Here is a 128,059-nt window from a genome sequence, read left to right as displayed (position 1 = left end):
CTGTATTTGATTCTATGTTTCTTATTAAATAAGACTGTTTAGAAATCTGTCTACAGCCTGTGAGAGAGGAAGCTAGGAATGGACTTGGGAGCAACTTTTATTAGGGTTATGTCTTTGTATTATGTTATTCTAAGTTCTGGGTAAGTTTTATTGGCCTAAATAGCAGTTAAGCTCATTATATATAACACTGGGGCTAGGGGGCTCTTCCCTTTGTTTTCTTTCTCTTAGTTCCTGAAATTTGCATATTTCACTAGCATTGACACCAAAGGATGCAGACGGTGATGTGGAAGCTACCTGCAGCAAGATGAAAATCTGATGGTGACTTTCAGTGTGACTTTCTTCATTTATAAAATAGATATGATAATAATCCTCATCTCATAGTACATAGTGTAAAGCATTCAGCATAGAACCTGGTACTGAGCAGGACCTACAAACATGAACTGCAAACAATTTGATGTGATTTTTCCCCCCCTATGGAGTGCAGGAAAGTGTTGAGTTCTTGAGTGCAGGAAAGTGTTGAGTTCTTGGTTGAATAGAAGCTTGGGTTTCATTTCCATCAGTCTCTTCTGAATTTGACAGCCTCATGAAGCAACTCTAGGTAATAATAACATTTCTGAACTGTCAAACAAATCCGTAGATAGTTCTGTCTTAGAGAACTCAGCAGTAGCCTTGTGTCATCAAAACCCAATATCAACTGATAGTGCTCTGCAGGTCTTATCATGTCAGATGGCTGCCTCAGACAGGAAGCAGTGAGTAGCCTGTGTGATGAAGACATTTATAATAAGATAGCTGGCAACTGGATCATTTCATGCTTCAGTGGCTTGGGGACAACTGTCCTTACCACACTGGCTTTCATTTACAAGCTTGTCTCCTCCTGCGTGCAAGATGGCTGCCATAGCTCCAGGCCTCATACTCTCAGATTGCTGAGTCAAGAAAGAAGAAGAGTTTCTTTTATGTAGGTCACTATATTACCAAGGAAATTATTTTCTAGAAGCCTTCCAGGTAGTTTCCTGTCTTCACTCAAGTTCCCTATAATGAAGATCAAGAATAAATGTTTCAAATCTTAAAGGATGGAGAAAGGAATCAATGAATAACCCAAAGAACCAAGAAAGAATAATAATAATGGGGAATTTTGTAAAACGATGACCCTGGTCTTCTAGTGTGGAATATAAAGCTCTCTCTGTGTGTGCTAACTTCTCTGTGCGAGGGCAGATTCATTCATTTGTATCATTTATACATAATATCAGCATATATTGAACATCTACTATGCTGCTTGCTGGGCATTCCAAAATAAATTGGGCATGTCTCTTGCTGTCAGGGCTATGGTCCACCGTCCTTTCGCTTCTCTTCTCCCTGGTCTATCTCTTCAGACGGCTACCTCGTTTCCACTCTAATGCTGTTGCCGATACTGTTCTCTAACCCCGGCCCTTTGTCTGGCCTGTAGGCCTTCTCATCCTAGCTGCTCACCTCTCTGCCTTCTCTGCTGCTGCTGGCCTGGGTCACTGATTGCTGTGGAAAGGGATCAGGCAGATGGAAGTGGTGTCCTACAAAAGTGGGTTCAGCCTCACCTACTGCAGTCTGGCTAGCAACTCACTCGGCTCCAACCCTCTGCCTCCATTCCGCTCAGTGATGCTCACTCATTCTCTATGCCCCCTCCCTCATCCCACCAGGTCTGTTCTCTCTTGAGCTTGCTTTCCATTCTTGAAAGAAAACATTAACCACAAGACGCATGCTCTTAAACTTCTTGTTGGCCCTTCATTGGTAAAGTCAACTTCTCTTTATTGGACACTGTGGTACCTTGCCATTGACCTTCAGTAGGAAGCAGCTGAGGCATAGCCTAGGGGATTACTCCCCTTTTGTGACAGATAACCTGGAAAGCACAGTCTCTCAGGGCTCAGAAGCAGGAGTAGCTGTAATTCTCTTGAGTGACTCAGTTGCTATTATATGACATTTATTTGTATCTATTATCTATACCTCAGCCTATTTTAACATCTTCTTATGGATATTTAAGTCTTCAGAACTTTGCTTTAGATTGGCCATTCTTAACCTGTGGGTCTCGATCCCTTTGGGGGTTGACTGACGCTTTCACAGGAGTCATCTAAGACCATCAGAAAACAGATATTTATATTATGATTCCTAACAATAACAACATGACAGTTATGAAGGAGCAACAAAACAGTTTTATGGTTGGGGGTCACCACAACACGAGGAACTGTATTAAAGGGTTGCAGTGTGAGGAAGGTTGAGAACCAGCGCTCTAGATGAAGGAAGCTTAGCCAGAAGAGCAGGTGTCCACTGTGTGCCACAACGCATGCCAGAGAGGAACCTGACCACTCCCGCCCCCCTCAGAAATCCACAGGGACAGTTTTGCAGCAAAAGGAGCTGCCTGCTCCAGCTTGGACTCTCCACCTAGAGCCAGTCCAGCTCTGCCATTGGCTGGTTGTGTGTTCATTCACTTCCATGGCTGGCCACACAATACCAGGCATCTATAAGTCTTATACTGTTGCGTTTCATTTAGTGCCTGTCTGATGAACGCAGGAACAATGGTCTTTGGAGGTGTTTCGTGTCTCCAAGCCCACTGGCAAAGTCGGATCTATGTGCAGTCTGCTTGAATTCTTCTTTCCACCATCTCCTCCCTTCTGGTGGATCCTTAGCTTCCTTTCTCTTGGTGCTCAGGATCCCACAGGAGAATGTTGAGCAACCCCCACCCTGTCTTAGTGTGGTATTTGATTCAAGAAGCAACCTAAGAAAATGATTGTGTTTCTGGATTCTAAGAGGTCAGTTTGTCCCCAAGAAAGGCTTCCCTGGACTGCAGGACTTCTTTGAGATTCAGGGATTATAGTGATAATCAATCTCTCCTCCCTCCTGTTTCCACACACAGTCCTGAAAACCTGTGGTGAGGGGTCCTGATGCCTGAGAGTCAATCATGGAATTTCATCCTGTCTTAGTTATTTTTCAATTGCTGTGGTAAGACACCATGACCAAGGCAACTTCTGAAAGAAAATATTTATTTGGGGCTTTCAGGGTTAGAGTCCATCATGGTATGGAGCATGGCAGTGGACAGGCAGGCATGGTCCTGGAGCAGCAGCTGAGAGCTTACAACTTGGTCCATAAGCACAAGGCAGAGAGACTCACTGATAACAGATGAGATTTTGAAATCTCCAAGCCTGCCCCCGAGTGACACCCCTCCAATAAGGCCATGCCTCCTGATCCTTTCCAGACAGTTCCACTCACTGGGGATGAAGTATTCAAACATGTGAGCTGAGGGAACCATCACACATACTGCTTATCAGTGATTGGATCAAAGTAGGTATATGGACTAAGGAAGTCTGATCAGATGGAAGGGAATGATTTATTCTATGATAACAGAGACTATGACTCATTCTGCCCCTGCTTCTCTCTCTAAGATGCTTTCCCCCCCCAAGACAGGGTTTCTCTGGGTTCCCTTGCTGTCCTAGTTCTCTAAAGTACTTTTTTTTTTTTTAATGCCCAGTGCCGTTTATTGAAGGAGGGAGGAGGTCTTAAATACAGGCTTACAGCACAATGGGAGAACCCCAGAGGGCAGAAGTTTGCTACTGCTGTTTACAATCTTGCATCTAACTGTTAACGCCCATTATGCAGGATACACAGACAAGGAACTTTCCTTGAGCATTCAGATACTTTTAAAGATGCATTTATTTTATTTTACTTTTGTGTGTCTTTATTTTTATTTATGTGTATTGGCATCTTGACTGTGTGTGTGTACATTCTCTGCATGCCTGGTGCCTGTGGAGGCTAGAAGAGGGTGCCAGATCCCCTGGAACTGGAGTTACAGACTTTTGTGAACCACCACGTGGATGTTGGGAATCAAATCCCAGGTTCTCTGCAAGGGCAGCAAGTGCTCCTAGCCACTGAGCCACCTCTCCAGCCCAGAGTGTCATTCCCTTAACAGATGTGAAATGGACAGCCGTGATGTAACAGTCACTGTTACAGCCATCTGGAGACCATGATGGCAGCTTCTGTTTGAGAAAATTGGTAAGCTAAAGAGGAGAGAACAGGCAGCTTCTCAGAGAAAGAGACAAAGCCATGCCTTTTCTTGGAGCCTTTTCTACCACTGGGGCTTTGACAGGCTAAGCTTCCCCCCCCCCACTCTGGTATTATATAGTGTCTTAACTTTCATACACTAGGGGTTTGAAATAATCCTATTTTATTGTTAGCACAATTTACTAACCTTAAAAAAAATATCAATTTCCAGGGCTGGGGCAGTAGTTGGTAAGCCACAAGTATGAAGACCTGAGTTTGATCCCCAGAACCTGTGTAAATGCTGGTCACAGCACTGTGTGCCTGTAATCCCAGTGCCAGGGAGGCTGAGACAGGAGGATCCTGGGGGCTGGCTGGCCAGGTAGCATAGCCTAAGCAATGAGCTCCAGTGGGACACTGTGTTTTAGAAAATAAGTTGGAACACAACTGAGAAAGACTTAACATTGACCTCTGTCCTCCTAACATCCAGAGAAGGGGGGGCACACACATGCATACATACACAGACATACACACACACACACACACACACACACACACACATATAAATAGACACACATTTACATAGACACACATACAGACACACACAGACAAACACACACATACACCCCAATTCCACTTTTCATAAAATGTCTCGCCCTTGTCCACTGGCTGGTACACTCGATAAGAAGATGGAATGGCCAGATGGTGGTGGTGCATACCTTTAATCCCAGCACTAGGGAGGCAGAGGCAGGTGGATCTCTGTGAGTTCGAAGCCAGCCTGGTCTACAGAGCAAGTTCCAGGACAGCCAGGGAAGTTACCCAGAAAAACCCTGTCTCAAAAAACAAAACAAAACAAACAAAAAGATAGAGTTAAACCATTTTTCATGTATTTTTTGCATTCTGCTTGCTTCCAACCTATGTCAAATGCTTTTTCTTTTTCATATGTATAGTTCCTATAATTTTAATTGATAAATACTATTTCATTGTGTGAATGGACAGTAATTTAATAGTTTCCTATTCTCATGTGAGTAAGATGTTTCCTGTTGTTATTTTATTTTATTTATTTATTTATTTTTGGTTTTTCGAGACAGGGTTTCTCTGTGTAGCTTTGCGCCTTTCCTGGAACTCACTCTGTAGCCCAGGCTGGCCTTGAACTCACAGAGATCCGCCTGGCTGTGCCTCCCACATGCTGGGATGTCACCACTGCCTGGCAAATATTTATTTATTTATTTATTTATTTATTTATTTATTTATTTATTATGCATACAGTGTTCTGCCTGCATCCCTGCAGGCCAGAAGAGGGCACCATATTACATTACAGATGGTTATAAGCCATCATATAGTTGCTGGGAATTGAACTCAGGACCTTTAGAAGAACAGTCAGTGCTTTTAACCTCTGAGCCATCTCTCCAGCCCCCTGTTGTTATTTTTATAAAACAGTGTATAATAAATCTTTTTGTTCCTCTCCAGCTCTCTCGTTTCATGACTGGGAACACAAGTCCCATCTTCCAAGGAGCTGTTTAAGGGAGGGAGAGAACCCCTGGCTTTGATGCTGAGCTTTGGCTTCTCACCTGGCCCCTCTCCACAAGCACAAAACCCCACTCACTGTCTTCGCAAGCAGATCTCTTGTTCTCGTGAAATCGAAGTTCTTTGGAGCCGAGACCCATCCCCAGGGCTAGTGACATCTCCGGAGGAGCTCTCATCTGAGCCACTCTCCCCATCTGGGATGCTCACACTGGTGGCGCCTCCGGGAGGGGGCAGATCTCACCTGTGCTGTCCCTGGCCCCTTGAAGGGGGAGTAAGAGCGCAGAGACCTGTCGAGGCTGTGCGGTACTCAAGTTTGGTTTTAGAGCGAACTAGGGTGAGATATGAGATGTGTCTCTTTTCCTGGTGAGTAGAGTCCAGAAACTAGATTTTTATTTATTTGTTTTTCTTTTTGACGGTTACATAGTAGCTTTTATATGTCAGTGCAATAGAGCGTGATGACGTGATGATGCTTCCCTGTACTTGTACAGTATGTGACAGTTAGGTCAGGGAAACTGACATCTCTTTCTTCTCATTTATCATTTGTTTATGTTGGGAATGTTCTTAAAAAAAATCTCCTATTAGCTGCTTTGGAACATACATTTACTTGTGTTCTGCCAAAGTCATCCTCCCATGCCATAGAACACTAGAAATGATTGCTCCTATCAAAATGCACCTCTATACCCATTAACTCTTCTCTCTCTTTTTCCCACCCTGTCTCAAGTTCAGGCAAACACTATGCTGCTGGAACCAGGTTTCTGCTCTGATGTGAGTAAATAGAGGAGGCAGAGAGAAGAGATGTGGTTTTTAGGTAACAGTGCTTAAGTTGGGTACTGGAGAGAGAGAGAGAGAGCTCAGCAATTAAGAACACTTGCTGCTCTTGCAGAGGACCCAGGTTCCATTCTCAGAACTCATATGGCAGCTCACAACTACAAACACTTTAATATAGTTTATTGAACATGTAAATAGTCTTAGTTGTGTTTTTGAACCAAAAAGCTAAGCCATTTGGTTTATAACTTCAAGGTTATTGTATCTAATGTGGAGAGGAAGACAGACAGACTTTAAAATGGAGATCGTTAGGTCAAGGAGATGTGGGAGTCCTGAGGAGATGTGCTCTTGGGCCCACATCAGCTGAGCACTAAGCTATGGACTCTTGATTTAATTTCTTGCCCCCCCCTTTTTTAAAACCACCTGTCTTTCCAGAAGATCTTATCCACCCTCAGAGATAAGATCTGTCAGCCTGTGTGTAGACAGCACAGTTGTTTTCTCTCTTATTCTGAGCTCTCTGGAGGCTACTTGTGTGTCTACATGTGAGCAGACATCTCTACCTAAAGACTGGCATTGTTCATCACCTGCACACAGTGAGTACTCTTGGTGGGCAGAAGAGGGCATTGGATCCCTTGGAACTGGAGCTATGTATGTGCTGGGAATTGAACCCTGGTCCTCTGGAAGAACAGTCAGTATTCTTAACCACTGGACCACCTCTCTGGTTCCTAAGTTTGCATTGTTTATAAGTCAAGGTATGCTAAACTCACCTGTTCTCAATTCTATCCTCCCAGCTCTTCTGACCACTGCCATAGCCATCAACCTAGTTAGCAAAGCCAGACTGAACCTCTGAAATGCTTTCTCTCTTAAGGTAGCTCATATTGAGGTAACCTCTCAACTGGAGTTCAATTATTCTCTTCTGTAAGAGAATAAGTTATAGCAAAGTATGATGCTGTGGGATGGTCCTTCTGTACACTGTGAATGTGTGGTGCTCTCACTGGTTGATAATAAAGCTGTTTTGGCTCATGGCAAGGTAGGATAAGGTTGGGTAGAAGAATCAAACTAAGAACTCAGAGGAAGAGGGGCAGAGTCGGTGAAGATGCCACGAGCCGCTTAAGAAGCAGGATGCTGGAGGACGGTAAGCCATGGACCACATGGCAATAAATAGATGAATAGGAATGGGTTACTTTAAATGTAAGAGCTAGTAAATAATAAGCCCGAGCCATTGCCAGACATTTATAATTAGTATAAGCCTCCGTGTGGTAATTTGGGAAGCAGCTGCCAGGTATTTGGGAGTTGCTGGCAGGACAGAAACTTCCATTTAAAGCATGGTATTCTTTCTATTTCACTCATCTCCAAGTTCTGTGACTCTGGGCCAAATATTTTCAACTCTTTTAAATAATTTTTATTGTAATTTACTCCTCCATTTCCAAGTGATACATTTTTACTGCTTCTTTTTGATTTATACATCTTAGATGTTGCTTATAGACTTTGTGTTATGGGAAACAAGAGAGCATTATAAACCAGGGCATGGAGGTTTGACAGGCCACCATCCATCCCATTTCCATGTCACTCTCCATCAAATGCCATTCCCCCTGGCTCCAGTTTGGTGGAAGACTGAGAAGAAACACAGGAAATATGCACTTTTTTTGAGAGCTTGCATGTCTGAATATTTCTGTATTATATACTCATGGTCAGTTGAGGCTTTGGCTGGGATAAAAGCCATCTTCATTAGAATTGTGAAAGGATTGGTCCATATTACTTTGAGGAGGAATGGTAGGAATGATAAGTACCCTTTACATTTATCCCATCTTCTTGGGTATATAGAAGCCAATTTCACTCCTTGCTCTTGTACTATAGTTTGAATTAGAAAAGTCTCCCACAGACTCATGTTTTGGTTGCTTATTTCCCAGGTGATGGTACTGTTTTGGGATGCTAGGGAAGCTTTAAGTGGTGGGTTCTATTTGGCCAAAGTTAGTGGGTCTTTGAAGTCTAATAACTGTTCTCTGGTCTGACTCATCTGTTTTCTGGTCTGATATGTTCCTACTGCAACTAACTACTTTGATGAGCTTTCTTTACCATGGATTCAAAACAAAACAAATCTTTAAAACTGTGAGCCAAAATCAGCCTTCCTTTAAGATTTTCCTAACAGGCATTTTGGTCACAGCAATGTAAGGTAATCAATATAGCTTGTTTCTGGTGAAAACAGAGTCTTAGAATAAGCTAAAGCCAGTAGGATGTGGATGGGAGTCATGTACCAGGCTTCCATAGCTCTCTGCATGTCCTCTTTCCTTTGCAAGGTGGTCAAGACCACATCATGCGGATGGATTCCTTGTCTTTCAAATTGCAAAGCCCTGTTTACAGTTTCTGCTGACTGTGAGTAATTCCATTGTGTTGTATCACAGAGATTTCAAGGCTGCTGTTAGCTGATCCTGGTTGATGAGTCAGTCTCAAGTCAGTATATCCCTCTGTAGCCCAGGCTGGCCTCAAACTAAAGCTAATAATTCTCTTGCCTTTGCCTCCTGAATCATAGGCATGGGCCATGGCTGGCAAGTTCTGTTCTATTCTGACCCTTGTTCCCTTCTAAACTATTTGTTTCCTGTGTGAAGATGGATATAATGGCTGCACATGTTCCTGGAAGAGGAAGAGGAGGCTCCAGATGGAGAGAGCACTGTAAGCTACGGCACAGTGGTGTATAAACGTAGGGTATGCTTGAGGAACAGGAAAATTTAGCCAGGAACTCCCTCCCTCCCTCCCTCCCTCCTCCCTCCCTCCCTCCCTCCCTCCCTCCCTCCCTCCCTCCCTTCCACCTATTCATCCTCCCTTCTTTCTATTTTTAACTTTAATTTTGTTTGTTTTTAATATTGTTTTTATTTTTTGAGACAGGGTTTCTCTGTGGAGCCCTGACTGTCCTGGGACTTGCTCTGTAGACCAGCCTGGTCTCTGCCTCCCAAGCGCTGGGATTAAAAGTATGTGCCAGCACCACCTGGCTTTAACTTTAATTTTGTGTATATGTATATATGTCTCTGTGTACATATGTCAAGTATGTGTGTGATTATCTATAGAGGCCAGAAGAGGGTGACAGAGCTCCTGGAACTGGAGTTGCAAAGAGTTGTGATGTGACTGACTGATGTGGGTGCTGAGAACCCAACTCTGAAGCAAGACTAGCCAGGGCTCTTAATCTCTGAGTCCTTTCTCCAGCCTCCCCCTTCTATCCCATATGTCTGCCTGTCTGTCTTTATATTAGCTGACAGATATACAGATGGAGAGAAAAGACTGTATAATCTGTGTAATAGTGCAAAGTAGAAATATAAAAAATAAAAGGTAACATTAAAATATTATCAAAGCAGTAGAGCACAATGGTCAGGGATAGGATCTAGACCCTGACCAAGTTCAAACTCTGGCCCCACCACTTTGGGCAGTAAGCCCTTGGGCAGATTATGTAACTTTAGTTTCTTCATATATAAAATGGAAATAATAGTATGGCAATATTATTATGAACAATGAAAGAGAATGCTGCTTAATAATTGGCCTGTATTGAACACAGAACAAGACTTTAAATATTTGAGCTGTTATTATTATTGTTGTTGTTGTTGAGCATGGGTTAGCATAGGCTGATGTTTGGTTGGGAAAGATTTGTTTTAAGCCCTGCAAATGTGTGTTGTACTATGCTCTGTAGACACTAAAATTAATTTTAATACACAGATAGAGGCAAAATCCATTTAAGTGCCTTGTTTAGTTTTCCTTAAACATCTCCATTTCAAGGGACCAGTCATTTTCTTGTAACCCATTACAGGACTACCTTGAAGAACATGCTGGAACCTACCCACCAGTTCTTGTTTTTATTAAGTTGATGTGATTTGAAAGATCATTGTAATTTGCTCCTTTATTCCCCAAGGCCAAAGGGAGTCAGTGTGAGTCAGCCATTTCCCTCTCCTAACCTATCTTAGCTGCTGTGCGTGCTTCAACCCCCCTGGGAGGCATTTGAACACAGGCACAGGAGCATGCGCTCTTGGGGCTGGAAGGAACCTTCAGGAAATTTCCATCCAGTCCTCTTGATTTCCAAATAAACTATACAGTGCTCCAAATGGATGGTGCCTGATTCCCTGCTGGTCAGCAGTGCCCCTCTGGCAGGGTTGCTGGTGTTCAGGGACAATAAGTAATCATGTTCCATCCCTTGCTCTGAGCTTGGAAATAATAGGAAAAGAAGACGCAAGAATCTGACGGGATGAGATAACATGTTGGCTTTCTTACTAAGAGAAGCTAAATTGGATTGTACGGCTAGATAGTCAATCCAACAAATGGCACTTGCCCCGAATTGAGCCCCTACGCTCCACAGTCTAGTGCTGTCTCCCCCACAGCCCCTCTTGCCTTTCTCTCTGGCCAGCAGATCTGATCAACATCTCTGCAAGCAGAAAATGCCGGGTACTGGCCAATGGGATTAAAGAGGACGTCTGTGGGGGAGACTTCCACTGTATCTCTTCCTCTTTAAAAAGGGAGAACAGGGCTGGAGAGCTGGCTCAGTGACTGAGAGCCCTGGCTGCTCTTCCAGAGGACCAGGGTTTAATCCCCAGCCCCCACAGGTTTCACAATTGTCGGTAACTCTAGTTTCAGTGGATCTGACACCCATGTCTGATCTCAGTGGGTACTGCATGCACACACAGGCAAACACACATAAAACTTAAAAAATAAAAAACACTGAAAAGAGATGCTTGCAATGAGGTGCCTTCCTCTCTTCTTTCTCCTCGGTTCTGTTTTGAGCACAGTGGCTTGAGTGAAGAGACAGCGGAGCGGAAAATGGAGAAAGAAAGGATCTGGCTCCCGATGACACTGTTAATGGTGTTCCCCGTGTGGGATCTTCTTGTTATTGAAAATTAAGAGGCTTCTACCCCCTTTTACGGCTTGTGCTTGGAACTTAGCGCTGATACCACCTTAGCTGAGAAACCTACCAGAAAGTAAGAGAGACTTGGGGCGGAATACAAAGGGGAGTGGGGTGGGGGGTGTCCAAGCATTTTATTTGTTCTGGCTATGGGAAAGTGTGAATGGAGGTCTTTTTTTTTTTTTTTTTTTTTTTTTGGTTTTTCGAGACAGGGTTTCTCTGTGTAGCTTTGCGCCTTTCCTGGAGCTCACTTGGTAGCCCAGGCTGGCCTCGAACTCACAGAGATCCGCCTGGCTCTGCCTCCCGAGTGCTGGGATTAAAGGCGTGCGCCACCACCGCCCGGCTGAATGGAGGTCTTTTTGTCCCCTGAACCCCACCATAGCATTAAAGGGAAAGATTGGTTTGGAGCCTTAAAGCACACATCTTAAGATTTTTAAAAACAGAGACACAAAGCTGAGCAGTGGGGTGCACGCCTTTAATCCCAGCACTTGGGAGGCAGAGGCAGGTGGATCTCAGCCAGCCTGGTTTATAAAGCGAGTTCTAGGACAGCCAGGAATGTTACACAGAGAAACCTTGTCTCGAAAAACAAAACAAAAATAAACAAAAAATGGAGGCATGAGATTCATAATTATGTGTGATAAATGGAGCTGAACTCTCTGTTGGTGTGCTGTGCTGTGGTGTGTGTGTGTGTGTGTGTGTGTGTGTGTGTGTGTGTGTGTGTGTGTATTCTGATAGTGTTTCTGAAGCCTTCACACTTGGCTCAGTCTGCTACAGGCCTCATCGATTTTCAAGACAATTTAGAAAATAGAGCATTAACAACAGCGCTGGGCATGCTTGAAATATGCCTCTTATTTCCAGGGTCCTGGACCTGAGCAGTGCCAAGAGGATGACGCTAGTGATTAGATCTTGAGGCACAGTCATTTCATTATGAAGTTTCCTTCTTTCCTTTGCCCCCAAGGGGAGAGGATTATTGCAATTATGTCACCATCCATCAGGCTGTCAGAGAAGCCCAACTCCCTTTCCCCAACGGAGCTGGAGGAGAGCAAAGTGATAGCAACACGTGGTGGGCTGTCGGTCCAGTCTCATTTCCATGCTCTTCATATTTTCTGAGGAGGAAATTACTTCATTTTCTCCTCCTTAGGTAACTGATTAGTCATAGAACCCAACCCATCGGAGGCAGGTACTAAGAGGCAAGAGGCAGATGTGTGTCCCAGCAACTCACATGGGAAAATCCTGTTCAGATCCGAGGTTCAATGTCCTGTGATAGGAAGGGAGGTAGGGGATATGAGGCTGGCCCTGCTGCCCAGACCAGTGCCTCCAGGGTTCTGGTTGCCTAGGTGTGTCTACTCACATATGGTCAACTCCAAACTCTTGGCATTTCATGAGGACATCTTACTGACCCACCAAATTCTTATTTAGATATGGAACCAAATCTTGGTTGCCTGACCATTCACTTTCCTGGAAATCTTTGTCAAATTCTCTGAGTACTGACACATTTTTAAGTTGGGGGCTAATGGGCATAACTTCTCCATTAGCGTTAGACATTTCTATGTGTATTTAACTGGCATGGCTTACTCTCCCCAGACACTGGAGATGAAAGCATGGACAGAAGAATCTAGCATAGCTACTTCGAGCTAATGGTTCAGTAGGAGCTAGAGGCAAGTGGGATGTAGGCCCTGCAGGGAGGTACTCGGCATAAGAAGCACGGGTGGAGGCCGGGCAGAGGTGGCGCACGCCTTTAATCCCAGCACTTGGGAGGCAGAGCTGCTGTGGAATGTTCTGTATGTCCTGTGGGAGCCCGTTCTCGGGTTCCTCATGGCTTTACCCAGCAGGTCCGCATGGAGGATGATCAGGACCACGGGCCTGAGTGCAGGTGTCTGAGATGGTCTGCACTTGGCTGTGCTGGGGGATGGTCTGTATGTCAAGTTGCTCTGATTGGTCAATAAATAAAACACTGATTGGCCCGTGGCTAGGCAGGAAGTATAGGCGGGACTAACAGAGAGGAGAAATAAAAGAACAGGAAGGCAGAAGGAGTCACTGCCATCCGCCTGCCAGGAAAAGCAGCATGTGAAAATGCCGGTAAGCCACGAACCACGTGGCAGGGTATAGATTTATGGAAATGGATTAATTTAAGCTATAAGAACAGTTAGCAAGAAGCCTGCCACTGCCATACAGTTTGTAACCAATTTATAAGTCTCTGTGTTTACTTGGTTGGGTCTGAGTGGCTGTGGGACTGGCAGGTGACAAAGATTTGTCCTGACTGGGCAAGGCAGGAAAACTCTAGCTACACAGAGCCAGGCAGATCTTTGTGATTTCGAGGCCAGCCTGGTCTACAGAGCGAGATCCAGGACAGGTATCAAAACTACATGGAGAAACCCTGTCTCGAAAAACAAAAAACAAAACAAAACAACAACAACAAAAAACCCAACAACAACAACAAAAAGCATGGGTGCCATGGGCACCCATCTCACACATGTGAGGGTCAGGGAGGGCTGAGGAAAGAAAGCATCAATGAAGCCACTACACAGAGGATGAGTAGAGGGTGGAGCAGCAGTAGCTGAGGAGAGGAAGGGGCCAGAGGGGGGAGAGATGAGGATGGGGAGGGGCGAGTGGAGAGGTGGGGGCTGTGGTAAGAATCCCGTTATGGGGTATGTTTTATATTAAGTTATGAGGAGCAGTGAAACTAGAACATGCAGGGCAGAGTGAGACAGAGAAGATCTTTCTAGCTACAGTGAACCAAAAAGGAGTCAGGCACCAGGAGGAAGCTCATCAAGGGTTTTGAACTAGTTAGTCTGGGGTGTGAGTGTGTGTGTATGCATGGACAAGGGTTCCAAACTAGTTAGTCTGGGGTGTGAGTGTGTGCATGGACAAGGGTTCTGAACTAGTTAGTCTGGGGTGTGTGTGTGTGCATGGACAAGGGTTCTGAACTAGTTAGTCTGGGGTGTGAGTGTGTGTGTGCATGGACAAGGGTTCCGAACTAGTTAGTCTGGGGTGTGTGTGTGTGCGTGGACAAGGGTTCCAAACTAGTTAGTCTGGGATGTGAGTGTGTGCATGGACAAGGGTTCTGAACTAGTTAGTCTGGGGTGTGTATATATGGTCATGGGTTCTGAACTAGTTAGTCTGAGGGGTGTGGCATGGTCAAGGATTCTGAACTAGTTAGTCTGGGGTGTGTGTATGTGTGTGTGTGTATAGGGATCTACCACAGGTAGGTGTCTACAATGAATATTCAGTGATATTACTTACAGAGATGGGTAATGCAAGATGAAGCAAGTGGAATGGAGTGTGGAAGGAAAGATAATGAATTGTCTTTGGGAGACAGTGGTGCTGGACACCCATGTACGGAGAAGTAGGCAGTGAAGCAACACTGTCTGGACATGTTCACTCTTCAGGCTGTTTCTGTGTGTGCGGTGTGTGCTGAACCTCTGCTCTTCTCTCTTCTGCCTCATGATCTTGGATTAAAGACCGTTGCTCTCCTCCATTCTTGAGTTCACACCTCTAGTCTCTGGCCGGTGTTATGGGACTTGGATCAGTGGGGGGTGGGAGGGGCATGGGTATCACGGATTCCAGAGTCGGGAAGCCATAGGCACAGACAGAGAAGGTCTTAGTCTTAAAAATCCTGCTGGACTATTTGTAATAGCCAGAACCTGGAAAAAACCTAGATGCCCGTCAACGGAAGAATGGATGAAAAAAATATGGTACATATACATAATGGAGTACTACTCAGCAGAGAAAAACAATAAAAACATGAAATTTGTAGGCAAATGGATAGAACTAGAAAAAATCATCCTGAGTGAGGTAACCCAAACCCAGAAAGACAGTCATGGTATGTACTCACTCATAAGTGGATTCTAGATATTAAATAAAGAACAATGAGACCACAACCCATAGAACCATGGAGGCTATATATATAGCATGGAGGTCCCCAGGACGACTGTGGCTTATTATAAATTTCGGTTTTACTCAATTATTGAAAAAAAAAGCCAAATGAATGGAAACACATGAACTATGAACAGGCTGAGGGGCCCCCAGCTGGATCAGGCCCTCTGAATAGGTGAGACAGTTGATTGGCTTGATCAGTTTGGGAGGCAACTAGGCAGTGGGACCAAGTCCTGTGCTCATTGCATGAGTTGGCTGTTTGAAACCTGGGACTTAGGCAGGGACACTTGGCTCAGTCTGGGAGGAAGGGACTGGACCTGCCTGGACTGAGTCTACCAGGTTGACTGCAGTCCTCGGGGGAGGATTTGCCCTGGAGGAGGTGGGAATGGGGGGTGGGCAGGGGGTAAGGGGAGAGGGTGGGAGGGGGGAGAATAGGGGAACCCGTGGCTGATATGTAGAACTGAATGGTATTGTAAAAGAAAAGAAAAGAAAAGAAAAAAAAATCCTGCTGGTGAATCACTCCTAGCTGTCATGGCTTCATGACCTTTCACTGTGTTTTCCTACCCATCAGCCTCTGCCTGTCTGGCCTGGGGTGCTGAGTTTTTTCGCTTGGATGCTTCATGATGAGACTCCCCCAGTGTTTTTGATTTTTATTAGTTTCTCTTCTCTGGAGTTGATTATTATTCTGGCTTCATCGTTCACGGAATGTCAGGGCTATCTCGACTTGGGAGGCATTTCTCTCTCTGATTTGGTTTGACGCACCTCTTCGGCGGCGATTCAGTCAGCCGCAAAGGCACATTCCAGAGCCCGAGCCTCTCAGATAAATCATTTAGTCTCAGCAGATCAGAAATCATGGTTCTGGATAAATAAGCAGTTTTGGTAAATTCTTTTTTAAAAAGGTATCTTTCCCATATGCTTATGGTACCTTGCTACCTTATGTTTAGAGATCTAGTGTGTGCAGTGGTCTAGGCTCAGCCTACAAGGACTTGGCTATTTGTCTTAATTTTTTTTAATTAAATAAATTTCTTTGACAGTTTCCTGCATGCAGTGAATTTCAGTTGTTTTCACCCCCATTACCCTTACCCTCTCCTGTTGACACCCCTTTTCTCAATAAGCCTCCTTCCTACTTTTTTATTTTTTATTTTTTTTATTTTTTGGTTTTTCAAGACAGGGCTTCTCTGTGTAGCTTTGGTGCCTGTCCTGGATCTTGCTCTATAGACCAGGCTAGCCTCAAACTCACAGAGATCCACCTGGCTCTGCCTCCCGAGTGCTGGGATTAAAGGCATGCACCACCGCTGCCCAGCTTCCTTCCTGCTTTTAAACCATCTTTTTGTGTGTTACCCATTGAGCTGAATTAAGGACGCTCACATAAACATGAGTGGGGTGTAATTTCCTGGAGCATGGACAACTTGGCAGCAGTTAAAGCTCTAAAGAAAACGGTACCCTCTCCCGTAGAAACCATGAGAGGGACTCCCTCATGCCCTCTCCATCCGTGATGAAATCTCAGCAGGTCTAGTGTGATGCAGGTCACCACAGCCACAGTGAGTTTATAAGTGCCATGGTCGAAGGACATCTCTTGTTTGCATACCCCCTGATGCTCTGGCTCTTACATCCCTTCTCTGATGTTCTCTGCACCTTGGAGGAGGTGGCACAAGTGTCCTGTGTAGGTTTGACCAACCCACCATCACGTATTCTTGGTCTTTAGGCCAGTTAGGAGCATGTGCGTTGGCCTCAGCCAGCTATAAGAAGTATCTCTGTCCAAGGCCCTGTGCTTTGGTTATTTCTTTAAGGTGGAGCCGGTATCACCCTCACTGTAGGCTGTGGTTTCTCACTGGACAAGTGCCTAAAGCTACCCATGATGGACAAAATCGGCAGAATTTGAACCCTAGTTCTCTGCCTGTGTGGCGGGAAGGCTGTGGCTAATTCCCTTAACAGCTTTTTGGGCCTTGTTTTTTTTGTAAAATTTGCTATTCAAAACTTCATAGGCTGTTGGAAAATGAGTAGATAAGTCACAGGAAGAGGGTGTAGACAATTAAACACTGCAGACACTGTCACCAGGGTTGCCCCTCAGGTAGCCCTGAGCCCTTGTGCTATGGTGAGCTCGAATGTGATGTTCTATGACCTGTAGGGTGGCAGACACATAGCATGAAAAAAACCAACCTACAAATACTTGTCAAAATTACATATTGAGCTGAGTGGTGGTGGCGCACACCTTAAATCCCTTTACTCAGGAGGCAGAGGCAGGTAGATCTCTGTGAGTTCGAGGCCAGCCTGGTCTACAAAGTGAGTTCCAGGACAGCCAAGGCTACACAGAGAAATCCTGTCTTGAAAAACCAAAAACCAATCCCCACCCCGCCCCCCAAAATTTTTTGAAACATATGCATGTTGGGTTAAGTAAATTAAATTTTATTTCTGGCACTTCAGTACCTGGGTCAGTTATTGAAATTAATTTCTCCTTTTCACTTCACCTCTACAGTGTGGCTGCTAGAAACCTTATCGTGCCCATGCACTTGAATCTGTCTCTGTCTGTGTCTCAGCTTAATGGGGTGTATCCTGGATGGCATCTATCAGCTGAAGCCAGAGGTGAAGCTACCTCCTCCCGATGGTCAGTTTGCTCTAGTCCTTCCAGTCACTGTGCCCCCCAGGAGCACCCAGACCACACCCTGCCTGTTGCTCTCATCCTCAGGATTCTTCCTTCGTACGCATTGTTCTAAGCTGGGAGACAGCTGAAACTCACCATGTTCTCTGCTGTGTCTTTAGTGATCCCTTCAACAGATGGTTTCAGTAATTATTTTAAATAATTGTCACCCAGGCAGTGTTGCAATCCCTGAGGAAATGCCAGTGGAAAGGAAAGAGACCCTCATTTACATGGAGTTTCCTTGGCCTGGAGTGAATAGCTCCCTCTTCCCTGCTACCTCCCACAGTGTCTTGTTTTTGTCTTTTTTATTTTTATTTATTTGTGTGTATCGTGTCTGTGTGTATGTATGCACACATATAACTCAGGTAGAGATGTCCACAGAGGCCAGAGAGGGTCAGATTATATATTGGCATCTAGATGACTAGATTCTTAATATAAAAATCTCCTAAGAAATTAATATGAAAAAGGTCAAAACTGCAACTGAAAAGTGAGAAAAGGATTGTGAGCCATGCAAAAATAAATAAATAAATAAATAATAAATAAATAAAAATAAAAAAGAAAAGAGAAATATAATGTAGTCAGAAGTTTTCCTGTGTCCCAGCTGGCTGGCGGTTGGGACACATCTCTTCCACTTGCATCCCCCAAGTAAGCACACAGAGGCTTTTATTAATTATAACTCCTCAGCCATTAGCTCAGGCTTATTACTGACTAGCTCTTACACTTAAATTAACCCATAATTCTTATCTATGTTTAGCCACATGGCTTCGTACCTTTTCTCAGTTCTGCCTTCATATCTTGCTTCATCTGTGTTTAGCTGGTGACTCCTGACTCGGCCTTCCTCTTCCCAGAATTCTCCATGTCTGCTTATCCTGCCTGTACTTCCTGCCTGGTTACTGGCCAATCAGCATTTTATTTATCAACCAATCAGAACAACACACATTCCCAGCATACAGAGTGACATTCCACAGCAATGTAATTGGATCTTCAGTTTAGTAAGATACTAGAACTCATTCATAAAAACTTCAAATACCACTGATAAATAAATGGGGTGAATCTGGAGTAACAGATGCTCTTCCACATGAGGGTAAGTGTGTTGATGGGTGCAATACTAAGATAATACTTTGACAGTCTATCCAGTTGCATTCTAATTCCACATGGCAATTCCAGTTCCTGGATTTTTTTTTAAGTATGGGAATCTATAAGGGTAAATGATTCATGCTCTATGTGTTTTATTTGAAGACTTTATTTAAATAAAATTCTTGTCTATAAGATTGCTTAATAGCCGGGCGGTGGTGGCGCATGCCTTTAATCCCAGCACTCGGGAGGCAGAGCCAGGCGGATCTCTGTGAGTTCGAGGCCAGCCTGGTCTCCAAAGCGAGTTCCAGGAAAGGCGCAAAGTTACACAGAGAAACCCTGTCTCGAAAAACCAAAAAAAAAAAAAAAAAAAAAAAAAAAAAGATTGCTTAATAACTGTAATTCAACCATTCCACGTAGTACTGTGCATTTCTTGCATTTCCCATGCTTATCTAGCCTGAGAAGGGGCCTTGAGAATCTTGAATGCTTCATGGGTTTCCTGAGTCTGTGATGTTTCTGGTGAGTTTCATGAGCTTGATGGCTTCTCTGCTCCCTCCAGCAGGGGATGTTTCAATCCCAAGGAACAGAGCTGCACACACCAGGTTCCCAGATTTATTCTTAACTGCACCACATGTACTTATTGTAACTGTAACACTCAGGGAGATGCTCAGTAAAACATGGAAGGAAAGAGAAAGTGCCTGGCACACAGTAGGCTCTTGATTCATATCTGTGAGTTGAGGAATGGAGAAAGTGCCTGGCACACAGTAGGCTCTTGATTCATATCTGTGAGTTGAGGAATGGAGAAAGTGCCTGTCTCTCCTGTTCCCTTCTCAACAGATAGGCACACTCTCGAAGACTATGGGGCCAAGGCCAGGAATTTTTTTTGAATACAGCCAATATCTACCAAACAGGGTTCTATTGCTTCAAAGCATAGCTAACAACAGTCTTGCCATTGTCTGTGAGACTTCTTGTGGGATTACAGAGGAAGGGCTCAGGGACCCAGAAGCCTGGTGGACTCATGCCAAAGAGAATACAGGGCGCACTTGCAATAAAGAATGCCTCTTTGTGACTCATTAAACTCCTCTCTGTTCCTCTTGGTTAGACATGTGCCTGCCGTGCCCTGCAGAGCCACAACATCCAGAAGTGGTGGAGTCAGGCGGAAATAAAAACAATTCACTTCAGCCCTTAAATGACGTGCCCCTTAATTCAAAATAAATCTGTAGCAGTCGACAGATACTTCTTTCAGATGGGTCTGGAGAAAGGCTTGACTTGTCCTAGTAAAATCAGACACAGACTTCATTATTTTTAGTCTTGTTAAAAGAAGTTACCATAGCAACGACATCATCATCTAGGACAAATGTTATCTCTTTGAGTCAATAACACTAAGAGCTGTCCCACAAATATCTAGTGTTGTCAGAAGAAGAAATGACTTTCCAATAAAATTAATTTCTTCTAAAAGTCTCCACTATTCATCTTCATTTGTGAGCCCAGAAGTTTCCTTCCTCACAAATAAGAGATAGAAAAGCAATATACAACTTTGTAAGGGCCAAGGCTGACCTGGGTTATATCTATTTGTAAGAAAGTGATTGATTCTATTAGTTCCTTAAAACATGTAATTTTATTTGTGGCTTCTAAATCACCCACAGGAGGCACAGCAGTAATTAATTTGACCCTTGGGCAGAGTATGTGTATTCTGAGAGGACAGCAGGGAGCCACATTGGAGCATGGATGCTTTTGACCTCTTAGGATGTCTTTTTAAGGGGCAGAGGAGGCAGCTTAGTCCCTGTGGAGGGACAGACATGCTGTCTGTCTTAGCCAACTTGACTATTCACATAGACTTACAATAGACTGGTTTTTTTTAGGTATGGTCACCTGGACCTTAAGAGTTAATCAGACCCTTCAATCTTACCTTGTTGGGCTGAAAAAGCGTAATAATTATGATGTTGGATTAAAGCACCACGGGTTGACTGGGAGAAGGGAGCTGAGCTCCCCTACTGATGCAGGATTCTGTTTCTGAATGCCGCTGAGACCTCACAGCCCCCCAAAGATTTGCCTCTTTTAGCCTTAGACTCCTTTGCACCCACCCCTGTGACGTTTGATGTCTTTGAAATCAGGATATGCCTAATATTTCTTGGCATGGCCCACCGTTTTAATTTCTTGGTGGTACATGATGCATTTCCCCGGAAGGAGAGAGAAGTGACGTTCACTGCCTACACACCAAGTAGCAAGCACAGTGAAAAGCAATGTAGAAACATGATTTGATTGAATCTTTAAAATTATGTTTATTTATTCTATTTTTTTTTATGTGTATGACTGTCTGTCTGTCTGTCTGTATTCACCACGTGTTTGCCTGGTGCCAGAAGAAGTAAGAAGAGGGTGTTGGGTCCATGGATAGGAGAGGTTATAAAGAAAGAGGGTATTAGGATTTACAGTTCTGGAAACACAAAAGTAAGGGGCTGCATCTGGTGATGGCCTTCTCAGTAAGGAGACCTGAGATGACAGAGCATCGCAGGGCTGGAGACAGGTGGTATCCATGCAGTCTATATATGCCTTCTGGTTTTTCCCTCTTCCTACGAAATCAGAAGGATTCAAGCTTGGGGTCTCCACCCTGGGGACCTTATCTAATCACTTCCCTAAGGCCCCCCTCCTCCTCTCCCTCTTCTTTTCTCAGTATCAAACCATTTATAAAGACAAAGTCATTATAGACTAAATCCATCATCTCACAGATGACATGACACAGGTCCCATGAGGGGTTGGGGGCATTTAAAAAAAAATCTGTATTTATTTTTATCTTATGTGTAAAGGTGTTTTGCCTGTATGTATTCTTGTGTACCATGCTCATACCTGGTGCCCAAGGAGTCAAGAAGAGGGCACTGGATCATCTGGAACTGGAGTTACAGTTGGTGGTGAGCCTCCATGTGGATGCTGGAAACCAAATCTAGGTCTGCTGCAAGAGTAGCAAGTGCTCTTAACTACTGAGCCAAGTCTCCAGCCCACTTGCTCATGTGCTTTTTCAATACCAAATACCTGGTTCCTTCTATGAACTACGCAATACAATGAATTTAGTGAATGCCCTCATGAGGCCCTTGCCTTCATAGATGTTATAAGTAAATAAAAAATAAATAAGCAAACATACACACAAAGAAGGCAGTTGTGTCGGAGATGGGATACCTGTCTAGAGTACATGGTTGCCTCGAGAACAAGTTGGACCACTAGTGAAGGTTCTTCGCCCCTGACCTTCTCTTTATGTTTTGAAGGTGTTGGCCTAATGCTCCAGCCACTCAGGTATTTTCTCCCAAACCATATGGAGCACCTGGAGTTCTGGGGTCTTGAGAGAGATGGATCTGAAGCCACCATCATCTGGTTCTGGAAATAGCCAACAAAGAGATAAAGGCAAAAGCATCCATCATCCCAGAGGTCAAAGTCTGTGTGAGGAGACAGCCACGAGGTTCCCAGTGTTCGGTTGATTGGCATTTCCCTGATTACTAAGGAGGTGAGGCATCTCGGCTACACTCCTGGCTGTTTGGGTTCCCTGAGGTGCTTGCCCATAACCTTCGTTTTTTCTTTTCTGTGACTTCCTCTTTGTTTTGCACAGGAAGAACCAGGCATTGATCTGCACCTCACGGGTGCAGCCACCATTGCGGTAAAAGCTGGGGAGACCCACGGGCACTCTGTAGGAAGCCAAGATGCCATGGCATGTTAGAGATCTATGTGAGATCACCATTCTACAAAATTCCACCAAAACACTGCTCAAAAAACAGGGTGACACATGTGGAGGCATGCTGAGAACTCCAGCATACTGGATGACCACCCTCACTTCTTTTAAAAAATGAATTAAAATACTTGAGAGCATTTCATACTTGAGTACTGTATTTACAACATTTTCACCCCTCCCTTTGCCCTTCCAAATCCTCCCATGTTCCCCTCCCTCAGACTTAGGGTCTCTTCCTCTTTAATTATTTATTGTTACACTCACACACATATGTATACATAACCTATGAGTCTATTTAATGTTACTCTGATGCTCATGTGTTTAGGGCTAACCACCTGGGACTAGATAACCTATCCCTGGAGAAAACTGATTTCTCTCTCTCTCTCTCTCTCTCTCTCTCTCTCAGCAGCCATTGGTTTTGGGTAGCTCTTCATCTAGGGGTGGGGCTTTGTGAGATGTCCCCCATTCGTGCTGGCATGTCACCTGGTGTTGTCATTATGTGGATCTTGATCTTGTTTAGTCAGGCACGTTGTTGAGATTTCATGGATACGGTTTCCCTGTCGTGTTTAGAAGAGATTATCTTGCAGCAGGCATTCTGGTCCTCTGGCTCTTACAATCTTTCTGCCCCTCCTCCACAATTTTCCCGAGCCTTAGGTTCAGGGGTTATATTGTAGTTGTACCAGCTGGGATCGGGCACCCCGCAGTCACTTACTCCCTGAATTTTGACTAGTCATGGATCTCTGTAAAAGCTTCTTTGACGAGAGCTACACTTACCTATGGGTATAAGGATACATATTTAGAATACAGTTAGAAATTATGTTGGTTTAAGAAACGGTCCTAGCAGGTTCCCCTTGGGAGTTCATGATCTCCCCAGCCATGGGTAGTTGGCTAGGTTTACAGTCCCAGGTATGAATTTCTCCCCCTGTGCTGGTTTGAAAGAAAATGGCCCCCATGGGGAGTGGCACTGTTAGGAGGCGTGGTTTTGTTGGAGTAGGTGTGGCCTTGTTGGAGGAAGTGTGTCACCATGGGGGTGGGCGTTGAGGTCTCCTTTGCTCAAGGAGACCTTTGCATTCATCATTTGACCTGCAAATGGGCTGCTTTTATATCTTGGCTGTTGTAAAGAGTGACATAATAAGCATGAATATACAGGTATCTCTGTTGTATAATGACTTTGATTCCTTTGGGTATATACCCAAGAATGGTGGGGTTGGGTCATATGGTAGTTCTGTTCCTTACCTTTTTAAGGAATCTTCATACTGATCTCTATAGTGGCTGAACTAATTTTTTCAACACTTTTTTCTTCAAATATTAATTAACATTTATTGTTTTTGTTTTCCTGGTGATGGCTATGCTGACTGTGGTAAGAGAATTTCAGCATAGTTTTGATTTGTTTTTGCCCAGTGGCTAAAGATATTGAGGGCTGTTTTCATGTATTTATTGGTCATCTGTACTTCTTCTGTGAAGTGTCTGTTCAGAACATTCACCCATTTATTAATTAGATTATTTGGCTTTTTTTTTGTTTTTTGTTTTTGCTATTTTTTGAGTTCTTTATATATTCTGGATGCTAGTCCTCTGTCAGGTAGATGCTGACTAAGCTTTTTTTCCCATTCTGTAGGCTGTCCATTCATTCTGCCAATCATTTTCTTTGCTGTGGAAAAAAAAAGCTTTTGAATTTTTGCAGTTCCTTTTACTGTTCTTGCTTTTCTTTCTTGAGCTATGTGAGTCCTCTTAGACAATCATCCATGCCAACGTCTCAATGTGTGTTTCCTGGTTTTTGTAGTTTGAAATTTTCTGGCCTTCCATGAACACTTTAATCCATTTTGAATTGGTTTTTATGCAAGGTGAGATAGGGATCTAGTCTCTTGCCCACCAGTGTTTGTTGGTGGGCTGTCTTTTCGCCACCTTATGTTTTTGGCATCTTGATTGACAACTGGCTGAAGATGGGTGGGTTTATTTCTATGTCCTCTATTCCATTGGCCCGTGTGTTTACTTTTATGCCTCCACTAGGCTGATTTTGTTTTAAACTATGACTCTGTAGGATATTTTGAAATCACCTTTGTAATATCGTCACTATTTCTCACTTTGTTTAGGACTGTTCTGGATGCTTCCAAAGGCCCCAGGCCTAACCACCATAGTTGGATTAAGTTTCTACCATGAGGATAAACTTTCAACATATGAACGCGTGGGGGGACACACGTTTAAAAATATCCAAATCATAGCCCCCTCGTCTCCTATTTGGTAGCCTCCAAAGAACCTGAACATTGTAAGTCATTCTCCAAGGTGACAGTGAATCTATGTTAAGATGAAAACGGAACCAAGTTAGGGCAGATGCTGGGGGCCTGTGCTCCAAGATGGCCTCCATCTCTGGGTGCAGCCTCATGAGAGGGATGTCAGTGGTGGGAACCTCAGGGTAGGCGGAAGATGGCAGATGCACAGGTATTCCAGAAGACCCAGCACTCAATGTTGCCTTTGCAGTCACATTCCCGACCTTTGACTCTGTCTGTGCAGAGACATGTGGCACAGTAGAGCATCAGGATGGCAAAAGGTGACCACCAACCACCATCCCTCTTTCCTGCCCCCTCTACCTGGACTGCTTGTAGTTACCTTAGTACGGCATCTCAGGCACCCACTTCTGCCAGCAGGTCCCAGCTACCCTGTAGGGACATGCCAGAGCACACTGCATTACCAAGCAGTCAGGGACTGTGGAAGAAGGGGACTCTTGGCCTCACTTTGTTGCCTTTCTTTTGTGAGATCACGGGCCAGTATGCCTATGCCAATTCTAAAGGGCATGAGCAGCCCCGCACATAAACACTGCTCAGGACATCCGTTCCTTCTTGCTGTCTAGCTCTTGGCCCAGCAGCTTAGGAAGAGCAAGGCCAGGTGAGCAGTCTGTTCCCACAGTGTCCTGGTTCTGGCTCTTCTGTGAGCAGGCTGGAGGCCTGAAGAAGGTCCTCTGTCCAAGCCAACTCGCACCATCTATAAAATAACCCGATTCCAGGGATTGGTGATTCATTGATGGGTTCACTGATTGTTGTTACGTGTTTGCTCCAGAAGAGCAAACCTTTAACAAAGGTTGTATTTGTTTTAAAAAATCTTTCTGTGCAGGAAATGGGGACGCTTTAATTTCTTTATTTTGTGTCACCGGCCATTTAATATGCATCTTAAGCGCCTCTGGGTATGACGTGATTTGTCGTGAAATGTAAACTCCTGAGGGCACAGATGTCTGCTTCATTTACTTTTTAGAACACCCAGGAAAGGGCCATGAACAAGTAGCTTCCTCATCTGTCTACATGCTACTATTGTGGAATGGAATATAAACCACGTTCCCTACTCATAAGAAGGACTGTGCTGCTGTAAGATCAGAAATCTAAGACCGTTTCACTAAACACCATTGAATGTCCTTCTATGCAGTACACATAGATAACTTTTTATTTTAATTTTAAAGTAATAACACTAGATGAGTTTTTAAAAACAAAAATAAAAAAAACAAACAAAAAAAACCAAAAAACAAAAATAAATAAATAAAATCTTAGAAAGCATGCAGAAAAAAGTACAAGTCGTCTTTAATTCCCCGTGTATGAAGCCAGTCATTTTCAGTATCTCTGTATTTTACCTGTGTGATTCATTTAAAGATTACTAGTTAAAGGATCTTTAAGACTTTCAAATTTTCTTTCCATCTGTCAGTAGGTGATGCCATGTTGTTTCCAAGTCAGAATTATTGTCTTGCTGTTTTTCAACGTTGTAAGTGTAAAGAAAGGACTTGCCAGAAGTTGCTAGCAGCTTACTGTCTCCAAAGTGAGCCATTGTTACCATGGAGGAAACTTTGATCCATCTTGTGCCAGTACGCATGTTCTCTGAGAACCAGGTGAACCACCTCTGACTCTCTCCTCAGGATTATGTCACCCACCAAGGCAACTTTCTGTTTCCTTCAGTGATGTCAAGAAACAAAACATCACCCTTAAAGTGAATCAGTTTTGGAAAATAGAGACTGCTTTATATTCCCTGGCTTTGATGTGCTTAGCCATTCCTGTAAGAATCTGCCTCTCTCTTGCTTTGATTGACAAGACCCTCCCTATATATTGGGGTAATCAGGTAGCCCGATAGCAGAAGGATAGCAGACACTTCCCCAGAGCAAACTCTGCCCACTCGTTGCAACTTTTGAAGGAAGAGTTGACCCCAGCAAGCTCAGGTAAGTACCTCTCCATCTCTTCCTTCCTTCCTTCCTCCTCAGGGGAAGCCCCCAGAGGATGTATGACCACAAACCAGCAAGAACCATGAAAGCAGCTTTGGAAATGTAACTACTCCTGAGTGTTACTGACCTGGTAGCATTCCACAAATGTGACGCCCAGGTGGGTTCTGTTTGGTAGGCCAGCCATGAAGGGCCCATTCTGTGCTGCTAGAGCACCAGAAAGGACCAAGAACCAGAGAGGACAGCCTCCACAGTAGACTGTGACTGGCTTTCCATCATTTGCCTTTAAACTGAGTTCCACTAGGGCCTTTTCACAGCAGAAGCATGGAACAGATGTGATCTGTGATGAGCAGAATACATTTTATAAGTGACTGCCATGCCAGGCACCAGGGTTTATAATATTTTCTGTATGGTAGGTTTGGTTAGTAATAACAAGCCAGGGTATGCCATTATGAATACTTATCTACCTCCCCCATTTATTCCCCATCCGTGGCACTAAAAATACAAACGTGTGCAAAGTTTCTAACATGACACATACATACCCCAAACCTGGATAAAAAAGAAAGCATATTCATGTATTATTTTAGGCTCTTCATTTCTTTGGGTGTTGCTCTTACTTTTCATTGGGATAAATTTCTTTTACATACAAGTCAGTTCCAGAAGTTGGAGTTCATCAAGGAAAAGCCCGAGATTGTGTTTTGAGGGTAGGATGCCTATCTAGAAAGAGCTACTGACTATCTACTGGAGCTAGTTAGAGAGATGCTGTTGGAGTGGACAGTCCCTTGGCTCTTTGTTTTCCTGTAATGCTAAAAGCAAGGTCTCTCTGGGAGTGACCAACACATTGTGGACTGCACCATGGTGAGCAGATGGGTATGTTCAATTTTGTTTCCTTTCCCTCCTTGGGAATAGCATGAAGCTGGCATACCTTGTCCTTGGTGCCATGACCCTCCTTCTTCTGGGTGGCTGTGACTCTGCCCTCAGCACCTCCAGTGGGAACCTGCACACTTTCGTGGGCTGTGCTGTGAGGGAGTTCACTTTCCTGGCCAAGAAGCCAGGCTGCAGAGGACTTCGGATCACCACTGATGCCTGCTGGGGCCGCTGCGAGACCTGGGAGGTAAGTAGCCCAACAGGCTTGGATGTCAGTGGCCTCGGGGCCAGCTTCTTGAGTTTAAGTGTTCACTCTTTCATGACTGAGGGGGAGCTGGCATGTCTGTCCTGTCCTCTGGACTTAAAAAACCCGACTGCACTATTGTTGGTTCTTCCAAATGATCCGAAAACCATGACGGTGCTCCTCTCCACAGCGCTAGTGAGGTTGGCAATGTAATTCCCACGCTTCTGCATGTTTGGGAGTCACCTCTAGGAGGTAGGTGCTACTGTTTGTCCGCTGTAAAGATCACAAGGAAGGAGTCAAGAGGGAGGCAGTGCAAAGTCGGAAATAAATTATTGGTCCAAACCTGTGACCGCATCTCCTTCCTGTATTTTCTCAGCTGTGAGGAAGTCAGGCAGTTACCCAAAAGAACCCAGAAGCTATAGGTCTAGTCCCAGGTTCTGTCCCAGCCCTTTCCCCTCAGTTCAGTGATAGATCCATCCAGTCCATTTATACTCAGTTACGTCTGGCCCTTCACTGAAAATGGGTATACACATCTCAAAGCTGGCTGAACTGAGGAGCGTGTTTATAATGATGGGCTGCACTGACCTCTTGCTGAAATAATGACTTATCATGACCCTGGGCTTCAAGATGCCAGGTTTAGCAAAATCAAAGCCAAACCAAGTGCTCCCCCAGCAAACCAACCAACCAAACAAAAAACCCAACCAACCCCCTTCCACCTCACAACCCACAATCCGAAGAGAAGTCAAATTTAAAAATAATCAGGGAACTCGGATAACTTGAATTTCAGATTTAATAGCACTTTATTTATTTATTGGCATAAGTCTGGGCAGAGGGAACAGCATATGCAAAGGTCCTCCGTTCCTGGCTGATCTGAAGGAGGATTCAGACGGCCGTGACTGGAGACTGGAGAGGGGATGGGCAAGGTCAGGACTATAGTCCACATCAACAATAAAATAAAGGCAGAAAATGCAAGGACTTGGGAAGAATCCTAATGTCTTTGATGTTCTAAACCCGAGCGAGATGAGGAAATTTCTGGGGCTTTGAGCAGAGGTGGGCCATGGCTGACTGAACATTTTAAAAGGCTCACTCACTGTTGTAAACAGACTGTAGGGAAAATGGTGGGAGAGGGGAGACCAGTTATTTGCTGGCTAAATATTTACTAAGTGCTTCCTGTGTTTCATGGACTTTCGCAGGAAGCTCAGGATATGGTAGTGAGCAAACTGTCTTCCTGCTCTCAGGAGTTTATTTGTGGTGGGAGGAGTCAGAGGATAAGTAAACAACTAGTGACGGACAGCACCGAGAACAGGAATCAGGATGCTGCATTCTAATGGGTTTCCTGTTTTCTACCTGTGGGCACAGAAACCCATCCTGGAGCCCCCCTACATCGAAGCCCACCACCGAGTCTGTACCTACAACGAGACCAAGCAGGTGACTGTCAAGCTGCCTAATTGTGCTCCAGGAGTTGATCCCTTCTACACCTACCCGGTGGCTGTCCGGTGTGATTGCGGGGCATGTTCCACGGAAACCACCGAGTGTGAGACCATCTGAAGCCAGCATAGTCTGCAGAACGCAGCTGGTGGCCCGAGCCTCACAGATCCGCTTCCCCAGGAATGTATCTGCTCTATCCCCTGCAGTCAAGTACGGTTGAATTTGGGCCAGCCTGGCTCAGGCTTTCCTCTGCTCAGTTAGGCACGAGGTACAGATGCAACACACTCGAGCTAAAAATGTCAAACACTATTGACCCTTCCCCAGGATAATGTCTCTGGTTCATATGTCCCTCAATTTGATTTTATTTGCTTGACTCTGGGAACGTGATTTGTATATTACAACCCACCCTCAGTTTTGATTGACACTGTAGCATTTATTTAAAGGAATTAGATATCATTAAGCTCCAGGAAGCCTTTAAATCCCTACATTCTGCCATTGAACTCCAACTGGATTTATGATTAAAAGGCAAAGTATGATCAACACCAATGCACTTTCTTCCTTGCTCAAAAGGAAACCCAACTTTGAGTGTTCTCCGAGAGAATGCTCTATTTCCCTTTCAACTGAGCAGCTACCTAGATAAGAGACAAAGACAGTCCTGACTGCTACAAAAAAGGTGTTTAGATGTGGGTATTTCTCTCCCAAGCGAAAGTCCCTCCACTCCCTTAAGATCCTTATAGAAGTGTCCACTTGCCAATTAAAAAAACAAACAAACAAACAAAATAAAACTCACAAAATGTAATTAGAAGCTATAGTTTAGTTTTAAAAACACCAGAGACTAAATTCATGGCTTGAATGTTCTCCCACGGCCACAGGGAAGTGATCAGTCACAAATGTCCCTGCCTATTTAGTATATTTTAAACCTAAAGGGCAATTTCTTAGACACAGAATCCTGAGTGTTTGTGGAGGTGAGGCTGCCATGCTAGCTCAGAGAGAGGCTGTGGTCATGGGCTCTTGCTTTTTCTAAAATCTTACAGCAGCTGATTCTGCAACCTTCTTTTTAAACTCTAATTTTATGCAAATGTTTTTAGCTTTGGCATTGGGGGGGGGGGTTGAGTTTAACTTTGTTCTTTTTTAGAATACGCCAGGAGTGTCAATACAGATGTCAACAAAGTATGCTCCCTGTCACCTGAATTCACACCAACTTTTAGAAAAGTCTTTCTAGTTTTTATTTTACTTGGTGTAACAATAAAGGCACTTGGAACTTTGAGGTTCTTTTGACTGATGCATTCATTTGGGGTTTCATGTTTGCCAAGGGACACAGATGACTTGTGTGGTAGCCTGTGTCCCAGGGGTCCTGTATCTGCAGCCCCTGTTGGGTCCAAGCTGGGATCCCCGAGTGCTCCTTGAAGGAGGAATTACTGAGTCTATGAAAATCTATAGAGCAAAGGTTGAGACTGGTGGGCAAGGCCTGGGATGCTGGGGTGACTGTCTGGAGACAAAGGACTTGAGCAAAAGCCACCCCAACCTGTAGCTGCAGATGTGTTGGTAGGAGGAGTCACTACACAGAAAGCCTGTTGAGCTGCTGTGGTCCCTGTGGGGGAATGGGTACCGCTTATAGACAGCTCAGGGCTTCCTTCCATTCTTCCTCCTTCCATTTTTAGGAGCCTTCCTCTGAGTTTTCTGGGACAGTCCTCTTGCTGGAGATTCATGAAAGATGGGCACAGCATTAGTAACAAGTCTGGCAGGAAATAAATGACATTTGACCAGAGTTAAAGAAACCAATGTGGAGGGCTGACACACTTGTGATTTGGAGGTAGTGGGCAACCTTAGGGTGCTGTGCTGGGAAGGGATGTGATTATCAAATACCAAGGTAAACACAGGAGAGGAACCAGTGCCTGGCAGGAGCTGTGGTCCTTAGTCGGATGCTGCAGCTGTTTGCCAAACTGAGGCATGGGAAGAGGTGGGGGATGTCCCAACCTACTCGCTTTCCATATCCTTGAATCAAATGGGAATCATACTGGAAGGCAGAGACTGAGGGGGCCCATTGATGTGGTCCTCCATCAAGTCTGGTCTTCTAGGAAGCAGGTTGAAATGAATTTAAGGGTAATGGGATAGGCCACATGACTTCTGTCTTAGTTAAGGTTTTTATTGCTGTGAAGAGACACCATGACCATGGCAACTCTTATAAAGAAAACATTTAATTGTGGTGGCTGGCTTATATTTTAGAGGTTCAATCTATTGTCATCATGACAGCGGATCATGGTAGTGTGAAGGCAGATGTGGTGCTGGATACATCTTGGCTTGCAGGCAACAGGAAGTCAGCTGAGACACTTGGCCGTGTCCTGAGCATAGGAAACCTCAGAGCCCACTCCCACAGTGACACGCTTCCTCCAACAAGGCCGTACCCACTCCAACAAGGCCACACCTCCTAGTAATGCTGCTCCCTGTGAGCTTATGGGCATCAATTACATTCAAAATACCACAACTCTGTTTGGGGCGTTTCAACTAAAAAGTGTAGCAGGTGGTAATTGTAGTGGTCGTCAGGACAATATGTAGGCTGTAGTATCCCGATGGCTCACATTTCTCTGATGGGAACTGCTGTGGCATACATACAGGTTTGTGTCCACTAATATCGTATATATAATGTGTGAGAGATATAAAGGCAGGATAAGGGTAGTTACAAGGGCTCTGGCATTAGTTGAGTATTAAGTATAATCGAAGGCCTTTGGGCATGATGTGGAAGCTGCATTTGAAGAGGCAGAGGTGAAAACCAGACCCGTGATCTAACCGAGAGAGCAGTCCAATCATTTAAAAGGCTGACTCTGCCACCATGGTTCTTCTGTTCTTCCTCCTGGTCCTAATAGGAAGGAAAGAGACACAGAGGCCTGGAATGGGAACAAGCAGGCAGATGCACTAGCTCCTCCTTGCCAGAGGAGACAGACTCCCCTACCTGGAAAGCCACATGGAGGACCTAAGGTGGGCGTGGTTTTATTCTGTCTTCTAACTAGTGTCCATGATTCCTATGGTTTAATACTCCTGCTTCTGCCTCCTAAGTACTGGAGTTTTAGGTGTGTGCCATCACACCCGTTTTTTTATGGTGCTGGATATTGAACTCAGGGCCTTGTGCCAACTAGGCAAGTACATTGTCCAGTGATCTACAAGCCCAGTCCCTACAAACCGGTCTATTCCAGATGATAATTAGGGGGAATGAAGGTCTCTGCTGAAGGAGCTCGTGGATAATACAAACCAGAGGGATGGGTCAAGGTACTTGGCAATGGGTGTGGGGTGGGAAGAGACTGATGAGCATACAGCCATATGGAGGAGATTCAGGATGTATACACGTAAGAACGTTAGGAGTTTGTCCCAGTGTGCTGTTGGGATGGCTCCTGCCAGCTTGGGGGAAATTGGGGCTTCTATCAGTGACGAGGAGAGACTTTAACTATGCTGGCATAGTACCAAGGAGCCAAAGACAAGCATGGGGTGGGGGTATTTCACAGGACCAGAGGACCCACCAGCTGTCTGTGTTCACCTGAGAGGTTCAGAAGACACTCTCTTTAGCCAAGAAACAAGGGCTGCCTCAGTGAAGGGCACGCCTACCACAGAAAAGTTCCATCTTGACCGTTCTCTGTAGGCCAGGGGAGGCTGCCATGGACCTGGGCTTCTAGGTGTCCGCAGAGCTCAAGAGGCAAGGAGGACATGACCACCGTGGCAGACAACAGAGCTATAATAGTGACCAGAGGGCCTATGACCTGCAGGGTGTGTGGTACTGCCTAACAGACAGTGGAGTTGCTAGTCCATGGAATTAAAAAATTGCAATAACTATATATGATGATATGATCATCAGGAAATTTACTGAGGAAGAAGAGGAAAACATCTGTCAGGATTTATTACAGTTAGAAACCCAATCTTTTTTCTCTTTTTAACTTTTCCTCTTTCCCCTCCGTCCATTGCACAGCCTTCTTTCCCATAAATATTTATTAACTCTAATTTTGTATAAAGCACTGTTTTGGAAATAAAGATGCAAATGTTGTTACCATTTATAGAACTCTCACATTTATGAATTCTCAGGTCTGTGTATACACGCCCGCCTGTGCACACACACACACACCCCTATATGCACGTGGAGGTCAGAGGTCAGCCCCTGACATCATTTCTCAGGAGCTACCTACCTTGTTTTGTGAGAGGTCTCTCTCTGAACCTGCAGCTTGCTCATTAGGCTAGGCTGGCTGGCCAGTGAGATCCAGGGATTCTCTTGTCCATATCTCTTCAGGGCTGGGGTTACAAACATGTGCTACCAAGCTCGGTTTGTGCGCTGTTGTTTGTGGGTTCTGGAGGTTCAGGTCTTCATGCTGGCACGGCAAACACCTTACTGACTGAACCATCTCCCTGGTCTTACATCTTTAGTCTGTGTCAACCACCCTACTAAGTATTATTAGTATCATTTTACCATTGCTGGTTTATGGATGAGGAAGCCAAAAGCTGACATACCCAGTCACTTGCCCTGGCTAATAAGCCACACGCGCCTGGTGTGGCGGTTTGAATAGTTATGGTCTCCATAGTTTCATGTGTTTGAACATTTGATCATAGGGAGTGGCACTATTAGGAGGCATGGCCTTATTGGAGAAGGTGTGGCCTTGTTGGAGGAAGTTTGTTACCATGGGGGTGGGCTTTGAGGTCTCCTCCGCTCAAGCTTTGCTCAGTGTGACACACAGTTTCCTTCTGCTGCCTGGGGATCAAAATGTAGAACCCTTAACTCCTTCTCCAGCACCACGTCAGCCTGCATGCTGCCATACTACTCGCCATGATGATAATGGACTAAACCTCTGAAACTGTAAGCATGCCCCAATGAAATGTTTTCCTTTGTAAGAACTGCCATGGTCATGGTATCGCTTCATAGCGATAGAAATCCTAACTAAGACACTTGGCTTCTCTGACTCAGATCAACCATGTTCTACTGAGGCATGATACCTTTTGGGAAAGTTTCTTCTGAGTCATTCCTGTTGGGCACAGTCTGAGCTGATGGATGTCAGACTGCTCATTAGCATTTTCTGTCCTTCCTGGAGGCCGGGTCACCCTGTGGAGACTGGGATGTTCACCTGGTTTCCGGTATCACCTCAGGAAAGGGCTGGTTTCTGTAGTACAGATCATATCTTACAAGAGAGTGTCTGAGGGAGAAAGAAACCATGCTATAGCAGAAGATGAAAAGAAACAAGCGGTGAGGGTTATGGCTTTGCAGTGGTTTCCTAGGTGATTTGAAATTGGATGCTGGGGATGGTGGTCCGGGGCCTCCCAGATAAGCTCCCAATAAATGGTTGCTCAGCAATTCCTTATTCAGAAATACTTTTATTTTGTAGTTAGTGAAAGGTAAGGAGGAGGGAGAGTTCTTTTCTACAGAGCAGTGTTGATTGGGGAATGTAAATCCCCTCCTTTCCCTTCCCTTATCTCTCTCCTTGAGATAGACTCTCAAGTAGCCCAGGATGGCCTCCCTGTGTAGTGAACGATAATCTTGAACTCCTGATCCTCCCATCTCCACTTCCTGAGTACTGGGATTTCAGGCATGTGTATCATACTGGGTTCATATGGAAATATAAATCTTCACAGACCATTTCACTTCTGGCTTCCTTACCAGGAAGTGGTAATTCATGTTTCCTCTCTTCCACAAGACATTAGGAAAGCACTAGGTTCTTCTGTGATGGCCCAATTAGCTCATCAGATTGATTGCATTTTAAACCAATAAAATCATTGTATAGACAACGAACTATGTATCTAATTGAAAAATAATGCAAATTGATAAAATAAATTGCATTTCATAAAGTTTTTCATGAGACCTACTTGTCTTCTTCAGTCAGGATATATTTATTTCAAATATATACATATTTATGTACCCCTAGTGCCAGGAATGGTAGCATATAACTGTCATCTCAGCACTCAGCAAACTGAGGCAGGAGGATCAAGAGTCTGAAGCTAGCCTGGACTATGTGGTGAGACTCTTTTTTTTTTTTTTTTCAAGACAGGGTTTCTTTGTGTAGTTTTGGTCCTGTCCTGGAGCTCGCTCTGTAGACCAGGGTGGCCTCGAACTCACAGAGATCCACTGGCTCTGCTTCCCAAGTGCTGGGATTAATGTTGTGCACCACCACCTCCTGGCTGAGACTGTATTTTAAAAAAACCAAAATAAACAGAGAAACAAAATATTGTGCTCCAATCTTTCAACTTCAGAATCTTAAGCAAACTACTAAAAATAACTTTTTAATCTATTCTTTAGCAATTCTTCAGTGTTGATTTTTCTAAAAGATTTGCTTTACATTTATTTATTTACACATGTGTGTACAGGTATGCTTGCGTGTGTGTGTGTGTGTGTGTGTGTGTGTGTGTGTGTGTGTGTGTGTGTGTGTACCAGTGCCATGGAGTGTGTATGATCAGAGGACAACCCAAGGGTGTTAGTCCTCTCCTTCTACCTTGGAGGTCCTAGGGATTGAACTCAGGCCATCAGATTTTGTTGCAGGATCCCTACCTGCTGAGTCCCCTCCCTGACCCTGCTGAGATTTTTCTACTAATGGAACATCTATTGGGGCCCAAGTTTGCTCCTTATTTACATGATGGCTCTTCAGGCATTTGTCTTTGGTTTTATGGATGGAATGGTGTGTTGGGCAGTCAGGAGGGCTTCATGTCTGGTTGCTGTGACCCTGAAGTGTCTATAGGGGGTGCAAAAGCTCTTCAGGCAGGTGACATCTAAGGGAGCAAGGGAAGGAGTGAGAGAAGGAGAAGGAGCGAGCAGGTGCACGCTCGGAATTGGCAACGTAAGGCAGACACTTCCCCAGCGGAAGGATTTAGAGCATTAGTCTAGCCATCTTTCGAAGCCTTTATCATGAGAAATAAAGCAAGCTCCCCCCACTCCCCGCCAACTTGTTGGCTTTGTACTTGACCCTAAGTTACTTCAGCTTGGAGGAGAAGTAGGTATGAAGTCCCACCCCAAGCCAAGAAGCTATTTGCAACTGATAGCTGTTGGGAGTGGGAACATTAGTTTTCTTCAAAGGAATGGCACTGGGTTTATCAACCACACCCCAGGGCAGGGCAAGCCTTGTGCTCAGGAGTAGTTGGTTAGTCAACACTAATGTACTTTTTTTTTTTTTTTTTTTTTTTTTTAGAAAGAAAAAGAACTTGGAGTTGGATGGGCAGGGAGGTGGGATCAAATATATTGCACGGACTTATCAAAGGATAAATAAAGTCATTATTTAAAAAGAAAGTCATGCAAGACCTTCCCTAGAAATCCCCAGACCACTGAGGTAAATGACAAACAGTCCTTGGAAGACAACAAAAACCATCTTGATTTAACAGGGATATCGATATTGCAGAGCTGAATGTGAACATTTAGCGGTGTTGAAGATAGGGTTACAATCAAGGAATAAAGGTAAAGTCACAGATACAAATGAAAACCATTTGAGAGAACATGTGGTCTCTGAAAACAAACTGTGTGCATACAGAATAATGTATGTTGGCATGCTCCAAACTAATTGTCTTGAAGTAGGGTTTAGCGCTGTTCATAGACATGTTCTTCCCACCTGAGGTGTGTGCTCTTCGGGTTTGCTGTTCACTGTGTGGAGAGGTGAGCCATCAAGTTAGGTGACCCAAGCTTCCAGGCTGTTCTGAGTCTGTAGCTTCCTTTTCTTTTTGGAATATGCTGATCACACTTAAAATACGTGGTGGTGGTGGTTTGGGAGCCGGGGGCCTCACAACATCTGGCATTTAAAAACACTTTGGAAATGTTTCAGGAAGATTGTTGCTCAGCTTTCAGGGCCTGCTTGAGCAATCTCAAGAAACCATCATCAAACTTCTCCCCATGGACGCATTAACTGCTCTAAATGAGAAACCTAGTCCATTGGAAGCAGCCTGCAAACTTCAGCATTATAAGACTGGAGAGCAGAGCCCAAAGGACTAATGTTCCACGAACGTGCTCAGCCAGTTTTGGAGGGTGTGAGCGTCGAACATGGGAAGGAAAAGTGAATAGGCTCAGAAGCCAGGGGGTTTCTCCTCTCCAGCGTTGGGTTATTTCTGCAGAACCATTTCTATTTAAATGGACACAGGCTTGCAGAAAGCCTGGACTGGCATTTTATTTGACTGTCCCAGAAAAAGAGACGAGAACTCACCAAACAAGGAGCTATGGAGATGGCTTAGTTGGTGAAGTGTCTACTGTGTGGGCATAAGGACCCGAGTTCAGGTCTCTAGCACCCATGTAAAAAGTCAAGTACACTGTGCACCTGTAATCCCAGCGCTGGGAAGCACACCCAGGCTATTAGATTGGCCTGTAAGCATCTGTGTGGGGCATTTTCCTGATCAATGATTGGTGTGGGAGGGCCTAGCTCACTAGGGGTGGTGCCACTCCTGGGTAGGTGGTTCTGGGGTGTATAAGAAACCAGGCTGAGCAAGCCCGTAAGCAGCACCCCTCCACAGCCCCTGCTCCAAGTTTCTGTCTGAGCTCTTGCCCTGACTTCCCTTGATGACAGGCTGGAACCCATAAGTCATATAAGTCCTTTCTTCCCCCGAAATGCTTTTGGTCAGTGTTTCATCAAAGCAACAGAGAAGCAAAGTAGGACACTTATAAATACCAGAATGACTTTCAGAACGGAATAGTTTAGATTTAGCAGATCTTTCAAGCCAGATGCTGCTTTTCTGCTTGCTTCCAAATATGTTGTTCTTTTACCGCAGCTGGGTGGCATATGACGAAAAGACATTGACAACTCTCTAGTCAACTGGTAGCTGAACGATTTAAATATTGACCTAAGCAGTACCTACATGGCAGCATCCGAGAGATCATCTACACTGATTCCTTCATCATCATTCAGCTCGATGCTTGGATATACAGAATGATAAGGAACCTGGATGTCTCACAGACTGTATGTTCTCATTTTTAATATGTGTCTGAGTCACTTGAGGTCTTGTTAAAGTGCAAGTTCTGGTTCATTTGGTCTCAGCTGGGCCCCAACATGCTATAGTCCTGACTAGCTACCAAGTGATGCCAATGCTGCCAATCCTTGGATCACATTTGAGTAGTAAGGAGCTGGACAACTTCCCATTATAGAAAGACACCTTCAGAAGGCAATTTGCATGAGTGGTTGATGGAAATCCCTGATGACCCCACAAATGAGAACAGGAAAAAAAAAAAAGGCCATTTAATGACATGTCAAAAATGTGATACAGATAAACAGTGAGATTAGAGTACATGAAATAATATTCCATTAATTATGCAACAAATACAGAGAATAGCCATTACATAGGGGACTATAGGAACACCAGCCAATGAACATGTTGATTGGAAGTCCTTTGACTCCGTGCACCTTATATGGGAGGACAGCGGTTACAATTTGGTGATGTCCCTGTATATATTATATGTGCTTGCTGCTTACTCAGAGCAAAGGCAATTCTACTGAGTGATGAGAGTGCAGATTCATTAACCTTCTTGCCTGGGGCTTCTTGAAGAGGCAATAACCTGATTGCTTAACAAATGTATCAAAGATGATGGGGAAAGGTGATTTTTAGATGTATATCTATTAACCGCCGAAGATGTATCGCTCTTACTCAGAAAGTGTTTCTGTTTTCCCTCCAAAGGTCTAACAGACTCCAAACACTGCCTCATGGAGGCCAGTGGGAGGCCAGATCTGCTAGTCCAAGTTCCCTTTCTTCATAGTGCAGCAGGTCTCACATCGTCAGTGACACCGATTGGGTGCCATTCAGCAAAGATATCTCACATCCTGAAACCTCGGGGTTCATTGCTAAAGACCACACACTGCTATGGCCTTAGTGTTATGAAGGTTCTGGGCCATGCTTCTAACACCCGTGCACCAAAGCAACCCTTGTTTTGAACATTATAGCCCCTTAGAAGTAAAGCACACGTGGTAGCCAAGATTCATCATCCAGCCGTTAGTCTAGTTTCTTGGAATGGAGCCTCAAGGCCCATGGCTGGGGTTGAACTTACACCCCACCCTTTCACGCATGAGCCAGGCCCTGGCTCACTCCCTTCTGACACCCTGAGAGACAGGCTAAGACCCTGGTGGCTGAGCAGAGAGCTTGGTGTTCTGGGTACTTTTCTGTTTATTGCTGACCACAGAGTCACCACAAACTCTATCATTTTCTCTTATTTTTCTGCACTGATAGCTTCTGTTATTATTAATATAATCTTTGTATTTGGGGATATCTTTGTGAACATGAATCAATATCACCTGTATGCCTGAGCACAAGTATTCCGGAGTTAGCCTTATTGAGGTTTAGCTCATGGGGCTTTCGAGGTTATTTATGTATTCATTCCTGTTTCTTAGTAAGTTTCCCTTGACTTTCTGCTACACACAGGCAGAGGATGTGGAAGATTTCTCCTCTACTGTGCCGTTAAAGCTGCAAAGAGCACCTGCGGACCTCTGGGCAGAGCAGAATTCCTAATATTACCACAGGGTTTGCCATGACATGGTCTTGACATCCCCAGTCCTCTGGCTTCCCTCAGTCTCTGGATGCTGGTCAGAAGTGAACTCTCCCCAGCGTGAGCAAGCCTGTGGTTTGCCCCATGTTGAGCTGTAACTTCCTCTCGGTTTTCTAAACATCTCATTTCTCAGAGTGCTCACCTTCCTTTGTAAGCAACTCAGTTTGCCTGGCCCCTTTTCCTTTCTGTTTCTATTATTCCAGAAAAGACACTGTTTCTGGGAATACAAGTGCTTGGGAAGTCTTCTCAATGAAGTTAGAGACTACCAAGAGAAAAGCCAGTCATCTGTAGTTCTCTTGAGAGCGAGCACACTTCATGCTCAGGCGTCTGAACAAGGCTGGATTTCAAAACAACATAGAACATGTTAGATAACAATGTCCAGCATGACATCAAATATGTCTTTAAAGCAAAAACACAACTTGAAGTTTTCATCACACTGGTCTCAGGAATGTTTGCTCAGTGAATGTCACGTGGCTTCTGTGAACTCTTTTTGAGGCAGAGTGTCACTGTGTAGCCCAGGCTGGACTTCATGATCATCTAGCCTCAGCTTTCTGAGTGCTGGGATTATATGTGCATGCCACCATTCCTAGCTTCATTATATGGTACTTTAAGAGGTTTGCCTCAATTCAGAGGTTTTTCCTTGAAGATGAATTTCCTAAGGTTGTTGCCGATAGGGACTTTACACCTCAAATAATGACCATTTTGTTGGATTCACTTTGGGATTTAGTATTTATTTATTTATTTGTTTGTTTGTTTATTTATTTTGAGACAGCATCTCCCTATGTAGCTTGGCTGGATGAGAACTTGCCTTGTGGACCAGACTGGCCTTAAACTGACTGAAATCCTTGTGCCTCTACCTCTTAGGTAAAGGGATCACAGACGCCTAGCTTAGTTTTATTTTTTTATTTTTTATTTTTTATTTTTTTATTTTATTTCTTCCAAACATTGTAGGTTTAGTTATGACTGGTTTCCATCCTCCCAACAAACAAACAAACAAACAAACAAAACCCAAAACCCACTCCTTATTGGAAATGAAGAGCTTAGGTTTTGACTTTGCTCTTCTGTAATTCCTGGCTTAGGTTGTAGTTGTTAATGACTTCTTTTTTTTTTTTCTTTTTCGAGACAGGGTTTCTCTGTGTAGCTTTGCGCCTTTCCTGGAGCTCACTTGGTAGCCCAGGCTGGCCTCGAACTCACAGAGATCCGCCTGGCTCTGCCTCCCGAGTGCTGGGATTAAAGGCGTGCGCCACCAACGCCCGGCAGTTAATGACTTCTATAGTGGTTCTTAGAATGTAACTTTCCTCGGAAGAAATCAGCCCAGGTTTCTTACTATCAACATGGCTTTGATTTGTGCCTTAGCTTAAACTGCTCATCAACTCTATTGAACAATCAACCATCAGAGTGAAAAAAAAAATCCATCAAACTAGCTACTTAATTACATGGCAGTTGGCTCTGGATTGCAGGCATATTGGTGAGAAGATCAAATTCTCGTCACTTTACCATATCTTACCGGTGTGGTGGAATATTACTTTGTCTATAGAGGCTTAACTATATGGAATTAAGCATTGAAAACATGGCTGAAAGATGTAAGAGGAACAAACGCAACTCTACTGATCTGCTTGCAGAACCCCAACTTGATATGGGTAATGACAAGTGAACTAGTGTGGCACTGCTGGGTGCTGGGTGGGAAGCAGATGTCAAGATGTGCCTCAGCTCTGCACAGCACATCGCTCTCAGTTGACCCCAGCTGAGTGTCTCATCTGCACACCGAGGGACTGTGCTACAGGTTCTGAGACCTTTTTTGTCCTCACATGGATATCAGCTGCCGTTTGTTGACTTTGGAAGATGGAGTGGACGATTAGCAAATCTTTCTTTTGATTCCTATAATTCTTTTTGTTTCTAATTCTCAGAACAGTTGTTATTCAACCTTGGGGCAGCAGACATTTTTGTGAAACAAATCAGGTCCTGCTATAGAAATCTCATTGGTCCATTTTGGAGCTGATGGCTAGGGGAGAGATCCGCCTGTTGACTGCACATATTAGGGAACTCTCCCTGGTGGAGCCAATATTTTGCTTTCAGTCTTTCCTCCACAAAAATAAGAAGTGAGGAACAGCCTGGTAGCAAGATGTAACTATGCCATACTGTAGCAAAACTGGCTCACAGCACTAATGTCATTATAGGATCACATACTCATTGCCTAGCTGAAGGTATATAATAGCCTCCACAGCATTATGGCTCATGCATATTTGTTTTCCATGTGTGAAAGCAGACAGAACTCTTATTTCCTTTTAGGTGGCACATGTGCATGCATGTATGTGAGTGTGCATGTATGTATGATATGCATGTATGTGTGTGTTTCAGAAAACTCTTTGCCATTATATGGGAGAGAAATCAAACAGTACGGACATGTAGAGGAAGCAAAAATACATTTCAGAAATTCTAAACAACAGACAAACAAACAAACCCCCAAAGACTGAAGGGGTGTCATGGAAGGTCTTAAGAAGACCCATATCATACAATTCTCTTCTGTGGTTCCTTTATGAGCAGAAAAGACTAGAAAGATTGGGATGCTTTTCCCAACAGATGGAGCTTCAATCCAGAAAAAGTGAAATAATTTCATATTGCTAAGATATGATTTACTGATGCAATAAAGAAAAAAAAAAGGAGAAATCAGCTTCCCTGGGTAATTCCAGGGCATTTGTAAGCAAATAAGACTAATCAGGGTCAATCACAGCCTCTAATTAAAACACAGAGAGTCCCTGGCTGTTTGGGAATCGTCACGTTGAAAGGTGCAGGATTTCTCACTGGGAGCTTTTCCTGCTCAGGAACAAACTCCTCATTAGGTGCAGTGCCTCAGCCTGGAATGGGATCCACTTCAGCTTATCCTCCATGGACATTTGGGAGAAGGAGTTAAGGAAAGAGGGAGAGAGGCAATAATTTTCGCACTGGCTGCAACTGGAAACTGTCCTGAACCGAAGCTTAACATGGGCAAGCCAAGTAGTACTTTCAGCTGAAGCAAGTAGAAGAGTTAAGGCACTTTGACCCTGAAGGATTCTGGGACACATTTTTCATGTCTGGTGTCCAGAGCCCCCCCCCCACCATTTTCTTTTAAGGTCTTTTTCTTTTTCCCCAGGCTGTGACTGGGGAACACAGTGTTCCCCAGTTTCTCCTGGGTACAGGAGAAAGTGAGACTGGAGGGAAGGCACAGACCTGTGAGGGGTGGGGCAGGCCCACTCTGCTGGATCAGGAAGATGGCTTTTGCCATATTCTTGTCCTGACCAAATTAGATGAAAAGCAGAAATCGATTCCTTTCTTCAAAGACTGTCCATTTTCAGGTTGAACGGCAGTAGATGTTTGCAAGGGCCAGGCCCCCTATCACCTGAAGCATTTGTAGGATGGATCTTTGGCAAAACTGGGGAAGGTGTAATAATTCACAGGATGTTTTCTTTTAAAAAGGCTAAAAAATTAGAGGTCTGACAGTTTATAAAAGTTGTAAAGTTTTTTTGTTTTTGTTTTTGCTTTTGTTTTGTAATCAGGCATTCAGAGGTACATGTTGGCTCTAAGGACATTGACAGAGACCCACTGTCAATAAGAGTGAGCATAATCCAGCTTGTCTTTGAACTATTTTGATACGGACTAGCGAGGCTCAAATGACTGGACCTCAGGAAACTGTAATAGAAACAAATGTTAAGACACTTGGCTGAAACAACAGTCTCGGGAAAAATGTCGGCATTGTATTCCCAAGTTGGCAAACACAGGAAGTAAGGCCCCCACTGCAGGACAGAGTGCTTAGTTTTCCAGCATGACTTCCCGTTGGCTCACATCCGTGGAAGGGGAGATGTGAAATACAGGACAGTTGTGACTTGCTTCCAACACCTCCCCAGCGCATTGTCTGAATGTGGCTCAGCGTTCTCCACGCGCAGTGTGGGTGCTCCAGCCTGGGGAGGAGGCAGTGGTGACAGGATGCTGAGCTGGGAAGCTGGCAGAGCAGAGGGACAGGCCTTCGGGATGCAGGGATTCCTTTCTGGTCATACCCTCCCTTTTGGCTAGAGGTGGGTCCCAGAGACTGGCTGCTCTTCACACCCTTGGATGGCAGGTAGACAGGTCTCAGGCAACTTCAGATAATTGCACAGCAGCTGTGGCATTCCGAACAGCCTTTCTTTTTCTTCTTGGGGTGGAAAATAGTGAGGATGGCTTCATCAAAAACCGCTTTGAGACCCTTCTGCGTCAGGGCGGAACATTCCAAGTAGCACTGTGCTCCAATCTTAAACACAAAGAAAGAGTCATGAGTGTCAACCCTCTGTCTTGCCAGGTCCCCAGGTCAGCTTGTCCCCCCACCCCCACGGCCTGTTTCTAGTGTCCTTCCATTTGTGTATGGAGTGTAGCAGTGACATTAAGTGAAGAGGCCCGTCTGTGTGGAAGGAAGCAGGGTCACTGGGCCTACAGAGCACCTCAGAGGGGTGGATGGCAGCCATCTTAGATGATTCCTCATTGCTATGTATCTCTTGGCAACATAATACCTGTTTGCTATTATTATTCAATACCAATGTACTTTGAAAAACATGTTTTAAATTAAAACACTAAAATATGAAGACATAAAAATCATAGAAGACATCCATTGGTGAGATATCTTTCTTTTTTTTTTTTTTTTTTTTTTTTTTTTTTGGTTTTTTCGAGACAGGGTTTCTCTGCGTAGTTTTGCGCCTTTCCTGGAGCTCACTTGGTAGCCCAGGCTGGCCTCGAACTCACAGCGATCCACCTGGCTCTGCCTCCCGAGTGCTGGGATTAAAGGCGTGCGCCACCACCACCCGGCGGAGATATCTTTCTTTACTGTACAGTTTTTATGTGTAAGTGATATGTATTTTGTACTGGGTTAGTGTTTTATTTTGAATTATCATAACAATTAATCATTAATTATTGAAAACTAATAATAATAATAATCTGTGCATGGGCATTTTGCCTGCATGGTATGTCTGCACACATGTAGTGCCAATGCAGGCCAGAAGAGGGCGTCAGTTCCTCTGGAACTAGAGTTAGACAGTTGTGGGTGCTGGGAATGGAACCTCTGGAAGATCAGCCAGGGCTGTTAACTGCTGAGCCCGCCCTCCAGCCCCTTGAAGAGTAGAAATAAGTTATTTCATATGAGGTATTTGAGAATCACAAAATCCTCATGAGAAACATAGAAATCTAGACCAGAAACTGTTGATTCTCATTAAGAAAATCATTGGCTAGGCTGTCGGCTTCGGTGAGGGAAGAGGCCTGGGTGTTCATATCTCATAAGCTCACATGAGCCAACTATGCGCAGAGGGCCTCTGAATATTAAGAACATCTGGAGCAACACCTTATTATTATTTTTTGGTGGTTTTCCGTTATGAAGCTGACTTTGAAAAGAGCAGGACAAATGCAGACGAGGTTTGCTGGACATTGAACCTGGAAACTATGGCAGATGAACTGGGGAAAAGGGCCATTGCTTTATAGCTTGGAACCTGCAGAGATGGTTCATAGAGCTTCTGGGGGGCCAGGGGAAGGGGACTGTGACTTGTGTCCCCTACTAGTATGAAATGGGTGACCTTCCCAGCTTTTGCAAGCTCACTCTGGGTCATGGCTTGTTTGCTTTCCTATTTTTCTAGGGAGTTGGAGATTTAGAGTTTTAGTTAATATACACAATTGAAAGAAACGTTCTGTGGGTCCTTCGGGATACAGATGTTGGGGGCATTCGCTATTCATCGGTCATCAGGACGTTTGCATAATGTAGAGTGAAGAAAATCCTGTGGTTTATCTTAGATAAGAATGGATGCAGCCCAAGCAAGGCAAAAATGAACATTCCACCAGAAAGAGAGAGAGAACTATGTTTAAAACCTCTGTCTCTTGAAGTGTGTGTGTGTGTGTCTCTCTGTGTGTGTGTGTGTGTGTGTGTGTGTGTGTCTGTGTGTGTATGTGTGTATCTGTATCTGTGTGTGTGTGTAGGCCTGAGGAAGATATCAGGTGTCTTGCTCTATCACTCTCTGTCCTGTTCCCTGGGGACAGGGTCTCTTATTCAACCTGGATCTGGCTGGCCAGGGACCTCCTGGGATCTGCCCATCCCTGCCCCAGTGCTAGGGTTACTGACCCAAGTGGCCAAGCCTGGCTTCTCTGTGGGTGCTAGGGATTTAAACTCATGTATAGCTCATATGTTTGTATAGCAAGTGCTCTTACATGATAAGCCATCTTTTCAGGCCTCGAGGTGGGTTGTTTTTTTTACTCTGTGAGCTTCTATGACCCCTATTACCCAGCCCAGCAACTAGTTGGCCAAGCTGACTGAATCACTGAAATGGGATTGTTTGAAACGTCACACATAGGAAGACTCAGGATGAAATAAAAATTGCTTTGGTTAGGTCCGGAAACTTATTTCAAAACTCTTCCTACAGACAGTAAGTAGTTTTTTTTTTTTTGGTATGTGTTCTTTTCTGACAAGACTGGCTGTTTCATAAGCCAGTGGGAAATGCCAAAGGCAGGGAATTGAGACCATCAGTGCGTGTTGAAAGCCTACTTTATGGATTTTGTTTTGGCAATGGTTTGGCCTTTAGATTTGGAAACCACTTAAAAAATTTATTAAAAACAGGATATGAGACAGAGGGAAAAGGGGGTAGAGAAAATCTTTTTCTTACAATTACGTGAAATGTCATGTGTTGCCTTTAGGGGTTGTAGCCATACTTGACAGGCACACATGTAAAAAGCACAGGGAGTCAATGGTTAACTGAAGTGATGTGAGGTGATGACTCTTGTCGGTTATACAGAGGGATCAACAACAATAACAAAACCCTAGAAAGGACTGGAGGCTATTGTAATCGGACAACCTTCCCACTAAAGCCAAAGACTGATTCTGAAAATTCCAGGGCCTTGGCTGACTGTTGATTCCTTCTGGGACCCTGAGAGAGACGGGTGGGGTTTGCTCTCTTGCTTCTCACAGAGCTGCCAGGGGACAGTGTACGAGTGTATTATTAATCTGTCGGCCTGTGCCTCTGAATGATAGAGGAGGAGCCCAGACTTGTCTCTCCCAGTTCTGACATGGGGGGGGGGAGAGACAACAAGATGGTCCATAAAGGCATTGTTGTGTGAGGAGGTTAACGTAACATTCTGGTGTGCTGATAGTTCCAGGAAAAGTAGCCAAAGGATTTGGGGTGTGACCTGGGATGTACGTGTGAGAAACAGAGCCCAGTTGTGAGATGATTATCTGTTGCCATGTTCTACGTGCTCAGAAGGTCAGAGAGAAGCATTTGTCCTGGTTCAGGGAAAGGGCACAGACATGTTAGAAAGAATGCTTAAAAATTCTTTAGGGTCACTGAAGATTGAAATGGAAAATTGTGTCAAGGAGACACAGCCCTTCTTGTTCACTTTGGCACCCTGTCCTGGTTCTTGGAGCAAAATGACCCATTCAGCCAAGTATTTAGGTAGGATCCATGTGCAGAAGCCCAGGGTTTTGATAACATGTAAGCAATCGGAAGCAAGCTTTACCAAACGGACACATTTCAAGGAAACAAAACAAAGGCAAGCTTGAGGCTGTAGACAGAACACTTTTCTGATACCTTTTTACAATACTTAAGCTCCCTTGTTTCCCGTGCTGGGTAACGGGTCACAAAGGCACAGGACACACAAGAGCGATGAGAAGAAATGAAAACCAAACAACTTGTAATATGACTCATCAAGTGAAATGGCAAGCTGATTCTCCTTCCTCGGACTGGAGTGGAACATGTTGACGAGGCATAGAAATAACTAGAAGGGTGAGGGGTGGAGCCTAGCTGGCAGCATTCTTGCCCAGGATGTACAAAGCCAGCTCAGCATAAAATCAGATGTGACACCAGCCGAGACAGAAAGGTAGAGGATCAAGGTCATCCTCATGTCTATACTGAGTTCAGGGCCAGCCTGGGCTACAATGAGAGCCTTCTAAAAACAAAAACAAAAACTAGTAGTAGAACAGAGGCAAATGTCTTCCCAGCTTCAGATAAGTCTAAGGGGTTGGGTGGCCAATGGGGACAGTTTGCTGAGTCTAAGGGGCAGGGTGGTCAACAGGGACAGTTTGTTGAGTCAACTTATGGTCTGTTAACTTATGGTCCATCAATTCATGGTCGCACCCAGGAACCCAAGAAGGCAAGTCTCTTGCCAGTTCATTTACAGACCAGAAAATTGGCTGGAACTGGCAGAGATGAGGATTTGCCCAACTCCCAAGCCAGGGACTGAACTACTCTGCTCCGCTGTCCCTAGCAGTCTATGAAAAAGGAGCCCCAAATTGAAGAATTTGTTTGCAGACCCTAGAAGGGACCCAAAGAGCACTGTGGCTGGAGCATTGGCTGTCTCATATAGCCTCAGTTTCCTCTAGAAAAGTGTTGACCATAATACACACACCACAGGAGGTGCTTGGAGGATCACCTAAGAGGAAGCCCATGACTCGCCCATGATCAACACTATGTAAATGCTAGCTATTATAACAAAGTGCTTGACAGAGGAATCCAAGACTAAAAACATTTCTGTAATTACGTGAATTGCCATGAAGCCAGCTAAAATCTCACTTGGCTTTCTTTTAGATTGGATTTCCTAGGCTCAACATAGTTGTGACTCTGAGAGCACGTGCTAGGAGAGGTCGGCAGAAGGGCAACCGCGCCTTGAACTTAGCCACGGTTGGTTCTTAAAGTAAATCTCAAATGAAATGGGAGGCTTTGGAGAGGGAGACCCCAAAACCCCAAACCGACTTCCCACCTGAGGAGTGAGGCTAGAAAGCCACCAGGATGAAGACGAGGACAGTCCCAGAGACAAGGAACAGAGAGAGCAAGCTACTGTAGAAACAGTGGGACGAGCCACCTACAGTTACATACATTAACATGCGTGTTAACGACAGCACCTGAGGCTGAGTATGGGAGCAGAACCCCAGACCCACTCATTTTCCCAGAGGACGGACACACACACACACACACACACACACACACACACACACACACACACACGACTGGAGAAGAGACAATAGGCATGGTGTCCAGTGGTGATGCACACAGCTGGATTCAAATGTCTCCCTAGGGCTATTCCTGCCCCCTCTCCCCCCACCCCATAATATCTCCTCAGTGGCTTGTACTTGTTATATTGATGGGACTGTGGTAGAAGTAGAGAGAGTCCAAGTGTGTGTGTGATGTCTTTATGTATTGTGCCTGTAAGACATCAGAGTTAATCCACTTCCAAGGAGGGTGTCATATTACCTTTGGTATCTCTAACCGAGTTTTAATAAGAGAAACACTTTTTTCCTTCTGCTAAGGAGTAATTTGTAGTTAATGCTCTCTTTGACTGGTCTTGAGAAGGTGACTGACTGCCTGGAGGCATGCATTTGCAGGGTTAGTTAGAAAGTAAAACATTAAAATTTTAAAGTCTCCTGCTTGGACTGGTGGATTGGTAACTAAATCCAGGAGGAAATGGATTCAAATTAGGGAAATGGAGACCCTACATCTCCTTCCCATGCACACATGTCCGTTTTACACACATGGCTGCTTTGTACACGTCGTGGTGGTGGCAGGGAGGCAAAGATTTGGTGTCTGGCAAATACATTTTGAAGCACTTCTGCAAGATCACTGTTTATGGCTAACTTCTTCCCAGAAGTGAAGGATGGTCAGTGGAGGTAATTCCAGCTCTGAGCTAGCTGACTTCATCTGTCACGCAGACACTTAGATCCACGCCCCTCCTCTTAGCTGTGTGTCATTTTTTTCCATATGCTATTTGTAACACTGTCCAGACTAAGTGGCTTTTCATTATTGGAAGAGAGGTATTGGACAAAGATAATACTGTCGGATTTTAATCCAAGTTTTTCCCTGGAAAAAAATCACAAAATGCCTCATGTGAGGTCATTTAGATGAGTTACACTGATGATAAACAAGGAGGTTTACAGACGTGCATTTAATGAGTCCCCTTAATTCCTGCTAAGTGTGGCAGGTCTGTGTTCTAGACATGACCGAAAGAGCATGCTAAGTGCTTAGCTGTTGAAACTGACGAAGTTTCTTAATGAGAAGCAGAAGGTGCCTGCTGACAGGAACACTCACCAGAACGGCCCCTTCTAGCTCTTCGAGACCAGAGGAAGGAACAAAACATGAACGATTCGAAACACACTGCAGTTTTAAGGCAAAATCCCGCACAGCTCACCCGTCCCGGAGCCCTCAATTCAAATATGACCATACCGCTTTTGCCAGCTTCACACCATGCTCGTAGGTGAGGGGCTTCTCCTTCATGTACAAGAGACGTGCCAAGGTTTTGGGGTCATCCCGGAGATCAATCTGGGACAAAGATACATTCACTACTTTCAGGCTTTACCGGTTATTTTAAGTGCAGACATAAGATGGTACCCCCCGTCCCCAACATCTTTGATGTTGCTGAATGTTCTCAGAGAAACCAATTTACATCCCCATGCTGTATCTGTATCTGAGAATGTGAAGTGATTTTTTTTTGGGGGGGGGCATGGATGTAGCAGGGTGTTCTTATATTTCCTCTTCAAGGAATTTACCCTGGCTGCTGAGAACATCCTCCAAAGATCTTGTGCTATCTGGGATTTTGAATTTTTTCTTTCTTTCTGGACTTCACAGAGAGTGCACAGAGGCGAACCCGATGGTCTGGGTGCCTTATAGTGGTTAATTATTTGATTGCAACTTGGCAACTTATATCACTCATTATACAATATTGTGTGTGTGTGTGTGTGTGTGTGTGTGTGTGTGTGTGTGTGGCTTTGGATCCATTTTTTTTCTTTTCTGAACCAAATCTTGACCTTCAAAAGGATGGAGATTTGCTACTTGTGAGACCTTTTCAACAGATAACAAATGGACAGGGAGCCCTTGCCGGGGAGTCCGGAAGAGGGGAGACCAAAGGGCTGGCACAGTCCAACAGCAGAATGTCTCTCAAGTGGGAACTGCTTTGAGGGCAGCAGGTAAGCAACAATTCTGAACAATTCACTAAGCACTGTGGTTGCTTTCAAATGTCACCGTGTATGTGTGCACACAGGGTTTGCTTCTTAAAGGAAGTCAGCAAGGTTGTGCTAGGACTCCATTGATTAGGACGATGCTTATGCAAAGTCGTGGTTTTATGTTTCCATTTGTTTTTCTCTTTTCCTCAATCATTTGACTCAGTGCCTCTCTGTTCCAGACAGACTCAAGTCACCCCGAGGGGTTTGAATGTCTAGTTATGTGTGTCGGCAGCAGGATCAAGGCTTCTCACCATGGACAGACACCACTATTTGCAATTGAAGGTGAAAGACTTCATCTAAACAAACAGTTATCTTTTCAGAGCAGAAATGTGAATTGCACGCAGCAGTGTGGATAAATGACTTCTACTTCGTCTGTATTTAAGAGAAAACATTATACCCCCCATCTGCCCATGTTGTTTTTAGAAAGCACTTTTTTTTATTTATGGCTTTCAAAATGTTCTCTTTGTCAAATAGGATTCAAAATGAGAAATCAGAAGCAGCAGCACAAGAAGCAAATACAAAGCCTTGCAGCCATGATCTAGTCCTGACCTCGGGACATGAATGCAGATCTGAAACCTGCAACAAACTAAACCCATTCACACTACAAATAGTTCAGACCGTCCTCAACCGACAAGAGGTGTCCTGATGGAAATTCAGGCCATGGAATTTTATCAGCTTCCAAACCCTTCCAAGGCCTTGACAGTTCATATATGTTGCTCTTCATATGTGTGTTTTAACTTTCCCAAGATCTGGGTGGCCAAAGGAGCTAAGGAAAATACAGAGCAGAGAGTTTATCTTCCTTCTCCTGCAGGGCCATCAAGGAGACATGTCATGATGCGCCGTATCTGAGTGTAGGGTCATTTTGAACTGCACACTTAGTTTGCTGTATTAAAACAATTGTGATGTGCAGTTTTAAAAATATCAGTATGTACAATTGAAGCCCCTGCTTCATTACTTCATTCAGGGCTGGAGAAGAGTGTCTGTTAAAAAATTATTTTGTTATTTAAAAAACAAGCAGTGAGGTTAATTTTAAATGCTAGATCAAAACATTCTGCTTCATATTAAATAGCTATATAATATTTTCAACTAAATAATCATGCACCTTCAGGACTTCCATTTAAAGATGCAATATCTCTGAGATTGTGTTAGGGCATTTGGTAGAATACAGGGTTCGCCTTTTGCACAGGCCGTCCCACCCCTCCATCACCCTCATTTTAACCTGGGTCCCAATGAGGACGTAAGGCACGTGAGGCATGCAGTCCTTCAGTTCCGGGACCCACTCCTCCTGGACGTTGTGATAAGAGGCAGGGTTTACGACAGAGAAGCAGATGAGAAACACGTCAGTGTTGGGGTAGGATAGTGGCCGCAGCTGGTTGTAATCCTCCTGTGGGGAGAACAGAGGAGAATTGGTACAGGCTGAGCGCAGAGTCCGTGTGGTCCTTGGGACCCACGCAGCGAAGGATCCACTGTAGCAGCTGGTGAGCCGTGTGCCCTTCATTGTGCACCGAGGTCACATATTTCCCATTTCAGATCAACTTAAAAAATGCAAACAGCTTTACTGAGGTACAATGTACATATCCTAATATCCACCCACTTTTTTCTCCTTCAAATTGTGTGTTAGTTTACGGTATAGCCATTATGTTTTGTTTTACTACAGTTAAGGGAGTTAGCACATCCATCTCCTCACGAAGTTACTGTTTTTTGTTTTTGTTTTTGTTTTTGTTTTTTTTTTAAAACAATGACAGCACCTAAAATCTACCTCTCCAGCACATTTCTAGCACACCACTCACTACTGCTGGCTGTAGTTCTTGTGTTGTGAATGGTAGCTTCTAGAATTATTCATCCTCCCTAATGGTACCCGGGTCTCTCCTGCCCCTTCTTGCCCTGGGTACCAGTCCACTCTGCTTCTGCATCTTCAGAAACTCACCCATCTAAACAGCACAATTAACAAGGATGAGGGCCATTCTCCTGGGACATTGGAATTGCATCTCCTGGAACATGCATTTAAGCGACTAGGTCACTGACCCACTCACCTTCTCTTAAACAATTAAAACTTGTTTTCAAATTTAACAGAGTAAGCTAAAATGCAAAGCAAAGCATCATTGCCAAATGAGATACATCTGCTGAAGAAATACGTTTGAGATTTGTTTGTAAGTTTACCCCAGTGCCATGGTGTGGTCAAGTTTGTTTTTTTTTTTTTTAAAGCCACTGTTTAGTTGCCAAGGAGTTTTAGGTCACTCAATAAAATGTAATTGTATATTTTAACAGAATTTAGTAATGCTTAGCCAATAGTAATGTGTGCTCAAACACTTCCTGCATATATATGCAGCCATGTACTATCATATATATATATATATATATATATATATATATATATATATATATATATATCTCACAGTCACATGTCAATATAGTGGTATTATGCACATGCATATAGTCTATGCACATATGCAGATGTTGTGGAGCACTGTCCTTTGAGCATAGCTTGACCATTCCCACCTCACCAGAGCAGCTGTGATTACAGGGAAGTCCTTACAAGATCAGCCCTGTTGATGAGCCTGCAGCTTTTCTGTGGGCATTTACTACAGTGACTTTTCATTAGGGTCACATGGGAGCTTTTAAAGAATCCTGACTCATGTTAAAATCTACAAGTGAGGAGACCTCGGGTCATCATCTGTCATTCTTCACAATATTCTGTGTCCTCTGCCACTTGGTTCTTCCACTCAGATTGTCATAAATAGATCAGGGACCAGGTTGATCTGGCTTTCTCATCCTCTACCTATGCTCTGCCCACAGAAAATAATTTTATGAAGAAGGGTGATTCATCATAAAAAAAAAAAAGTGGGGCTTAGGGGCTGGAATGATGGCTCAGTGTTTAGGCTCTTCCAGAGGACCTGGGTTCAATACCCTGAACCCACATGACAGCTCACAACAGTTTGCAACTCCAGCTCTGAGGGATACAGCGCCCTCTTCTGGTCTCCATGGGCACAGGCACATAAGTGGTGCACAGACACACATGTAGGTAAACACTCATACACGTAAAATAATAAAATAAAATAAAAATAATTTTAAGAGTGGGGGTTTACAGAGACCTCCAAGTGAGCAACTGCCCCAGCTCCTCCCTCTTCTGAGCAAATCAGGATCTCTGGAACATTGGGCTGGGTATGGAAGAGTCCTGTACTGCTTGGTCAGCTGTGGGCCTGGAGTGGAGCAAGCTGATTTGTATGTAGCACCATCAGAGCACGAGTCTTGGGAGCCTTACCAAGGACAAGGCACCACTGCAAGAAGTACATGAATTATCTCTTGGAGTTCTCCTGGAAGCCCTAGAAAGATGGTGCCATCAGCATTCACGTTTCACGGAAGAGGAGGTCAAGGACCAGTGCGGCGAAGTTACTCAGTACCAAAAGGAGGCATTTTGTGTGCCTCCAGTCCTAGCTTTTGATTTGAACTGCCTTTGCCATATCTTGTTATTTTAGATGACAGATTAAGAATTTTTTTTTTGATTTGGTTATCTAGGAGTATATATGTATAGGTTAACGTGGTACTGCTAGGGTGCATTGTTTGGTAGTGGGCATTGGCTCCAAGTGGCCACAAGATGGCAGCAGACACTGTACATTTAAAATCTTAACTCTTGTTCCGCCTGCCCGCAACAGCCAAACCAAAACAATGGGATTAGCGTCTGAACCAGGCAAGGGAGGAGCCGATAGATAACTGATGGTCTGAAAGGATGGTGCTTATTTAATCCTTGATTTGCTAGCCATTGAATAAAAATGCTGCTTAGATGATGGGAAGAACGGGGAGGTGAGAGGTGTGTTCATTTGCTCTCCTGGCAAAGTAGCTCCGTCCTCCGGCACATGGATTTCTGGTGGCTTGAGCTTCTGGGCTTCCCAGAGCTTCTTCGTATTCCAGGTTTCTTTGCGGTAGGAACTTTAGTTCTCCTGTGTAATTCCTCTCAAAAGGACTGATTACTCACTGGACGTGTGGCACTGTTCAAGGATGCTGCATGAACTGTATGAGGCGATTAAGCACTGGGAATCAAGTTGGGGAAAGAGAATGAGAACACACAGAACAATGCCCTGTATGTGGACGGAGACAGAAGTTTCCCTGCCTCTTTTGGTTATTCTGGGAAGGTAGAGTATTTATCTGCCTGAACTGGAAAATTCCAGTGTCAAGTCCGGAAGTTTATAGTAATTTCCCAAGGATGGTCCTCAGGCCAGCAGTACAGGCGTCTAGGGAGAGCTCCTTCAGACTGCACACTCCCAGGTGTCCAAAGCTTAAACTCCTGGGGAGCCGAGCCCCACGTGGCTCTTGTCAGCCTGCCACAGTTCTGATGCAGCTCAAGTTTTCTGGGGCTCGGGTGACCTTTCTTCTCCCTGCCACCAGCCAGACAGCCCTCAGACTGGGACGTCCAATAGATTTCAACAGGACTGCAGAGAAAAATAGCTTTCAAAGAAGGTTTATACTTGGCTGGCAGGAGCAGCCTACCGCCCTCGGTGGTGGCTGTGGCTAGGAACTATGGCGGAAGCCCAGAATTAAGAAAAAAGAATTCCGGGCTTGGTGATTGAGGGGGTCAGATGTTTGAATTCACACTGGCAGATGGCTTGACTGTGTTTGGTCTGTTGGTTGTGGTCACACGTGAAGATGATGTCGATCAGCTGTGAGGAAGGGCTAAATGGTCCTTGTGGGCATTGAGGTCCCTTCTAGTGTGGAAATGACTCTGGACAACAGGTGCTCCTGTGCTTCTTGGGGAGACAACGTGTTAATCTATAAAAGTCACTAGATAGTGCTTTGGAGGGCTAAGCTGGATGCAAGGGGCCTTGGAGTAGGCTAGGTAGGGTAGGTAGGGATTTGGGACTGCGGAGGTTTTTGAGTACTGGTTACCCATTGTCCCCCAAAGGCAAGCAAGGGTTCAGTACTACAGAGGTGGACCTGGTGCTGTCAAGTATGGGCACTGTGGATGATTATTTCAAAAGTTCTGGGGAACGCTCATCACAGACCGGCCAATCATGTGGGCCCCAAATATGTTCATGAGCAGCTGTGACAGGAAGGGACAGTAGCGGAACCATGAAGTCATTTGTTCTCCTTGCATTTGGATCCCTGGGAACTCATTGCACACAGTGGAGCTGTGCTCAGCGCTAGGTCTGGCGTAAAGCCATAATGCGCATGTCTGGTACGTGCCCAGGGGCTGCTCTCCGTGTAGTAAGGGGAAGAGCATTGAGTTCGGCCGCTTGCCTCAGACTCCCAAGAGGCTGGGGATAGAACTGTGCGTTCTTTGCTTTGTGAGCTTCCTGACGTTTATCCCCAGACTGTCAGCACCAGCCTTGGTTTTCATAGTCTCCTTGTTAGTCAAGCTTGACTCAGAAAGCAGGACGGGATGGGAGCTCAGGATGTTGCCCAGGACCATGACAGGTGGAGACGAATTCAGTGGATTCAGATCCCCGGCTCACTTGTCACTACTACTTTGGTGTAGTTTGGAGTGAGTTTTCTTTGGCCCGGTTTCTTTCTCTGTAGGGCGTCCAATGCTCACATGGCTGCGAGACTCCAATGCTGCAATGGGTATGACTCCTTGGGATGATGCTTTGGATGCAGTGAGCACATGAACGATGGAGTGAAAGGGTTCTATCCCTCACCTAAAGCCAATGGCAGCGCCAGTTCCTGGAACCCCAGCCTCTGCCCTCATTAGATACCCGAGATGACCCTGAAACTCACTTTTCTCAACTAAGCGGTAATGAGATCCAAATGTTTGTGGACCATGATTGCATCCTTTAGTCCATGTCTTTCCTCTCCAATTTTTCCTGATGAGGGGGAAAGGTAAGAACGGGCCCTGGAACTACCTTTACCAATAGCTCATCATGTGGGCAGCTTTCTCCAGACAGCATGCTCCTAGAGACCACGCGGAGATACATGGGGTGAGAAAGTTTGAGTTGCTTATTGAGGGGAAAACATTTATTCTGAGGTTTTAGGCAAACTTTCCACGGAGTGTTGGTGCCAGACCCCATGCTCCAGATGGCCCTGCTGGCTCAGCCAATAGCAAAGAGGAAGTCCCATGTGCTTCCAAGGGGACCTGGGCTCGCCACTAATGAGCCCCAGCTGCCCTTACCTCCTGCCTGCTCACATGCTTCTGAAGAAGAAGAAGCCCATGAGGGGAACAGGAGCTTCAGATGTCAGGTCCCGGTGAAGATGTGTGGTCTCCCTGCTCCTGCAGTCATTGGTGCAGTGAGCTGCTGTGGGCTGTGGTTTGGCAGTGAGAGATACCACCCCACACTCACACGGTGTGCAGGCTGCCTCACGTCTTGAGGGGCTCATGTACGGGGAACTCAGACTCATGCTCTGATGAGAAACTGGTGTCTGCTTAGACAAATAGCAGAGAAGGTGGTTCCTGGCTCCTGACCCCAGGAGACACTCATTGCTTCTGGCAGTGATGCTGACTGCCATTTCTGCTAATGCTTGCTCTCTTTGGGATACATCCACCCAGAGGGTGGTCTGAGAGCTGGCTTTGCTCATGTCGCCACCGAGAAGAGGGTAAGATGCCTCACCACCACGGCTGATCCACTGGAGACTCAGAGGACACCCGGCTCTGAGCATTGGCCTGGGCAACGCCCTGTCCCCTCTGCTGTTCCCCAGGCTGTGAGCGCTCAGGCTCAGCTCATGCCTCACCACTCTGGCATCATGCTTCGCTCTTTCATCTCTCATGGCACACACCAAACAAGTCAGCTGGGTATGGCATACATCTTAGTGTCTCTTCCTGTAACTGAGCCAGAAATCTGAGCACAGGAGCCACTTCCAGAGAAACTGTGAACGACATTTGACAAGGAGTATGTGTCCCACAGATGAGTTCGCCTGACTTGAAGAGACCAGGCCGGAGGACTGGCCTTATTACTTGTCTAGTGATCTGAGCGGTAAATCCTTTACTAACCTAATGTTTGATTTTTTTTTCTCATGACTTTTGTATTCAAGACAGGGATTCCCTGCGTAGCCCTGGCTGGCCTGGAACTCACTCTGTAGACCAGGCTGGCCTCGACCTCAGAGATCTGCCTGCCTCTGCTTAGTGCTGGCATTAAAGATGTGCGCCACTACTGCCTGCCTCTAGTATGTGAAATTCCATCCAACCGAATTCTCAAGATTTTTTTTTAGTCAAAGGGCTCCACTCAAAGCCCAAATTGTAGTTTGTCTCTGGGGTCTGGGGAGGAAGTCAGCTTCCATGTGATGGCAGCATGTACATATATATGACTTCATTAGAAACCATCTTTACCTATGAGTTCGAGGTCAGCCTGATCTACACAGTTAGGTCCAGGACAGCCAAGGTTACCAAAGAAACCCTGTCTCGAAAAACCAACGGAATGAAATGAAACAAAACCATCTTCAGTAAAAGCTTGGCTGGGTTGTGAAGCAATGAGGAGCGTCTTGAGCCTATCTTTCCAGCAGCCATATTGGAGTCCGAATGGCGGAGGGGAGCTGGTTAAACAGTTTGGCTCAGGGTTGCCTTCGTGGGTGGGGATAACAAGTTTCTCTCACCTGACCTTTCAGAATGCATTTGCTTCTTGAGTTGTTCCCCAGCCCCTCCCAACACTGCCCTCCCCCCATCTGCAATCCACAGATCCACAGTTAGCTCAGGACAAAGATTTTTGTGCATTCGTGGTTTCTGGGATTGCCAATATGCTCTGAGATCACTTCTCTTTCCTTACTTAGTAATAGACTCGATGGGTCAGTTTTAATTAGTTGAAGGTGTTTTTCACCCTCAAAACTTCAGGAGCATTTGCTAGTATCATTGAAGGGGAGACTATCCTACTTAGAACGGGACTGGGACGTTTGGGGACACGTCTTCTGTGCTGGCTGTTCTTGGTTGCAACCTGACTACATCTGCAATTAACTAAAACCCAAATGGATGGGCACACCTGTGAGGGGTTTTCCTTAATTAAATCATTGGAAGTGGGAAGGTTCTCAAAGATCCACTTCTAATCTGGTTCTTTGAGGTGGAAGGTCCACCTTTAATCCAGATCTTTTGGGGTGGGGAGATCCACCTTTAATCTGGGCCACACCTTCTACTGGTCACCCATATAAAGACACGGGAGAAGGAAGCTGGCTCTTTGCCTGCTTGCTCTCACACTCACTGGCAAGCCCCTTCCTCCACTGGCATTAGAGCCTGACTCTTTGGGGTTGTGGTGTATACTGACGACCAGCTGAGACATCGAGCTTCACGGACTGAACAACTACTGGATTCTTGGACCTTCCGTTGGTAGACACCATTGTTGGACTAGCTGGACCACAGCCTGTAAGTCATGCTATTAAATCCCATATATATATATATTCATTCTATCAGCTCTGTTCCTCTAGAAAACCTGGACTAATATACCTTCTAAATTACATTTGTTGTGGAACTTCTTTGGCTAATTTTAGATATAAGTTATTTTGCTGGAAACAGCTTCAGCCGCTAGAGACTTAAATTCATTAATTTGGAGCCGGGGTGTCAAGGGCCTGCATTTGTTTCTGTTGGGTTTTTGAGACAAGGTCTCGTGTAGCCCAGGATGGCCTTGCCCTTCCTATGTCGCTGAGGATGGCCTTGAACGTCTGATGCTGCTCGCTGCATCTCCCAAGTGGAATCTGCGTTTCTAAGATGCTCCATGTGCAAGTACTGCTTCTGCTCAGTGGACAGCATTTTGACGACAGTTCCTCCAAGTGTGCTGTCCAGAGCAGCGGCCATGGAAACCTGTCAGAAGTGCAAATTCTCGGGACCCCTCCTGGACTTGTAGAATTGGAAACTGTGATGTGTGGCCGTGTGGCTGGTTTTTTTAAACAAGCTCTGGGTGGTTCCGGTGCACGCTCAAGTTTGATCATCACTGTTCCAGAAAATGAACGGCAGCTTATCCTTTACTGTATTTAAAATCTTCCACTGCTTGAGAGGTCTCTCTTGGGTCTTGACTCAAACCTTTTTGATTAATTACTCCAGTTCTTTCAGGATTTCTTGAAATTATCTTTTAAAGTTCTTAATCATAGAACCCGAGGCCCAGAAGGAACCCTCAGATACGGTCTGATTTCCTTTCTCCATGCTCCATGCTCCCATGTGAGCCTTGTCTATCCAGAGGTTTCCAAATAAGTGGAGGAGAGCATTAAGGTGAGAATTAAGTTGAAGAGATAGCTTGAATCTACTTGTTACTATATTTTACAGCATTTCTCACCTCTGTGTCAGAGGCTCGGGTCACCCTACTGGCTTCAATTTGATGTTTAAAGATATTTTCACAATATATTACCACTTCCACTCTTACACTGGTATTTTTTTTTTAAAGGATAGAGTAATGGGGAATAATAACTCAACTCTACAAGAGCTTTGAAACAGCTTTATTGGATGCGGAATGAAGTAGAGATCGAGGGATATTGTTGTTGAGGCAATGGATGCAAAGGAACCCACAATGGCTGTGGATTGCTACGAAGTGTGGGGCGAGGTGAACGGGCAGGGACTTCCAGAATTTTCCGGGAAGGCAAGCGAGACAGAGCAGTTTCCGAGTATGAAAGAATCCTCTCCGTGTTGAGCTTTGGCAAACTGGATTGTATGGACTTTATATACTGTGAGGCTGTGATAAGTAGAGACGCCCCACTGATTATAGGACTGAGTTAGAGTGGGCAATTCCAGCCCCTGAATCCATGGGCCTCATTGGCTGGGACCTTTTCTGGTAGGAGATATATTCTCTTGTACTAAAGGACACAGATCAATTTTTCTATTTGCATAGCTAAGGGCATATTTCCCCCTTGTTATGTTTCTGTTTCTTGATATTGATAGGAGAGGTCACCCTACTCCCGAGTTAGGAGAGTGGTTTTCCAAGTCATCCGGCCACATGTCGAATCTGGAGGGTCCTGGAAAGGAGCCTTGGGTCTGATGCTGGGATATCCAGGCTCCCTGCTCCGGCTGTAGAAGAGCAGCTTTGATGTCCCACATACCCTTATCGGTGGTCCCTGCACACGCACACTGAAGACCTCGAAGGGATTCCATTTATTTATTTTCTAGTAGAGAGCTTTCAAGTTGAGCAAAATGACATATCTCCAGATAATTGTGAGAAAAAGCCTCAACAAATGCATAGCTATTAACAATTACCAAGAAACTCACAGTGGGAAATGCCACGGTCAAATATTCACTCCAAAGGGCTTAAGCTGTATAAATTTGGACTGACTGAACAACCCGCTGATTTTGACCTAAATAAATGATTCAAGACATATGGTAACACGCTCTATCCAAGAAATTAGGCCACAGCCATCCGTGGCTCATTCGCATCCCATCCTCCACCAGGCGAACTTCTAACATGCTGGATGTTTTCCACAGCCCTGTATGAGGTGCAGGGAAAGGCACTTACCCAGGATTTTCACCCAAGGACAGCCGTGTGCAGGCTCACTGTTGGGGATTCAAATCCGTGCCCTTCCATTCTCAAACCCCAAGAAACACTCGTGACAAAACAAGGGTATTTGGGGAATCTTAGAAAATTCAGAGTCAGTTTTCAGTGTTTGGGGGTTGCCCTTCATCTTAGGGACATATCCAGACCCTTGTTTTTCTTTCAGCCTTTAATCCATTGTATCCCTCCACCTTTTTTTGAGCCTTTTCACAGATCATTAGGTAAATCAAATAAAGGATGGACAAAGAAAACAGCATGGGCAAAAAGGGTAAAGCTACAGTTTATAAAAGAGTTCTGTACATCTTGGCTGTGGAACAGGTTTGGGTGGGAAACAACTGAAATTCTTGGCTAGAAATGTTGTTTCATTATTTTTGAATATTGATGGTTTTGCAGTGTTGGACATATCATCAGTATCTTGGACAGTGATTTATATATATATAAATTTTAAAGTTAAGAATGTGCATTTGGTTGTCATTTGGGTCCCAAATGATGAGAATGGGAAATGCCTGTGCTGTTAGCTCCTGAACGACGAGCCAAATGGACCGTTCTTTCTCCTAAACTCCCTTCCCCAGCCCTTAATGAATCAAGACGGTGAGGTCATACCTGTCCTGCGGTGTCGTACAGTCCAAGCAAATGCTGCTTGCCTCCCACCGTCACGGTAACTAGGGAGAAGAGAAGACAAGAGAATTCATAAACAGAGGCTTCCATGGGCAGAATGTCCCATGCCAGCTTCTCTCTGGGCAGGGAGGATGAGCATATGCCTCACTGGTGTGTATTCTAAACCAACTTGACAGCATCGTTTCCAAGTGAAAGAGAACCTTGGGCTGCCGTGACAGCAGACGGCCTGAGCCAACTCCAAATCTCTCAATGGAGATGGATATTTTTGGCGTTACTCGAGTACTCTGTAGGCTGTTTGGTGACCTTTACCAGGCTCTGCAATACGAAGCTTCTGAAGGAAAAATAAAGGATGCCAAGTTCCTTTCCGGCTAGCTTATCACTGTCTTTGCTCTGAGTTTCCTTTCAGGATACAGAGCCAGGTAAGTAGCTATTTGAACTCTCTGTGCTCTTGGGGCTGAAAAGAAGGCTCAGTTGGTAAAGGGCCTACTGTGCACACATGGAGTCCTACTGTGCACACACGGAGTCCTACTGTGCACACACGGAGTCCTGACTGCCCACTGTGCACATGGAGTCCTGACTGCCCACACATGGAGTCCTGACTGCCCACTGTGCACATGGAGTCCTGACTGCCCACACATGGAGTCCTGACTTCCCACTGTGCACATGGAGTCCTGACTGCCCACTGTGCACATGGAGTCCTGACTGCCCACTGTGCACATGGAGTCCTTACTACCCACTGTGCACATGGAGTCCTGACTGCCCACTGTGCACATGGAGTCCTGACTGCCCACACATGGAGTCCTGACTGCCCACACATGGAGTCCTGACTTCCCACTGTGCACATGGAGTCCTGACTGCCCACACATGGAGTCCTGACTGCCCACTGTGCACATGGAGTCCTGACTGCCCACTGGGTACACATGGAGACTTCACTGCCCACTGTGCACACATGGACACTTGACTTAGGAGCCCCAGAACCCATGCGGAAAGGCCAGGCATCTGTACTTGGCCTCATGTGTTCCTATGTGAGCATCTGTGTAGGGAACAGGGAAGAGACAGAGATGGGCAGATCTCTGGAGCTCACTGGCCAGCCAGTTGAGCCAATCGATGAGCACCAGCTTCAGTAAGAGACCTTGTCCCAAAAGATAAACTGGAAAGAGGCACCAAGGAAGGCATCAGAAACCAACCTCTGGCCTCTGCTCCATACATGGGTACCTGCACACATATGCATGTGCATGCAGTGCACCTGACTGTACACCACACCACACACACACACACACACACACACACACACACACACACACACACGTGTGCGCGCACAATCTCTGTTTTTATCTGACTTTGAGATATTAATAAAATCCAGGTGCTGTCTGGGCATGTGGTTTTAGGAATGTACCTACAGGGTTAGATTTACCCAGCAGGCTCGATGCCTTTGCCAAGCAATTGGGCCCAAAGTGAGGAGTAATGTGGGAATGCCAGCCGCTCTGCACATGTCTGGGAATGACATACGGTCTCAAGTTGCTGCTCAACCGAGAGGGACCAGATTGCATGCAGGAGGGATACGGTTCTCTGGGTGAGTGGGAAGAGCAAGGTTACATTTCCAAAACATCCAAATGTCTTCTGGGAAATAGGGAATCCAATGTGCAGGAACACGATACCCTCCTGTAGTTGATTAGAAAACGTGCAATGATAAAGTAGAAATGGGCTTGATCCCCTTTGCCATCAGCCGCACAGAAAACGAAGGGTGACCGGATGGTGGCTTTTCAGAACTGGATGGTTAATGTGTCAGCCACATTCCCCTAGCCAGCTGCTCAGGGTCGCTGACTTGGTGCTGATTTTTTTACTTTTTATTTTCAGGTTGATCGTGGCATCATGTATGTAAAAGCATTTCTTCACGCTGCTCTTTGAAAAGCACTTGTTCAAAAGGCCCAGCCTCCCTAGATACTGGGGACTGTTTTTCTAGCCTACTCAGATCCACATGTGTTCCGTTTCATAACATGACCACAGCCAGATGTGCTTCTAAACATGTGTTTTTAGACGTCAGGCCCGGCTCTATGAAATCCTCACCGCAGCACTGACTGACGGGCAGGGGTGGGGCGTTTCAGCCTTTTTACATCTGTCCGTAAGTCAGGCCAGCAATGGAAACAGAGGTGCCCAGCGCTCTCTGTCCTGTTTGATTTCCTTCTTGGGCAGAGGAGAGCCTGGGCTGATGTTCTGCAATCTGTCTAAACGGTTTCTTCAGTGACCGATTGGTTACCTAGTCATGGATCAAGAATGAATGGAAGAATTCCAGCGATTACAACATGGAATTTCCTGCCTCCAGTGAGCCGGGTACATGGGGGTCAGGGCAGCTGTTCATGAGATCGGGTGCACTTCTCTGTGACCCGCAGGCCCAGGGCCAACAGGAGGCGAGCACTAGAAGCCGAGCCATGTTCCTAAGCAGCGGCTGTGATCTTTGTCACTGGAGTCCTACAGGCCCAGCGTTCATTGCCTCCCCCCCCCTCCCCCGCTTCTTAGGGAGCAGATATTCCCTCTAGCCCCTTTTCCTTCAGGCCACATCCTTTTCTCCTTGGCAGCTGGAACTCCAGGATGTTTCACCAGACCCAAGACAAGTGTAAGCAAGACAGGTTGAACCAGGAGCTGCGAGTCTGTACAATGTCCTCTTCCCTCAGCTCGTCTTTCTCTTCTCCAGAGGGATTCCTGGATTGAGCTCAGAACTGGAAGCAGACAGACCAGATACAGACCCACCTGTACAGAGCAAGTAAAAAGCATAGCCATGCACAGTGTAGCATACACTATGCCCGGGGAACACAGAGGGCTGGGAGCATGTCTGAGTGTGCACGCTTTCGCACACTGCTAGCATTTGGTCAGAGCATGTCTTCTGGTGGAGATGTTGAAGTCGAGTCTGCAAGGATGGCCCTGAGTTTTCCAGACTGTTGAGGCTCCCTTACTCAGCCTTTATTCTGAAGGCTTTTTTCAAGCTCTTAAAGTCCGCTGGCTAAGGAAATGGAAAGAAAAAGAATGAAGAGAATTTCCTCGGGTTAAGGCAGAATGGTGGTACAGGATAGGGGAGGATACCGTTGTTGGCATGGAAACGGGGTGATTTTTTTCAGAATCGCTGTCAGTAGTGGTTTGTTCTGTGCCCTGCTGGAGGAATGCTAAAAGCAGGGCTTAGAGCTTGTGTCTCTGTCTTTGAGAGTGACTTTAGTCTCTCTTCCCTGTTTCTGCTAGAGGATGTCAAGGGACGGTCAGAGACAGATGCCAGCATCAGTTCTACAAGACATGGTTTTATGAGTCCTAGCCCAGCAGCCGATGTCCTTTTGCTTGCCAACCTGTGTCCCATGAGGCTCTACAATGTGGCAAGGAATTAGTCACAAGTCCATGGAAGGAGTGTGCCACCACCAAGAGCTAATCATCCATGCAATGAGGTCACAGCATGGTTGCTTACCCCAGACCACTCTGTCTTTGAGTCCTACCATTGCTTTTCATCATTGGGGTGACTCTGGGGACATCATCTAGCACCCTTAAGTCCTGTGTTCCTTTTCTGTTAAAAGTGGGGGTCCACATGGGTAGAAGGAGAGAACTGACTACCATAGGTTGTCCTCTGATCTCCACGTGTGTGCTATGGCATACCCCTCTCCTGCCATAAACAAATGTAACAAGAATATTTGTGAGAAAGACATGTGATGAGAAAATATCTGACGTACATCCTTGTTCACAGTAGGTGCTGAATGAATGTACCCATCAAGTGCACATTGAGTCTGTTCTGAGGACAGGGGTCAGTCTATCTTTCTTTCTACTGAGTATCCAGTGCATATGAATGGTCACATAATCAGAATCTTAACTGGGGACCACTAGTTACTTTCTTTTCTAAAAGATAGCTGTTTAAATCTGTCTTATGTTCTCACTGAGGACTGAGTCCCCATGCCCAGCACAGATTCTGCCATATGAAGGAGGTGTTGAATGTACCCAGGGTAGAAACTGCACAGGGTCCATTCCTGGTCACAGAGAAAAGGGTCCTTGGGACTGTGCAAGGCTGGGGCTAGATCTTCCCTGACTAAACACTGATGACAAAGTTACCAGGAAGGCCATACCCAGGTCATCTTCCCAGAGCACCTTCTATTCTGGGAGCTTTTAGAGTTGTTTTCTGAACTTTGAGGGGTTTTAAAGAGAGGAGGCCAAATAGCCTGTTAATAGCTTACATGGTTCTCTTAAGAAAGTGTGAAAAGTTGACCACGACCTGTTAAGTAGGTAAAATGAAGACTTTCCTCAAATCCATTAAACTCTTTGCTTCCTTGTGTTGATTCTGGGGTGAATTGGAGTGGCTAATTTCTTGAGGCGTGTAAGCCAGGATACAAGTTTGTTCTCTTGGGGATCATTAACTTAACCCAGAGAGAAAATAGCCCAGGCAGGACATAGGCCTATTTTCCTCAGCATTTTTACATCTTAAAGCTGTGTCATTTGCAAATGTATAAGCCTTCTGGCTGTGGGTTCAAAACCTCTTCCTTGTCTTCCTTGTCGGGTGATAGCTGCCTCAGAGGCTCAAGGCAGTCTTCTGAAGTTCAGTGTGACAGAAGCAAGGCAAGCCCCATGGGTTCTAACAGTGGAAATGGTGGCTCAGTTAGGGGGAAGCCCCTTTGCCCTTCAGTTCCCAGGGTGCTTCCGACTCCCCATGTCCCTTGGGTCTAGTCTACTCTCTCAGTGGTTGGATAAAGCCTAACTGTGTGGTGTGGGTGGCAACACAGGGGTGCTACTTTTGGAGGAAGAAACACTAACTTTTAGATCCAACAAGAAACAGAATTTTAAGAAAGTTAAGCATGTGGCTCTCTGTTCATGTCAAAGATTTATGAACGGATGAGTGAGTGAGCCAAAGACCCTTTTGAGGAGAGAGGCAGTGGGCAGGCTGAGGCAGGAGGACCAAGAGTTCAAGGCTAGTCTGTGCTGTGCAGGACAAGCGAAACAAAACAAAAACCAGCCCCATCCCTTCCAAAGGCTGCTTGGGCATGTTCAACACCTGTCCCAAGTGTCCTAAGAGTGTGTGTCCATTTTATTAAGGGGCAAATTCAGAGGTGTCAGCCATGAAATCTCCCCAAATATCCATTAGAAAGCAGTTAGTATGAAGATAGACGCAAAAACTGCTTCCTAAATATAAGTGGTGAAAGATTCCTCTGTGTGTGTGTGGGGGGGGGGTGGGGGTGGGGTGGGGGTGGGTGGTGGTGGTGGTGGTGGTGGTGGTGGTGGTGGTAGTGGTGGTGCTCCTCTTTCAATGTCTGCCTGGCTCTTAATGCTGCTTGGGCCCTTCCTGCAGGCCTGCACCAGCCCATCTGACCAGCTTGCCTCAGCAGCTCATTTCCTTTCTTGTCAGGGTCTGTCTTGTGTCCCCGGAGAAGCCTCTGCTTTGAAAGATGTGTCAGCACGAGGGGAAAAACCCAACAGGCTTCCTGAGAATTCCCTGGGATTCTGAGTAGAAGGCTTTGTTTTCATTTCTCTTCCCTCCCTCCACTTTTCTCCTCCCCCCTGTCCTTTGAGACAGAGTGTCCCTGTAGTTCAGGCTGCTCTTCAACTCACTCTGTAGCTGAGGATGGCCTTAAATTCCTGATTTTCCTGCTCCTTCTGGAATTACAGATACGTGTCATCATGGACCCCCCCCCCCCTTCACCCTGCTTTTGTTTTTGAGACAGGGATTCTCTGTGGAACAGCCTTGGCTGTCCTGGAACTTTCTGTATAGACCAGGCTGGAATTGAACTCACAGAGACTGGCCTGCCTCTGCCTCCCGAGTGCTGGGATTAAAGGTGTGCGCCACCACCGCCCAGCTCTACCTCCCCATTTTAAAGGTCTGCCCCATTCAGACAGGGCAGGATGCAATCACTATGTCTTGTCTGGCCTTGGCTGTGCTTCTCTTCCTCTTAGCAACATGCTTGTGGTTGAGTCATTTTCTAAGTTCCCTGGACCTTAAGGTAAAGAACTAACTGGAGCTCTGGCCTCACTGGGAACAAACACTGGGACCGTGAGGAAGCCATAACTGTCCTAAACCTCCATTTTTCTTACCTGCAAGTTGGGGAACAAAGATGATCAGAAAAGTGAACATTTGGGACACTGAAGATTCTGAGAGCACGGTGTGGTGTTACTGAGCAAACACCTTCTTAACGAACAGTATTAGAGGAACGGGCTTCCTGGAAAGATTTGTTACCCTGGTGCTGGGTGTGGGATGGGTGCCCAGGAAAAATATTCCCTTGCCAGTATTTATTTGATGAAGAAGGAAAAAAGGGTGGATGGGAGGAGAGGGGCAGTGGGAAGAACTCTAGACTCAGAGCTGACTGAGGTCTAGGGATGAGGCCAAGCCAAAGAAAAAGCCAGACAGCCGCACCCTGGCATGTCAGTCTTGCTTAGCCCCACCCTTCCTCCTTCAGTGTTCTTTCGGAGTCCACTTCTCCCCATTCTACCCCCTAGATTGCTGTAGATGCTGCATCTCTTTCACCATCCTTGCAGCTGTCCCCATGCAGGCAACGTCCTGTCCCTTGGAAAAGTCTCCTCCTCGGTTGTACTTCTGTGTTTCCTCAATATGCCCCCGGAGCAAGCGCAAAGTGAAAGCCAAACACCTTGTAAGAGTGGACAAAATCTTGGTCGCCAGCCCCTGGCTCCCCTTGCTCATTCTCCTTTATTTTTTTTTTTTTTTCTGGTCCAGAATGGGTCAGAAGCTTTTGCAATCTGTTATACTCATGATGCCTTTGTCGGAGCGCTTTCTTTGGGATGCTGGGAAGGAAGTTCTGGAATACTTGCTCCACACTCAGCCTGGAAAATCTGCTTTCCTAAGCCCTTCCTACCCTTAAGGAACCTGAAGCTATTTATCTTTCTTTCTTTCTTTCTTTCTTTCTTTCTTTCTTTCTTTCTTTCTTCCTTCCTTCCTTCCTTCCTTCCTTCCTTCCTTCCTTCCTTTCTTTCTTTCTTTCTTTCTTTCTTTCTTTCTCTCTCTTTCTTTTTTTTGTTTTGTTTTGTTTTTTTGAGAGGGTTTCTCTATGTAGCTTTGCGCCTTCCTGGAACTCACTTTGTAGACCAGGCTGGCCTCGAACTCACAGAGATCCGCCTGCCTCTACCTCCCGATTAAAAGCGTGCGCCACCACTGCCCGGCTCTTTTTTTTTTTTTTTTTTTAAATCTCTGTGTGTTTTTATATATGTGCTGGTGCACTTACGTGCATTTGGGTGTGTTCAAATGTGCATGGAGGCCAGAGGAAACATCAACTACTGTTTCTTAAGAAGTGTCCATCTGCTCTTTTTTGAGAGGGTGTCTCTCACTGGCTTGAATATCACCAAATAGGCTAGGCAGATTGGCTAATGAGCGCTAGGGATCTGCCTATCTCTGCCTCCCCAGTTTGGGTTATAAGCATGCACCAATATGTCCAGCTTTCTAATGTAGGTTCTAGGTACCTGACTTAGGTCTTTGTGCTTGCACAGCACTTTATTGGCTGATCCATCTCCTCAGCCATGCCAGATATTATTTGTTCGTTTGTCCAAATACTAACAAAGCTTGGATATATTGCTCCATACATATTGGCTGAGTGGCTGAAACATACTGAACTCCAACGAAAGTTTTTCTCTGAGGCATCTTTGGTATTTTCCAAAAGGTCACCGTGAACTTTGCTGGACACTGAATGGCAGGATGGGGTCACTGGTCTGATATCCTGCACTGTATCTGGTCCACCTGTTGTGAGGGATGCCATGGAAACCTGGCTTTTCTGGGTGGCATCTGTGCTCATGGTGGTCCTCTAATTTTATAACCATACATCTCTGTCAGTAAGTCAGGACCACTGACCATGTGCTCTGTCTGAGGTTCCCACATAGCCAGATAAGCCTGACTTTAGCCACAAAATACAGGGGAATTATTACCCATGACTTTAGAAAGAAGTGCCCAGTTTATAGGTGAAATCTGCAGATGGGCCCCGTGTCCCACAAATCAGAATGTACTTTTTGTACAGTCCCCTGCACAGAGAAACTCATCAGAAATACCCACTTGCCCTTCTAATTGGAGCGACACATTGCTGGAAATTCATTATAATTAAGTTGTCATTGATGGACAAGGGAGCGAACAGCTGATTTCTAGGTCTGCACTTTCCAGTTTAGCCTCGACCTTGATTCCATGATCTAAATTTTTGTACTCCCCCAGTCACCGGGAGGAGTAGTCAAAAGCACAGATCCCTTAGTTTTATCCGCCTTAACGTTCTGAGGATGTAGGTCTGCATCATTCTCCAGGTCTCCGCTCTGATCCCGGTTCCCCCATCATTAAGATTAGTATCATAATAACTTGAATACCCTAGCATCCTTCCCACTTGGCAGCTTGTCAGAATACTAGTTGAATCCCACACAAGGAAACCTTAAGATGCATAAGGAGCTCCACAGACATTACTTCTGTTTACAGTGTCCAGCACAAGGCAGAAAGGGTGACCTAGAGGGAACAGGCTTCTCCTGTCTTCGTCAGGCAGCAGTCACTCAGGACATTTAAATACCTTGGTGGTGGCAGAAGAGGGCTAGTCCATCTCTTTTAAGAGCTTTGTAAGAATTACTAGGCTCATAAAAATTCTATCGGGTACTGGTCAGAACAAGTTAGAAAATATGTTGGAAAAGAGCCTTTTCACAACATACACACATACAGAGACACAGGCACACAATTATAAAGTGTTCGATAGTGTGGAAGATGTTCATGGGGGAAAAAAAGCACATTGGTTGACATACCTAAAGGGAGAGAAATAAGCTAGCCTGTGTTCTGGGTGAGAAGTTCTACACCGGGAAGACATCAGAGCTTCTTGATTTAATTTGTTTAAAGTAACTTCAAGAATTTTTGAGTGACATGTGACAGGACAGTGACCATGTGACTCTACTGGGTATGAAAACCGAGCTGAGAGACAACAACTAACAATAAAAAATATGTATTATGAGAGGCATGTTAGTGTATATTGCAAAATTCTACCAGAGAAGTGTCATTCCAGTGCAGGGATTAATAAGACAGCATAAAAATATCAGACTCAGTGTTACAAATGTAAAGTTTCAGTCTTTGACAAATGACATTTTAAATCAGTAGGAAAAGGTGAACTGTTCAAATATTGAATTTAGATAGATGATTACCATTTGGAAATAAAAAAGGTCTTAAGAATTATAAAAGCAAAGGAAGGAAACCATAAGGAAATGACTAATATATTTGATTTAAAAATGAAAAGTACAGGCTCTACAAAATGCTCATAAGGTAAGAAAATAACTTTTTTTTTTGTATGTGAGCACACTTCCTTTTTAAAAACTTATTTTATTTGCATGTGTGTGTGGGTACTTGAGGAGTTCAGAAGAGGCCATCAGGTCTCTTGGAGCTGGTGTTCCAGGTGATTGTGGGTTGCCCAGTGAGGATGCTGAGATCTGAACTCTAGTCATCATGACTGAGCAGCAAGCTCTCCTAATCACTCAGGAATCTCTAGCCCTAAGCATGCTTCAAAATACTTATTTTTATTTTATGTGTATGTGTGTTTTTACCTTCATGTATGTTTGTGCACTGTGTGTGTGTGTGTGTGTGTGTGTGTGTGTGTGTGTGTGTGTGTTGCCCATGGATGCCGTAAGACGGCACAAGAGGGATCCTCTGGAACTGGAATTATAGATGGTTGTGAGCCACCTTGTAGGTACTCGGAACTGAACCTGGGTCCTCTGAAACAGCAAACTTCTGAGTCCTGTTTCTAGCTCCCGAACCACACTTTTTAATCAATCATAATTACCTCGAAAGGAAATAAGAATGTAGACATCTGACAAAAATACAAAGGAATAATGAATATTCAAGTCAAAAGTTTGAAATTAAAGACACAATCTTTAGTCCACTGATTGGCAATGATAAATCAAATGGTAACAGACAGGCTGAGTGGTACATGTCTGTAATTCCAGTTACTCAGGACGCTGAACCAAAAGGTTCATGAGTTCAGTGCCAGCTGGGCAAAAACCGTTCGGTGATAGAGTGCTTTTGTAGGCCTGACATGTTGAAGCCCTGGGTACATCTCCAGTAAAACACACACACACACATGCACACGCACACATGCACACACACACATACGCATGCATGCACGCACGCACGCGAACTAGAGAGAGCGCTAGTGCTTGCAAGTACTTAACTATGTAGGTGCTCACTCACGGCTGAAGACAATGTAAATTTGCTCAAGCTTTTCTGGAAAGCCATTTGGCCATAGATGAAAAGCCTGAGCATGAAATCTAATTTTTAATTTTTTTTTCCTTGTGGCTCAACACTCTTTTCAGGAATGTGTTTCATGTCTACCTAAGAATTCATCACCAGTGTGTTTATAACTGCAAATGGCTGGAAGGAGTTAAAATGGTCAACAATCCACATCAGTCCCAGGGCGCCCTCACAAAGGAGCCTGGTAAGAGCAACAGGAGTGTGAGGAGAGACTGGGGACGTCATGCTCAGAGAAGCAGAAGATGCCACCCTGCATCCGCAAAATATGCATGCGATGCTCTCACTTTTTCATGCTTGTTACTGTGGACATGTGGAAGGCTCTTAAAACAGCTGAGTGCTCTGGAATTGTGGGGACTGTGCCGCTGTTGTAACGGCTGCCTACAGATCGGCTTGCATGCCATCTGTCACCTCTGGTTGAGCTGTGTGCCTTCTGGGTTCCCTCTGAAGCCTTCCCGTCAGGCGCATTTGGATTCATTTTAGGTTGTAGATGGCGCCTGTATCTTTATGACGAGAGTGTGAGGGCAGGTCTGCTATGGCGTGCACTGGGCTGCAGAGCAAGCCGTCTCTCTCAGAGGACCACGGTGAGCCCCAAATCTCTACCCGCACACCTGCTTTTGAAGGTACCCAGGAAACCTTGTGTGTTTGAGAGTGCTGGGAACTCCTGAAGTGTGTTGATGGGAAAACGGAAAGAAGCGCATGCTGTAGGGGGCGCTCTTAGGAAACCGAGTCCAGCCCTGCATTACCGTCAGGGCACGGGGAGAGAACGAACCGGGAGAGAAAAGTCAGTTCCTCTTCTCTTCACTTTCTCCTCTGAAGTGTTGCAAGATAACCTGGAGAACATGAAGCCATTCTTTCCTCCATGGTTGCTATCCTTAGAGTATGAGTACTCACCCTCCTCTTTGTTATGCAGAATTTGGGGATTTATGCCCTTGTGGTTTTTTCTTTGTTTTATTTATCTTCATCTAATATTCCCAACTGAATAAGGCTTCCTTTCAGATAACAAATAAGGAGTTCTTTCCAGGTTAAAAAAAGGAGCCTTATGGTATACTTCTTAATATATGTCAAATAGTATGAATACTAAGTAGCCGTGTTCCTCAGCAATACTACACTCTGTATTCTCTATGTGAAATAGAGTGTATCAGAGACTCTAAAGACATGAAAGGAAATATAGGTATTTGCTGGTTAATATTTGATGAGTAATTACAGTAGGAGGATGTATGTGCATATATATCTATATTTCTAGATATACCTGTGACAATTGTATATGTGTACATATGTATGTGCATATATACCTATATATCTACACATACATGTGACACTTGTATATGTGTATATATATATATGTGTGTGTATATATTTAGACATACATGTGACAATTGGAGCTAAAAGTTGTCAGATGCTTTCTGTAACAAATACTTAACCGGCGGTGGCAGCGGCAGCGGCGGCGGCGGCGGCGGCGGCGGTGCACGCCTTTAATCCCAGCACTTGGGAGGCAGAGGCAGGTGGATCTCTGTGAGTTCGAGGCCAGCCTGGTCTCCAAAGTGAGTTCCAGGAAAGGCGCAAAGCTACACAGAGAAACCGTGTCTTGAAAAAAAAAAAGTATATTCTTAGAGTTTGTGTGAGGTAAACACCACCTTTATGTCCTTGTCCAGATATTGTTTTCCCCCAAATTATCCGAAGCTAAACATGCAGTTCGATCTAAGGATGTTTCTCAGCAACACAGGATACCCAGCTAGGCAGTCAGACATGGAAGGAGAGGAGCAGAGTCAGTGAGGGATGCCCTGACTGCTGACAGTACTTTCTTTCATCAGCAGGAGCAGAAAGGAAAGGTGATACTCCTTAATTTTGTAGCCCTTTTTGCATCCCTGACATATTTATCATACAGGCGTGCATCCCCTGCCCACAGGCCAACCGGTCACTTTCTAAACTCTCTTGTTATACTGATGCCATGCTTCTCTTTTGGAGCCCAAAGAGTTTTAAAGCTTCTCGATGGTACCCTTCTGCAGATCATGTGTTCTATCCTTCTCTCGTGCCCCTCAGTGTGGCCCCTTGGAGAGCCTCAGGTGATTGACAGGTGATCCATTTGTGAAGGAGCCCTGTATTCCACGGAGACAATGCAGAAGGGAGACTGGGTCTTGGCTACTAATTCATACATGCCCATCCCCAGTCTTCAGACGTTAGGGATTAGGGGGGTTGGGACAAAATCCCAGCACCGAGCCTGTACAGAGTTGTAGAGCTCTGTGACTGGGGGAGCTCCCCATGGGTTTTTTCATGTTCCCCCCCCCTGCCACCCCCCGCCCAGTGGTGATTTGGGATTCGAAGGGACTCTGGCCAAAAAAGGATGAAGATGAAACTATAAACAAGTCATCTTGGGGCTTGGAATGTCTCTGTCCCTTGGGCCATCACTGGGATGGGGCTCTGGGAATCTGAGAGCCCTAATGAAGGGGAGGCAATGGTAGACACGGGAAGAGCAGCTTTCTGTCTTATTAACTTCAGTGTTTCAGTAGATTGTACCGACAGCTTGGCTAACCATAAACACCAAGTGTGGTTTATTCTATGTGGGGACGTATGTATGCCTGTCTTTGAAGTTTTGTAACCCACTTTTAAAAAAATGTGCTTCTGGACCCATGGGAACTCTTGCTGTGGCTGTGTGTCTATTTGCCTTGTGTGACAGCCTATATGGACACGGTGTTAGGGGGGAAAATGGTGAGGCCCCAGGGCTTATCTTCTAGAGGTGAGCTCCCCCCTGTCTGTTTCCTCCTCTCTGGTCCTGGTAAACTGTATCACCTCTTTATCCCTTTTCAGTCTATCCTGTTTCCCTATCCCCACCTCCCCGACAGGTGTTAAAGCCATGATTAATAGCTGGCTGGCCCGTACACTCCTTTCAGGCAAAGACAAACCCTGAAGGCTTTGCTAGTGATGCGACTTTAAGTAGTGGGTATATATTGGATGAATGAATAGATTAAATGTCCCTGCAGCCTCCAGGAGAGCATCTGTTTCAAGGGGAACCAGAGCCAATGGACGGAGCTCTCTCTGTTAGGGATCTTAGGAACGTCTGGCGGGTGGGAGGGGAATGTGTTGAATCATGCAGCTTTCCCAGCATGCAGGGAATCAAAGCAGAAGGTGCCTGTGATACTTTCTGGTGCGGATGCCAGGAGACACAGTTGTTGAATTGGAACTGATCAATTCTAGCAAACAAGGAAGGCCATTGAGCATTGGGCTGGGCACACTCCAAGACAGACAGTAAAGGAGTGTTTGGTTAGCTCCTAGTGCTGGCAGTGACTGCTCTGGTCCAGCCTTGCAGGACATAAGGCAGCCGTCGAAGTTGTCAACCCGAGGGCCGGGGGTACAGCCCAAGCTCTTAACCCCAGTGTCTGCAAGGGGCTGGAAGCACCTGAGATCCAACTTCCATGCACCAGGGGGGAACAGCCCCAAGCTACAGCGCCTCAGCTCCCAGGTCTGACTCCAGTCAAAGGGCAGAGAGAAAAACCAAGAGTGGAATGAACGCCGGCTCATTGTGTCCCAGATCCTAAACAAACAAGACCAAGCAGAGAATGAAGCTTTCACATTTGTGGACACTTCAACCATCCTCAACGGGTTTCTCTATGACTCCGTGGTGTCTGCTCAGATGCCCCAGCTCACCAAGAAGCATGGTATTTCCAGCTGCCTGTTTTCCCAGTGTGATCTCACAAGCATCAAGAAGGGAGGAGCCTTACAGATCATCCGGTGCTGACCCACCTAAAAATAGAAGTGGCTGGAGGGACACAGAGGGTGCTTGGAAGAAGAAGGCAGCACCAAACAAAATGCTGAAGGGGGCGGGCTTAACATATTATCCAAACCTGCACACTCTTGGGATATTCGTGAGAAGATTATGAATTGGTGCCTATGTGTAAACTACAGCGTGAAGCCCAGGACTGGTAAAGAACACGTGTTTATAAAGTGACCCATTGATAGACATAGCTTCAGGCTCTGAAGGGCATTCACACTGAGAATGATCAAAGCCTAGCCCTGACAGATTTTATACAAAAATGAAAGAAAAGTCACAAGGAACAGGTAATACATTGAAAAATCTAGAGCTAGTACCAGGGCTAGAAAAAAAAAAATGCCCAGAAACTAAGTCAGCTCTGTTCTTAGCCAGCTATGGAGAAGTTCCTGACTTCTGTGTTCCATATTTATTTCCTCATCCACATCGTGTTCTTCTCTCGTCCTCACATCTCCTGGAGAAGACGAGGGAATGGTGAGGAATGGAAGGAGGAGGATAGGGAGGGCTGGAGGAGCAACCCAGAGGTATGAATTCCAGGCAGGAAGGAACAGAAAAAAAAATGGCCACCCTAACCACCGAGCCCTTGGTAAACAGTTAAATAGGAGTCGATGATGACTTTTTAAAATTTATGTTTTTACTGTTGAAATCAGTGTTTGGAAATATTCCTGGTCTACTCTTCCAGAGTAGCCTCTGTAGCCAGCACTGGGAGCCAGCCAAGCTCTTTGTCACTGTGTGACTCGGAGTGTGCCTGAGCCAATGCTCCAGGTAGGATATTTTATACCACATCTTCAGGCTGCACTGTTGGAACTCATCAACGATTTGATTCCATGAAATGAGTGGATAGTACCAGATAATTCTTTGTATTGGTTTTAACCACTTCTCAAATTCATACCCCGGCATATCTGCAGATGATTACTGACTTGGAAGTTAGGATAACAGTGCCCAAACACCCCCACGCCCTAATTCCACTAAATGGACTTGGCAGGTGTGATTAAATGAAAATCTCTGGGTTGAGGCAGTTATTCTGGGTTACAGCATGAGCTCCAGATAACCAGAAGCATCCTTATATGGGAAAGAGGGAGAATCTGTGTCCAAAGAGACACAAGATCAGGAGTGGAGGTTAGGATGCTATGAAGGAAGCTGTGAGCCTGGGTGTACAGGTGGCCTCTAGGAAAGGATGGATGGAGCTTTTCCTCTGGAATGCTATATTGAGGCAGAGTTTGGACCTCTGACCCTCAGAATGGAAAGATAATGAATTTATGTTTTTTTTTTTTTTTTTTTTTTTTTACAGCAACCATCGACAACCGTGAGTTTGTGTTTGAATGCTTGCTGGATGCAGCAAGTTAGTGTTTAACGTCTCCTAGGGAACATAAATGTCATTTAGTCAGTGATGTTTTGGGGGAAGCCATCTTTTCACTTGACTTAGGCATGCTTGTGAAGGGAATCGCTGGGAGTTAAGATTCTTGGCCCAGCTGCCTCCAGGGCAGTTGAGAGAAAGCGCTGCCCAGTGACTTGGGTGCAGCTGTGGTACTCGGCACAGCTGGGCTGTTGAGCATCTCTCCTTCCTCTCAGGGAAGCTCTGTCTGCAGAGCTTCCTGAAGCTCACTGCTAACCACAGCCCTCTAGCCCCTCCTCCCCCCCATTACACTCAGGGCCCGTGCTGACCAGTGTTGCCTGTGGTGGATCTGGAAGCTCACTGCTCTGTGCTAGGCGCCCCCCCCCCAGTCTTTTTCTATTTGAATCTGCATTCTCTCTTGAGTAGGAAAAAGAAATGTTTTTCATAAAATCTCTGACATACAATACCTGCCACGTAGATATTCTTTCCGAATTAATTGATTGTGTGCGTTGTGTATGTGTATGTGAATGTGTGCATGCCATGTTTGGCATTCGGATGTCAGAGGACAATTTGTGGGGGGGTCAGCTCCCCACTTCCACCATGTGGGTCCCGTGGATCTAACTCATGGTGTCAGACGTGGCAGCAAGTACCTTTACCATCAAGCCATCTGGCTGGCCTGAATAAGTTGCCTTTTTTTTTTTTCTTTTTAAGACAGGGCTTCACTGTGTAGTCCTGGCTGTGTGTCCTGGAACTCACCTTGAAGACTGGGCTGGCCTCCAACTCAGAGATCCACCTGCCTCTGCCTCCCAAGTGCTGGGATTCAAGGTGTGCACCACTACCACCCAGCTGAATAAGTTGCTTTTTGTGGTTTAATTATTTTCCAGGTCTTATTTAGTTCCAGACAGCAAATGAAATATCTTTAAGATAGATTAGAATTACTAATAAGGAGCACAGGGGAAGTAAAGGAATGGTTGATTAGGTGACATCTGAGTGAGCCTGCTCTGGTGCTGGGTGAGGCAAGGTCTACATGCTTGACTCTGGGCGTCATCATCCAGAGGAAAGTGAGAACCATAATTGGTGAGTGATTTATAGAGTCATTTCGGAATCAAAGTCTCATGATTGATGAAGCATGGAGCAAAATGCCAGCTGGATAGCCAAGAAAAAATGTAACCATTCGTAGGACCCAGAACAGCTCTTTTCTAAAAGTTTCCTAAATAGAACACTTATGTTCCTGTAGTAGACATTGTTCTAAACATCGTCTTGAGTTTCTACAGCCTTCAATTTCTTACCGTGTCCCTCAGAGTAAGCATACAGAACAAACTTATTTCATGTACACTAGATAATTATTGAGCATATGCTATGGGTCAGGGAAGGATGGGTTCTAGGGCATGTAGAAATAAGCAAAACCAGTATCATCATCTTCAAGGTTCCTCTAGCTTGAAGGGAGGGGCCAGGCACAGCACAAATAGCCCCCCACCAGGAAAAGAGATGGCCGAGGGAGTGGAGTGGGACTAGCTTTGCAGCAGGCATCAGGGACAAACTCTTGGAGGAAGTGTTGTTGAAGCTGAACCTTGAGCAATACAGAATGCTTGTAAGTCAAAGAGCGTGTGTGTGATTTACGGGGAGAGGTCAAGTGTACGTGGCACACGTTCCAGGCAGAGGGAGCTGTGTAGGGTCCCAGAGACAGGAAAGATGTGGAGGACAGGAAGGGCCAGAGTGGCTGGAGTATAGAGGATGGATCTGAGCTTGTGCATGTGTTGCTCATTTATTGCAAACCAAACCAAACCAAAAGAGGTACCACAGCCTGAGTGGTGACCACGGAGAGGTGGAAGTTGTGTCTATGGCAGGGCCCAAAGCACATATAGACAGCCTGTGGTCGTGCACTCTTCCCCGCCCCACTTCATTTGCGATGAGGGTAAGGAGACTTCCACTGTCTAAGTCAGCTGCCCGTGCAGAGCAGAGCACATTTACTAGGAGACACCATTCCATTTCTCACAAGGATATACTGAGAACAGCAGTCCTCGCCCTCGGCTGCACCCATTACAGCAAAATGCATTAGACCGGGGCATTACTATTTGCAGAAGCTCCCCAGGTGATTCCATTGTACCGCCAAGGTCAAAAACCACAGAGTTAGAGTGATAGCGGTCAGTGAGAAGGTATTAAAAGTGAGAGTCCAGTTAAATCCTGCATTGAGGGTAGGAAACAAGGCGAGAAAGTATTTCTATTGACATGAAGTTGGAACTCAGCTCTTTGTAATCCTTTCTAGCCAGCTTTACATGGTGGCGGGGTAGCAGGAGAGGCATTCCTATTTACACAAAGCCTGAATGGGGCTGAGAATTTGCCATTGTCTTTGGCCAGTTCTACACGGGGAAAATTAAATTGTGATTAATTGAGGAAATGGCCACCCTTGCAAACTCTAACTTTCAGCAGTTCTTGTCAAATTGATCTGAAACCCTGAGCTTTATAAATCAAGATGGGTTCTTGGGTCTGGCATGAATCAAAGTGTAGGCTGATTGGACACGAAAGATTTCACCTCTACATCTCTGCCAGAGGCCAGCAGCTTTGAGTCCAAGGCATTTGCTCGGGGGGTAGCTCTTCACGGGACTCATGGTCTCCATCCTGTTGCTGTGGGAGGAATCCTAGGGATCCACACTAGTCAGCTTCACCTCACTGAAATGAATTGAGCACGTGTTGGTTTGGTGAATTCCCATCATCTTGTCCACTTTTTGGGAAGCTATGAGCTGTGTAAAACCAGGGACTTCTGGGTTGGCTGCGGGCTCTGTGGTTAAACTGCTTGAGCAAGCATAAGATTGGAGTTCAGCTCCCCAGAAACATGCATACATGCTGGGTGGGTGAGGTGGCCCGTCTGTAATTCCAGCCTCAGAGGTCAGAGAAAGGATTCTCAGGACGTACTAGCCATTGCTGCCAGGATCTAGGTTTGGTTGAGAGACCCTACCTCAACAAATGAGGTAGAAGTGGAGGATATTTTCTGACATGAGTCTTGGGTCTCTCCACACACATGTATGTGTGCACCCCACCTCTCACCCACACAAGAAATTAAAAAAGAAAAGAAAAGAAAAGAACAGGGACCTTTGCGACCATATCTTGTTCCTTTTGGCATCAATTTAATATTCTCTTCTCCTTCCTGAAAGTGTGAAGGCTCTCAGCCCCACTCAGTAGGCCCTTACTGGCTACAAAGATGAGCTGTGATTGGCTTAAACTTATCATTTCTCCTATGCTGTGGATATTGCTCTATAGGCTATGAATGTGTTGCTCTGATTTGGTTGATAAATAAAACGGTGATTGGCCAGTAGCCAGGCAGGAAGTATAGTATAGGCGGGATAAGTGGAGAGGAGAATTCTGGGAACAGGAAAGCTGAGTCAGGAGATGCTGCCAGCTACTGTGCCATGAGAAGCAAGATGTAAAGGTACCGGTAAGCCACAAGCCATGTGGCAACTTATAGATTAATAGAAGTAGGCTAATTTAAGATATAAGAACTAGATAGCAGAGAAGCCTGCCATTAGGCCAAGCAGTTTTAATTAATATAAGCCTCTGTGTGTTTAGTTGGGTCTGAGCAGCTGCCGGCCCGAGTGGGACTGGAGAAAACTCCAGCTACACTCCTACAGCCCTGGTTACACAGATTGGTTAAGAGCACATCATCCAAGTCATAGCAGTAGAGCAAATTAACTCTATGCCCTTTAATTGAGCCATGGGGAATAAGCCCTTTTCCGATGGGAAGGGAGGAGGGAGGTAGCCTTGGGAGCTGGTAGACATGGCAGAGCTATGCCAAGGAACCCGAGAATGGAGCCAGCTCAAGAGGGCAGGTCTAGACCACATCATGGGAGCCGCAAGCCAGGCTTCACCTGCAGGTAGGACTTTGCCTGTAGCTTGCTGTGACACAGGGATTGTGTCTGCCATTTTTCCCTCTGTAGCTCCAGTATGACAACATGTGCTTCTCAGAGGGAGGGAGGAAAAAGGATTATGTTAGAAACTAGCAAACCAGTGTTGAGTTTATCAGGGAAGAACAAAACATTATATCAAGAGCCAAACTCTCATCCCTTTTACGTCTTTGAAATCTCAAAATAACAAAAGTGGAATTCCCTTTTGATTACCTTAGAATGACAAATAGCTGAAGTGGAAAAGCGAAATAATAGGTCCGGTGATGGTGTGGATGGGAGGGAACAGATTCTTTTCCCAGAACACTGATATCCAGGAAAGTCTGACTCAGAGGGAAGGCATGTAAGCCAACCGAGTCCCAAACAAGTATTGTTTCCTCGGCCATGTAAACCTTCCATCTTATTTAATCCCATCTATCTTGACTTACGTTATCCAAATTGGCCCGTATTTGAATTTATATAATCACTGGACAATGAAAGAAACCAGGATGCACACTGCTCAACACTGACAGACTCAGCCGGAGAGCCATCACGATTTATTAAAGTGATCCTTTATTGGAGACGAGGAAGAGACATTTTGTGTGGAATCTGCTTTACTTCTCCCACAAGAATTAGGCAAGAAGAAGGCAAAACAGGGGGGTCGTATCGGAAGTCCTGGAGGTGACACTGTCATGGGCATTCGAAGAAGGAAAATGAGACCGTTTGCTTCCTTGAGTCGGAAGCATAGTTTACATTTGCTTGTACAAATGTATCAGCTTCTTCCCAGACATTTACAACGAGACATTTCATCATGCTTCCCTCAGCTGATAGTATATAGATTTCTTTCATTAAGCCAACAAACAAACAAACAAAATCACTCACCCAAACACACTAGTTTCTAGGGCTACAAGAAGGAGAAGAAGGAGAAGGCAAGCGCAGAGGCTGGAACTCCCAATTTTGTCTGTAAAACACACATTGGAAGGTGGACATCCTTCACTGGAGGTGCTGCTTTAGATCGGAACCTTCAAATGCACGGTGCAGGACACTTGCTGATAGCACCAGAGCCTACCTCGAGACAGGCGTCTACTCTGAGAAAATCTATGCATGATTTCAGCTTCCAACCTGGTTGCTCCATTTTTCGTTCCATTCTTTACTTTACAAATCCCCCAGGATTTGAATGTCTCCTGGAAGATTCTCGTACAATCCCAGTTCTCTGATTCCCAGACTGCCTCTACATGGCCTCCCAGGTTTGTTTCTAAAGCTGTAAAATGGAGCTGGCTTGAAACCCAGGAACAGTAGAAAACGAAGAAATGACCCTATGTTGACGAAGGGCTGACTCTGAAGCCTTCTCATATAATCCTGTGAAAAGGCTGCGACCTAGTTTATCTGCTGAAGTTTGAAATGAGGACATCTTTACCCATCCCACCTCTTTCCAGTGTTCATCTTCCCAGGGTGGATTTCAACAGCCCACCTTAAAGCTGACTACAAACACCAGAGAGAGTTTTCTTGCTCCGTATTCTACCACAGCAAAACAATTTGTAGCTTGCAATCTTGTGGTCAGTGAGAAACAATGTTCAGGAGGCTGTGAGGAGGGAGATGGGGTTTGTAATCATGAGTTACCTGTAGATACTGAGTGCCATATGTGAATAATTTTGTCTAGGTCCTCACTCTCACAGTAAAGGAGGACGGAACCTCAGGCTTTTTGATGCTTTTCTAAGAATGTCCTAGTAGTGAGAGGTGGAGCTGGGAGGAGAACAGGTCATGTCTGTTTGCAAAGCCCAGGCCTCCCTACTCTGTGGCTTCTAAAGAGATGATGAAGACACCTCTGGACAATTGCAGGTTCCCAGCACCACTGCTTCTTATTAATCCTAATTTCCCCAAATGCTCAGAACTTACATTTTTAATATTTCATTGTTGCGGTTTGTGCTTCTCAGTTACGTGTGAAAGTAGAGAGGAGTGAAATTGCCTGAGACTAAAAGAAAAATATTTTGAAGAGCCAGGGGAAAGGGTGTGTGGTGGGGATATGAGTGGAAAGGAGGAGAAACAGAGCACTCCAGCAGGTGATGGGAAACAGAGCAGGGTTCTGCCCTTCCCTGGAGCCTGGCCCAGATCCTCAGCTCTTTGCCAGGAAAGAGCTAGGGTGGGGAAGGGAAGCGGAATCTTTTCAAATGGCTCTTTGAAACATGGTGGACCCTTGTGTGAGGGAGCATCTTTGGTTTATGAGAAGACCATAAATCACCTAAGAATAATATTAGCTACACAGGGGATGGACAAAGAACTAGGATTAGAATTCAAGTCTGTTTGAACTTAAAACTTGGGCTCTGAGTCTCCTCTTCTTTTGATCTCTCTCATTATTGTGACGTCTATGAGGTCTGTCCCAAGGGTGGTTATGAATTTTCCAAATCCTTCCACTTGTGTTTATCCATAAAAAGATCAGCGTTCCAGATTCATGCGCTGGTCTATATTTAGGTTAGATCTGTACAGTTAAAGAACCCTTGTCTTCCTAGATGACTGATGGAGACAGTTGCCATTTCTGAGACTCTTTAATGAAGGAAGCCAGTCTTGAACTTTTGTCTGTGATGGGGCCTATATTGGGAGGATTCAAAGTTAAGACAGGGACACTGTAAAACAAAAGCATGGAGCTGGTTTAAGAGGACACACACAGAGCTCTTCAGATGGGAATGCTTAGGGCTTAGTGCTTCCAAGACATCACTGAGTTGGCTGGAAGGCCGGGCTTTGGTACTCAGCATCTCCCACAATCACGCAGAGGTCACACACGGGGCACTGCTTTAAAGTTCATGTTCGTGTGACTCAAAATTCAGACTGTTTTCTGCATATATATGATGCCACTTTCAGAGTGTGTGAATATGTGTACACAGACAAGTTCATGTATCTAACCAGAGATGAGGAAAATGAATTCATAGCTCTATTGCTTAATGGAAAACTGCTTTATTTGTCAAAAAAACAAATTTTTCCATAGTCCCATGACCTTGGACAGGCTATTTGATACATTTGAGTTTCAGTTTCCTTATTTTTCAAAATGAGATTTGTGTGTATGGATTTGTGTGTGTGTGTGTGTGTGTGTGTGTGTGTGTGTGTGTGTGTGTATGTGTGTGTGTGTGTGTGTGTGTTTGTGTGTGTGTGTGGAGGCTAGAGGCATTGTCTTTTATCACTCTCACCCTAGTTTCTGAGACAGTGTCTCAGTGAGTCCCTGTGAATTCTGTGTCTCCCAGAGTCTGGCGCTCCCGGATTTGTCTAGAGCGGCTGGCCAATGGCCAATGAGTCCCAGGGTCCCCCTGTCTCCACCTCCCCAGTGCTGGGATTACAGGCTGCTTCTACTGTGTACTGTCATTGTTTTCTTTTAAAATGTGGGTTCTAGAGACTGGACTCAGGCACTCAAGCTTTTGAGGTGAGCATTTTACAGACCAAGCCATCTGCCTGGCTAGAAAATAGGATTTCAGTCCATTTCGGATATTGTGTAAGGATTAAAGACTGTGCTTATAGATATCCCCAATCATATTTCATAGATGTTCAAAAATGGGGACATTATTCATTTCCAAAACAATTACTTTTCAAACAACAACTCCTTTAATTTGATAACATTCTTTCATTAGAATTTCACAAGAAGTGACCCTGAGAGGTGTGATAGCCATGATTGTCACTAAAATGGAAAGAGGTCAGGGGTCACACCTTCCTCACTCGCTGTTATTTCAAAGAACCACTTTTTAAGATACCTTTGCCATTGAGAAAAAAGAAGTGATGTGGGTCCATCTTGAGCATCAGCAATCCTGTTTGTTGTCATTATGCCACTACAGAGGACAGGGGATTGGGGGAGACTGGCTTTGGTGCTTGTACATGTGCCCATCACTCCAGCCCGGAAGGCAGTTACTAACGATACCAGCTGAGAGCAGAAAGCTTTTGCCCTTGGCTTTGAGAAGGACTTGTTCAGATTGAGTTTAGGTAGGTTTGAAGGTATATTAATCTCCCCCTTTCCTTGGGCGGTTTTTCATTTCAATTAAAAAAATCACAAGAGGCTATGATTGCTGTGCTCTCGTGAACCACCTTCCCATTTCCAGGGACCCTAGAATCCAAGGGTTCCCCTTCATTTGGTGATGGAGGTGTCAGAGTGTATTGATTTGAACTTTGACGCTCAATAGAAAATGCACCCTGAGTGTGAAATAATTTGTTGGAGTTTTGTATTCCAACAAAAAACAAAACAAAACAAAACAACAACAACAACAACAAAAAACAACCAACCAACCAACCAACCAAACAAAAAAAAACCCATGCACTGCAAAATATTGTCACCACTTTATGCTACATCCTTGAGTTATTTCTTTTAGCCTAACTGTACCGTTCTGTTGGCTGTGGTCTTTCGCTTGCATGAGAACTTATGAATGTGGCTTATATAGAGAACTTATGAATGTGGCTTATGTAAGGAGATTTATGGTAAAGAGACTTTTGGTGATTGTCAATGTATTTCTCTGGCTTGGGCTTCTCAATCTTCACTGCGAGGCACAGGTGAGAGATGCTCCTTTGAACCACATCAAGTGCCCCACAAAACACCAAGACAGCGTGTTTTGCTTTTACCCCAGAACAAAGAAGGATTCCTTAAGGACTGTAGGATAGAACTGAGGTTTTCAAGGAACTTTTTGTATTGCATTGCACTCTGGATACACTCAAATAGCATGCCCTTCCTCCCCTTCGCAGCAGGTACAAGGTCTCATCTTCCCTCGGATGTACCCCTAAAGGATTTGCTTTGCAGTTCTTTTTCACCAGAGGGCGACATTTGGTGGAAGCTATTAAGGAGCACTGGTGATTTCACTGGTGTTACTTTAATTCACCCGAGAATGGTGTGGTCTTTAAAGATGGTGCCCTTAGGCCATCTATTCCTCTGTCTTTAGTCAGTGGACTCTCCTGGTCTGAATGTAAAATAGCTTGACATTTAGCTACTGGCCTCGCCATCTCTGGCTCCTTCAGATACCTTACAGGTCTCTGGCTGATGTCTCGAATGGCTCTGGTGACAGCTGGCCCTTCCCCTCTTAGCAACATCACTGATGGCTCAGCAGAGATAACTGTATTGATGTCCCCCATCACCTTCAAAGCCGCAGAAAGCGCAGACCAAGTAGTTCATGCGCCAGTACGTTTCGCTATACTTGCTTTCCTTTGTGTCGGTAAATCCTACCCCTGCCCCCAGCCTCCAAAGCTGCAAAAACAGACTGGCAAGTCATTCTTCTGAACGTGTGCCCAGAGATGGGGAATGATTATTTGTCGAAAATAGAAAAATAAGACCAGTATGTTTGAAGGATTAGAAGACTTCAGCTCTTCCTGTTGGGTGCCTCTGAGAATTTACATTTTTTTTTCAGAGGCTCTGGAAGATGCCAATGAGTTTTGGTTCTTGGTTCTCCAGAAAGCTTGAGGATAGAGATGAGCAGTAATATGGGGCTGGTGTCCCATTATTAACCCGCTGCTTAACATCCAGTTTTAAATGGAGACTTCCCGTGACCACAGGATGGATGAGTGATGACCACAGAATAAATGTGAACTGATATTCAGGAGCTCTTACCACACTTGACTTTTCCACAAGAAACATTTCATGAGCCCCTGTAGACATCATGAGTCCCTCATGATAATTTCACAATTGCCTCTATGGGCCCTTTGTTACCTGACATTTATTTATATTAGTCATTAATTCTCATGAGCTCTCTGAGGAGGGAGCAGGGGCAAGTGAAATATTGGGAGAGGAATTTTTTTATGTTATTGAATTTGACATCCAAGGTCTTATATGCTTATTCTGCCATTAAAAGTGATGGAATCCTATCATAAATGCCTTGTATTAATTTAACTCAATGATTTTCCTCGAAAACCTAGTTTCACGGCGGACAATTCTGATATAACTCAGTTTTTCCTCCTCCTCCTCCTCTTGCCAAGCTGTCCAGTCTGGCCTTGAACTCACAATCCTCCTGCTTCAGCCTCTACTCATTTGACAATTTGCTTGATAGTTTCGGTATTTTTTTCTTTAAAAAAACTTGTTCAGAAAAGCCAGTATGTATTGATGGAGGAAATCTCCATGTGACATTATAAAAGAAACAGCCCCGCAGTTCATAGATTGGTTTAACGGAGTTGTTTTTGTGAGCTTCTGCTGGGCACTCATCACCTGCTCTCCTTACTGTTGGTCCCTCACACCCAGTGTTGAAATATTCCCGTGTCTCTCTGTTCACCCTTTCTCTGCCGGGGCACTCCACATCTTCAGTCATCTTTGGCTGCTCTTCTTTGAGATCCATGAGTCAACCTGTGTCTGGTCCATTGCACCACATACTGCAGGGTTTAGGGATTCGACTGAAATGAGGAGATCTTAGTCCAACCTCTGTGCACACTGATGAAGAGTATCCCATGCCCAAAGCACTTAGCAAGTTTGATTCTTATATGGGATATGTATCTTAGGAAAAGATGAATTGTTTTCTCTCTTCTTTTTAAAAACACAACCACACACTCAGTACATTCACATACCATGACTATTAAACTTTGCATATTTTTGTTGAGCTACAAGTTACCTCCCAGCCTTCAGTTCTTCCTCTGAGCCAAATGGAGTTTCTTTAATGTTTCCTCAAAGTCTCCATTTTCAGTTTGTAAATTATTCATTTTATCATTATGTCGTATTTATAGGGCACCTGTCATGTGGAATAAAACCTAAGATGCTTTGACGCTTTATAAATGAATTCCAGGCAGGGCCACGGCTCCTGAGGATTGAAGTGGTAAGGTTCACATAACCGCAGGGTTTCTGTTCCTGTCCTTCAGAATGTCACCCAGAGTCCTTGAGTAGAACTAACTTGCTTTAAACGGCCCTTTCTTCCGTCCTTCATCGCAGAAAACATCACGCACATTGGTAAAGAGCCTTTCCTTTCTCTTCCTCCAACCCTCTTGTGAGAAGCCTGCTTTCCTGTGTCCTGTTCTGAAAATGGACAGCAATAATTATAACCACAAGGGGCCCAGCCCTGACTTCTACAGCCCCTGAAACAGAGGGGGCCCTTCACATGGGCCAGTCAAGTCCACTGCTGACCATTAGCCAGATCATTTTCAGAAACAGGTTGAAACCGTTAAATTCCCTTAGTGTCAGTAAAAGCGTTTGCACTCCTTCTTCTTCTTCTTCTTCTTCTTCTTCTTCTTCTTCTTCTTCTTCTTCTTCTTCTTCTTCTTCTTCTTCTTCTTCTTCTTCTTCTTCTTCTTCTTCTTCTTCTTCTTCTTCTTTCTTCTTCTAGTGGACAGTGGTGTGCACATCACCCCTGACCCTACTGGCTCAAAAAGGAAACTACGATTTCAGAAACGATCAGGACTCTGACGATCAGACATTTTTCAATGCCTACAATTAAAAAATTCCCAGGGACTGCAGTTGATCAGACATTCAGATTATTTCAAGTATTTTGTAAGTTACTTTGAAAACAAAGAAAAATGGCTCTTTTTTTCTTTCAAAGTACATTTTTTCTTTGTTTATTGTTTGAGAATTTCATACATGCATATAATGTCTTTGATCAAATTCTTTTTAAGTTTCAAAGTCTTTCCTCATGAAATAAACTCGAGCTGATGAATGTGTCGCTGGGTCGTGTTTTCCAGGTTACATCATCTTGTTTCCTATTGAGGCCGAGCTCTCTCTTAAAAAATAGGCAATCATTGTTCTTCTGTTTGCCCATATTGTCTTTTATACTTATAAGCAAATTGTATCTGATGAAACATCTTTTGTGCACTAATGGTCCTTTGGAGTAGAGTTTCCTAGAATGTTAGTGAAATGCCTTTTCATGCATATATATGTATGTGTTTGTACATGTGGATATATGCTTATATGTGGTTTCACATGCATGCACCTGGATTTACATGTGTGCACACGTATATCTTTACATGTGTTGGTGCACATTTACACACATGCTTGCAGGCACTCACATGTGCTTACACACATTTTTTTTTCTGAGACAGGGTTTCTCTGTTGTAGCTTTGTGCCTTTCCTGGATCTTGCTCTGTAGACCAGGTTGGCCTTGAACTTACAAAGATCCACCTGCCTCTGCCTCCTGAGTGCAGGGATTAAAGGCGCCACCGCTGGCGCCACTACCTCCCGGCTCTTACACACATCTTTACATGAGCACGCATGCATGTTTACACCCATGCACATGTGCTTACAAGTATGTATGTGTTTACACATATGTATATGTTTACTCACATGTCTGTGTTTGGATGTGAGTTTACATGTGTGTGCACCTGAATGCTTATTTTGAACCTCTCCTCAAGAAGGGAGAACACTGGAACTCTCACTGACTCCTGGTCCCTACAAAACAGTCTGTCATGCCCTGACTTTGGAAAGAGTATTTTGGAGGTTATCTGCCACCAGAGCTGGCCTCGTTCAGAAAAGAGGCGCTAACTGTGACAAGTGGCCTGCATTGTCTCTCAGGAGCTGACAGTTCTCTTAGGATGTGCTGATCACACAGGAAAACTATGGGGTCAGTGTAGGAAGAACAGGTATAGAAAGGACGTTTTGACATATGTAAGAAGAAAAACAGGATTTGAACTGCTTGTGAATGCTATGCTTTGCTTTTAGAATGCTGAAATAATGGAGACGCATATTTATGAAGGAGAACTTCTTCCGTGCGTGTGTGTGTGTGTGTGTGTGTGTGTGTGTGTGTGTGTGTGTGTAATTTTTCTGGGGAACACTCATTCGAGCAAGAGAGCATTTATTACAAAAAGCTATAAACCTGCATTTTGATCGTTCCCCTCTGGGAGAGAGAATTCTAACCTCAAGTCTTTTTGATAAACGCTAGAGTAGGATTAGATAATTTGATTTTCAGTTTTAAACAGGGTGCCAGAGTCAATAGCCAGAAAGAAACCCCACATCACTGTATTAATCGCTACAGCATGCACTCATATCCAACACCGAGGGGGCGGGGAGCTTCTCAGTTTGAAAACATGTGCTGCAACACAGGCAACAGGTATTATTATTACTATTTAAAAAACCTCAGAAGCTTCATCCCATTTTGTTTTACAAAATTTGAAACATACTAAAAAGTGAAAAAAAAAATGATACGAAAACCCAAACCTTGTTCCCACCCAGTCTGGTAGTGTTATTTTCCACAAAGGTCTTTTCTCTCTTCACACAGGGATATGGCAAGGAGCATCTCAAGCCACGTAGAAGTCACTGTAGACAAGAAAACATTTTACCCGGAGCGTTAGCAGCAGCTTCTAAGATTATGGCCATGCTTTTATGTAACCAAATAATGTTGTCATGCTCCAGAAAAATGCCACTATTTATGGCATCTGGCATGGAGCTCAGTGCCTTGAGCATGCTGGACCAGTGCTCTTCCCCTGAACCCCTCCACAGTCCTCTTTTGACCTTTTAGTTTGAAGTTGGGTCTCACTGAGTTGCCCAGGCAGCCACTAGACCTGTGATCTTTCTGTCTCAGGCTCCTGTGTAGCTGGGATTACAGACCTGTGTCACCAGGCTCAGCGAACAGTCAAAATTATGCGTATTAAAATATCCTTAATCGACAGCAAATGGCCTTAATATCATTGCTCATTTATTCTTTTAATTTTTTTTAATGTTTTAGGTCTTTTGGAATACGGTTTGCACATTATAGGCTGGTATTGAACTCAGTATATAACCAAGGATGCTTTGAACTGTTGATCCCTCTCTGCCTCTGAGTGTCGGGTTTGCTTGTGTATACCACCATGCCTACCCTGTTTATGCTGGGGATTAAACCCAGGGCTTTCCAAGTTCTAGGCAGGTACTACCAGCGGAGTCATAAACCTAGCCTGCTTTCTCTCTTTAAACCAGTATCCAGCTTGAGACATGCATTTTAACACAGTGTGGTTTCCACAACTTTTTTACCCCTTCCTGATAGTGATGCTTGTAGAGTCTAGGCAAGCTTTCTTTGGCATGTGTCTCATTCTCAGTCATTCGGATTATGTTCTTTATAATTTAGAATCAAAAAAGAAGAACGCTCATAATTTAGTTTGGTGTGTTAATAGACAACAAAGTGTGAGAGGATATGAACACAGAAACCTGGAAGATTTAGCTAGTTAGAAGGCATCTGGAAGAAAGCATATTATTATTTTGGGATTCCATTGTTTCCACATTTACTGAATTTTAGATATTCCAAAATCAAGCAAAAGAGAACAGATTCTTTTTAACAGGTCACCATCCCTCAATGGACATGTTAATAAATGACTTAGTATACTGTTTGAGTGCTCACCTGGAGATTTCTGACAAGAGAAAATGGTTATCTGCATCATAATGCACATGAAGGCCTGTGGGGTGGGATACTCAACCCTTCTCCCTGGGTGTGCAAGTTTAATTTTTAATAACTGATAACGGAAACGTTTCTGGAGGGGGACAGACCCTTGACAGTTAAGGCTTTATGTTGTCTGTTTAAAATGCCTCAGGTACGACTCAAAAAAGACAGATGGAGAAAAAGCAGTGAAAACACATCAAGATCTCAGCCTAGGGGGTGGGGAGATGGCTCAGTTGGTAGAGTGTCTGCCATGCAGGTGTGAGGACCTGGGTTTGGATCACCAGTACTCTTGAAAGAAAAGCAAGATGTGGCAACTCATGGCTGCCACCCTAAATGTGAAGGAGGAGGCAGATGAATTTCTAGAGCTTGCTGGCCAGCCAATCCAGCTCAATCACAAGCTTCAGGTTCAGTGAGAGACCCTGTCTCAAAAAATAAGATGGAGAGCAGTTGAGGAAGACATCTGATGTAAACCTCTGGCCTCTGCGTGCACAGGCACATATGTGCTCACATACCTGCGCGCGCGCGCGCGCACACACACACACACACACCACAGTCACACTATTTTCATAGGCACTTTCTCAGAAGGACTCTGGTTGCTCAGGAAATAGTACCAATAAATGGGACCTCATGAAAATGAAAAGCTGCTGTCTATCAAAAGAAACAGTTAAGAGACAATACAAAGAATGGGAGAAAGTCTTTGATATATAAATGTGTGTGTGTGTGTGTGTGTGTGTGTGTGTGTGTGTATGACAGAGGATTACTAAATACTAAAGCATACATAAAGCATACATCCAAAATTCAAACCACCCAGTCAACAAACAGATTAATGAAATGAGCAGATAGCTGTCCATGATGAAATACAAATGGCCAATCAACATGGAAAAATGTCCAACATCACTAGTTACCAGTGAGATACAAATCAAAACTACACTGAGATTCTGTCTTAGCCCAGCCAGAATGGTAGCCATCAACAAAACCAACTGCTACAAACGATGGACAGGGTGGTGTGGGCAATGGGGCTCCCTTATACACTGATAACGGGAATGTAAACTAGTCCAGCCACTGCGGAGATCAGCACGGACATTCCTCACAAGGCTAAATAGATCTACCCCAGGACACGGCTAGGGATTAACCTGAAGGATGGCAAGTTAGCACATCACTGAGATACTTGTACATCACTGTTTCTTGTTGTACTCTTCACAACCAACTAGGAGCCCACCAGCAGAGGAACGGATAAAGAAAATGTGGATTATCCGCCTGCCTCTGCCTCCCACGTGCTGGGATTAAAGGCGTGTGCCACCACCGCCTGGCTTCCAAAGCGAGTTCCAGGAAAGGCGCACAGCTACATAGAGAAACCCTATCTCGAACGTCCCCCCCCCCCAAAAAAAAGAAAAGAAAAGAAAAAGAAAAACCTATCTTTTCACGCGAGTGCTAGGATTAGAAACCATGCTCTCCCACTGAAGTAGCAAGCGTTTTTCCTGTCAGAGCCATCTCCACACTGAGTTTGGAAATAGACTCCGTTTCTTCCAGGGCTCAGCTGTGTTTGGGCTTGTGTTCCAGAACACCAGCGGGTAGGAACGCTGCCTCAGCAAACAGGGCTGGTTGTGTTTCTTTTGTTACCGGCGTCTCAGTAGACCTTTCTCTCCTTGGCCGTCTAAATCCCGAGATTATTTTGGATCAACAAAACAAAATGAAACAACAGCCAGCACTTGTGGAAATTAATCTTTTCAGGTATCCGGCTGGAAGGGGTTACACCTGAACGCCTAAGACAGGAAAGCTTTGGCTGGGAATAGCAGGCATGGCCCCTTAGTCGGAAATGATTTGATGACTCCCATAAGTTTTCCCAAGAGAAACAAAAGGCAGGTTTAGAATGCATGGGGGAAGGCATCCGCATCATTCCGTGCCTCGTGCATGCCAGCATCGTATCCTCTCCACTTCCACCACCGGCCTCTACAGCTTCTCTACTCTCAGCCTCATCCGAGGACTTACGGACCAACACAGCAACACACAGTCATTCAGCCTATAGGTCATTTATTCCTTCCTGGATATAGAAAACTGACCACAGTCCGGGGAAACACAGTTTACAAGAGGAGCTATTTCCGAAGGACAAAGAAGTTGGATGGAGTGAATTTAGCCCATGGACAAAACAACAGTCGTAGAAGCTGCCTGTTGACTGGATGCTCCCACATGGGTGGCGGGGTGGCTTGCTCTGTCCTCAGAAGTTCATGAAAAAGTCTAAGTGTCATCTGCACTTTACAGATGGAGAGGCCAGAGCTTAGAAAGTAAATACTTGGACTAGACGCTAACCATCCTGAGTTACAGGGCTGAGTGTGGCGTTGGAGTGTGCTTGATTCGCAATCCCATCTTCCTGACCGTGGATGCATCTGTTCCTAACATGGCTAATTAACATAATTATAAGAAGCAGTTTTTGCAAAAACATCACGCTCCCCCTGCCGCGTCTCCAGGGAAAACCGTGGCTTAAGCATAATGTGCTGTAAAGAGAGTGATTTTGATTTATTTGCTTAGCTGTTAAGGCCGCGTAGCAAGGTGCTGTGGTTCATTAGTGATTTATGGAGCTGGTAAATTTGTCTGTATTTATTCATATTTTCGCTCCAATATTCCTTATAAAGGACTCAGATGATCAGTGGGGAAAGGTAGGAATGGAGACAAATAATTTTTTTGAAGCGGAGTATGCAAAAATAACTAGGAAATAAAAGCATTTTATCCCTATAAATTTTCATTCACACATCTCAAAAAATATTTGTTAAGTTTCAGATACTTTTTTAATGTCGATGATACGGGCTCTTATTTACACAGATGATGAAGTAGTGTGTGTGCGTGTGTGTGTTTGTGTGTATGTGTCTCTATGTGTGTGTGTCTCTGTGTGTGTCTGTGTGTGTATGTATGTGTGTGTGTCTCTGTGTGTGTGTGTGTGTGTATGTGTCTGTGTGTGTTGGTCAGAGGCTGCTGTTGGATGTCTTCTTTAACTGCACTTCTCCTTATTTTTGAGACCGAATCTCTCATTGGTTGGTCTGGCGCTTGCTGTTTTCGCTGGCCTGGCTGGCCAGTGAACCCTGGGAATCTGCCCGCCTCTGTTTTCCATGGCTGTGTGAGGACTCCCACTTTTTATGTGTGGGTGCTGGAGATCTGAACTCAGGTCTTCATTCTGTGCAGCAAATTATTCTTTAACCTCTGAGTCATCTCCACATCTCCCAGCAAACAATGATTTTTAGGGGAGGGTGAAGCAATTCGAGAGGATTTTTTTTAAAACAACAAAACATGGTATTCAAGTTATGAGAAATGGAAAATAATGGTATAGATGAAGATAATAAGAAAGGAAAAAACCATTTAAAGCTAGTTATGGGGAAATGCCCTAGAAATCCCAGCAGGTGGTTGAGTGATGGTAAAACCTCCATGCTTTATATGAACAACAACATCTACTTTTATGAAGGACTCCATTGAGGTCAGAAGGCTTTCCCTATGTGTTTCAGTCTATGTGTGTGTGTGTGTGTGTGTGTGTGTGTGTGTGTGTGTGTGTGTGTGTGTGTGTGTTTTGTGTGTGTGTGGTGTGTGTGTGTATGGTGTGTGTGGTGTATGTGTGTATGTGTGTGTGTTTTGTGTGTGTGTTTTGTGTGTGTGTTTTGTGTGTGTGTGTGGTGTGCGTGCATGTGTGTGTGTATGTGTGTGTGGTGTGTGTGTGTGTGTGTGTGTGTGTGTGTGTGTGTGTGTGTGTGTAACTTGTATTCATCAATTGCTCTTTGCTGTTCACTTTCCTCTGACCAGTTTTAGACTTTCTCAGGCACTGCCTTGCCTTCATCACCGCCCCCTGCTCTGTCCTGTTCTCCATTCCACACACTCTTTTCTAAAGGAGAGGCCGAGGCAGTCATTAGAAACCCCAGCTCCTGTTCTCAGGCCATTAGATCCCAGCGATGGAAAGGGTGGAGAAATACACTGAAGATGAAGAAAACTCTTGGCAATGTGGACTGCATTCGTTTACCTGTCTCCTAGGGAAGGTGGGAATTGACACGGGAAGGGCCACCATGGGATTGCAGAAATAAGGTGGCCTCATGATCTTTAGCCCCAGTCACGGCTCCTAGGCTTATGTTGCTGGTACTGGCAAGAGAAAACTTGCAGGTATAATTCAGGTCACTAATCAGCTGCTTTGGCAATAGACAGAACGTGTAAGAAGTTCCTGACCCACTCACCCATCCCCTTTAAAAGCAGAGCATTTCCTGCAGCAGCTGGTAGTAGAGGAAGAAAGAGATTTGAAGCATGAAAAGAATTTAATGAGCAGGGAATATCCATTTTTTGGAAGATGGAGGGGACTGTGTGTCGGGGACTGTGGGTGGCCTTGAAAAACTAAGGCCAGACCTTGGCTATGAGTCAGCAAGGAAACATGGTCCATAGTGCTATGACTGCAAGGAACGGAAGTCTACTGAAAAGATGAGCGAGCTTGGACGGCTTCTCCAGAGTCTCCACACAGGAGACAAGGTGGCTGACAGCTTGACTTTGGCTCTGGGACCTCTGATGACGCTACATTTAAATGAACATTCCTCTATTTCTTTTTTTGTTTAAAGCAATTATTTGGACTTAGATAACTTGGATTAAGTTTGTAGATTTAATTGTCTATGCAAATATTGTGGAGACTTTTTCTTCCTTCCCTCTTTCCCTCCTTCCCTCCCTCCCTCCCTCCCTTCCTCCCTCTCTCCTTCTTTCTCTCTTTTTTCTTTCTTTCTTTCCTTCAAGATAGGGTTTCTCTGTGTAACAATCCTGGCTGTCCTGGAACTCACTTTGTAGACCAGACTGGCCTCCCGAGTGCTGGGATTAAAAGTATGTGCTACCACTGCCCAGCTAGTATTTTCCTCTTCAACGGAACAAGTCATTTCCTACTGGCTTTTCTTCTTTGTACAGACATTTTGCGCATCAGTAAGCACCGGGTCAGATGTTTGCTGATGATTCTTCTTCTTATGGAGTTTCTATTAATATTTTATTGTACAGATGGCCCAGCAAGTAGGCCATTATAGTTGTATGGTAGGCTTTATGATAGATAAGAAGGCCACATGAACATGTAGGAAGAAAAGACAGCCTTTGGTGAATGCTTTGGAGGGATTCTTGGAAAAATGCAGAAGATAAAGATGTCATGAAGGTTTTCAAAAATTATGTAATTTGAATACATACATAACTTTCATAGTAAGTCATGAGTTAGGATGTAAGCATGTTGAGTTAGTATTCATGCAATGAATATGCCTCTTCTGTGCCATGGTTCTCATTCATCCTGTGTGTAACATGGCATCCAACATGTAACTGGCATTAGTGCTTTCTTTAGTTTTTCAGATTTTTTAAGTATGAATGTACTGCTATTGTGTTTATATTTTGTTTTAATCTCCTCTTTTACATACATGGCAGCCACCAATTAGTGTTTTTTCCCCTGTGCTTGGGGTTGTAGTTTTCTTGTTATTTTGACAGCTGTCTAATTTATAACTTTAACTCTTTAAAAATGCCCAAAGCTGGTCCTATTGGCATGTACATACAGGTGGCATTAAGCAGACTCAGTGGTTTTAAAAAAAGAAAGCATGACATTGGGAAGGAAAAGTAGTGTGTTGAGGAATAGGAGGGGAATCGGAGGGGTGGGGATGGGCGAGCAGACATGATCAAAATGCATATGAGTGTATTAAATTCTAAAACAATGATAAATAAGCAACATTTAAAAAATGCCATCATCTTGTACCTCTCACAGAACATTACATAATAACAACTATTAATCCTACCTTCAGTGGAAATATTTCTAGCCTTTCTCCATTAAGCCTGATCCTGACTTTTGGACAGATAGATAACAAGAAAATGCCCATACTTTCAAGTTGTCGATTACTGTATGACAAGCCACACCCAAAATTCTCGACTTAGCACGATTACTTCTTTACACTGACTAGGTTCCTCTGGGCAGGTTTTTTAAAAATTTATTTCTTATTTTTGCCTCTCAGTGAGTCAGCATGAAGCCAGGGCAGGGGCTAAGGCTGACTGGATTGGAGCATCTATGATAGTTCACTCTAAGGCAGTGGTTTTCAACCTCCCTGATACTACGACTTTTTAATACAGTTCCTCACGTTGTGGTGACCCCAAACATAAAATTATTTTGTTGCTACTTCATAACTGTAATTTTTGCTACTGTGCTGAATCTTAATGTCAATATATGATGTGCAAGATACCTGATATGTGACCCCAAAGGGGTTTCAACTCACAGGTTGAGAACTACTGATCTAAGGTATGATAGTGGGAATGGATTATCGCTTGGTAGCTCAGCTGAGATTATTGACTATAGTGTCTTAGTTCCCATTTTCATCTATGTGGCACAGGATGGACAGTTGAGTTAAAAGCAGGTGGAAAGCCTGGGGTCAGAAGTATGAGAAAATTCATTTCTCTGCATGATTGTCACCCTCTTTCGAAGGCTTACTGAGCTGGCTCAAAACATGTTGGCTTCCCCTCCTTGGTTATCTTTGGATGTTACTCCATTATTGTCAGCACTGGGGAGAAATCTCAGGATGCAGCCCCTTACTAAGTGATTGGTCCTTTTGGTCTGCTTATTCAATACATGGAATAATCCTTTCTTGCACATGACCACTGAGTGATGCTTGCCAGGGTGGTCTGTTCAAAGACTTTATTGTATTTTGACAGTATTATACTTATTACACAAAACTTATGTAGCATTTTTTATGATGCTTTAGAACACTTTAAATATAATGGGAATGACTTGATTGAATTTTCCTGCAATGCCATTGGGGCCTTTTAATTTTTTATTTTCACTTTTTGGAGGGTTAGTTTTTTAACAAATTCATTTCATTCTTGTCTGGAAATCCTTAGGTTTAGATTTTTTTAAATGGCCCCCTGCTTTATCTACCATAAACAGTGAACCAAACTTCCTAACAGTAGAACTGGAAGTTCCTTGACTACTGAGCTCAGGTCTAGTTATCTCTATCAGTCCTCTAGGTTTTACTTTTGACGGTTGTTACTGGGTTAGGTCGTGAACTAAGTGCTCTAATTTCCCATGTGGCCTGAACCCTTTGGTATTGTAAGCATTCTTTTCTTCCCCTCAGAGTATTTTGGGGTGACTCAGAGCATTTTGTGTGTGCCTTCATAGCTTTCCCAATTGATTTTTTCCTAAGAATTGCTAACAGTGTGGACTGCTCACTATTTGGACATATACATTGGAGGTATTTGGAGCACAACCTCAGGAATGACTTCCTTCCCTCAGGCCCATCCGTTTCTTCTCCTTTTAGTGCTGGAATCAGATATCTCCCTTAGCCACATTCAAGGACTAACATGACTAACAGTCCAAACCGCCACATAATAAGTCTCCTGAATTAAGGTAAATTCCACACAGAGACACCGCCTAGGTAAGGTGGACCTTAAGTAATAGCTTTACACAACTTAGCTCGGACCCTACTTTTCTTACAACCTTACTAACTTTATAGACTTCTAACTCCTCACCTAACCACTTCTAGGAATATTTAGATAACCTTCTGCACTGACAGCTATACACAGCCAGGACCCCAGTTCAAGCCTCCCTGTAATTATCATCATTGGCAGCATCTGGCCAGGTCCATCCACAGACAGAGGAAAGTACCTTATCAGAGATACCTCTGCACTCTCTAAGAACAGACTTAAGCATCCAGAATATCTGTTTGAGAAGGCCTGGCGGATGTGCCAATTAAGCTTAATTTTCTCCTTCCTGAAGTCTTATCTATAGCTTTAGATCCACCCTTAGCAATTAACCCAGCACTAAAGAGTTCCAACTTACAGGTATGTCTAAGCTGTGGTGGAAGTTGCCTAGCGATGGAGCACACTGGCCAGAAACGGCGGGAGCAAAGATAGCTTGGAGAGATAAGGGTCAAAGGGACAAAAAGGCAGTTTTATTTTCAGAGAGGGAGGATAGAATTTAGAGGTATGAGGAGATGGAGAGGAAGAGAGGAGTGGAGAACTTGGAAAGGAGGACTGAGAGGGATAAGGAGGATTTTGACCAGAGAGGACGTGTGGACGAGATGGAAGATGAGGAAGAGCCACATGGGGAAGTACTAGCTGGGTAAGAACGAGATGAGAAGGACCTAGATGAGGCAGAATTAAGACGAGAGAATTAAGATGGAACTTAGAGGGAACCATAGATAAAGACAGAGAGAAATCAGGCAAGAAAGGAGCTAGGCACGAGAACAGAACTGAAGCTGTGTAGATAGGATTTTATCCCAGAGGAATAAGTAGACAGACTAAGAGCTTGGTGTACTTAGATTCATTTCTTGAAAATTCTCACCGTTTGTAGTTTCTCTTCTGAGCCCCTGGGAAGTAAAATATTAAGGCTGGTCCTTTTAGTATTACACGAGTTTGATATTACAGCACTCATGTAGCCTTTCCTGTCACTATAAAATAGTTTCCAAATGACTTTGTCTTGTGTATGTCTTATATATACATAACGGAACTGGTTTTTTGTTGTTGTTCCTTAATAGGTAATTCCTTTTTAAATAGTCAATTTAAATGCCTTATATTTATTAAGGAAACAGTTATGATTGGTTTTAATTCTGTCACAGTGCCTTGCATACCTATCATCCTCACTCGAAAGGCTTACTGAGTTGGTTTGAAACATGTTGGCGCATACTCCCTCTCCTTGCTTATCTTTGGATGTTATCTCCATTACCTCCAGCACTGTGGAGAAAGCTTAGGACATACATTCCCCCCTCCCCCATGAAGTGATCGGTCCTTTTGGTCTGCTCACTGAACATTGTCACTCTTTAAAATTTTAGGAGTCATGTCAATGTTAATGGTTTCAGATCAATTATCGTTAAAAAAAAAAGTAAGCTCTCTTCATTCATTCTGGGCTTTTGTTCTTGAATAGTATAATTTTTGTTTCTCCATGTCATTATTTTTCTTTATTAGTTAAAACAAGTTGTGGGAAGTTCAGTTATTATATGTTGTCCTTTTTCTATTCTCTATATTTTTTATGTATTATATATGCACTCATGTTATTGCACATACAATCTTCTCTTTACTCCTTTCAAAATGTTTGTTAACATTTATTTATATTTTAAAAATATCTTCAGGTTATACTATTTTTGTGTTTTTACAGGTTTTTATTTTTGTTTTTTGCTTCTGTGGCGACTCCAGTTGGATCTTCACTTTCCTGATGGCTTTTTCCCCCTTCCACTTCTTCCCTGGCTCTGGTAGCCAGCGCCGCATCTTTCCCAGTCATCTTGTCGTTTCTGCTTTGACTTCTTCTGCTTTGCTTTGTGACCCTTTGTCACGGCAGAGGCTTTCCCATTAAGTTTTCCTAAGTCCTAGCAAACTAAGTGTTCCCAATATTCATTCCCCAGGGATCTTACTGCTCTTGAGAAGAAGCCTCATCAGGTAACACGTTTAAGGAACAGCTGTGTTTTGTTCAGTTGTGAATTAAAATTTTACATTTGTGTATTTAATTTGGTGTTTGTGTGTATGTGGGCGGGGCTGTAAGGGAGGAGGTCAGGACAGCTTGCAGGAGCTGCTTCTCTCCTTCCATCAAGTGGGTCTTAGGGACAGAGCTCAGGTTGTCAGGCTTGGGGACAGGCACCTCCACCCACTCAGCCATCTTGCTGCTCAGTTCCCATTTACTTCTGACACCTTTGATTGGGTGTGTGGAGGTTTCTTTTCAAAATTGGCCTATGCATTCAGAGATGCAATGTTCTCTGTACCAGCTATTAATAACCGGTCACCAAGAAGGGGCCAGCATGGAAATCCAGGCTGGTCCTTTTAATAATAATAAAAAGGCTTATTCTCCAGTTGTTACAGAGACCTACATATTCCATCAAGTGTCTTTCTCTGAATCATTCTCCCCCAGGTCTATGGAAGCTGTAGCTATTTGAAAGATTAATCTCTTTTCTGGACATCCTTTGTGTTAAATAAAGTTCTTTTCTATTATAGATTTGTCCCTCACTCCTAGAATCCAACCATTCATTTATCCATCATCTATCTATCTATCTATCTATCTATCTATCTATCTATCTATCTATCTATCTAATCTATCTACTCCTAGAATCCATCCATCCATCCATCCATCCATCCATCCATCCATTCATTTTTTTTTTTTGAGACAGGGTCTCACTTTATAGCCCAGAGAAGGCTGGGACTTACTATGTAGGTCAGGTTGGCTTCAAACTCTTGATCTTCCTACCTTTGCTTCCTAAGTGCAAGGACTCCAGGTGTGCAGCAGGAGCCAATACTTGGCTAACTCTATGACTTCTGAAGTTAGTGTTCAGTATTATCCCACACCCTCATTTTGAGATCCTCATACTGACCCCCAACCTCTGAACCCCATGACACTTTTGGGTACAGTTGAGGTCAGTCTTCAAGGAACATGTGTCCATGTTGTATATGCTACCCTCTCATAAATTTCTCAGTAGTCATTTCAGTGTGAGGTTGACTCTCATGATATTTCAGTGTTTTGTAGCCCTTAAATCATAGCCTAACACTGTCATGATGCCCATGCCACTCATTTTATCACAAAGGCACTGCTTATCTTAAGTCATCCAGGATGAGTCCCCTATGACAAGATATTTACAGAAAGAGAAGAAGAAAGATGGACCATAGCACATAACTTTAATTGCCAATATTGTTACTACTGCTCCATTATTACTCCCTCACTGTGCCTAGTTTAACAAGTTAAACATTATCATAGGTGTGTATTTGTTGAAAGAGGCATAGATTTTATAGGTTTGGTACTATCTGTACTTTTAGGCACCCACTGAGCCCTTCACAGATAAGGGGTTGGGGGATACTGCTCTACAAACATTCTGTGGATTTGAAAGAGAGTTAGTCTAGAGTTTTGTTTTTCTTTTTTCCTCTTTGTCTGAGGTGCTGAGGCTCACACTCAGGGCCTTGCACATGCTAGTCAGGCACTGTGCTGCTGAGCTACATACCCAGTCCCCAAATCTGCCACCAGGCAGAAAAATGCTTTCGGGATAGTATCGGCAATAAACAGTACAATTAGAATCATGTCTTTAGAATAGAGTGCTTTAATATCCAAATGTTCTTATTGTGAGTCTTTGTAAGGTCATAAAAATGGATTTACATGCCTGATTAGAAACGATTGTTGGTGCTGAGGCTGGGTGACATTTACTCTGGAGATTCCCTCCTCCCCTGCTTCTGAGATAATGCCAACAGCTCCGAGGTATTTCTACCCATAAAAGGAGCAAGAAGACTGTTGTAAAAGTGGCGGCATTGTAGCAGTGACCTTCTGGTCTATGTCCATATTGCTTAGGCATTTATGAAAGAACACATAAGACAAACTATGGTCTTAGACATGATACATAGTTTTAGGGAAGAGCATGCCTTCAGTTTCATGATTTGGCTGTAGCTTGTAGTTAATTACACATTATACCGTTCCATGCTTCTGGCACATTTAATAACTAAAGTGATTTATTGCTAATAAGAAACAATAACATTCTGTGGTGCTTTGCAGCACACCAAACACTTTCATGCACATTATGGAATTTGTGATTTCTTGGGGGCAGTTGCCTAACACAGATAAGTTGTCTGGTGACTCCGGTGGCCCTGTGTTGTCAAGGGAGATAGGTAACTTCCTAGATCCCCAATTTCAATGCAGAACTGTGCTAGAGAGAGTTATCATAATAAATAAGCTCAACAGACTATTTTTAGAGGCTCTTGGGGTTGGACTATGAAAATGATTATACAAACTTTTGAAGAGCTTTTATGAGCAACACCCTTTCTTAAAAAATTAAAACACACTGCAGTCTCCTTTTAAGGAGAGTCCTAATCTGAAAAGGCAGTGCTTGCAGGGATATTGTCCGTGATTGAAGAACATGCTAATATAGTTCATTGCGGCACTAAGAGAGGTGCAGTCCCTTCCTCTCTACCTTTCAGGTCTCAGTCTCTCTCCATGTTTCCGATTCCTTCTTCCTTCTCACTCTCCCTCCCCTCCCCCCTTACACACACACACACACACACACACACACACACACACACACACACACACACATTCAATGAAGAACAACAATGAATTGAATTACATTTACTTGGGTGTCCTAAAAGTTCATGGTTGGGGTGTTCATATTGAATACAAATGAGATGTCAGACAGTTTCATTTCTTTTATACTTTTTCTATTCAGCTTTGCACATAGTCATCTCCTTGTAAAGAAAAGATAGGGTGCAGGGTGGTGGTGGCGCACACCTTTAATTCCATCACTCAGGAGGCAGAGGCAGGTGGATCTTTGTGAGTTCAAGGCCAGCCTGGACTACAGTGTGAGTTCCAGGACATCCAGGGCTACACAGAGAAACGTTGTCTTGAAAAATGAAAAAACAAAAACAAAACAAAAAACAAGAAAAGATAGGGATGTTGGATTTTTGTTGGGAGAGACTCGCAATAATCAGCTTACTTAATGTGACCCTTCCCTGGGGCACCTTTGTAGACCATTTGAGACAATAGAAGAATAGGGTAATCTCTAACCACATCACACATATATGCAGAGGTTGGGTGGAGACGAGAGGAAATGTTAGCTACAACACTGATGATTGGCTGTTTGTCAATGATGGAGGTTCATTGGATGGGTGGGGCCTTAAGGATGACGGAAAGGTCAGTAGATCCTGCCAGAACCAATGGTCCAGGTGGCTGGCCTTCATTTCTGGAGGAAGAGCTCCCCTGAATGGAAGAGTGCTGATGATTTGTGTCTGAAACACCAGGATGACAACCCTAAGGTGAACTCAATGTCTATGTGCTTCCTTCTGCCTTTGCGCTCTTGAGACGCATAGTCAACATAAGAACAGGCCACTTTCATCATGAACTCAATGCACTCACATCAGTGTCAGACTTTCTGAAGAGAGAGACCACCACTGTTTCAGAAAATATATACTAATGCCGTTTTTGAACCTGTTAATTCTTTCAATCTCTAGTTCTATATCCAAGACTTATTTTTGAACTATATTGACCAGGCTGATTTAAAACTTAAGAGATTAAGCCATTCTCCTGCCTCAGCCTCCTGAGTAGCCAGGCTTGTAGTTTGGGGGCATGCTGCCACACTTGGCTCCATCATTTCTGAGAGTAAGATGATCTTCCTGGACATGTCTATGGGATCTGCATAACACAGTTTTCAACAGGACATCTGCTATTTTCCTAATGCTATAAAAGGTGCTATATTCTTTATTGTCCCTCTTCTGGTGTCAGAAATATAATCAATGCAGAATGACCCCATTTGCCCCTGAAAAGATGCCAACAGAAGAACAGCAAAGATGTTTCCAATCACCTAAGACAAGCTCATGTGTGGCTGGGGAAAGAGCTTTGGAAGGGTAGCCTTCAGAGGGGATAAAAGCCACTATGTGAAGGGAGTGCCATGTAGCTGAGCAGCCGCCGAGAAGGGGGCAAAGGAAACTGGGGGGAATCTTGCCATGTCAAGAGTCCCAGTATACCAATGCAAATTTTCAGACATAATTTGGGAGTAAGTATTTGTTTTACTTTTGAAACTACACTTAGCCACTGAAGGATAATATGTATGAAGGAGGGAGGAATTTGGAAGTTGAAATGGTCATCTCTTATGTTTCAGAGAACCCTTGGGTGTTTTATGGGGACACCTGCCTCTCATCCTCAGTTCTTACTGTCTAATAGACCAGGGCCTCCAGGCAGATCCTGCTTCTGAAGTACTTCTCTTGGGCAGGGAGATTGGGGTTCAACAACCCCAATGTCTTTCTTCGGAGGACATATACAGACTCTTGTTTCCTAGGTGGGATGTTTTTTCTTCCTCTGTAGCCCAGGCAGGCCTTAAGGATCCTCCTACTTCTACCCCGAGTGCTGGAGTTTCAGGCGTGAGTGCCACCTAAAGGTTTTAGTGGGCAAAGTGACATGGGTATGAGGCTGGAGGAACTCTGTCCTTGAATAGTCACAGAGAACATTTTTTGCTTTGTTTCCTCTTCCTATACATTTGATAAAAATTGCTGCAAGATAGAGTCATGCTGTTTCTCCTGAAGCACTGATTAATTCACATACAAAGAAATCTGTTTCTCATTCCCTTCACATCATGGTGTCATTTCCATAACAGAATTTCCACCATCCTCACATAAACCATTAAAATATGTCATGAGTCCCCTTTTTCTTGATAAAATTTAAATGGTATTAGCATGAAATTTGGCATATCTGGAGCTTCTCTTCAAGTGAATATACCTGTTTATATATCTCTGTATATCTTTTTCTTGGCAGAGGAATTCTCAATTGTGTGAACTCACCAGGAAGAGACGCAGCAGAGGGGGAGGAAAAGTCTTCCTGTACAAACAAGAAAGTTCAGAAACTTTCAAGGAAGGAATGGAAGAGCTCGCTTTTGATGATAGAGTAAGGCTGGGAGGTCCTCGGTGGCACACACCTTTAATCCCAGCGCTCTGGAGCCAGAGGCGGGTGGATCTGTATGAGTTTGAGGCCAGCTTTGTCTATAGCGTTCCGGGGACAGTCAGGGCTACACAGAGGAAAACCTGTCCAGAAAAAACAAAACAAAAACCAAAACCAAATGGAGAAAAGATGGAGTAAGGCAAACTAAAAGACTCAATGAGAGCAAACAAGTATGATTTTTTTTTTAGGGTTAGCAGATTATTGGTTTCAGGGACCATGAAAAAACAAAGTGTGATGGTGCACACCTACAATCCTAATCCTAGTGTTCCAGAGGCACAGTGCTGAGGCAGGAGGATCATTAGTTCAAGAACAACCCAGGCATAGGCATACCAGTGCACATTTGTGATCCTAGCTCTCTGGAAGCCCAGGACCGAAGACTGCTGGTCACAGCCCTAAAAGAAGAGCCGGTCTCAAAACCACAGCAAACTGTGAAGAGAAAAACGTATCCATGAAGTCCTTTGACTCAGACACTTTATTTGAAAGTGAAGGTGACAATTTGGAAAGAAAAAGAAACATGGCAACAGCTTTGTGGTTCTGTCAGCCCTTTTCGGGGAGAAATGGGGTCGTTCTGTGGGCAGATCCTGCCCATCTGCAGAATGCTTTATTTTATGCTCCTCTTGGCCCTGAATTATTGCAGGACTTGTGGGAGTACCCAGATCTGGGCTTTGAAACTGGAGCCAAGTGCAGCAGAATTCTCTTCCTCATTTCTCAGGAAACAGGTTTTTAAAGTGTTCATGAGATGGTAAGAGTTGGGGAAATTGAGGCAGTGATGACACCCTAAAGGAAAACTCTGGTCAGCCTGTCAGTTCCTCGTGATGAGGAAAGCAAATAAAATAGGTTTCCTCCAACCGTGCAGCCCCATCAAGAGCTGTGCATCTATAGCTCTGTGCTCCAGCCTCCTCCTACGCTTCCTCCGTGAGTGTAAGAGCTAACACTTGAACATCCATTTGCATTTTGGAAATCATTCAAGGACTCACCTCCGGAAATGAGTCCAATACTAATGAGTTCCTTTTATCGTGGGTATTACTTCTCCTAAATTTAGTTGATGGTGTAGTAGGGTCCAAAATGACTCATGGTCTTTGGTGGATGCCCCAGGTTTTGTTTATGTCACTGAGACTAAGGAGGGTACAACCTAGGGGTGGAGATGGTTTGGCCAGCCAGGTGTTTCCCCACAGCCAGGAGAAGTAACAGCTACAGCTGTGGCCGCAGTGCCAATCCAGGGCCACTCTGACCCAAGGAACCAACAGATGCATCAGGGGAGAGCAGGGATGTGGTCCCCTTGGTCCAGAGTAGGTCTGAATGGGTTAAGTCAGGCCCACTGAATTTATCAGACGTGGAGAAATATAGGGGGGCTCCATGGAAGAGCTCTGGGGCATGGGAAGTTAATGTCTCAGAGAGAATGACCGAAGAGTGTGGGGAACTAAATTAACACCTCCTACCCATGCTCTGTACCTAACTGTGGTCTGTGGAGGAAGTGACTGATGCCGATGGACGGGGCCTTTCCACACTGTATTAGACTTTGCTTATGTTTGACTTTGGTGTCTTCTTAGTTGTACACTCCTGGGGTGACCTGACACTTGCTGGGAACAGGTGACAGCAGAGTTTTAGGGTGCTTCACCAAGGTTATCTTTGTAACCCCACTCTTTGTTATGGGATGGTGGTTTAGAATGTTGCCTTGCCCTGCGCATCCTCTGGAGAAGGCTTTGGCATACAGTTGACACAATACTGACCTCTGAGAGTTTTGCAGATTTGGAAAGGCACTGGAGAGACAACCAGGAACAATGATACTTCCACCTACCTTACAACCCTATCAAGCCCGGGTGTGGTGATATTTTATTTGTGCTCTAACACATAAAACTCATCTGGGGATCAGAGGACAGAGCCAGCCACTAGATTAGACATAGAGGCTAGACAGTGGTGGCATACACCCTTAAGCCTATCACTTGGGAGGCAGAGATCCATCTGGATCTTTGTGAGTTCAAGTCCACACTGGGAACAGAGCCAGGCCTGGTGGCACACACCTTTAATCTCAGCATTTGAGATCTCATGCCTTTGCTTGGGAAGGACACAGGCCTTTAATCCCAGGAAGTGATGATAGGAAGCAGAAAGGTATGTAAGGCCTAAGGACCAGGAGCAAGTGGATTTTAAGCAGTTCAGTTGAGATCCCTTTCAGGTGAGGACTCAGAGGCTCTTGGGACGAGGATTTCCTAGAAGGCTTTTAGCAGGAGTTCAGCTGACGTCCCTTCCCAGTGAGGACTCAGAGGCTTTCAGTCGGAGGAAACAGGATCAGTTGAGGAGTTGGGGAGGTGAGATTGGCTATGGCTTGTTCTGTCTCTCTGATGTTTCAGCTTTTACCCCAATATCTGGCTCTGGGTTTTTTTTTTTTTTATTAATAAGACCATTTTGCAATTTGTATTACAGCCGAGTTAATTGAAAGGAAAAAAAGATCCCAAAGGTATCAAATGGACACTCCCAGAGGCCATAAGGTTATTGAATGAAAACTTCAGTGCCAAGGGTGGGCTATCTTCCTGTGAGTTGTTGGCTAGGGAAGCCCCCGAGGCCACAAACCACCAACACTATTGCTACTGCTGTCGGTTGTATGCCAGGACTAGATAGTGAGACCCCATGGCTGAAGACAACCATATGTGCATGCTTTGACTGCCGGACGTGGAGAAATTAAGCCGGGACTGAACTGGAAATTCCCACTCCCATGGCTGGCTTTCATAGTGCCAGAGGGGACCATGCAGGCTGCTGATGGGGAGCTGTCACCAACATTCCACCTTGGCTATGGACCCCGAGTGCTGAAATCCTGGTATGTGCCAGGCAGGATGTGTCTGCTTGTGTAACAGTGGCTCCGCTATCATCATGAAGGGACACTAGCCCACTCAAGCACGGCTCTGGCAAGTTGTCCTTCTCCCATTCCCTCTGCCTTGCTAAAAACCATTAGATTACATCCCTAAAGCTAGCCACCAAGGCCTATTCCCTTATTTGGCTACTTCCTCCTCCTAAGGCTGACTATCAAGGTCCAGCTATCAAAGTACTGAAGTTCAGCAATCAAAACCCCCCTTTGACTCACCTAATTAACATGCCCAATCAAAATTAAACACCCCATCCTAACACAGGGTTTCCCCCTTTTCCTTTATAAACCACCATTTTCCTATGTGCCATTCTGTCTCCTCTCTATCCAGAGGCGGTCCTTTGTCCTGCCCAGACAAATAATTCTGCCTACTCTCCCTTGTTCTCTTCCCCTTCTGCCTTGTCCTCTGTCTCCCTTGTTTGTCTCTTATTCCTTGTTCTCTGTCTCTCTGGGGGCAAATAAACATCCTTTGTGCTAAGAATTTGGTCTCGGGGTGTTCTGAGCCAACTTCAAGGTTCCCTACAACAGATAAGACCAACAACCTTTTAATTGGATTTAAGGTCCACTTCACAAGGGGGAATTCATATACCGTGCTGAAAGCAAGAACAAAAACCTGTGGCTGGGGAGGTCATAGGTCCCAAGGGGGGAAGCAAGTTCTATGGTTTTACTAGATGGATATGATGTGCCTGTTCAAGCTGCCTTCTAAATGTATGTTTACACTTATAGACCACCATTGTTGTTATCCTCAACTCATAACCACTGGTGATGCTCTGGAGAATAAATGACTGCTAAGGCATAGTGATGCTGTGGCATGGCAGCCTAATTCTTAGCCATAGGTAGACATCTACAATCTCCTCCTCCAAAGCTCAGAGATTATTGCAGAAGAAGGGGTGGAGAGAATGTAAGAGCAGGAAGAAGAGCCAGGCGGTGGTGGCGCACGCCTTTAATCCCAGCACTCGGGAGGCAGAGCCAGGCGGATCTCTGTGAGTTCGAGGCCAGCCCGGGCTACCAAGTGAGTTCCAGGAAAGGCGCAAAGCTACAAAGAGAAACCCTGTCTCGGAAAAAAACAAAAACAAAAACAAAAAAAACAAAAACAAAAAAAAAGAAAAAAGAAATCCTTATGCCGGGCGTTGGTGGCGCACGCCTTTAATCCCAGCACTCGGGAGGCAGAGCCAGGCGAATCTCTGTGAGTTCGAGGCCAGCCTGGGCTACCAAGTGAGCTCCAGGAAAGGCGCAAAGCTACACAGAGAAACCCTGTCTCAAAAAAACAAAAAAAAAAAAAAAAAAAAAAAAAAAAAAAAAAAAAAGAGCAGGAAGAAGGGGTGGAGTGTTGCATAAGTTTCCTCCAAGATTGGGACAGTTCACCCTGCAGAGAAGCTCTTTAAGCAGGTAGGTAAACAACTCAAAATAGCTTCAGGAAGTCCCTGAAAGTGATCAGATTCACTAGGCTCCTCCCTGCCAGAGTAAGCAATAAAGACTGTTGAGAGTCACTCTCAGATTAGCCAGGTTGCAAAGAAGAGTCAGACTAGACCAGCTTCCTGGAAGAAACAGAAACCATCCAAGTTGCCTAGGAGATGGTCAGAGTCACTTGGAAAGGACACACTCCAATTTGTTGAGCTGCCTGGGGCTGTGCAGTACGCTTCAGGTTCCAGCTTTTGTGAACTATCTCCAGTGCCAGGGTGGGCTTTGGTGATGTGGCTATCCTTGAGTCATTTCTGCTCCTGTAAGTAACTCCAACAAAACTCATTGGTTCATCCACTTGGACTTTGGTGGGGTCTGTACTTTGGTCTGTCACGGGTTTCCTATCTGGAGTGAGTAGATGAGTGTGTCGTATCTCCCCAGGAAAAGTATTCACACAACACACCCAGGTACAGAATATATTTTGTGAAACTAGAATTCAGTTTGGAGTAAATGTTGAAATTGCTGAGTAGGATGTTTGTCTAATGTGCACTCACTAACTACCCTTAAAAAGATTTTAGGGTATTGATTTAGATACACAGCATATGAAATGTGAGGCTGCCTTGTGACCTGCCGGTGGTACATATTTAGATATGTCTTGTTACTTTTTTTGCCTCTACGCTAAAGAGTCCGGAAAAAATAACTTAATGGGGAAAGGCTTGACTTCGGCTCATCATTAGAGAGTGCAGTCCATCGTGGCGGAGAAGACCTTGAGGCAGGAGCCTGACGCAACTAACTGGTCACAGGTATCCACACTCAGGAAACAAGAGCCACAAATGTCAGTCCTCAGCTTTCTTTCTCCCTTTTTATTCATTCCAGGAGCCTGGCCCACAGAATAATCACAGTCAACATGGGTCTTCCTACTTCAATGAACATAACCTAGATGATCCCTCACAGGCATGCTCAGAGACTGTCTCCTCAATGATTTTTAGATCCTGCCAAATGGACGATCAATATTAGCCACCACAGTCTATATATATTATGTACCGAGTCCTTGTAAAATCTGTTAAAATGAGATTTGAGAGACTCATGGTAACCAGAGCAACCAAGATGTCTTCTTTAACACCAACCTAGGGCACTGTGATCAAGTATTCTCTTCAGCATGCCCTATATGGCTGCTTGAATTGCTGGGGGAAGCTCAACATTACATGAATTTTAAGATCTGAATAAATCTTGTCTTTTGAAAGCCTTAACACGACCTTCTAATACAGATAAATTGGGATTATTGCATGGCTAGTTGTTAGAATGTTGGGAAGGAAACTGCTCTCGTGTCGATGACCTCAGCTCTCTGCATTTGTCAACTTGACTGATAAATCTGAGTGGCAAGGGACAAAAGCAAACAAGAAGTGTGATCTGAAAGATTATTTAGGGGCTGTGGAGAGATGGCTGAGTAGTTAAGGGCACTGTTCTTCCGGAGCACTTGGGTTTGATTCCCAGCACTCACTACTGTATGTAACTCCAGTTCAGGGGAGTGTCCTCTTGGCCTCTGTGTGCAGTAGGTATGTACATAGTGCATAGACATACATTCAGGCAGAACACCCTATAGAGATGATGATGATGATGATGATGATGATGATGATGATGATGATGGTTTGGTTAAGGCTAATCCATACCGTTAGGGCTATGCCTATCCATGTTGCAAGATACTTATTGAAGGGACTCTAGGTGGCCTGAGCATGGCAAACATGGCTCTGGTAGGCCTTGCCCTCCCCCGATTCCCTCTTCCTTGCTAAAAAACCATTAGATTACATTCCTAAAGCTAGCCACTAAGGTCTCTTCTCTTATTTGACCACTTCCTCCTCCTAAGGCTGACTTCCAAGGTCCAGTTATCAAAGTATTGAAGTCAGCAATCAGAAGCCCCCTTTGGCTCACCTAATTAACATGTCCAATCAAAATTAAACACTTCACCCTAACACAAGTTTTCCCCTTTTCCCTTTATAAACCACCGTTTTCCTATGTGCCATTTTGTCTCCTCTCTATCCAGAGGCAGGTCTTTGTCCCCCCTCTCTGGGACAAACACCCCTGCCCCCTCTCCCTTGTCCCTTATCTCCTGTCTTTGTCTCTTATTCCATGCCCTTTGTCCCTCGGGGGCAAATAAATCTCCTTTGTGCTGAGAACTTGGTCTTGGGGTCCCTTCACTTATTCCTGCCAAAAATATTGTAAAACTATTTTGTGCTGGCTGTGTGTCTGAAGTGCATATTGTTGTCATTGACCTGAGTAAATTCATGAGATGCTGCTCATCCAAAAGGGGGGAGGGAAGACTATCAGATATGAAGGGAACTGGAAAAAAATAACTGAAGTGTTTCATGATAACAAGGATGGATTTTTCCTGGTCTTCGAGTACACGAAGAGCCGTTATTCTGAGGGTGATAATGAGGTTTTTCTCAATTTCCACTGACCTCAAGGGAGACTAAGTAACTCTGATCTACAGCCTGAGAGATGTGGCTTATCAAAGAGAAGGAGTCTGATGTGAGCTTTATGACGGGAAGACAAGTGGAATAATGGAGCAGACTCTCTGAAGCCAAGCCCAACATGAACACTCAACAGGCTAGCACCCACTCTCGGTCTCTTTTGAAAAGTTAAACATGTTTACTCTTGAAAACTCTTAGGGCTCTTATTTACCAGCTTGAACTATTGCAAATATCACATGGAATTCATTTTACTTGCGCAAAGAAGCATTTAGGGCTCTTAATGTGAGCTAAGCCAGTGTAAGCAGAGGGAGGGAGTCCAGGGGCCAGAGCACAGCCTCTTTTCTCTTCATAGCTCTTGCTTTGACAAGTGCAAAGTGCCCTGTGATTAGTGCAGATAAACGGATCCATCGCATGTCTTGCGAGCACACCGGCTGCAAATTGCTATACTTTTAGCAAATGAGTAACTGCATTTTCTAAGTGTCACTCATAATTCTTAGGAGATTTATCCGTGCTGCACGTTCAGGAGCTGACTTGCTTATTATGTTTCCTCTTAATTAGCCTCGTGATTTGAAAGAAAAGTTATACACCACATTCTTTAACAAACTGAGTCTTCGCCCCCTTTTGCTTCTAGTACATAGCAGCAGAAAAACAGCTAAAAACAAGCCCTTAATACAGCTAGGAAAACCACCATATGCCTAGTTAAAGCACTCAGAACTCACAGCTTTGAAATCTGATCAGAATAAAACATACCGCCCCTCTAAACTAATTTAAAAAAAGTTTTAAACAAGGCCATTCTTTGTGTGCTCATGATACTTAGCGTCTGTCCTCTCAGGGTGTGGGATGGTAAGTTCAGTGTAGAAAACTGTCTTGATGGTCCACTCAGGGTGGCGCATTCAGGGAAGAGCAATGGTTAGGACTGCTGTGGAACTCTTGGCTGTCACTCACTCACTCACTCACTCACTCACTCACTCACTCACTCACTCGCTAGGTGTCTGGGTAGCTGCTGCAGCTTCATGACAGGCGCTGGGAACATAAGAACTCGCAAAATAGAAAGAACCTAGCCTTCTGCAGGTGTATCTTCTAGGAAGGGAGCATCTTAACAGGATTAAAGGAATAAAGAATATAAAATGCCCAGGAATAAGCCAATAGGTTAACGCAACCTAATCCAGGGCATGTGGCCTTGCTGAGGAGGTAACCATGGGAGAGAGCCGCATCTCACTCTGCCACTTCCTAGCCGCCCGATGAGCTCCTGTTCCCTTGCCCTCAGACGAAGGACACCTCCCACCTAAGATGACATTCAGACAAGACAGCAAGGGTGACGCAGGGCTCCACACACAGGGAAGACTCTGCTACCCAGTATTACCAACTTAGTATTTGATTAATGAACTCTGACCACCACTGCCCGTTTTATCCACTGAGTCTTCTGCTTGGGCCACACATTGTTCTCCAGCCCTAAGATTACACTTTGAGAGCCGGGCGGTGGTGGCGCACGCCTTCAATCCCAGCACTTGGGGAGGCAGAGGCAGGCAGATCTCTGTGAGTTCGAGGCCAGCCCGGTCTACAAAGTAAGTTCCAGGATAGCCAGGGTTGCTACCCAGTGAAACCCTGTCTCTAAAAACAACAAAAAGGAAAACAAAACAAGAACAAAAAAGAACCCACTTTGAGGACTGAGCCACCAGCTTGTATTAAGAGAGCCTGAGAGGCTGCAGGGGAAGGCTTGGTTGCCTCAGCAGGATTGCCTGTCAACTGGGCTGTCCTGATAAGGACAGGGAATTCCAGTAAGAGAACTCCGGCCTCTCCCACAATTTACACGCTCTCTCTCTTTTCAGGCAGATGTTAGCTTATTGGGAAGACTTTTGGACTCAGAAAAAATAGTTCTGGAGGAGGATTTCCACCCTCCTTCCCCCAAATGCTAGGTCAAAGCATGAAGCAGAGCAGCAGGGTTTGCAGCAGAGAAACAGATGTTTACTGTTCATTTCATAATCACAGGGCTGCATGGACATGGAGCAACAATAATCCTTCCCAGACAGAGCTGCACCCGCACCACCCCAGGACCCCGGTGTTCTCTCTTACTGCTTCCCACGGGAGGAAGAGTTCCCCAGCTCCCCTTAGTGCTCCCCCAAGGCCCCACAGTCCTCTTACTGATTTGGTCTACAGGCAGCAGCCTCAGGGAAAAGAATCCATGGTTGGGCAGCTTTGTAGATTGTGCCCAAGTGCCAGGTTTCCCAGCAGCTGGCACATAGCATACCCAGGTTGGCTGGGTTCTGACTCTTCTCAGTCTCTCCTCCCAGCCTCAGAGCCTTCTAGGCCTCCTTTCACAAGGCCTCTCTCAGCGCATCTGTGACCTTTCTGTGTGCGGGTCTCTGTCTCAGCCTTGGGGATGGTTGTTTCTTTCAAGATCACGATTTAGGAGTTTTCTAGCTGTTTCCGAGAGACTCCAAACTCCCCTTGTATTTCACACGATCTGATAGAAACTCCCAAGCCAGAAAATTATATGTGTATCTGTTTGTAAATTGCTTTATTGATTGATTGATGGTTGACTAGGAAATTGCTCCTTCTGGCTTGATTTATCGGCGTCTCCATTAGTATAAAGGAAGGTTTACTGAACTTGATAAATCGGATAAACTTGAGGGACTAGGGCCGTAGCTGCTGATGAAATGCCTGCTGTGTAAGCGCATGGACCTGAGTTCGGATCCCCAGAACTCACACTGAAAGCAGATATGGTGGTGCGTGCCTGTAACCTTAGCCCGCTCCCTCACACGAGTGTGCACGCACAGAAACACATGCATGCATGCGTGGTCACACATGAAAATGACATTAGTTGAACATAAAGTTCAACCCTGAGTGTGTGTTGTTCCAATAGTTTTGAAGTACGACACAGGAGTTTCACAGGTATTGTCTAATGCCTGGACTGCTTATAGAAATTCATGTTCACAGTTCCATTTCCTAGTTTTGCAGCCTTGGCTTGGACCCATATTTTAATTTTTACAAGAATCTTTTTGTGTGTGTTACAAGAATCTTTACGTGTGTATGTGTGTGTGTGTGCTGTTTGTGTTCATGCGTGGTGTGTAGTGTGTGTGGGGGCATATGTAGGGTCTGGGGATAACCTTGGGTATCTGTCCTCACCCTCCATCTTGTTTGGAGGCAAGGGCTCTTGCTGTTGTTGCCTGTGCAGGCCAGCTGGTCCTTGAGTTCCTGTGCTTTCCTGTGTCCTTTACACAGCAAGACACTTCAAGCAAAGGGAAACCAGTAGGTTGGGGAGGTGGCCCAGATGGTAAGTGCTAGCTGAGCATGCACAGGGACCTGAGTTCTGTCATCACCACCCACCTGAAAAGACAGGTGTGCTCTTGGAATCCAGTGCTGAGGAGGGAGAGATGGGAGGGACTTTGGAGCGTGATGGCCAGCCAGGCTAGCCTGACCAGTGAGCACCAGGACCCAGAGAGAGACTCTGTCTCAAACAAGGTGAATGATGCCTGAGGATGACAGAGGAGTTTGCCTTTTGACCTTCACATATATATGCACACACACACACACACACACACAGAGAGAGAGAGAGAAACCTTAATATATATTATTTTTAAAAATCAGAGATTTATAGAAAACATGTTAAAGACCTCATAGAGTTAAAAAGTTTCATTATTTCTGGGCCCCAGAGACAGAAGATACAGTTTAAAAAGAATGTTGATCTGGAAGATGGCTCAGCCCCATGCCATCAAATCTGATGGCCTGAGTTTCATTCCTGGGATCCTCATGGTGGAAGGAGAGAACTGACTAGGAAAGTTGTCTTCTGACCTCCACATGAACACCCTGCCATGGGTGCCCCAATCCATGAGGAAGTATTAAGAAAAAGAATCTGAGCGGCAGATGTTCATGGAGCTTTTTACTAAATCAGAATTGTCTCTGAACGTTGGATAGGGTCTGAGTGTCACACTCCTGTCTAAGCTACCTCCCATGGCCTCAGAATCTATTGCTTGTCTGAGAACCAAGGAAGCACATGATACAACATACTTCATGAGACTGTCCAGGGAAGACATTCTTTGGTCCCGACATGATGACTGGTTCAGGAACTAACCGGAAACCTTGGCATTTAACCTATTCATGCTTCTAAACTCTCAACTAAGCATCCCAGAGGACAGTCAAGAAGTCAGCTGAGACATTTCTGCTACCCCCCCCCCAAAGTCATAATTCCATGAGGCTCAGTTTAGATGTGGGTCATGAGGGACGATAGACAAGGAAGAAGAACCTTCTGGAACCCCAGGCCAGGGAAGCTAAGAATAATTCTCAAAGTTTTTCTTAACCAACAGTATCAGGGTCATCCTAAGGCCCTTCCTTACAGCTGGTGCAGGGGGACTTCCTTGTGATTTTCACAAGGTTCCATTATTCTATTTTTGTCTCTCTTCTCCTCCTTCTGAAAAGGGGTTGAATATTTTGGACACCCTCTTTCTGTTCTACCGTGGTAGCAGAGATAGTTAGAAAACCAGGTTAGAGAATTGGCTTTTTTTGGACCATGAGGAACCATGTTTGAGTCATATTGAGAGGGCTATGAATCACCTCTTGATGCTGGACCTTGGCATGGTGGTATTGACACAGGGGACTCTGGGTGGGCTATCTGGGGAAAAGGTTAAGTTTGCTTTATGTAAGAGGAAAAGTATGTAAAAATATTTGGTGGCTGGAAAGAAGCAGGAAGAGGTTGCTAATTTCAACCAAAATATGTTCTTCTTTGTTCTGGGAACAGAAGTGGGCTTTTCCCAAGGCTCCCCTAGACTGTAGGTGGCATGTGACTACATCATCTTCTATGGAGAATGATAGGAAATGACATCTGTCACTTCCAGGGCGTGTCTCTAAATATTTCCATTCAAGCTGCCTCATTCTCCTTCTCATTGAGATGTCGATGGCTAAGGGATCCTAGAATGCGTCAAAGTCACAGAATGGCAGCATCTTGAGGTGTTAGGTTATTGCGTGGAGGAAAGCATCTCTTCTGACTTGAACACTGGACCAGGAACGTAACAGCATCAAAGGATCTCCTCCACAAGTTAACATTTCTGTCTATTTGCTGTTGCAAGCTTAGCATAGCACACCCTAACTAATGATGGCTTTTGGTTAATGTCACTAACTGATCTGTTGACTAATACTGCTCACTATTCCATTGTCTCCCCTTACTCCTTTATAAGCAATTTAACCTTTAAAAAATGCTTAATTTTTATTATCAAAATGGAGAAAATGGTAGCATCTCGTTAGGGTGACTGTGAAGAGGCATGGGTTAATGTATGAAGATACTTGGACTATGCCTGAATCATAGCACTGATGATATTAGAATATTGCTCTTCTTGTTGTGGTCACACATCTCAGTGTCATTTCAGCTTTATTATTAATGCTACCATTCTGCCTGGAGGGGGCATAAATGAAACTGACCGCGTGACTGGGAATGAATACCGTGGCTGCGTTGTGAACCTGGACAAATCCTAAGTTGTTGTGGAATATTTATCTATGTAAAGATGTGTAACATCTGTTTAGGCTGCAGAATATTACCCTAACTATGTAAAGGTGTACTACACTCATTTATGCTGCATTTGTTTAATGATGTAAGGATGTGTGTTTAATTATGTAAAGATGTGTTGCATTTGTTTCACCTTGCCTGCCTAAGGCACCTGATTGGTCTACTAAAAAGCTGAATGGCTAATAGCAGGAGAGGAATAGGCAAGGTGAATGAATAGGAGGAGAAATCTTGGCTTGGAAGAAAAAGAAAGAGAGGGAGAGGAAGAGAAGGAGAAGAGAATAAGGAGAAAGAGAGGGACATGCCCGGGGCCAGAAGGCAGGCAGCTGCCAGACAGACAGACATAGAGACAACAGGAAAGTAAGACATACAGAAAGGAAGAAAGGTGAAAAGCCCCAAGGCAAAAGGTAGATAAAGAGAAACAGGTTAATTTAAGTTGAAAGAGCTAGCCAGAAATGAGCCTAAGCTAAGGCCAAGCATTCATAACTAATAAGTCTCTGTGTCATGATTTGGGAACTGGTTGGTGCCCCCAAAAGAAAAAGCCTGGTACACTAAGAGACTATGCATGAACCACATCCTTTTCTTTTGTCAGATCTGGGTGCAGATAACAAGTAGGTGGACTTCAGAGTGTTCCAGGCAGTGCCAGGATACTCTGGGACTTGGAGTTGGACCACATTGAATTAATGGTGGGATCTATCCTGACTCTGTTTGTAGAAAAGTATTTGGCCTCTGTTAGCTACCCTAAAAGGTGTCATGGATGTATATGTGGCAAAGTAAATCTGTAGGCCAGATGAGAGTCTGCCTCTTTGCAGAGAGATTGGGATCCTCACAACCTGGAGCTTATGCTCAAGACCAACACACGAGCCAGGTTCTCTGTGGCTTTGTTCCCACCATCCTGAGGGGTTTCATGCTTGCTTCCCACTGTCACCCTGCCTTTGCAGAAAAAGGCAACATAGTCAGAAACAGAGTCAGCCAATGTCTGGAGTCGCCTCAGACTTGTTTGCTCTTGACCACTCAAGAAGGAGAGATGAACGATGCTGCAGAATCTACCCTACCCGGCTTCAGTGGACAGTCATGTGATCATATTTGGGAAGCATTTCCTAGCCTGCACAGTAAAGGGAGCCCAGCTGTGTAGATCCAGGAGCCTGCTGGGAGGAAGCCTGCCCACCTCAGCCTGGCTCGGCTGCTGCCCTTGGTGTGTTGCTGGCAAATGCTGGTATGTAGGACTACCATGGGTGACAGATGCAGGTTCCAAGCCTGGAGCCGGTGTTTCTAACATTATACTGGCCACAAATTTAACCTTTTCTGTCTTGCCTGCTTCCACAGTTTGCTGTCTCTGCAGTAGAGTTTGGTGTTCTGAGTGCAATTTCCATTCCAGGCTTCTCTGAGAGAGCTGGTCTCCTGTCTCAGTGTGGACTGTGGGAAGACACACATGCCTGATTTCTGTTACTGCACCTTGGGTAAGGCAGCCCAGAGTCCGGAAGAAGGTATTACATACATGTTGTACTGCTTGACGATGGGCTAGAGGAGATGGAATATTGACAGCTTTAGATATCTGAGTGCCGTTAATTGTGTCAGGAGGGACCAAATGATCAATGCATTCGATCAGCCCATTCTTGTCTTCTCTGTCACAACTACCATGTATACTTTCGTCTGAGGGTAAGAACCCCGTGATTCCTATGTGCAATGGCACACGTGCCTGGAATGTGTCTGCACTTGCCTCCAACTTCCCAGCACACAAAAATAAAAAATAATAAATAAACAAATAAATGAATGAATGAATAAATAAACAAACAAATGAATGAATAAATAAATAAATAAATGAAAACAAAACAAAACAAAACAAAACCAAACCCAGCCACCCTCTGATCTCCAATCTCCTCCCTGGTGCTCCTTTGCAAAGGACTTTTTTATTGTCCTCAGAGTGGCTTCCCTGCCTGCTATGGTCTGCCAAAAACCCAGCAAAGCGAAAGTAGCAATTCACTTGTATCAGCCTTTCTAGCTGCCTTCCAAGCCCACTGAAAGCAGGGTCCGTGTCCAGGTGGGCTTGTGCCGCACGTGAAGGGCCCAGCTTGCTGCTTGAGAAGTCAGTACTCTTCTGTGGAATGACTTAATGGCCTCCCCGGTTCAGCCTGGGGTTGACGTTAGTGGTGCCATTTGGTCCCTATTCTAGGCGGAGTTTTCTGGCATCAGAAAACTGGCGAGAGGCCCCATGTGTCCATGTCTTAATAAGGAAGGGTGTTCAAGGGCATCCGTAAGTAATTTGAGGTGAAGTCAAAGATGTATTTGAATTTTGCCCCATTTGTCTGTGTAGAGATTTTTAAAACCTTTAGAGTGACAGGAACATGTTTTGTTATCTATAGGGACCTCTTCCAACCTTACCTGAGTTTATACTGATGAGGCGACACTTGGCAGGGTCCCCAGAGAGTTTTACAAAGGGATTGGTCACCAGAAGAACTAACTACAGGATAAAATGGCTGTGCTAAAGTCAGAAGATAATTTTCTTTTGTAAAATAAATTTCAGCTGCTTATCTAAACAAAAAAAAACAAAACAAAACCAAACAAAAAACCTGTTGATTTATGTCATAATCTCTTGAAAGTTGCTTTAGGTTTGTTTTCTTGCCATTTCCAAGGAATGAACCATTCCTTCTTTAGGTGCCTGTAAGTGTTTTCATAAAGAGCAAAAGAGACACTACTGAATATATTTTCCCATATAGACAGAATTATGTTATAAGTCTTTATTTTTATGGTGTCTGGATCATACTCAGAAGCTTATTTCTGATAGACAAGCACTCTACTGTGGAGCTACATCCCTAGCCCCTGTAGAAACTATTTGTAGGGCTGACACTTTGTTTTTATTTAGTTTATCATTTCCCTCCACTGTTCTAGCTGTTATGGCTGCCTCTGAACCTACCTTGGGCCAACTGTCATTCAATTTGGTGGAAAAAGTTAGAACCAGCTTTCAGTTCTCTGTGGAAACAACTTCCTTTTGTATCTCACACGGCTGATAGAATAACTGGGTTTCCCTCTTTTCCATGAATTGTGCTAACTTCCGGCACAGGCGGCCTGGGTTTGCGAGCACTGGCTTAAAGTGACTTCCCAAATGGAAGGGCTTCTGATGAGAGAGCCCTAGGTGGGAAGATTGGGACAGAGCATGATGCCAATGGTGAAGTGGAGGTGTGTGGAGACATGCTTCAGCTGGAGTTGGCTTATTTCACACAACCACATACCTCATCATACAAACCACACACACTACCCAACTTAGCACACAACCCATCCAAACTCAGATGGAAGTCTTATTCTGATGCCATAGGCCATGCAAAATGTTAATGGAGGGGAATATTTTTATCAGCATGGGGTTGGTCACAAGACTGAAGAGTGGAAAGGTATGTTCTTGTTGTATGCTAAACTCAACAGCCCAGAGGCTGTGCAGGCATTTTAAGACACCCCTGGATGGCTTAGGAGGCGAGGCCCAGGGGTTCTTTATTAGGCAGCCTCATAGCAAACAGCATTGGCCCTTTCTACCTTTATCCTGTCGCCCCTGCTCTGCGGTCCTAACCCTCAGTGAAACTTGGGTTATTTTTGAACATGCTCTGTTTATAAGAAGTACAACTATTTGAGTGGGTTACACCAAAGTTAGGCTAGCTTTGGAATGTAATTCAGATGGAGAAAATCAAGTGACATTTACACACTGTAGGGTGACATTATTTGGTAGTTGTCACGCTGTCCACCAAGGTCAAGACAATTATTACTATATCATAGCTATTGGAGCAGAGATGATTATCTAAAATGTTAAAAGATAGAATATACCTAAAAGTAGTTTTGTACGTTCATTCTTAAATGTATATTGGACCAGCAATTTTTTTTATGTATTTGTCAGAGAGTTTTATTTGTTCCAGTACTTGGGATCAAAACTAGGGCTTGTGCATGGGAGGGAAGGCTTCTACCACAGAACTGTGCCTTTAGCTCTGTTCACCAAAGTTTTAGTGGACCAGGGATGACTCAAATATCGGAGAGACCAAGATGGTGCCTGCCCTGAATTAGTTCACTCAATGATTGTCTACTGAAAGTCTAATATGTGCCAGGCTCTGTTTTGAGAACCGGAGGATGCTTGTGGTGGTTTGAAAGAAAATGGCCCCCAAAGGGAGTGGCACTATTAGGAGATGTGACCTTGGTGGAGTAGGTGTGGTCTTGTTGGAGGAAGTGTGTCACTGTTGGGGTGGACTTCGAGGTCCCATGTATGTTCAAGATACCACCCAGTATCTGAGACCATTTCCTGTTGTCTGCACAAGATGTAGAACTCTCAGTTACCTCTTCAGCACCATGTCTGCCTGAAGGCCACCATGTCCCATGGTGTCACTGTGATGATAATGGCCTAAACTTCTGAAAATGCAAGCTACCCCAATGAAATGTTTTTCCTTTATAAGAGTTGCTGTGGTCATGGTGACTAAGACATCAGTCAGCAAACATACAATGTCGTGTGGTGTTAAATCTGGCAAAGGAAGTTATCACAGAATAAGGTCAGAGTCACGTGTGTAGATGTGTGTTTGCGCATGTGCACGTGCAAGTGTGGGTTTTTGTGAGCACACAGGCCTAGAGACATGGATTAAATTTTGTGGCCAATCAATGCTAGGTCAGTCGAGGGGTGTGGTGTTAGGGCAGGGTAAGAGCGAATGCCGGGTATTCAAGGAGTCTTCCAGAAGAAACAGCAAGAAGGCTGCTCTGGTTATAGCAGTGTTAGAAGACAAGAGGGACAAAGCCATACAGCACCTTGCACACGACCTTGGTACTTGTACAAAGGAAGAGTGTGAGCATGGAAGGAAGGGGCCGAGGGGTTGAGATTGTGGATGGTCCCCCGCCAGCTGGGTGGAGACACGAACCAGGACAGGTTTTGAAGCAGGGAGTTGGGAGGCCATTATGGTAGTGTGGGTGACAGATGATGGTGGTGTGGATAGGAGAAAAGGCAATCAGGTGGTGGCAGGTGGCCAGGTTTGGTTCCTGGTGCACTGTGAAGGCCAAGCTCATTTGTAGGGACAAGGGATAGTGACTGATGGTTGAATGGAGAGGGAGGAGGATGGTTTCAAAGGAAGAACGGAGTCACAGGTTACCCTGGTGTTTGTTCTCAGCCACTGGGCAGAAGCCTTCTGCGGACAAGGGATGTGGAAGAGCAGATGGGAAAATCAGAAAGAAAACATTGGCTGGAGATGCCATTAGATCTATAAACAGAGTGGGGCAGTTGCATAGACGGGTGCTCTGAGGCTTGGCGGCGGGGACAGATATAAATATGAAATTGGTAGTCTATCAATGACGGCGTAAGCTGTGAAACCAAATTCTAACACCGGGTCCTGAGGCTAACTAGAGAAGGGAACCAAGGGACTGACCACTGAACCACTCAGCCCTTGGACGATGGGGGGTGTGTGCAGGGGAGGTGGAGAGAGTTGCTGCAGAAACAGGAGGAGATATTCCAGAAACAAAGCTAAGAATGTGTTTTAAGGCGAGTCTGGAACCATCAAAGCCTCTACAGAGCGAGACGCCAGCTGGACACGGCAAGGGATAACCTTCCTTTAAGGAGAGTCACAGCACAGAGCCAGTTAGGGGTGGCCATAAAGAAACTCATAAATCATGACAGGATGGGGCAGGCTGTGCCCTAGAAAGGCAAACACATTTCGAGAGGTGGACTGGACACAGATCAAGGAACCCTCCTCAGGAAGTTCAGGAAAGCCACATAGAGTTGGTGTACTTTTGGAGTCTGGTAGTTTGGAAGGACAGGCAAATAAATTAGGAGTAATAAAACTTCAACTTTCCCCCCAGCTTTTTCTGTCTTCTGATGTTACTTACGTGAAGCTGGTGTTTCACCTCTTAAGTTAACATCCCATTTCCTACTGTAGCCAGGCAGGGCTGTCAGTTCTGAGCTCCACGGTAGCTATTTTATAAGGATAATAATACACTCTATCCCGCCCTCTCCTCTTATGACAGCATACTCTTGGAATCACATTCCCCCTGTTGCAGTTCTTATCTTTTAATAACATTTTCATTTGATTTCATCATGGTGTGCAGAGGCGTTGATATGATGCCTGACCCCACATTGTGTGTTGGGCACTAAGAACTTTACACACATGAATTCATTTTGCTTCCAAAGATGATTCAAATACCTTTATTGTCCCCATTATTACCATTATGAATGGATGCACAGAGAGGGTAAGTAGCTTTCTCAAGGCCACAGAGTAATGAAAACCACAGAATTAGAATTGGATCATGAGATATGGCTGTATACTGTCCTTATCCCTACATACATACTCTCCCAGATGGACCATCATTAGTGAGCCACCTTCAAGAGACAGGCTGTCCTTGACTTCAAGGCCACTTTTCTAAAGACACAGCATCTGTGTTTCCTGTTGCCATATCAGAGTGGGCCAGTAGGACTCAGGGGACTGAAAACTGGATCCAGATGGGGAAGGGGGCCTTTGCTTATATTTTAGAGTTGATATGCTCCCTGGTGGCCACCTACAGGCCGATGCACAGCCAGAGCAAGAATGAGCAGGGTGGAGTCTTTAGGATGGAGATCAGCACTTTGTGAGTCTCTGGTGTGAGTGTGGTTCACACCCTTCTTTCCCTTTTAACCACATGGCCAGCAAATGAGACAATCCCATATGAAAGAAGTACACAGCATAAACCGAGGTGACTGTGTTCAGGACTGTCTATCATCTGCAAAGAACTGCTTTGTGTTTAGGGGATTCCTTGGGAACTAAAACAATCCAGTGTAGTTCATGAAAACCCAAATATTAAAACTGCTTTGAGAGGTTTTGGTGATCAAACACTTAGTCATTGTGCATATAATTGAAATATAAAATAACTCAAAGTCTAGCTGGTTTGACCTCTAGTTTTTTTTTTTTTTTTTTTTTTTTTTTTCTTAATAGGCTAACTTCATTTCCAAAGATGGTTTTGTCTTTCTTGCCAACAAGAAAGACTGTATGTAATTGGCTCACACAAGGGATGGATATTTGGAGACATAATTTCCCAGGAATTAGAGGCCTTTCCTTTAGTAGATTTTCAGTTCCATCTTTGATCAGAAAGCTCCAGAAATAAAGTACTGTCCACATTCCTTTCTAGCATCAAGAACACATAGGAGAAAATAACTTCTGCTACAGTGTTTTTGGGACCAGAATTAGAGTCCCCCACTCAAGGTACATAGCCCTATATTTTACATTTCCCCCTCTCAAGATAAACGTCTGTTTTTATCTTTGTCTCATTCTCATTAAAAAGTTCTTCCCTGGCCATAGCCAGTACATTTTCAGAAAAGCTCAGAAAATTTGGTGTTAGAATTTGCAGGGAATTTCTACAAATATAAAAAACTTGTTAGGAAATGGACCCCCCTCCCTGGCAGTGAATCTCTCCCCTGACCGCTGTATACCACTGTTGCAGATACGCACTTAAAAGGAAGGGATGATGGAGGTGACTTGGGTGCTCTGGAGAAGCGGCTACTTCCTCCGGAGGGAGGATTTCAAATGGTCACAGAGCAGACTCGGCTGGCTTCCTGTGGGCCGCTTCCTTCATACTGATCCTGATCTCGAGCTAAGGTGAAGAGAGAGGAATTTTCCTCCCACCAGACCCCAGATCCCTGATAACTCACTAGTGATGGTGGTGTTCAGAAGATGTTGTAAAACCGAGGCCACAGTGAGCAGAGAGAAACACACCGGTTCCTGTACGGAAAGCTTACGGGTCACAGCCAAGATGGGAAACAGGGCAGGCTGCTGACCCAACTCCCACAAGCTTTCAGGCACTCAAAAGCAAGCCCAAAGTCCCCTGAAAGAATTAAGTGGCGACCACAGCATGGGAACATGGTTTAAAATAGTTCATACTCAAATTTGTCTTTTCAGGGCATACTCGAAAATGATTTTATTTGCATTTGAATTTTTTTTTTTACTCTTCAAAACCTAGCAATCTTTTACTTAACTTCCCCCACTCAATATTGAAAAGCTTGGGATACCTTTCCCCTCACCTACCACCCCAGAAGAGAGAAAGTACAAAATTTAAGCCCCAAGTAATCCAGAAAAAGAGAATGTTTTAGTGGCTGGTTTTCTTAGCATTTTCGTTTATGACTAGCCTGAAGGAGTAGTAGATAATGTGTAGAGAGTAGAGCCTTCTTCCCACGTGTCCAGTCGTGATTTTTTTAAAATGGAAATTTATGCAATTACACTACTCTAAAAAAAAAAAAAAAAAAAAAAAAAAGTCATCGTAAAAAGTTTAGGAAAGTTTAGAGCAAAAATGTTGAGAACAATTTCTGGCCCCGAGGTCCGGGGGATATTTTCCAGGATTACGCATTTGCTTCAAGCAGGGAAGCCGGTGCCATGTAAATCCATGCACAGGTTCTCCCCAGGATCCTGGCACCCTTCTTGGCTGAGTTAACCTGGTGCCTGCCAGGCCCACATCTGGCTCTGACTTTCGGGGTAAGCCAGGCCCCTCTGAACGTGTGCCCCCATGCCCAAACCGCTCATCTAGATCAAGTTGGTTCCCCGCTTTTTCCTACCTGCATAGTGGTCAAACACAGTGGGCACGTACTCCTCCGGGAAGGCGTCGTTGGCGTAGCTCATCAGCAGGCAGGTCTTCCCCACCGCGCCGTCCCCGACCACCACGCACTTGAGGATCCTGTTCTCGTCGCGCCCACCGCAGCCGCAGCTGCTGTCAGTGCCCTCTCTGTAGCTCATGTTGGCGGCTCCAGCTGCTGCTGCTGCTGCTGCTGCTGCTGCTGCTGCTGCGGCTGGGGCTTCTGCAGCGCATGGAGCGGTGGGACCGGCCCCAGGCTGGAGCTCAGGCGGCCTGACGGTGGCTGGGCTGGCTCGCCCAGGCACGGCCCAGACACACACAAGCCCCGCCGCTCACCATGCTGGAAGAGAAAGGTAGCACACTCTTGGCAGGAGGGATGACAAAGGTCTGTCCCTTTTCCCCCAGTGGCTGGAGTTAAGGCGTTCTCATTTGCACAGACTTGCCGGGACTTCCTGGCAGTCTCGAAATTTCAGCAGCCTGTGAGAGTCTCACTCTGCCCTCCCCATCCCCAGCCTGGCTGATGACACGGTGGGATTTGGATAACTCCTGCCTGGTTTTCCACCACACAGCTAACATGGAGGAGAGCAGGGCTTTTAAACGGAGTTTCCCCCCTCGCTTCCTCCGGCTTGCCGAGCGTCAGGAAATCGTGGGCTTCCTGCTGCATTCCATATTAGGATCAGTGGGCCGGGAAGGCGGCAACAATGGGGCTCTGTGCGTGTGTTTGTACTTCTGGGGAACCAGGCCAGGACGCAGAGTGGGAAAACACTCTGGGGTCCCGCAGCCGGCTGAAGCCGTCAGACTTCCTGTTTTATCCCCTGCTAGCCAGGCTGCAAGCCTGTGGCTGGGCAGAAGCCAAAGGAGAACGGATGGAACCCGGGGAGCCCTGTCTGCCACAGCAACGGGACAGGACGGGACCGAGTTGGGAGCTTGAGGGAGCTGAGGGAACCACATCAGGGATTGCAGGCTAACACATGACATCATCCATCCCTCCCTGACTCACCAGCTCAAAGCAAGAGGAAAACGACAGTTTTTTCCTTACTTAAACGAGAGACTCAAGTACTTCTTTTCCCTCAATGAGGAAGAAAACCTTCCAGAGTTACACTCTTTCAAAGTGGGGAAACTGTGCGGGTTTTAGGTATACTACGCGCTATCAAGTTTATGAGTCCCCGTTTGAACACAATGCTCAAATATGCATTTCAGAGCCCCCCAAACACCCCCTAAGGTTTTTACACAAAGGAAATCAATCAGACACCCGGCATTTGAAATTTTTCTTACTATACATATGCAAAAACTGGGCTCGTCCTTCCCTCTCTCAGAAGTGAGAGGCTACTGCAGGCCTTTCGGCTTAGTTAAGGTTCTCTAATTCTGTTTATGCTTGGAGGCGCCCCTTTTTATTTGAATCATCTCTTCCTGGGTCAGCCTGGTCCTCTTCAATGACATAACAGCTAGTTAATTTGTTTGGTACCTCAGAATGAAGCCCTGTTTGATTAATGGACTTGGTCTTGGAAATGTGACCCTGCAAATGATTTTGACAAATGCGTTTAAGTCAGAGAACTTTGTTTTTCTGCGAGATTTTGAAGATTGCAGATGATCTAATGGCTTTGAGCAGTTTTACTAGGGCCAGGTTGGAGAAAAATCAGCTTTAGTAAGCGACTGTCAGTAACCTGTGTATCTACAAATCATATGCATGCTATCGTGTAATAGAGTCCAACTTTCTTCTGTTTTGGATTAGAGTAACATTTGCCAAGATGCCCGGTGCCCCAACATTTCTTTTCTATGAAAGAATAACATTTCAGTTAGGTCTAGAGTGCCA

The 128,059-nt window shown here is 44.8% G+C and overlaps 2 protein-coding genes across 2 annotated transcripts; one reads left to right on the top strand and one right to left on the bottom strand.

Annotated features, from left to right (window-relative positions):
* The first annotated feature begins 27,370 nt into the window (after nucleotides 1-27,370).
* On the top strand, nucleotides 27,371-30,290 carry Gphb5 (glycoprotein hormone subunit beta 5). The gene is made up of 2 exons (XM_028859160.2): nucleotides 27,371-27,770; nucleotides 29,127-30,290. The coding sequence occupies exons 1-2, from the start codon at nucleotides 27,567-27,569 to the stop codon at nucleotides 29,313-29,315; spliced, it is 393 nt and encodes a 130-aa protein (XP_028714993.1). The 5' UTR covers nucleotides 27,371-27,566; the 3' UTR covers nucleotides 29,316-30,290.
* Nucleotides 30,291-42,066: 11,776 nt separating this feature from the next.
* On the bottom strand, nucleotides 42,067-127,166 carry Rhoj (ras homolog family member J). Its single transcript, XM_028857998.2, has 5 exons — nucleotides 126,230-127,166; nucleotides 61,606-61,664; nucleotides 51,843-52,007; nucleotides 49,848-49,943; nucleotides 42,067-43,921 (listed from the first exon to the last, which is right to left on the bottom strand). The coding sequence occupies exons 1-5, from the start codon at nucleotides 126,405-126,407 to the stop codon at nucleotides 43,775-43,777; spliced, it is 645 nt and encodes a 214-aa protein (XP_028713831.1). The 5' UTR covers nucleotides 126,408-127,166; the 3' UTR covers nucleotides 42,067-43,774.
* Between the last annotated feature and the right edge of the window lie 893 nt (nucleotides 127,167-128,059).

The sequence above is a fragment of the Peromyscus leucopus genome, chromosome 14 (assembly GCF_004664715.2).
Source record: "Peromyscus leucopus breed LL Stock chromosome 14, UCI_PerLeu_2.1, whole genome shotgun sequence".
Taxonomy (NCBI): domain Eukaryota; kingdom Metazoa; phylum Chordata; class Mammalia; order Rodentia; family Cricetidae; genus Peromyscus; species Peromyscus leucopus.
The sequence above is the reverse complement of the archived record's forward strand: the minus strand, read 5'-3'. Positions and strand labels throughout refer to the sequence as shown.

Excerpts from the sequence above, each read along its gene's own strand:
- Gphb5 (XM_028859160.2), top strand. The coding sequence starts at position 27,567 with ATGAAGCTGGCATACCTTGTCCTTGGTGCCATGACCCTCCTTCTTCTG. Across the intron at positions 27,771-29,126 it reads GCCGCTGCGAGACCTGGGAG|AAACCCATCCTGGAGCCCCC; the intron begins GTAAGTAGCCCA and ends CTGTGGGCACAG.
- Rhoj (XM_028857998.2), bottom strand. The coding sequence starts at position 126,407 with ATGAGCTACAGAGAGGGCACTGACAGCAGCTGCGGCTGCGGTGGGCGC. Across the intron at positions 49,944-51,842 it reads ACGTCCTCATTGGGACCCAG|ATTGATCTCCGGGATGACCC; the intron begins GTTAAAATGAGG and ends TCTTTGTCCCAG. Across the intron at positions 43,922-49,847 it reads GTGTGAAGCTGGCAAAAGCG|ATTGGAGCACAGTGCTACTT; the intron begins GTATGGTCATAT and ends TTTGTGTTTAAG.